This window comes from Tympanuchus pallidicinctus, unplaced genomic scaffold (assembly GCF_026119805.1).
Source record: "Tympanuchus pallidicinctus isolate F22 unplaced genomic scaffold, pur_lepc_1.0 scaffold1, whole genome shotgun sequence".
Taxonomy (NCBI): Eukaryota; Metazoa; Chordata; class Aves; order Galliformes; family Phasianidae; genus Tympanuchus; species Tympanuchus pallidicinctus.
Genome location: NW_026294618.1, coordinates 91,012,186 through 91,155,304, shown reverse-complemented (window position 1 = coordinate 91,155,304; position 143,119 = coordinate 91,012,186). Strand labels below are relative to the sequence as shown.

At 44.0% G+C, this 143,119-nt stretch overlaps 5 protein-coding genes and 2 long non-coding RNA genes across 17 annotated transcripts; 1 reads left to right on the top strand and 6 right to left on the bottom strand.

Annotated features, from left to right (window-relative positions):
* Window positions 1–6,298: 6,298 nt before the first annotated feature.
* On the bottom strand, window positions 6,299–7,215 carry LOC128078356 (uncharacterized). The gene is made up of 2 exons (XR_008205601.1): window positions 6,991–7,215; window positions 6,299–6,731 (listed from the first exon to the last, which is right to left on the bottom strand). It is a non-coding gene; the product is annotated as an uncharacterized LOC128078356 (long non-coding RNA).
* Window positions 7,216–38,292: 31,077 nt separating this feature from the next.
* On the bottom strand, window positions 38,293–41,900 carry HLX (H2.0 like homeobox). Of its 3 annotated transcripts, none has more exons than XM_052686750.1 (4): window positions 40,971–41,899; window positions 40,512–40,691; window positions 39,929–40,113; window positions 38,293–39,158 (listed from the first exon to the last, which is right to left on the bottom strand). In XM_052686750.1, the coding sequence occupies exons 1-4, from the start codon at window positions 41,539–41,541 to the stop codon at window positions 38,838–38,840; spliced, it is 1,257 nt and encodes a 418-aa protein (XP_052542710.1). In that variant the 5' UTR covers window positions 41,542–41,899; the 3' UTR covers window positions 38,293–38,837. The 3 variants fall into 3 exon arrangements, with proteins under 3 accessions (XP_052542710.1, XP_052542699.1, XP_052542718.1); XM_052686739.1 differs by having other exon boundaries at window positions 38,293–39,176; window positions 40,971–41,897; XM_052686758.1 differs by lacking the exon at window positions 40,512–40,691 and having other exon boundaries at window positions 38,293–39,176; window positions 40,971–41,900.
* A 3,468-nt stretch (window positions 41,901–45,368) lies between these two features.
* LOC128084171 (uncharacterized) lies at window positions 45,369–47,856 on the bottom strand. Its single transcript, XR_008208366.1, has 3 exons — window positions 46,975–47,856; window positions 46,553–46,832; window positions 45,369–46,253 (listed from the first exon to the last, which is right to left on the bottom strand). It is a non-coding gene; the product is annotated as an uncharacterized LOC128084171 (long non-coding RNA).
* Window positions 47,857–65,643: 17,787 nt separating this feature from the next.
* Window positions 65,644–73,755, bottom strand: LOC128089285 (mitochondrial amidoxime reducing component 2-like). Its single transcript, XM_052700545.1, has 7 exons — window positions 73,475–73,755; window positions 73,221–73,394; window positions 69,829–69,991; window positions 69,361–69,501; window positions 68,257–68,318; window positions 68,094–68,165; window positions 65,644–67,578 (listed from the first exon to the last, which is right to left on the bottom strand). Exons 1-7 carry the CDS (start codon window positions 73,738–73,740, stop codon window positions 67,452–67,454), a joined length of 1,005 nt encoding a protein of 334 aa, XP_052556505.1. The 5' UTR covers window positions 73,741–73,755; the 3' UTR covers window positions 65,644–67,451.
* Window positions 73,756–75,133: 1,378 nt separating this feature from the next.
* PFN3 (profilin 3) lies at window positions 75,134–75,794 on the top strand. The gene has a single exon (XM_052700554.1). The coding sequence runs from the start codon at window positions 75,378–75,380 to the stop codon at window positions 75,780–75,782; it is 405 nt and encodes a 134-aa protein (XP_052556514.1). The 5' UTR covers window positions 75,134–75,377; the 3' UTR covers window positions 75,783–75,794.
* Window positions 75,795–81,492: 5,698 nt separating this feature from the next.
* CUNH1orf115 (chromosome unknown C1orf115 homolog) lies at window positions 81,493–85,116 on the bottom strand. The gene is made up of 2 exons (XM_052700567.1): window positions 84,794–85,116; window positions 81,493–82,946 (listed from the first exon to the last, which is right to left on the bottom strand). The coding sequence occupies exons 1-2, from the start codon at window positions 85,052–85,054 to the stop codon at window positions 82,827–82,829; spliced, it is 381 nt and encodes a 126-aa protein (XP_052556527.1). The 5' UTR covers window positions 85,055–85,116; the 3' UTR covers window positions 81,493–82,826.
* Window positions 85,117–86,721: 1,605 nt separating this feature from the next.
* MARK1 (microtubule affinity regulating kinase 1) lies at window positions 86,722–142,086 on the bottom strand. 9 transcript variants are annotated; one of them, XM_052700473.1, is made up of 18 exons: window positions 141,944–142,085; window positions 120,917–121,120; window positions 120,308–120,361; window positions 113,720–113,768; window positions 112,539–112,604; window positions 111,490–111,560; window positions 110,455–110,511; window positions 106,092–106,328; window positions 105,885–106,004; window positions 101,949–102,048; window positions 101,399–101,511; window positions 99,993–100,167; window positions 98,674–98,867; window positions 97,053–97,153; window positions 94,494–94,655; window positions 93,452–93,706; window positions 90,804–90,848; window positions 86,722–88,837 (listed from the first exon to the last, which is right to left on the bottom strand). In XM_052700473.1, the coding sequence occupies exons 1-18, from the start codon at window positions 141,992–141,994 to the stop codon at window positions 88,483–88,485; spliced, it is 2,409 nt and encodes an 802-aa protein (XP_052556433.1). In that variant the 5' UTR covers window positions 141,995–142,085; the 3' UTR covers window positions 86,722–88,482. The 9 variants fall into 9 exon arrangements, 8 of the variants coding, with proteins under 8 accessions (XP_052556433.1, XP_052556441.1, XP_052556449.1 ...); XM_052700481.1 differs by having other exon boundaries at window positions 93,452–93,703; XM_052700489.1 differs by having other exon boundaries at window positions 100,014–100,167.
* Window positions 142,087–143,119: the final 1,033 nt, after the last annotated feature.

Genomic DNA, 143,119 nt, shown 5'->3' with positions numbered 1-143,119 from the left:
TATAATAAAGCAGGACATTTGGTTCCCAGGGAGCTGTACACAATAAAGAGAAATCAGGCTAACACAGTCTGATGTTTATAAACTGCTAATCACAGTGATTCAGTACACATCTCTGGCTTTGCTGCATGCACAGGAGTCCCACCTCCAGGCTGGCTCTGGGGACCTAGGCTCAGCTATGACCATATGTGCAAGAGACAACTTACGGGGACGATGCTTGTGGAGAACAGCCATCTTAGCCACACATAGAAGTAACCTGAAGCAGAATCAGTCTGGAAAAGGAATTTTTCAACTGCCCTCCAGCAAGTGCATCCCACTAACACAACACTACTGCCGTACCCTCAGCAGTAAGAAATGGGAGCTGAGGAATCCACCCACACATATGGCACAAACTCTCATGTACAGTTTGATTAGCCCCATCAGCTGGGACATTGCTCTTCTGCATGATTGACATCTGTGGGTTTGTATCACTGGTATCTTCCTACTTCTCTAAAGCTCCTATATATGGCTCACCACCAGCCACTTCCCCCTCAGCTGCGCACGCTGAGGGCAGTTGGGAAAGTTGCAAAAACACTGGTTCACTCTTCCATGTAATTATCTCCTCGCTGTTCTTAGAAAGTTGAGAGTCACGCTCTAAAACCGTACAGCACAGTGATGAGTACCTGATGCGGCACTTGCAATGTCTCACCACCAAGCCTCTGAGCCAAGCGCAGGACACACAAAGAGGTCCCACTGTGGTGCTGAGCTTCTTCAATGAGGTCATCGCTATTCCGTCTTGGTTTTGGAAAGCAGAAAATAAAAATAAGTCAGGCAGAGATGCTCATGACTGATGGTCGTAGATGGAGAATGACATAAGGACATTGCTTGCCAGGAGAGAGAAGCGAAGGAGTGGTCTTTCAGTTCACTCGAAAAACCAAACAAGAAAGGAGCATGAAGGGGAAGCACTGCCTGAAATGGACCTGAAATGTGTTTTGGTTTGGGATTGGGGTGTTTTGTTTCATAAAACTGAAAAACTGGAGGGAAATTAAGTTTGAGCTGAAGGCTGTATTTTCGTTCCTTCTTGAGTTTTTAATGTCATTCTCAAGCAGTTTCAATAAAACTGAAGTAAATCGTAAGCGAACATTGGTTTTGAATAATGTTGTTGAAAGGTTGTCTTTAAAATGTCAACATCAAATGTTTCAACGTTTTCAGACTTGATCTAACTACAACAATTCATTTTCCTTGCAGAAATTTTGTATTTATTCTAAATATGTGTTCGCCAGTGGAAAAAATAAAAGCAGCTGAAAATTGTTAGCCTGCATTATTTACCAGTACAAATTTTCACATGAAAAAAATCTTGCCAAAAATAAATGTCACACAGCAAATATTGGATTTGATTGGATACAGCTACTAAGGATGGACAGGGTCACAAAATGCTATGACCTCCCTAATTTTGACAGTTGGCAGCAGCAAATGGAAACTTCCTGTTGTAAAAGGATAAAAAATGATTTAGGATGATAAGCCTCCAAGTCTGTGAGTAAGTTAAGGAGCCCCTCTGACAACACAAAAACAGGCTGCTTAAAAAATAATAACTTCTGGTCAAAAGATTTCAACATTTTTCTCTACATTTTCTACTCAGAATTTCATTTGCTTTTGGTTAAAAATAAGGAAAGGATGCATCAATTCTGAGTTCTACCATCTTCTTAGAGATTGCCTTAATAATTCTAAGAATGTTTTAGAATTCTTTTATACAAAATCATTTTAGTATGTTTGCATGCATAAAACAAGTGCAAGTCAAAACGCGCAGGTTCAAACAAATTCAATCGAATACCTTGTTCCAATTTATTTTCCATATTGCTATTGCATGTTGTCACAGTAGAATCATTAGGGTTGGAAAAGACCACGAAGACCATCGTGTCCAACCACCAACCCATCTCCACCATGTCCATTAACCCATGTCCCTCAGTGCCGTATCTACACGGCTCTTGAACACCTCCAGGGATATCGACTTCACCACCTCCCAGGGCAGCCTGCTCCAATGCCTCACCTTTCTTCCACTCTTTCTGAAAAGAAGTTCTTCCTAATACCCAACCTGAATCTCCCCTGGTGCAGCTTGAGGTCATTCCCTCTTGTGCTACTGCTATTACCTGGGAGGAGAGGCTGACACCACCTCACCACAAACTCCTTTAAGATAACTGTGGAGAGCAGTATGACCGGGGGGATTTGCCATCTTCTTCCTTCTTGGTTTCCTCCTTATTGAATCAGAAGAAATCCATGGAGAGGGAGATTTCTCATGCAGCAACTGCCTCCACCAAGTCAAAGCCCATCTCCTTGCACTGCTGGGATGGAGTATCCAGCCAGCAAGGCCAGCAGTCATCACAAACAGTAAACATTCTCCAGCAACATAAACCCTCAAAGAACTAGACTGATTTGGTCAGCATCTGTGAACCCAGTGCAGATGTAATGGGATGGACCATAGCAGCCTTTCTGCAACTTGCTCCAAGCTCTGCCCCCTCATCACCTCCCGGCTGTGGGGACTGACCCTTTGTCCCCTGCCATTAGCTGGGGCTGGCCCAGGCCCCCCAGCAAGGCCTCCCACTGAGCAAACAGAGACCCAGGAAGGCTGGGCCAAGAGCAGCCGCTCCTCCTGATGAAGATAAATGGTGTGGCATAGATCAGCAGACTATCTGGTGCGTCCATCACCTGCCACTCGATTAGCCATAATGAGCTCTGGATGAGCCTGCACGGAGGAGTTGTGCTGTTAATTCGTTGGGCTGCTCAGGCCTAAAGACCACAGAGGAGGCAGCAGAAGCACAGTTGAGCATACCTAGCAAATCCACGGAGATAGCAGCCATTAATTAACTCTGTGTGTTTATTTGGAAGGACAGCCATGCAGGAGATGAGATTTAGCCCCTGGAATCCAGTACATTTGGTTTTGCACCTCATCCTCCCAAGCAGCATTTCTTAGGGATTTCAGAGTAATTTCTGGAACAACTGTCATTATTTCTGCATTTGCCTTTCAGCCTTGCCCCCCACTTTTTGGTACACAGTATGACTTGCCTCTCTGCTGTGAGCTTGCTGTATATTCAGCACAGATTTCCAGCCTGGCACTGCAGTAGGACCCCACAGTAGTCCTGAGATACTTTCTGGAGCAACACAGCAACAACTGCCAACCACAAGCCGTGCTCAGACCAGACCAGCACAAGTGTGTCTCAGAGAGCTGGCAGTAAGGGTGGGAGAATTCAAGCCCAGGGAAATTCCAGCACACAGATACACAAGAGAGAGCACACAGGTCTGAATGTATCTGGCATGCAGTCTGCAAAGGCGAGCTTATCTCTTGCATTTTATAATGAGAAGGTGATGGGCCAGATCTCCAAAGGTATTTAGGTGCTTCGACATTTAACCTCCCACTGATTTCAGTGGGAGGCCCACAAGGAAATTAAGCATCTAATTATTCTTGGAGGTCTGGCCCTAGAGCTCTGCTTTCCCAAGTTGTTTATCTCTCCTTCATTTATTGCTGCCCATGAAGCCACCTCAGTAGGGCCAGTTAGCGCTGAGAGACCCTGACCCCAGTCTCTTGACCCACCTTCAGCTCAAAGATGTTTGTACACAGCCACATTCATTCCTCACCCACAGTGGTACACACTCAGCTGTGGGTACAGGAGAAAGGAACAGGGGCCACAGAACAATGGCATAGGAAAAGGGTAAAGTGCCATTACAGTAAAAGGGGCTTGTCTTTAGCATGAGCTTGCCCACAGTAAACAGGTATAAATGCTGGAGGAACATCATGTTCACATCCCTTCTTCACAAAGCATCTTTGGCAATGTTGATGGCAGAAAGTTGCAGCCCTAATCATGCAGTTATCAGAGTCCTCACAGGGTAGGGAGAAGCAGAAGGCAGAAAATTTCTCTAAGCAGCTGGAAAAGTCATACAAACATGAGCAGATGCCAGAAGGCATCTTCTACCCCTGGTTACTTTCACTGAAGGACCACATATAAACTCTAACCCAGGACCAATGAGGCATGTGACATCAGAAGTGAAAACATCTCCTCTCCCTCCTTAACACCACAGAATCATAGAATTGTTTGAGTTGGAAGAAATCCATTAAGGTGTCCATCTGGTCCAACTCCACTGCAGCGAACAAGGACACCTACAGCTAGAGTAGATTGCTCAGAGCCCTGTCCAGTCTGACCTTGAATGTCTCCAGGGACAGAGCATCCACCTCCTCTCTGGACGACCTGTGTCAGTGCCTCACCACTCTGACTGTAAAAAATTTCTTCCTTATAATCAATCTGAATTTCCCCTCCTTTTATTTGAAACCATTTCCCCTTGTCCTATCACAACAGACCCTGCTAAAGAGTCTGTCCCCTTCTTTCTTACAGCCCCCTCCTTTGGATATTGAAAGGCTGCTATCAGGTCTCCCTGGAGCCTTCTCTTCTACAGGCTGAACAGCCCCAGCTCTCTCAGCCTGTCCTCATAAGGGAGATTTTCCATCCGTTGGATCATTTTTATGGCCCTCCTCTTTCCCAGTTACAACTTATGTCATGGAAGCACTCCTCCACTGAGTAATCATCACTGGTTAATTTGACTGGTGATCTGGTAGCCCCTTGACTCGTTCAAAGACATTATGGCCATCCCCCTGTTTTTAAGGCTGTGGTGGCTCTGGTTGCTCCCATCACGCCTCCACAAGTGGGTGGTGAACCTCCCAGGCTGAACATGGCTAGCACAGGAAGAAAAGAGAATTTTCCCTCAAGGAGTGTTGACCACCCTCTTGTAGGGTTGTAGAGAAATCCCCCACACCACGCAGGAATGTGCCTCAAATCACTGCCAAGTTCTTCACAACTGCTTTGAAACAAGTAAAGTCTGGCAGCAGATTTTGATAGTGGGCCCTATGTGGTGTATCAGCATCTGTGATCTCAGAGACAGTCACACTAAGGGACAGGCTAGACTGAAAAATATCAAAGCTTTTCCTACAGCAGAGTTTGCAGCTGAGGTCCATTGCTGATTGTGTCACTGGTCCCTACAGCTGGATGCTTTCCTGCTTCCAGCAATGGCCAAGAACTGTTCGTGTCTACCAAAATTATATCCCAGAACATTAGAGAATAAATTCACTTCTTGTGAAATAGAGGTCAGTAGAGTTACACCAGGGAGGAATTTGGATGGAGATACCTGGACTTTTATACTATATTTTAAATAGTAAAAATATTTTCGGTGGACAGGGAACTGTAAGAGGCTTATAAATGCAAAAGGAAAAAAAAAAAAAAAGAAAGAAAGAAACGGTGCTGCTCCCCCGCAGCCTCCTAAAAATAGCAAATTACACACCTAATAAATGTATCAGCAGCCCATGAAATTGACAGCCTGAAATTGAAGAACAGAACCATTTTGTTTGGAGAAATAGTCTTTAAGAGTGTGGAGGTGAATTAGAAAAATAGCAACTGACATTAAGAGTGTAAGATTAATTTGCCCGAGCTTTAATTGAGACAGCCTGAATGAGCCAGGAAAAGAGAAAAAGAGAGGGAGAGGATCCCAGCTCTGTCTGGCTCCATAGAAACTCCACCTACTATGTCCTTTCAGCTGGAGCTCGAGTTACAGCATTACATCATCCCCAAAACGTCCCTTTGGCTGATAATTCCCTGGGAGCCGGACACAGATGCTGCGGCCGCCGGGTGCAGATGCACCCTTTTTGGTTCACCGGTGTGGGGACAGGCTGAGGGCCACATTTGAAGACCCTACAGAACCCTGCTGGGAGGCTGGGGACAGCTCTGGGGGTGATGTCCCCATCATCCTGGGCCACCAGAAGCCATCCCTGCTGCAGCTCTGCCCTCACTGCCGGCGGTGGGTGGAAGATGTTATTTATGTTTCAGAGCAGACCCGTGTAATCTGCAAACCCTGAAATCCCAAAGCCTGTAAAAGCATTAAGCAGGCCATCCTGACCGTGAGCCTTGCTCAAGTTTCCTGACTGAAACAAGAAAGTCCTTCTCGTAAGCAAAAAATAAGCTCTTGCACAGGCAATATTTCAAAAGCCTTGCTACTACTAAGTAAATAAATGTGCGTAGCAGATACAATAAACATTTTCTTCTGTTCTGAAATCAGATCTGCAGATCCCAAATCCCCCTGTGCTGTGCAGACTGTAATTACAGGATATGTTAAATTTTCTTTATAGCCAGCCCTGATGGTTGTTAAGTGACCGCACCGCCCAGTACAGCACCCCTCTCTGGTCTGCTACCATTCATAATGAAAACCAGATGTTTGTTTAAAGTTAATAATCAATACAGCACTCATCCCAAGTCAAGTAGGGCTAAACATTTGCTTAGAAAAGCCATGTCAGAGCTGCGATAAGCAGGGGCTCATTGCGGCACGCTGCTTTGGACCCTGCTGGGGCATGAGATAAACCATGCAAATTCCAGAGAGTGGGTGCTGATGGGGAGGGGGGGGGGAGGTTGGGCTGAGCCTCTCTGAAGAGCCAGAGCAAGGAAAATACGTGCAGATCCTTCCAGAGAGCCCCAGTACCCCTGCTCCCAGCTTGTGTGCTCCTGGAAGCCAGAGGCACCACCACTCAGCCTGGCTCCACATTCCCTTGCAGTGTGCATGTCCCAAGCAGGAGAGCTCAGCACCACAACAGGCCCTCCTCCAATCCAGGCATCCCCCAAGAGGAGGCAAGTCCACTGTTCCTTTGCTCATGTGCTTGGGCATGGCATCTTCAGGAAGGCTTGTGGTCTTCCTGAACCATAGGATAATAACAGAGTTTGCAACACCTATCAAATGAGAAGAAATTGCACCTTAGGTGCAATTGTACTTGTACTTAGGTGTCCAAAAAGAATAAGGATATATGCAGAGAGGGGAGTACTGAGCATCTGGAGGCCACACTGGTGAGAGATGTTGAGCACTCCCAAATCACTGCAAAGGCAACAAGAGCTGATAAAGAAGAGGGTACTCAGCAGCACATTGTTGTCTACTGAAGTCAAGGCAAAAAATTTTCGTTCAAAATCCTGGGTTAGAAAGCAAATTGTCTACCTTACTGCTGGGCTGGGCAGTGAGATAGATAAATTGGTAGATGAGCTTCTCAAGTGGTGCACAGCTTCTCACAGCTCTGTATGGGAACTGCTGAGTCACGGCCTGAACCTCTGATTGATCACCTGAGGCGAGCCATGAGTCAGCCAGAGGAGCACAGGTGAAGGCAATTCACCTGTGCTGCAGGAAGGGGTGGAGCCAGGCTCCAGCTCTCCTAGACCTACTTAAGAGCTGGCTGCCAGCAGAGAAGGATCTCATCTGGAGATTGCCTCTGCTGGAGTTTTGTGAGTGAGCCCAGAATGGAGGTAAGCTTTCTATTTATTCTCTTTTTGTTATCATTATCTGCTTTGTCTAACTCTGTTTATTTTGTAATTATAACATCCTAATATTCATTGATTATACAAGCTCACTGTGTTTGTGACAAGCTCACTGTGTTCGTGCCTTCACTTCATCACAGGGATGGAGGGGCACTGGGGATGCTGGAGGAAACCTCCAGATAGAGGTGGCCAATCTGCCCTGCCTAGATTTTTCTTAAATGTCTCAAAGGTGTCCCAGTCCAAAAACTATCTGAAATTAATATAGAGAGAGTGATTCACTGTGTCTCCAACACTATTCATCTTTCATGGACAACTGGGTGGGAAAATCCTTCAAGCTTCCTCAATATTTTAAAGTGGGCTGTGTTATTTTTCTTTGCTATTTGTTGCCCAGTGGGCTCCTTGCTGGATGACCTTTGTTACCCATTCCAAGAGCAAGAATGAGGCAAAATGGCTCACTTGGCTGGTCAGCACCCGTTCCCACCTCTACTTCCAACCCTTGCACACAGAGGCTGGACCCTGTCATTTGAGCTTAACCGCAATATCCACCACACCTATTTTCTGTATGGAAAATCACGACTGGATAAGGGAGCCTGAGAGAGTCCTGAGACCTTGTATGTTTCCTGATGGTGAAAGAAGGGAGTCTTTGACTTTGCATGTTTCTTTCTGACACTTTTTAGCAGCAGAAGCTGAAAGTTTGCCTATAGCATAATCCAGAGACATCATGGCTCACAGATCTTGGCATAAATTGAACTTTCGCTTTACATTCTAGTCTCTTACTAGGAAAACTAACAAAAGAGCTGAGGAGAAGAAATGATGAAATGTATGTGAGTCACAGTCTCATACAAATTTTGGTTAGAAGGGACCTCTAGAGGTCGTCTAGTCTGACTTCTCTTTTGAAGCAAGACTATCACCAATAACATTTTTCCGAAGCTGTATTTCGGGGTTTGGACTGTGTGATTGTTCTATCCTCTCTTTTTTGTTTCCTGTGAGTTTTGTGTTTGCAGAGTTTCAAAAACTGAATTTAGTTGTATGTAAATATTGTTCCCTTAATTCATCTTAATTCACATGATTAGGCCAAACAGTTTCCATGGAAATATTTGTACAGAGAAAGTGGGCAAGCACTAAAATCCTTCCAGGCTTTTCTAAACTAAATAAAAGGCCTTTCTCCCCTAAGCAGGACAGCTACTTAACTGCCGTCCCCACTGTCTCTGGCCGTAAGTCCTGCAGAACACGGGCTGAGATCCAGGAAAGAACAAGAGAACTGCAATTCCTAAGGTGCAGGGCAACTTCCCGGTTTAATATTTTATTGTTCAAGTGCAAAAAGGGAGACATGCACAGTCAGAAACACCCTTATGCCAGTTCTACTTGTGTGCTGTGCTGAGTTGTTAACTTCCCTTCTTCCTCAGCACAGAAATCCCCAAGTTAAAGTACTCATTTAGAGTTACCCAGAAAAGCTGAAGATAGATTTGGATCCTGTTGAAAGCTGCTGTTTTGTAACAAGCCAGAACCAACCCTCTTGGCTTAAAAAAAAAAAACCTCCATTCCACTTAAAACAGGTTCAGTAAATGATCTGTGACCAAAAACAAAACCAAGTACTAAAAGCTGGATAAAACTGCCCGTCTCACCTCCAAATTAAATGAATCTGACCTGCACACCAAAGCATTCCTAGAGCTCCGCAGCTCGTGAAAGTATCAAAAAAGGCATTCTATTAGAAAGCAGTCCATTTGAAATCATGTTAATGGTGTGTTTTTTTCTGAAGTGGATTCATCTACATTCCCAGATCACCCCACACCCGTGGAGTTACTGTATCCTCCCCATCCCCCATATCGTAGAATCATAAAGTCATTTGAGTTGGAAGAGACCTGTAAAGGCCGTCTGGTCCAATCCACTGCAATGAACAGGGACACCTAGAGCAGATCAGGTGCTCAGAGCCTTGTCCAGCCTGGCTTTAAATGTCTCCAGGGATGGGGCATTTACCACCACTCTGGATACCAACATAATAGCATAGGTTTAGGAAATGCCACCAGGAAAGCCTTGGCCTTCGAAGTTCCCCAGGCTGGGTAGCTCCAGGCTCAGTGCTGCACAGTCCCAGCCTTTTCCATGTGTTGTATATGGTGCCTAAAATCTGGGCTTCGCTATGCCGAATTCCCAAGCATTGCCTCCAGAAGTCAAGCCAGCCACACGTAATTATTTCAGAATAACAACCCAGTGGCAAAAAAGAAAAAAAAACACAACACCTTTCCTAGGGACTAAAATGCTCAGGCCTGGTTGAGCATGGTGCTCCAACCTCTTAGGGAAAAGGCAAGGATTACTCTGGTCACCAGTGCAGCTGGAACCAGCAGTGTGTGCTTGTCTAAAATCCTTTTCCTTGGAAGAGATGCTGGGTTTTTTTTTCTTTTTAATTTATACTGCTTTTTCTTTTTCCTGACACTACAAGTGATCCTGTTCTTCACTCTCTGCTGTCTTGGCACCTTCCAAGAAAATCTGACACTGAGAAATAGGTCCTACTTTTTTTTTTTTTTTTTTTTTTTTTTTTCAAGTAATAAATGGAAATACATATTTGCTGCAGCCTTCCAATCTGCACAGGCGACATTGTCAAAATGCTCTGAACTTTTTTTGGAAGCAGCAGATGACTACAGCTGGTTAGCACAATTATAGCCGTTGTGTAATGCTTGGATCCTCTGTTGTTTCATTCATTCTATTCATCAAATTCTGCATTATGCTGTGGGAGAAGATCTGCCTGATGGTAAATTTACATTTTTTCCTATGTTGCTGTTATTTTTCATAGTTAAAGGGACACTGGCAAGTGACACATCACTTTTTTTTTTTATGTCATTTCAAAAGCTGTTTATGCTGTAATTTACAATATCCTCTTAGAAGCCAGAAGAATGGAGAGCTTGAGCAATGTGGCATTTCCTCACTCTTGTACAGTGATTTTTTTTCTCACTGTGGTCTGCAGGAAGCTCAGACACTTTCTGCTTTGAGTGGTTCACAAGTGGACTTAAGGACAGAGACCACTAATTTTCACCAGAGGTAGGTAGATATGATCTGGAAATTGTCCCCATTTTTACAGGCTGAAGGCAAGTGGACCTTGCAGGATTGGGACTCAAAGTAGCATTGAGTTTAATACGGATCAAAGGACTCCAGCCTTGCTGTTGCTAGGGAAGGACAACCAGGTTGGCTCCAGTGGATTTAGTAGCCCATGAGGCATCTCAATCCTATCAGTATGATGCCAGGGTTTGTATGCCTGGTCAGGTACTTTCCTGGCTCTTCCTTCAACATTTCTTATAAAGCATACAGTGTAATCTATGTTGTATCATCAGAGGATCACAATAACAAAATGGTCATCAAAGTTGTTATTAATTTTTGATTGAAGATGTTCTGTGAAGCCATCACTATTTAGAGATTCCCCTTCGTTTTCCAGGTAGAAAATCAAAACCTGTTCAGCTTTAGAAAACAATTTTTTTCTTTCCTTCCTCAAAATGCACATTTTTTTGAAACCTCTGCAGCATACCGACTTTCTGTATCTAAATGTTTCCTGTGTTAAAGTGGAAAAATGCATGAAAAATACTAAAATTCTAGAAGGATTATGAGAAAAATAATTTAAAAGAAAAAAATGGGATGGCACTGGAGGAAGAAAAAGGGAAGGAATATATTTTACAGATGGTGTTCCTTATTTTTTCTTCCTCTTTTTGGTATTTTTATATCAAAAATGAACAAGTGAACCAAAAGTAAGATAGAAGCGTTAGAGTTTTTGTAGCTCTCCTCCATGTGACTTTCTTTTATTACTCCTTTTCTGTCCTTTCTTGCCATTGTTCAGTCTGTGTGCTTATAATTCATCTGAGTAATTAACTTAGCGAGCGCAGTAGAATTGCATTAGGCTGGGGTAGAAAGTGCCTTTAACGAGCACCAGGATTTTCGCATGACCCAGTGGAGGGAAGAAGATCGGTGTCACTCAGAATGGGCCCCAGGACATCAGCAGGAGAACAGCAAGGCTCAGGTGGACCCTTAACCCAGGATCCACCTTGCTGTTCCACACAGAGTGGTCATCTCCCACGGTGACAAATAGACGCCAACAGCATTCCCGGGTTCCCATGTAATAAAGATTATTTATGCACCATGGCTGCTAAGTGCTACTAAACACAAAAACAAATGACACTGTATTCTCAGACCACTAAATTTGTCTCTCCACTGTACACAGCCTTTGCTTTCCCTTTGGCTGCCTTTTTGCTAGCTGTAAATTGCATAATTCATTCTCTTGGTTGTTTTATAGTTCTGCGGTGAAATTCAGATTCATCATCATTAAATATTGTTATCACTGTTTATACAATGATGCAAGCTGTCTGAAATGCGTCTCAGACTCAATACTGACATCCAACCTCAGGAGAAGAAGGGATTCTACAGAACGACACAGATCACTGCCTAAAAGTAAGTGTGGTGAAATTGGAGAAAATTGTTGTAATCCTGAAAGTTGAGAGGGAAAGTCGTATTGTGTTTAGTCCTGGTTCTTACAAAAAATGGAGCAATGCATAGTGAATCAAGAAATGGTCTGTTTATGGCCTTTAATATTACCAGTTAGGAAAAATCACTTCTTTCACTTGAAACACAAGGAAACTGAAGATGCTATAGAAGGCATTCTATGGGGCCCAATGAGATGCACTCCAGGATCCTGAAAGAGCAGGCTGCCAAGCCCCTCTCAAAAGTGAAAGCTGCCAGGTGAAATGCCCTGTGACTGTAAAAAGGAAAATATCATTCCCATTTTTAAGAAGTGTAGAAATAGAGACGCTGGGAACTGTAGGCCAGTGAGTCTCACCTCCATGCCTGGGAAGGTAATGGAATGGATCTTCCTGCAAGTTATGTTAAGTCATATGAGGCATGTGGCAGATAAATAGATGACTGGCAACAGTCAGCACGATTCCATCAAGAGCAAACTGTGCCTCGCTAGACTAGAGGCCTTCTGTTGTGAAGTGATTACACCAGTAGACAAAGGAAAAGCAACTGATATTATCATGTACCTGGATTTCTGTAAGGCCTTTGACACAGTCCTGCACAACATCCTTGTTTCTAAAATAGAGAGATACAGATATGGAACAGTATTTGTGGGTAAGAAATTATGTGTGTAGCCAAAGAGTTGTGATCAATGGCTCAATGTCCAGGTGGAGATCAGTGATAAGCAGTGTTCCTCAAGGTCTGTACTAGCACTATTTAATAACTTTATTAATAACATGGACAGGGGGATCAAGCGCACCCTCAGCAAGTTTTCAGACATCAAGCAGAGATTAGCCCTACTCAATTTAACATCAAGGATTAGCAGGTCTTGTGGAAACAGTGTGCTGGGCTCTCAGGCCTCTCTGCTATTGCTGGTTCATAATAATGTCATCATGAAAGATTAAGATGTAGCACAGCAAAGAGCGGTGATAGCACAATAAATCCCTTTGTTGGGGCATTTCCTCTTGCTGGTTATCTGTATGGCCACTTCAGGCAGCTCTGAAATTAATTTGAACATTCCTCTAGACACTTATCTCCCCAAAGTGATATTTCCTGGGAATCGCTGGGGAAGGAATGAAAACAGAAGAAATACAGCTAAGCCTGAGCACTTAAGACCTGAACCCTCTCTCATTAATGCTGTGTAAATCAGGGTGAATTCCACTTTCATCAAGAGAGTCACGCCAGTGATGTGCTGTCAGTGAGAGGAGGCTCAGGTGCGTGCCCTCTTAGTTCGATTTCCTTCATTCTCTTCTACAGAAAGGGGCCGTGTTCCGGCAAATAGCTACACTTGGCTTTTGGGATATCTCATGTCTCAGAACAGAGACATGAGGAGAAGAACTTCGCCATGTATACAGAAGTTTCAGAATCCAGGCTGTCACTTCAGAGAGAAATTGCAATCGCTGGCAAATACTGACTCAAAAATACTTGAAAGAAACTTAGAGATCGCATGCTCTTTGATCCAATTAACTGTCATTCAGACCTCCTTTCTATCCAGGGAATATTCTTTTTTCACATTCAAGCAAGTACAATTCCTTTCCAAAGCCCACTGATCCAAAAAATAGTAAGATGAGCTATCTCTAGTAAGAAATAAGTGATGAGGAGTGAAGTTGGGGGGGGGAGTAACACAGGGCCACAGACACAGAGCAAAATACCATCTTGGAGGAAGCCATCTCACAGTGAATACAACCAGCTGGGTGTCTGGATGCTTTGTAAAATTTTATTGTGTAATGCACAGATGATGAGCACAGCTGCAAAGCATCAGGAGTGTTTATCATGATCTCCCAGAGCGTTCTGGGTGTGTTCCCCTTTGACACTATTTATGTAGGCTTAACCTAAGCTGATTTCAATGGAGACATCAAAATTGTTTCAAGGTGCATCCTATTATACACAGGATAAGTTTGTGGCTTAAGGTTTCTCTCTGCTGTCTTCTGTGGTATTTATCAGCATGAAGAGGACAACTGAATGAAGAAGTAGCTGATAGCATCTAACTAACCGGCTGCTGTTGCTGGAGCAAATAAAAGACATTTTTGGCACTCACACAAGTATTAAAAGGGGGATTAAACAGATTTTTGGGATGGAATTCAGGCTGAACAATCTGTAATCCATCCTTCTGTGTCTCAACATTGCAACGTTCTTCAAGCGATGGGTCTGAATCTTCTCAGGGTTACTTATTTTACCTGAACATGGGTCCTTTCCAGCACTGGGGCACTGTAGGAACAGCACGGCTGAGAATCCTCGTGAAGCGTGATTCATCTACTCATGCTCCCAGTATTTCATACATGATCACACCAGGCCACAGCACAAGACCAGGCTCTCAGCAACCTTGTCTAGCTGTAGGTGTCCCTGTTCACTGTAGAGGAGTTGGACTGACTGACCTCTAAGGGTCCCTTCCAACTCAAATGATTCTATGATTAGGTGATTCCATGATCATCCCCTAATTCAGACAGAATTAGGGATCAATTAGGGATAATTAGTCAGAATTCAGGCATCAATGTCATCACAACTGTGCCACAAGATTCTTACACTTAAATTTAGAGTAGCAGACAACAGAATAACCTGTTCCCAGCTGCATCGGATATCTAGTTGTAGAGAATATTTGTGCAAAATGAATTTTTTTAAAGAAGTTTTCTCTGTGTATTATACTTCCTGATTTTGGCAGGCAGTGAAAGCATCAAAATACTCCCAAAGAAGCTGATGTTGTAAGTTCCGGCTTGTGATAGGAGCAGAGAAAGAGAGCGAGGATGTTGGGCAAGAATAGGCACCAGCAGTTACTTGTCTGAAAAGCAATTTTAAATTAGGGATTCAAGAAGTTATTTAGGAAATGCAATGATCAAATCAAATGACACTATTATTAAAAAGCTAAAAAAAAAATGTTATAATTTTAAGCTACATTTCTGAATTAAAAAAAAATAAATAGCTAACCCATGGCATTAATCCAGTGGCAACCATTCTTTCCCACACTAATACACTTGCAACAGCTTTACATGTTCTGCATTCTGGCCAAGCAACTCTTTGCAAGTTATGGCTGATAACTACAAAACCCCGTAGCATTGTCACGGCTGCAATATCAAGTTTTAAAAATTAGGGAGCATGTGAGAGACACCAATGGTAATCTCCAGTCCAGTCTAACTGCCATTCATAAAAAGCTGGCTAAATTGAGCTTTGGTGAGGGAATTTCCTCTCTGAGATTCACAGAGCAGGAAGATTTCCTACAAATAGTTTGCTAGGGAGTTAGGATTTGAAGTTATACCTTGTAGATGCAACTTCCCACTTAGACCTCAGAAACCACCTCTTCCTGGACCTAGAAATAGGAAGCTTCCTCCTCATCCTTTCAGGGCTGTCCAGAGAAGTCATTTGGGTTATCTTCCTATTGAGAATGGCCCGCTTTGAAGGAAAAAGTCCTATTCCCTTCCAGATATCATTCCAGCTCACTGCCACAGCTGCAAATCCAAGGGTGGCAATGGTCTCCAGAGCAGATCTCTACCTCTCATTTCTGCCTACATTCAAGTGCAGCAAAAAGCTAAAGAGAGCCCGTAGCTTTGCACAAGATCTCCAAAAGCTGCACCATGAGTATTGTATTCAGTACTCAAGGCCCTGGATCATGTTCAGATAAGGACAAAGAAGCTGTGAGGAGTCTGGAGCACAAGTCTTATAAGGAGCAGCTGAAGGAACTGGGATGGTTCAGTCTGGAGGAAGCTCAGAAGAGACCTTATCACTCTCTACAAATGCCTGAAGGAAGGTTGTGGCAAGGTGGATGTCAACCTCTTCAACCCTGTAACCAGTAATGAGAGGGAATGGCCCGAAGTTGCACCAAGGTAGATTCAGGTTAGACATCAGGAAATAGTTTTTTGTTTTGCTTTTTTTACTTCAGAAGAGTGGCAAGGCACTGGCACAGGCTGCCCGGGGAGGTGGTGGAGTTATTAACCCTGGAGGTGTTCAAGAAGCATCTCTCTGTACAACATGTAAATATGAATTAGTGGGAAATATTGGTAATAAGTGGACAGCTAAGTTGATGATCTTGGAGGTCTTTTCCAACCTTTATGATTCTATGATTCTGTGCCATGGTAACTCTTACTTTAAATATCTCTCTTTGCAGAGTTGTTTTTGTGAAGTCAGACACTCCCTGGACCTGAGCAATTCTCATCACAAATCTGACTCAGCACTTATTTGCATTTCTATCATTTGCACTGAGATAATTTTATTCATAGCAGTTCTGCCATTTGTATTTGGAATTCACTTCTGCTCTGAGAAATGCCTGTGCCAGCATTCAGCCAGGAGGGAACTTTATAGTAGCATATAGCATATAGCATATATATAGCATATATAGTAGCTCTGCAAACAGGAGAATAAGCAAGAACCACTGAAGCGGTAACAGATTTTTAACTCCATCAGAATTAGTTGCTCTCACCTCTGTTGTTGCCCTGCAGTATTTATCACTGAGATGGGCTGGCTCTCCCCATGTACCTGCCCATGGAGGAGAGAAACTGCCTTGCATTATTTGTAAAACAGCTCTGTCCTGAAACACAATAGTGCATGAACCCAAGCTGATAATTTATGAACTCACAGCTAAGCAAGAAACAGTTCCTCCATAGCTCAGGGAAAATGTGCTGTAACATGTTAAATCTTTTTTAAAATGTAAAATCATATTGCCATCCAGGTTTGTGGCTTTCTTAAATGTGGTTGCGCTCAGAGACATGACTATAAAAATGACACGCTTTCACTCAATGGATCTGCTGTCTTCTGCAGGAAATTTGAGGCAGATATGTTTCATTTACGGACAAAAATAATACCTTGTTTTTGTATTTTCTACTCCGCTAGCAATGTAGAAGTTGTGCAGCCCTGGGAAAAGCAGCCAGCCCTCCTCTGGTTCACGCACCATCAACAGCACTGGTAATTAGCTTTAACCACTGGGTTTTGATTGCCTGTGCAAAGAGATTAGTTCGACTGGTGTATCCAGGGCTGGATCCACGGAGCAGCTGGCTAGAGAAACTAGGCCACATTTTCCACTGATACGCAACGCATTTAACTGCAGCTGGGAACTCAAGCTCCTATCACCAACTCTTGCACACCAACCTCTTGAGCTGTAAATCAATAAGCACCAGCAGCATCTTTGAGATGGGTCTGATGGGCACATGATGGGATGGACAACCTACCTAGGGCCCCAGGCAGTGCTGCCTAGCTGTGAGCACTCCCACATCTGCCTTTCATTCAGCTATTTTTAGAAAGGATTGGCCAACAGGTGGGCTGTGTTGCTGGTGCCATTCATCTGGTCCTGGGCCATTTTGTTTACAGGGCAAAAGCAAGCCCAAATGAAATTATCCCTTCAAACAATTTCCCTATGACATGATCTCCCGGAGCCAAATGGATGCCATGCTGTCACCCAACAATCCAGCTGTTTGTGTGCAGCCCTGGAAATAAGCATGCTGAAAGCAGACAATAAAGCTTTCAAGTCCATCTGTTCTTCACTGCGAAAGATGAAGCTGCAATTGCCTCACATTTTCCAACTCAAAGCAGGAAGTTCCCATCCTGACAGCCAGAGTTGCAGGAAGGTAATTTCTGCATGAAAATTCACATTTGGTGCAAGCAAATACATTCTGCATGTGACATTTTGCACAGAGAATGCAATGTGCTGAATCTGTACAGCTAAGAATCAGAACCCCTTTCACAAAGTCAAGAAGTGATGTCTATGCTTGCCAAGTGCCTTTACAAACTACAAAAGATGTTGCAATTTCTGTGCAAGTTTTAAGCCTGTGAGGATCAAATGGGCTTTGATCAATCTCTACATTGACATCCTCTACAAAGTGTTCAATCTGTAACAAAGTTTTCCCTTTCTGGTGATTTTATGCAGTGTTCAACATGGAAAGCAGCTGTCTGAGGTAGCTAGCTCCACTTGTCCCCAGCATTTCATGATGACAAATGGGATGTATTTCCATCACTTATCGTAAGATCAACAGTGCAGCTAAGCAAGCTTATTTATTGTCAGCCAGGGGATGGATGGCCTTAAGTGCCTTCCTTAATAGGGGCTATTCCCTAACAAAGGCACTACCCACAGATCCAAGTATCTTCAATTTTTGCCCATGAGCAATCACATTTAAAATGAGACTGCGCTCACTGATCCAGCAATATAACTATAACTACTTTTAATTTTTCTCACTTGCCAGCACAAGTTGGTGCCGCTTTCCTCCCTCAAACTGGAAGCTCAGAGAGGGACCGCATCGTCCTCCTTGTCGCACAAGATCTACACCATCAGCATGGCTCTTCCATATCCCATCTCTATGGTGGTAGGGAGAACCTCACCCCATGCCCCTCGCTAAGGGCTCCCTGGGTGCTTCCTGCCATATCCTACAAGCACAGCATTAGCAGCGCTCACACTGATAAGCCACGACCCAGCGCTGTTTGTACTTCTCAGTCACCTTTATTTGTTTAAGAGGCCAGACAAGGCAAACACTTGTGATGCCTTGTTTATTCTGTGGCTTTCACTGGAGCATATTAAACTCATCATTACTTCATATAAGCTAGAGATAGGCATTTTTTTGCTGGCAAGTGTTGACAGTAAGTAACAGACACTCTGCCACAAGGTAACATGTTTATATACTGGTGCGAATGCCTGGTGGATTTTATCCCTGTAAAGCTATCACAGATAAAGAAGCTACTATCAGATAAGTGACTATAATAAATGGCCACAATTAGTGCTCTGCTGATGAGACTACTCGGTGGTCTCTCTGCTCCATCTTGGACAAACCCCAGGCTAGCTTCTTAATATAAATGTAGACCCTTTAAAATAACATCATCCCCACCCCCCACTTCGACTTCTGGGAGCATTTTACTGTAATACCACTGTTAAAAGAATTGAAGTCTCCCTGTATTTATCTTCAGAGGACATAAGTATGGGAAAACCAAATCAGACATGAAATAAATGTACCCATTTCCCCCCTCCATACACACACACACACACACTCCAAGCTGCCCAGGACTTAGAGATCTATGATTCTATGACTCGCAGCCACAAGAGAACTTGAGAACTACAATAAGCAAGGGAGCCCAATCGGCACTGAGCTCCATGTCCTCCTGCTATCCTGTTGGTAAAAATGATCACATTCAGGCCACACTGAGGGGTGTGATGGTAAGAAAAGCCTCTGCATCAGCTGCAGTCAAACCCCCTTTCTCCTCATTAGCAGCCCTTGTTTGTAAAGCAAGCTTGCATTGCTTCATGAAGTGTTCTTCTAGTCATTGCTTTTAAGGCATCTCTGTTGACTGCCAGCCAGATCTCATTAAAGCCAGGACTCCAAAATGAGAGCCAATAATTTAAGCACTTTTGCTGAAAAGGTCTTTAAAAGACATTTAAACCCTCACACAGTCTAGTCATTTATAGAATGACATGTATTTACAATGGACTTCTTTTACATATAAATATATACACACACATACTCACATGTATATACATATATTTAGATCTATGAATGCACTGAAAGATTTCTGACATACTTTCACAAACATTAAAATAACAATAATAGAAAAGCTCAAAGGAGCTGGATGTAAAACACAGGATGTAATCCCAAGTTATTTTTCATCTGGAACTACAAATTCTGTTTATGTAGTGTCAAAATGGCACCATCCAGCATGGCTGAAGCTGTCTCCTGATCCATCTTCTTCACTCTCCCAAAACACAGTGATTTTTTTTCAGAACTGTAGTGGAAAAAGATCCAGCATAAAAGAGGCTGCTACTGGGGCTTACACTGCTGCTGATTTAATATCTCCTAATTATAGTCTTAGGAGAAACTGCATTGAGCAGTAGAGGAACCTCCCACATACTCGCTCCATCCCGGGAATGAGGTGCTTGTGTGAGGTAGGATTTATGATGGTTCTTTGTGTTCCCACTGCCAGAATCTCATAAACTCAGAAAAGTTACGCAGGCATCAGCCTGTTTACCTTTCCATGAGCTTAAAGCCGATTTATTTGACCTCTGGAAAATAGGATAACACTTCTTGTTGAAAATACCATAGAGTCCAGATTAAAGGAAGGCTGTCAAGAAGTTTAAGCTCCAAATCTGAGCTGTCTTTAACTATTATAATTTGAGGACCGTGTTCATTTAATTCAGCCAGAACAGAGTATGCACTGGCCGCCCATCTAATAATGTACATGGCTGTGTCAAGTTGTCCAATATCTGCCCAAACACATGTGCAAATATTAAACCCTAGTATTCCTTTGTGGACAAGCACCTATAGCAAGAAAACACATCATAATAAGCTCTAGTTCAGCTGGTGCTTTAAGACACTGCAAATTATCTACGCAAGACTTCGCACTGGAAGGCAATGACAACTGTTTCAGTGTAGCTACTCTGATAACCATTTCCTTAGAGAGCAGAGACCTGGTGCATACAGAACAAGGAATTCCCCACCATCAATCTGTCCATTTAAGTCACCATTTCTTGCTTTGCATTTGTGAGTGGGTTGTGCTCTTCAGGAAGGCCTCCTTCGCATTGTTTACAGATTTTTAACATTTCTTTAAGTTCATTCTACACCGAGCTCATTGCACTGTTTCTGGTCAGTGAAGAATGCAATTAACCACTGTATTACAAGTCACAAACAAAAATCCAGCTCCTCTGCCAAGAGTTTTCAGGCAGCCCAGTTGAAAAATCAATAGCTTTAGCGTTCCTCAAAACCATTCAGAATTCATACATTCAAAAGCAAGCATATAGAAAGAAAAAAACAATAGATTTCCCCCTCCCTGCGTGGCTTAGAGGTGGATTGCATACCAATAGGCATGGAAAGTTAATAGAAAGACCATTTGTTTCACTGTATCAATTTCAGCTGAGACAGACAAGTGACACATACTTACCTATTCCCAAACCCATTTATCACCTTCAATGCTATTGCCAACCTGCAAGTGCTTTAAATAGATCAATTTAGGCAAAAGGATTGATTCTATTGCAGTGAGCTTGAAAATACTGAAAAAGCTAGATCCGTAAGTGGTTGATGCACTGAGGGAAGGAAAGTAGAGTCACCCAGTGAGCCAAGACACAGGTGAGCTAACAGGTACTGCACAGAAAACACCTGGAGGCAGAAGTAGCTGTGGAGTGCCACTGCAGGGTATTGTCAGTTACAGATTCACAATGGGAGTTCAGTGCTTATGTGGGTCATTCCAAACTCTCACGTTTCCATGGAGGAAGACCAGTTTTGCGGTCAGGAGGATACCTCTCTCTCAGATGAGGGCAGAAACCAAGGTTTACCTGGCCCTTTCTCATCAACAAAGTGCTTTGATGTATTCATGGAACCACCTGCTATTTTCTACTCACCATTTCTATTGGCATTACTATATCCCATAATTTTATAGGAGTCATTAGTTACAAAGCATTTTCCTGAAAAATCTGAAACCACAGCAATGCCATTGAGTTTTAGATGGCAAAGATGTGATAACTAGCAGTCCAGTGTCTTCCACTCCCTCATGGATGGAAAACTCGATATTTGTAATAATTCAAGCACAACAGTAACACAAGGAAAGAAAAAAGCTTTTCAAGCAACTGCATGAAAACCTTTACTTTCCACATCTCCTTTCCTTTTTTTTTTTTTTTTGTCATGCTACTTTGTTTGTATGAGTATTTCTGAGTCAGCTTTCTGCAAAGCTATGTTTTAGTAAATTAAACAGCTATTAAATACAGCTCCAGAAATTAAAATAGCTATTGCATTCCCCCAAAATACCTCCTTAAATCACAGTTCAGGAAAACATCATTCACCTTAATGGAGAACCACTGTAATGGAGCAAGAAACAACTTGGAAGCAAGAGCAGCAAAGACGGGAAGACGTGGTTCAAGTTTCCCTCATATTTTCTTAGGAAGCAAAACTATCTTTACACAAATAACTTTGCAGTTTCAGCCAGGTCTACACAGTTTTAAACTAAACTTGCTTCAATTTCTCTCCCCTTTATACTAAAAAATAGAGGAAAGAGTATTTGACAAGGGTGCATACACATACATCATAGAATTAAAAGACCACTAAGATCACTCAGTCCAACCATCAACCCATCACTACATAGAATCATAAAGTTAGGAAAAGACCACTACAACACAGAAAGAACTATATTAATGCCAACAACTAGATTCATTTCTTCTGAGTGGGCTCCTGCACCGAGACCTACTTCATAGAGCTTATTGGACCTTACTGCAACCTTCTCAAAATTGTAGCCCAGGTTGATCCTTAGACTGATTCACATACACCATAAGATTTAGTAATATATTTTGATATATCCTATTACCAGAGTGCAGTGATTGTACTGCTTAATAGCTGCCATACTCACACTTCATAAATTGGTGGCTAGATTGTTCACCACATCATAGTACGGTTTGTGTTGGAAGGGACCTTTAAGACCACCTCATTCCAACCCCCTGCTATAGGCAGGGACACCTCCCTCTAGACCAGGTTGCTCACAGCCCCATCCAGCCTGGCCTTTGAATCCCTCCAGGGAGGGGCATTCACAGCCTCTGGGCAACCTGTGCCAGTGTCTCACCACTCTCAGGAATCTCTTTCTAGTATCTTAATCTACCCTCTTCCAGTCTAAAGCCACTCCTGTCACTATATGCCTTTATAGAATGCCCCTCTCCAGCTTTCCTTTGGGCCACCATCAGGCACTGGAAAGCAGATATCAGGTATCAGACTCCTTAGAGTCTTCTCCTCTCCAAGCTGAAAAGCCAAAGCTTTCTCAGCCTATTCTCATAGATGCTCCAGATCAGAGGATGGCCACAAACATAATCAGGACCTGCTCCAACATTTTAATGTCCTTTTTGCATTGGGAGCACCAGAACTGAAGTTGAAAGAGATGTGTCCTTTCCACACACAGGCCAGGTTAACAGCAAGAGGTGCAGTGCCCATTTCTCAGACCAGCCTGGGTTAATCTGTTCTGTCAGCCTTGATTCTCAGTTTTATACCCAGAAGTGTTTAAAGTCAGCTAAATGTCCAAACAGATTGCAAATATGGCTGCATTTACACAACAAGTATGCATCTACATTATTTGTTTGTGCCCCAGAAGCTTCCCACATTAAAAAAAAATATCCCAAAGACTGCCTTTCTACGTCTGGTGCTTGGTGTCTGATTTATTAGCTTTTCTGTTTTCATCAACATGTTCAAGTTGTTAAAACCCATCCTGTTAAGCCAATGTGTCTGGTATTCATCTTCACCTCAGTACCATCTGCAATAACAAGCACCAGACCCCTGCTCGATGGCTGTAATGCCTTCCCAAGAATATCCTCTAGTAAAAAGAAAATATAAAAAGGACGAGCCCGCCTCCAGCGTGGGGCAACCCTTTGGTCCTGTTTTCCTTGAAAAAAAAAAAAATAAAAAAAAATCACAATAAGCTGTTGCATTGCCTGTGCTTTTGTTTTCTAATAGAGAGGGTGAAGGAGTTTCTCTTTTTTAATGAGCTTGCAACATAGCAAGTAACAGAAGCTTTTCCTGTTCCTGTGGGAAGTTTGTTTTCTTTATTGCTGCAACAGCAAAGTTAAGCTGCAAGCATTGGGTAAACAAAGTGTTCTGAAAATATTCACTCCAATGCAGTTTCATATGTTCAATAATATCTGCATTTCAGATCTTTTCTCCATTTGTTTCACCTCTCTCCTTGGAAGCAGTCCCCTGCTGACCATAGTCATACAGTCACAGACTGTCTTGGATTGGAAAGGACTTCGAAGCTGACCCAGCCCAACCTCAGCTGTGGGCAGAACTGCCCCCACCACCTGAGGCTCCCCAGGGCCCCATCCAACCTGGTCTTGAGTAACCCCAGGGATGGAGAGCATACAGATTCTCTGAGCAACCCATGTGTGCTTCTGCCCTCTGAGTGAAGGATTTCTTCCTGGTACCTAATCTAAATTTACCCTCTTTACGTTTAAAAGCCATTACCCATGGTCCTATCATTATACTCCTGATAGAATGAATAATAGTATTGAGAGAGATCATTTTCAGAACTACACCTGCAAACAGACTTTTTAAAGTAAAATACACCTCAGAACATGCCCTCTCCCAGCAACTGCTTTTCTCTCCTTGAGCAAAGTTTTCTCCAGGCATCTACTACTCCTTGCAAAGGCATTGTCTATCTCAACTTCCCATTTCCCTAGAGCAATTCCATGTATTAAACCTGTGAGCTTCTACTTGTACCAAACAGTATGAGTATGTGCAGCTCAATAGCAAGCTGAAGAGTCACCTTCAAACCAGGAAACTGAAGACACTTTGCCTATTCACAGATATTCTGCCAACAAAGAGGAACACCCGTCACAAAAAGTATTATGTTGTAAGTAGTTCTGCATACAGGTCCATTAGCAACAAACATGTTGGAGGAAGTAATTATTGTGGTAAATTTATTGACAGAGCAGGAAAATCCCTTTGTATCACTTCTCTCATTCACTTCACTTTTTGCATTGTTCTACGTATACACACACAACCTTACCTTGGCTAACATGGACTCTCAAGCCGCTTTAATACCTTTGTAGCTTTTTTTCTTTTTAAGTACTCTGAGTAGGAAAGCTGTGCTAATACTTAATACAGAACTGAAAGGCTTCAGGTGTGTGAGAAATTGTTTACCTCAGTGGAGCTCCACAGCTGCTGAGAGTTAATGAGATCAGGGGAAAAAAAAAAGTAGAAGTTCTGCTTAGCTGCCTTGGAAAAGCAGTTTGAAAGCTGTTTTAAGCACATGTTTCTGATCTCATCAGTGTGAAGGCTACACCTACTACAATGCGGGTAGATTCCCTGAGAGTCGTCTGCAGTAAATGAGTTTAAGCAAACACAGGTGATTTGGCTGCTCTGTAATTTAAGCACCCTGGAGTACAGCTAGGAGCATGCACTGCAGAGTGCAAGCTCCTAGCCACACAGAAAACTGATCAAAATACAACACAAGAGTTATGGCTGAAAGGAAGACAATTAAGAATATACAGACTGGAATTCAATGGATAGAAACCTGCTTCCCAAAAAGATCAAAAGTGGTACTTCAGCACAGGAGTATTTCATCCCCAAAACAATAAAGACCTAAGATGTACAGTCTGAAACAGGATGGCTGAAACAGGAGAGACACATTGGTGGATGCATAGTCAACAAAGTACAGGTAGAAAGAGTATCACAGTGTGATAACAAAGGAACAGAGAATGAATGCTCACCCATATCTGAAGATTTAGGCTCATGATGAAATTCTCCCCAAAAGAGGGATCTCCACAGAGAGGTCCTTCCCTAGTGGCAGTCAGCCCTTAAATGGGGGGTCTAGCAGAGGTGCTCCAGCTCCACCCCTTCTGATCACACAGCTGAATTGCCTTCACCTGTGCTTCCATGGCTGACTCAGTCCTTGCCTCAGGTGATCAATCAGTGGTTCAGGCCATGAGTCAACTGCTCTCATACAGTGGATAACATCAGTAACAGTGGGTTTTTTTAAAGGATTGAGAGCAAATTGGGCTTTTGAGCACTTCAAGATCCAATGAAGAACACAAGATGGAGGAGAAGCATATAATTATTATTGTTGTTATAAGTAATATTACAACACCATTGTCATTGTAAATGAATCAGCAGATGGCAAATGCCTTTTGGTGAAAGCAAAGGCAAAATAATCTGTCTGGTAGAAAGGGGTGAAGCTAATGATGATGTACTGAATGAAACAGCCATTCAGCTAGTAGATCAGGAAAAAACATTTGGGTGTCGTTGTGAGAAAAAAATGGAAAACATTAGCCCAGTTCAGAATAGCAGCATCGGAAGAAGCTAAAGAGGTGGTAGTGTTCCTGTATGGAGATTTTGGTGGATCCCACCAGAAGCCATGCAGACCATTTTCTCTGGATGCAGATGCTCTGTTCCTGAGCTCAGTCTGTCGGAGGGGTGAACTAGGTTCCCTCCATGAGCATATCTTCAGGGGCAGCAGGACTGGGGCTGAGGCTGCGAGGGGAGGTAACATAATAAGTTCATTCTAACAGTGTGATGGGGATTAATTGTGCAGCATGCAAAGGGTGCATGCCAATGTTTTATTCATTATAGTGTGGCAACTCAAGCTGGTCACCTCATCCCCCATCTCCACTTTCCAATGAGTCTTTCTGACCAGACCCAAGCCATTAGCAAAGAGCCGGTTGGCTTTTGTTTGCTTTTCTCCTGATCCCTTTTTTTCAAGTAGGCTCCCCTGCTAAAGCATAAGAGTGCTTTGCTCCTTTTAAAACAGAAAGGTCTGAGCCCAGTCATCCGCTAGCGACTCCTTTGCAGCCAGTTAGCCCACAAAAATAAGCAAACCCAGGGAAGGAGTCAGAGCCTAAGCCCTTTACGTGAGATTGATTGCAAAGTTGGTGGCAACATGACAGGCTGATTTGTGGTGGCTCCTCATAGCTTGCTTGAACTGTAAACCTCAGCCCCATTTATTTATTGTACAGCGGCCAGCTCGTCCCTCGTGCCCGGGAGCACTCAGCCCTGCGCAGGGATGTGTTCATGCGGGGACAGCCGTGCCCTTCCCTGCCCTGGGCTGCAATGTGGGGACCTGGAGCCCTCCATGGGGCCGGGTTCCCTCTGCTGTCATCCTTCCCACTGATAGCCAGAGCAGCTGTTTCTTCCTCTTCGGTAGCACGCAGATTGCCAGAAAGCTGGAGGGGCCCATCAGCTCTATTTCGTGCTTGGATCTAGGTCTGGATCTGCATTATATTTTCTTGAAACAGTAGTCGCATAGCGGGTCCCTCCACCTTCCACACAAACATGATTTAATGTCTTCCTGGGGAGCGGTGAGCTCATCTGCTTTAACGTGGAATCGTAAGAAGGATTGGCTCCCTGCTTATTAATGTAATCACTTTAGACTACTTGATATGTCCTGTATACAGCTCACAGTGTAGAGTTTTATAGCACATTACCGCACCTCCATATAAGTCTAAACTGGTCATAAAACATAATCACTTACTGAAAAAGAAATATATATTAATGCTGCTACAACTAGGGCACACAGTGATTTTCATAGCAACGGGTAAACAAGGCACTGGCAGAAGACCTATTACTTTGCACTGAAAAATGCAGATGAAATGGAAAGCCATGTACCCTTCCTCCATCTCTTTGTCATCCTCACCCCCGAAGCACCCACGGGCTGTGAGAAGATATGTGGTGTTGGTGGTACCAGAAGGACCACGAGCTGCCAACTCAGTCCTACAGCTCATGGTGACACTCATTGTGCAATTCCAGCATCAGCCTTGGAAACACTTCTACCATTCATCTCAGAAGCATCAGGCCTTGAAGAAAAGGAACAGCTCTGGGAAGCTGGAACACACCAGCCCCACCAACATGTATGTTTGTTCCCTCTGCATATAGGTGAGCAGCATCAAGGCAGACTGATGCTGAATAAAGTTTGTCTAGACACAAAATTAGATCAGGTTAAAAAGACTACTGTATTTCTGCTCTCTTCTGTTTATATGGCTCATATCAACACAGTATTTTAGTATGTGATGGTTATTTATGTATTTAACAGTTGTTGAACAGCTGTGCAGAGCACTGTCTGGATATTTTTATTTTAGTTTAAAAGTGAGTCAATACACAGTTTTGTGTATTGTATGATTTAAGAGCAACCTAAATGACCCAAATTTAAACTGAAGTAAGTACACATCCAAGCCTTTTGGTAAGGTTTACTTTTATTAGTTTAAAATCACACCTTAATTTAAACCATACCCGCATCCTGAGTCCAGTCTTCCCTGGTACTTAAATATCCCTTTTCTCCCACTACACCTAATGAAAGAAAACTGAGGTTCAGAGCTGTGGGGCATCTGGCTGTGCTGAGAGAAGGGTATGAGCACCAGGTGTCTCTCTCAAATCCCAGCCCCTGCCCCAGCCCTTTCCTCCAGCATCAACCCCAACCCCTCCATCTCAGTGCAGCTGTCCCACTGGTGGAAAACAGGACTGAGAATGCACTGGTGGGAAAAAAACAAAGTAGTTTGCCTGTGGGGGGGTGAGCACAGAGGCTGGGGGTCTTGAGCATCTTGGCCACATGCCCATCACTCCATGGCCAAAGGCAGCCAGCAGGTTTTTGAAGGGAGTTTGTCAGCTCTCAGTAAGGGAATTAAAAATTCTCTCCCAATGAAAATGACTTTGTCCTTCTCAAGTACTCACATATACACAGATATAACATACCATGACATTCAGAGAAGGAAAGAGTATTCCTCCTCCACTTTCTGTTGGTTTAAACATCTGTTTTTGTTTGGGGTTTTGGTTGGTTATTTGAATTGTTGGGATTTTTTATGCCTAGGGTGGCTAAGTAAAAAAGCCACTGCTTTATTTCCAGTGTCAATTTTTAATAGAAAGCTCAGCATGACGCAGATGATCAGGGAAAAGGGGCAGTGAGACAGATCTGGGTGAGGGATGTGGGGGGAAATTACCACCTGATAAAACTGCAGTAAATTGTTACTTAATATTAATTGCACCATGTTGCTGGAAGGCTCTCAGAGAGAGCGTAACGACAGCAGCAGTGGGGTTTTGTGGTGGGTGAGCAGCGAAGAAGATGGTTATTTCTTACTACAGTGAGCAACCAAATGTTGATTGGACCTGGCACGGGGGGAACTGTTTCCAAGTGAGAGCAGAGCATCTTTGGGCCTCCAGCAGCTGGCTTACATAGAAAGAAATAAGCACGTTCTCCTACCAAAGGGATCTGACAGGTTTTTTAGATGCAGAAGGTAGAAGTCCAGAACCTCTAACGCCTATCCGCATTGTTGGTAGCCTTGAGATGAGCTACCTTGTTAGTCTGCTCTCAGCTTCATGGCTGCCCTGGACCTACAGAGCTTGCCAGAGCGTTCTCTCTAACACTGCATTTTGTCTGTATGAGATGTTTCACATCTAAGCATGCTCTTCTCTTCTCCACCAACCACCATCCCTCCTAGGGCTTTCTGTTTGTTTCTCTGTGCCCTTGGAAAACACTGAGTTGTGGTTTTCCTCTACTCAATACCTTACCTTTTGGGTATGCTGATTTTTGTCATGTTCATCACATTTATCATTACAACCTCTTCGCTTGGAAGCTGGAAGCTGCTCCACACAAGATCCAGACAGCTAGAGACCCTCCTTTTTTGAAGCAGGCTCTTCACACACACCTAAATCAGCCAAGTCTATGACCTCTATCTCCCAACTTCCGTCTCCTGACCCTAGCAGATGACAGCAGGTGTTAAAGAGCTGCAGGCTAGCAAGAGAGGTCTGAAGTATTTTCATTAGCTAAAGACAAAACCCAAAACTACTTACATAGATCCACCTTGCTAATAGCCAGGAGGTCTTTCCTTCATTTGAATAGAGCATCCTACACGGAACCCTTAGCGTCAGGACAGATTTATAAACACTAGTGGGATAATTTCCAGCAAGTCTAAAGTAGAAGCAAATTTGCAAGAGCTGGAAAAATGAATCTGTCATCACAGGATCAGTATTTGCAAGTGTTCAAGTTTAGCTTATGATATTGTTTGTCTTGGCTTCTAGTCTATCACTTTTAATGAATACTTCATATTTCAGAGGCATAGAAGGAGAGTGTGATCTTCCATTGAGATTTCAACGGCCACCCGATTTGGAATCTTCTCACATAGCCCATCTCACTATGCACAGGTAAGAAATAGAATGATCTCCACTGTTTCAACAGGTGGCTTTTGGCTGGTATATGCTCAGTGTGCCACGGTTTTCCTGCCATCTTGGGGCAGAGAATCTCTGTGAGCAGGATGAGACAAGCTCTCTGATAACATAAATAGCTCAATTCAGAAATCAAAGTTAGGGGAAAATGATACCAGGTGACAAGGCCAAGTGTAGGGTGGTGTATTTGGGTTGGGGCAATACTAGGTGTGTATACTGACTGGGAGATGAACTCCATGAGAGTAGCCCTGCAGAGAAGGACTTGGAGAACTTGTTGGATTAAAAGTTTTACACAAGCCATCAATGTGTATTTAGAGCCCAGAAAGCCAACTGTATCCTGGGCTGCACCAGAAGAGAGGTAGCAGCAGGGTGAAGGATGTGATTGTCCCCCTCTACTCTGTTCTCATGAGGTCCTAGCTGGAGTACTGCATCCAGGCCTGGCGCCTCCAGGACAAAAAAGATTCAGAGTTGTTGGAGTAAGTCCAGAGGAGGCCACAAAGATGATCAAAGGGCTGGAGCACCTCTCATGGAAAGACAGGCTGAGGCTTGGCTGAGATGAGAAGGCTCTGGGGAGACCTCTTTGCAACCTTTCATTACTTGAGGGGAGCTTATAAACAGGAGGGATAACAAGTCTTAGCATGGGCAGATAGTGATAGGACAAGGGGGAGAAGTTTTAAACTAAAAAAAAGGGGAGATTTAGATTTGATATCAGGGGAAAACTTTTCACTCAGAGAGCAGTGAGGCACTGACACATCTGTCCAGAGAAGCTGTGGTGCCCCATCCCTGGAGGCATTCAAGGCCAGGTTGAATGGGGCCCTGGGCAGCCTGAACTGATGGGAGGGAGCTCTGACCATCACTGGGGGTTGGGGCTGGGTGGGCTTCAAGGTCCCTTCCAAACCAAAACATTCTATAATTTTTTGATTCTATGATTCTATGATATTCTATGAAAACCACTCTGAAAACAGAACAAAACAAACCAAAAAAAAAAGCATGGAATATATATTATTTTTAAGCTATGTTCCCAGGTATTAAGAGAAAATTTACGATGAAAAGTGAGTGCATGTCACTTTACCATCCCTACCTTTCTCAGCTAACACTGAGGAATACGAAGTTGAGGTTGTTGCTTTCAATTGACCTCCAGTATCCTCTTAGGCATATCAGATAGATCTTCGCATTTCAAGGGACAAACCAAATCTGAAAATAATAATAATAGATGATAAAAGTATTTGTTTCCTGCAGGTGCTTTGTGCCTTTTAGCACAGCAGCCCCATAATTGTCACTGAGTAGCGCTGAGCACCAAGCCCCAGGAGCCTGTTGTTGTACACAGCTGGTCAGCACCGAGGCAAAAGCTTTTGCTACACTAGGGACAAGCTTAGGAGAGCCAGAGCTGAAAATAATTCCACATTCCAGTGCAATAGCAGATTACATGTAAAAAACATGTAACAAGATACCTCAAAGAATATTTTAGGAAGCTGCTTTAAATAACAAAATAAAAAGATAACTATGGGTGCGAAATGCCCACTTGGCCTTTCTTTCCTACAGGGACAAATGGAGGCTCTCTTCGCCTCATTTTTCTGACTCTATTCCACACCAGCCTTTTACACTGTGTCATTCAAGGAATCTCACCTACCGCGTCTTGTATAAATTGCCTTTAAAATAATCCATAGCACCAAACTTAAAAAAAAAAAGTTAAAAATTGATTAAGCCAACGCAGCGTTTTCCCCCAGTGGGCTCAGTGCTATTGCTTTTCCCTTTTTTGCTCTGTTTCTTCTTCTACCAGTCACATGGTGCTGCAGCCCATCACCAGCCCAGATCTGAGATGGTGAAGCAAGGCCTAGCCTAAGATGGCGGACCAGGCCTTGGAATAAGATGGTGGTGCGGGGCCTGGACTAAGATGGCGGAACAGGGCTTGGTCTAAGATGGTGGTGCAGGGCCTGGATTGAGGTGGTGGAGCAGTTCCCGGGGCTGTTGGAGTCTGGCACTGAGGGCTGTGTGGAGCAGTCCACGGGCACTTACTGAGCACCAGGCAGGGTTCACAGCTTCAGCAGCACGGCCACTGCCAGCACAGGGAGCCCCCAGCTCACCCTAACTCAAAAATTCATGGGTGGATGTCTATCATGATGATTCCCCATCCACGTGCTGCCAGTTCTGGCCCAGCAGAGGATTCTCCGAGCTGCACCCAGTGAGGCATGGGAGATCCTAAACCAGCACCCTGCAAATGTGAATGGGGTCAGTGTGACACTGGGCAGGAGACGGGCTGCAGAGCTCTCTCTGTCCCCTTGCCTGTCCCTGGGCCAGACCTGAGCAGCCGGAGTGCTGCAGTAAAACACGCTGAGTAAACACACGAAGCCAGCATCGCTAACCGCTGCTCCAGCAGGAAATCCATGCAATGAAAAAGTCATCAGCACAGCTTTTTTTTTTTTTTTTATCCATTCCTCTCATTCCTCAGATTGAATTTCTTTCCGTGCCATTCTTTCAGCCCCCCCCTTCATGTGGCTGTTTCCTTCAGAGCTGCAATATTGGCCACCAGCAAGGAAGAAAGAGCTGATAAATGATGATGCACCGCTCTCATTATTCTGTAGATTTCTCTGGGAGGATTTAGACAGGTCTCAAATGCGAAGAGGAATTAGCTGAGCAGGTAGGGGAAGGATGCAAAGTGAAATTCAAGACGCTAGAAAGCTGGGTTTCTCTGGAGGTCCAACTTTCCCCTCCACCCGAAGGCAGGAAGGAGTGCTGCTCCTGCAGCAAAGAGAGCTTCTGGGAGTCTGGGAAGGGAGCTCCATCAAAGGAGTTATTTTCCTGTAAACCAGGGCTGAGCAAACCTTAATGGCTTTGTCCTGATTGAAGAATAAATCAGCTATTCTTTTATGAGCCAAAGTGCATCTAGCAACACTTCCAGTGTTCTACGAGGAGCAGTGTTTGTGCCTTTTTTGCTGGAGGCTGGTTCTTACCTATGACTTCTGCTAACAAGCTAAATACTCCCCACAAAACTTCACCAGCTGTAGCTTCACCAAAAAAAAAAAAAAAGAGTTAATTAAAAAAAAAAAAAAAAAAAGGCTGGCCATGTGTTTCCAGCGCATACATATGCGTGGAGATCCACATGTACTGGAGATAAAGTTAAGTGCGAGCACATGGCTCTTGCTTGGAGGAGCCAAGGCACCATGTGAAGGTTGTTAGTGCTGGGGGAGCCTGCATGGGGCGAGCAGAGGGGCTGGAGCCTGGCGTTTGTGTGTGTGGTAACGGTGTATGAGGTGGGGTGGTATGTGAGACTGGTGCATGGGATTCTGCACACAGCACTGGCACAACCCATTAGCTGGACCTCTTCTGAGCGGCTCCTGTCACCCTGTTCGTTTCAATGGGAGCCAGCCTTGTAACAGCAGGCTGAATTATTTGCTTGTGCAGCGCTCCAGGCGCTGAAATATATGGGCTGCATTTAAGAAGATGAACCCCGCTGTGCCTTAGGCTGTGTGTACGCTGTTTGGGCAGAAGGTATAAATTGTAAAATAAGATGACGATATTAGCATCTTCCCTCAGCTTCCCCTCGCCGAAGGAAAACCACAGAGGGAACACTATTCAAGCATTTCCTTTATGCTCATAAGTTAATCAAGGAGCATCGGGGAATGAGACAGTTTTATGGCTTTCCAGGAAAACGCGATACAACTCGCAGCCACTGAGCGGTTTTACAGTTACCTCTGCAAAGCGGGGCAAACAGAACGAAACAAATAACTAAAAATCCGCTCTCGAAGGCTGGTGGGAAGGCGGTGGGAGGGAAATAACGTGCTCAGGACCTCCGAGCTGGCCGCCTGTGGACGGATCGAACGGGAATGAAAGCGTGGAGCAGTGTGCGAGGGGAGTGTGCTCAATGTGTTGAGCCCGGAATGTACGAAAACGGAATCAAAATAGAATGCAAATTGGAGAAAATGGAATAAAAACGAAATTTAAAAAAAATCATTTAGGAACAAAATTAAAAGAAATTAGAAAATAAACAATTTAATAATAATCGTAATAAGTCTCGGCTGTTTCAAAGCCGGCCAGCTCAGGACTCGGTGCCTTTGGCAGCCGCTGCCCTGCGCATCCCTCCTGCAGGCGGGGCTTTGTCAACCCCCGAGCATCCCGGGGGGGTCCGGCGGTGCCCCCTCTCTGTCTCCGTGCCCCGGGGAGGTGCGGGAACCCTGGGCACGGCGGCTCCCCGCGGGCAGCAGCTCCGAGCTCCGCTCCCCGCCCTCTCCGAGGTTTGAGGGCCGAACGAGTTCACAGTTGACGCGCAGTAAAGCGTCGATATCGCGCTAATGGCCGGGGAGAAAAGGCTCTTCGCAGGGATTCTCATAAAAGCCCTTTATTTGGTATCCAGCGTTTTCTCGCAATCAATAAAGTCGACTGTTATCTCCCGGCGCATTTCGCGGGGAGGTTTATTGCCTGCGGGGCGGCTTAGGGCTGAGACAGGAGTGTACCATACAAGGAAGGGACTCCCGATCGCCTCGGATCCGAGGCTCGGATTCATAAAATAGAGCCATCCATTACGCTGCCGATATCTGGAGCCAGCAAACGTACACAGACCGTAAATCGCCGCCGGCGGGGAGCGGGCCGGGCGCGGGGCTCCGCCCGCCGCATTCCTCCCAGTGCCGGGCGGGGGGCGCGGGGGTCCCGGCCCATCCGTCAGCGCCGCGATGACTCCGCGATGCGGCAAATGGGTCCTGTAACGAGGCGGCGGCTGACAAGGCGGCGCGGTTATCCTGTCCGGATGATGCATAATATTAGGATTAGGGCTTAGATCATCGCATGCTTTTAAAATCATCACCGCTAACTGGAGGGGAGTAGAGGGGGGGGGGGGGGGGGGGGGGGGATTGGCGGACGGGGGAAAGTCCTGGGGGCTGCAGGGGGCAAAAGTTTCCGTGTGGATAATGATTATAGATGGAGGGATTTATGGCAAAGGGTGTACACACAAATAAACGTATCTGCTGCGGCCAGGGTGGGGGGAGACGAGTCACCCCTGCTTCCCATTCCCATCTTATCACTCCCATCCCATCACCTCCTCCACCATTCCATCCCATCATCTTCACCTTATGACCTCCATCCCACCGCCCCCATCCCACCACTCTCAACCCATCTCCCCTATTACACTCTCCACCATCTCCATCCCTTCATCCCCAAACCATCACCTCAACTCCATCATCCCCATCCCCTCACCTCTTCCCATCCCATAACTTCCACCCCCATTCCACCACTCTCATCCCATCGGCCCCACCACCCCCATCCCATCATTCCATCTAGCATCCCATCACGTCCACCTCATGACCCCCATCCCACTTATCCTCATCCCATCACCACCAACACATTCTCCACCACTCCCATCCCACCACCCCCAAACCATCATCCCCATCCCACCATCCCCAGACTCACTCCCATACCGTCCCTGCACGATCCTCATTCTGTCACCCCCATCCCCATCCCATCACTTTCACCCCCATCCCACCACTCGCATCCCATCAGCCCCATCAGCTCCTCCACCATCCCCTCTATCAGCCCGCCATCCCCATCACTCCTAACCTAGCACCCCAATCACCCCCATCCCCACCCCGGTAACTTCCCCCCGCGGTGTCTGTCCCATTCCGGGGCAGCCTTGCGGTTCCGGCAGGCGAGAGCCGCTACGGGCAGCGCGGGCAGGGAGCGATGGCCCTGGGAGCGGGAGCGGCGATGGCTGAAACCATTGATTTGGGGTTTGCCCGAAGGCTGGGGGTGGAGGAGGGTGGCCCGGGTTTTTTAAGGCAAGCAGAAATTTGATTATAGCGTACGGCAGCGCTCTGTGATTTGCGGCGAGCGGATTTCATTAACTGCGGACCTTTGAATCCCGGAAAACCCGGGCAGGGCCGCAGGGCCAGGGACGAAGGTGACCCCGAGGGCGGGCAGCGAACGGGGGCTCCTGGCCGCGGCGCCGGCGGCTCCAGGCTGCGGTGGTTGCGGAGCGGCGCGGCTCCGGGCACGGCTCCGGGCACTGGTCAGGCTGGCCTCGCCGCGGAGGCTCCGCCGGGACCCGGCACCCCTCTCTCGGCCCACGCCCGGCCCCGCCACCTGCTCCGCCGGTGGGCGGAAGGGGTTCGCCAGCCCGGTTGCCGGTTCGTTCCGCGTTTGGGGTCCGGCTGCCGGGAGAACGCCGGGGCCGGAGCCCAGCCCGCCCCGTCGGGGCTCGTAGCTCGGCTGCGGGAGCGGTACCGGCTCTAATCGCCGCCAACGAATGTCACCGGCAGAAGGAAAAACAAAAAGATCGCGGAGCAGATTTTGGCAAGGCTCCTAAAGACACCAATTAGCAAAGGCTAAACCCATTAATGAAGTGGCGGCTCTCTGGTTTCAGCCAGGTGGCGCGGATCAGAGCGGCCGTATCTGCCGAGCAGAGCTGCGCTCCCCTCCAGCCGGGACCTCACAGCGAACCTCCACATCAATAACGCTCTTAATGGAGCTCATCAGGGCCTGGGCCGAGGGAGAAGGAGTAGCGGATAGGAGGGCAGCGCACGGGGGACTCAGGGGGACCCCCACCGCCGTCTCTGTGCGGAGCAGAGCTTGGGGCTCCCACCTCTGCAAAGGGACTGGAGTGAAGCGGGGGGGGGGGGGGGGGGGGGAATATCTCCGCTTCTTCTGGGAGAAGGGGAAGATAAAATAAGAGAAGGGAAGAGGAAAAGGAAAACTCGGGCCGAGGTCCGCGCGGATGTCGAGCCGGTGGAGTTGGGCTGTGACAGGAGCCCTCAGATTTCTCCCCTCGGAGGCTCTCTGGGTCCGCAGCCGGGAATGCGCACAGCCAGCGCAGCGCCTGAGTTATAGCCGAGGGTTCGCTTTATTTGAGTTCGCTGCTGTTTATTTAAGAAAGTGAATAAAGGTTTTGTGTAAACAGCCATTATTCCCGATGAGCGCCCCGCAGCCGTGAGGAGGGGGCGGTTTTGCAGCGGGGCTGCGGCAGGAGCTGACATTTGGGGCTCGCAGTTTGTCTCGCCGACGCCAGGCAGTCCCGAAGAGGCGCGGGCTGCAGCAAAGCGCCGCGTGTGAGCGCGAAGCGGCGATGCCGAGAGGAGCGGGGCCTGAAAACAATTATTTTTTAAGACATCAGCCGAAGACTGACGTTAAAATAATACGCAAATATTTTCCTAAAGAGCGCGGCGGGAGGAGAACGCGGGGTTCGCTGCGGCTGGGCCCGGGGCCGCGGGCGCGGACCCCTCTCGCCCTTCCATTAAATTATTTTAAATATTGCCTCTCTCTCTCTCTCCTTTTTTTTTTTTTCTTTTTTTTTTTTTTTCTCCCGTTAACGTGACCATTCTCATTTCCGAGTATTCCTGGAAGCCTTTTCGGAGCTGAGAGAGGTTTCAGGAAAGAAATCGGGAGAGAAGAACAGGATCTCGTTGCGCATCGTAATAGGGGGGGAATGAGGGCTCATTGCGATGCTGTTCTCGAGCCGCAGTCGAAGGGACTCGGAATGTCGAATGCGGCCGTGCATCGGGAGCTGCGCCCCTGGGTCCGGTGGCTCAGAGCCGCCCCCGGTCCCGTCGTTCTTCGGTTCCCTCCGCTCAGCCATCCCTGCTGCCTTACGGCCCGAAATCACAGAATCTGTCATAGAATCATAGACTATCCCGACCTTACTGAGCCCTCCCGGCCGACCCCGGCCCTAACCATTGTATGGTCCGAATTTGGGGTGGGTCGTGGAGGGATGTTGAGGGGAAACCAACATCGAATGTTGGGGCAGTTGGAGAACAGGAATCCACGGGGCGATGCTCTGCGCTCCGCCTTCAGAGGCGACCACGACAGCCCGAATCCGCTCGTGTTGGCAAAGCTGCGAGAAATAAAGCAAACAAAAAGGGACCCCCCCGGACTTGCTGGCACCCTTCTCCGGATGGGTGCAGCATCGCGTTACGGACGGCTCACGGGCTGCCGCACTCCCGACGCTCCCCGCACCGTTATCCCAGCAACTGGACTCCTTTCCCACTTGGGACGGGCACAGCCACGTCACTTTCCCCAGCGCCACGTACGTGGCTTTGTCTACCTGCCCGAGGGCGCGCACAGCCGGGGCACGCTGACTGTAATGTTTTAATTTCTTCCTTTCTCCTCTGAAGAGGAACACCGTTATTCTCTCGGCGGCAGCCCGAGGTGCGCGGGCCCCAAAACTGGAGTGATGCGGGGAGATTTTTGGCCCTTCTGTTTGGATGTGGGCATCGCACGGGGCCCTTTTCCTGAGGACGGAGGCGAAGAGCAGCTGTCCCCGACGAACATCTCTCCCCTCGCAAAGCCATCGGGGACGCCCTACTCACAACTCCTTCCCTGACGCACAGAGATCCAATGGAAATGGCACAGCAGGCGCTACGCGCATCCACGGGCGCAGCGGCACCGTTGAAAATCGCTCTGTGCGCCGTGAATCTGCGCACTCGTTTGCACCTTGTTTTCCGCCTCTCTCGTCCCCTCCCGGCCTACAGCAGACCTTCCGGCTCGCTCTTTACCCTGGCTCAATTTTCCCCAAAATGATTTTTGCCGACGGACACTCGAAAGTAGCATTGTCTCCTCTGTGCACTCTGCGTCCGTGACGTCATGCCGCGCTCCCCGAGCCACGCCGGGACAGCGTGACGTCACAGGCTGCTACCACCTCAACCCCCCCCGTCTGAGACAGCTCCCTCCCACCCCCAGATGCGGTTCGTCTGTAGGGACGATCCTGCACCAATACCCAAAGCCTCCCCAAAATACCCACGTCCGTAGGTGCGCGCCGTCGGAGCCGCAAACAGAATTGGCGACTTTCTCGCCCAAGCGCAATTTTGCGTAATGAAATCCGGTTGTTGTCATCACCTCCGCTCGCGGGGGAAGGGGAAAAAAAACTTAAAAAGGCGAAGATGGGGAGTTGGAGGCGAGGAGCAGGCGATGGGCAGCCCCGCGGCCTCAGCCTGGCCAACAGACGGACGTGGTTACAAACCATAGCAAACATTTTTATTTACAGGAGATAGATAGATAGATTTCTATATTTTGTCAGTGCAGTATTTCTCGGTCGGATTATTCGAAGCAACACGTCGCAACCCAAGAGGATGTCGGCAAAAATACTTCACATTGTAAATTGTTCGGGGGTGGGGGAGTTATTTCGGAGCGCAGTCCCTCGCTCGGATTTTCCCAGAGAAGGAAGGGCGGGAGAATAAAATTAAAAAATAATAATAATAAAAAAAACAAACCTCAGGAAAAAAACAAAAACAAAAAAAAACAAAAACAAAAAACAAACAAAAAAAAAAAAACAACAACGAGAAGTCCCGCTCTCTGTCCCGCGGCCGGGCCGCTCTCTCTCCGTCCGGGGCAGCGCTCCCTCAGCCTGGAGCCGCAGCTCCCGCCCCGCGGCCGCTCCCCTCCGGGCCGAGCCGTGCCGTGCCGTGCGCGGGGTCCCGCCCGAGCCGCGCTGCCGGCCCGCGGCGGGGAGGAGGCGTTCAGTCGGCGCGGAGCTCCGGCGGCTTCGGGGCCGCCTCGTCTATAGCCCCTCGGGGCTGGCTGCGGCGGGAGGCGGGGAGGGGAGGCCGGGGCTGGCGGAAGGCCTGCAGCTCCCGGCTTGGGGCTGGCTCTGCTCGGCGCCCTCAGTCCTTTCCGTGTCGCTGGGGGCCATGTCGAGCGAGTCGGGGTCGCTGCTGTCGCTGTCGCCGTCGCCGTCGGAGCGACTGGGGCTGCGTTCGGGCTCCCCCGGGGCGGCGGGCGGCGGGCCGGCCCTGGGGGCCGCGGGCTCGGGCTCGGGCGGCGGCTCCTTGTCCTTCTGGGCCTGGGCCTCCTTGGAGTGCCGCCACTTCATCCGGCGGTTCTGGAACCACACCTTCACCTGCGGCCGCGCCGCCCTCAGACGGGTTCATGGGACCGCGCAACACCCGCGCAAAAACCGCGCAGCGCCGCGGGAGTGGGGCAAAAGGGGGAGGCATGGCGGGCCGCCCTCATCTTCCTTATCTTCATCCTCATCCTCATCCCCATCCCCATCTCATCCTCTTCTGCCCCCACCTTTACACCACGAAGGTGATTTTCTTATTATTTATGGCTTTCTTTTTCATTACTGTTTGCGTGTTTTAATAACCACTCCCGGGTTTGGATTGCTATTTATTTTTCCAGAGTTTTCCTTTTGTTTCGTTTGTTTGTTTGCTTTGTGTTTTGTTGTGGGTTTTTGTTATTGGTGTTTTGGGTTTTTGTTTTTGTTCTTTTCCTCTCCTTCTCCTCCTTCTTCCTGGAAACTCAGGCCCTTGCTCAACAAACCGCAGAGTTATACAACTCCGCGGGCCCTCAGCAGCGGAATCATCGCTGAGCGGCACTTAATGGCTCCGTTTGAGGCAGAGCTTTCACTTCCCTTCGCTCAGGGATTTTACAACGCGGAAAGGAAGAGATTTAGAGGGGAAATAAAAAAGAAAAAACAGGGAAGGGACATTAAAGATGCTACTCTTCCTCTGAGCTAAGTGCCTCCCCGGTGCTCGGCTCGGCAAAACGTGCGGGGCCGCAAAGGAGAAGCAAATGGAAAACGCTCTCCGGTTCCCTCCCCGCCCTCGATATCCACCCCCCCAAGCGCAGCAGGGAGCCCTCACCCCATACCTGGGCGTCCGTGAGCCCCAGCATCGCGGCCAGCTGCTTGCGGTCCGGCTTGGTGACGTACTTCTGGATTTCGAAGCGCTTCTCCAACCCTTTCCTCTGCAGGTTGGAAAAAACGGCCCTGGACCACGAGCGCTTTCTCTTGTAGGTCTGAGGCAGCGTGTCCTTGGTCAGCACCGCGTACGGCCCTGTGGGGACAGACGGACGGACACGGGGCGGCCCCCTTAGGGTTAACGCAGGGACGGAGCCCGCAGCCCACAGCCCGCAGCCCACAGCCCTTAGCCCGGCGCAGAGCGGCCCTGGCTGCCGTCGGGGGTTTCCCGCTGCCGTCGGGGGGGCTGCCCCGATCGCTGCCCGCTCCCCCCCACCCCATCTCTCCAGGCTCTCGCTATGGGACGGGGCGAAGTTGGATCGGGTCCTGAAGCGCTCGTCCTCCCCCCTTGGGGCGTCCCAAACCCGAGCCTCGCGAAGAAAAAAACCAAATCATCATCATATCATTATTAAAAAAAAAAAAATAGTAACCATCTCCAGCGTTTACAAACGCGAGTCCCTGCGGGCCCGGTGCCACGGGGGGAGCGAGATGTACCTGGAAAAGTGTCCTGAAACTGGTGCTGAACTGAGCTCCTTGGGGCCGTGTTTAGGGGCCCCAGAAGGGCAGAGGCCTCGTTAATGGGCTCTAGAGACGCGAAGAACTGGCCGGCGGACGGCTGCAAGGCGGGGAGGTGAACCCCGGCCTGGCGGCTGGTACTTAATAGCGAGGTGAGATCTGTGAGCACAGAACAAGGAGAGCGCGGTTACGGCGCGGTCGGGCCCCGACGGAGCGAACGGAGCCCTGCCGTGCGCTCCCTCCTTCGGGCTTCGGGGAGAGGCCGTGGCCCTGCCCGCCTCGGCTTCGCTACATGGAGGCTATCGCTATTTCCAAGGGGGTGCCGCCTCGCGGGGTGCGGGAGAGCCCTCGTTCCCCGCTTTTCTCGGTGTAAAGCCGCGGGGACGGGGAAAACAACCCAGCGCCGAGCACGCAAAGCGGACGCGGCGATTTCTCTACCTCTCAATGTGTTGCCTTCCTTCACTTTGGGGTCAAACTCCGCCGACAAAATGCGGTCGATGCCGAATTTCAGGTCCTTGCTGGCGGGCGCCGGCGCCGTGCCGCCCGTGTGGCCCCCGGGTCCCCGCGCAGGGGTTCCCCCTCCTCCGCCCGGTGCCGCCGCCGCCGCCGCGGGGTTGCGGTGCTGCGGGGCGCGATGGTGGTGCGGAGGGTGGAAGGCGGCGGAGAGCGGCGAGAGGCGAGGAGGGAACGCGGCGGCGGCCCCGGAGGGGGCGTCGGGGGCCACGACGGGCGTCGGCCGCAGCGGGGAGGCGGCGGCGTGGAAGGGACCGCCGGGGAGGATGGAGCCGAGCGCGGCTGCGGCGGCCGCTGGCAGCCCGGGCGCTGCATCGGCGGGTCCGGCCGCCGCCTCTCCGCCGGCGTGCAGGATGTCGGCGATGCAGAAGGACGGTTTCTTGGCCGCCTCCAGAGGGAAGCAGCCGCCGGCCGCCGGCCCCGCCGCCGAGCAATACGCCGCTGACCAGAGGCTGAAGTTGGAGGCGTAGAAGGGAGCCAGGCCGGCCGTGTACATCCTGCCGGCGGCGGCCGGGCTGCGCGCCCGGGGAGCGGCTCAGCTGCCGGGAGCGCGGCGCGGGGCTGCCCGCCGGCCCTCGGGCATGGGGAAGGATGGCGGGGGTGGCTGCGGGAAAGCGCTTGCCGAAGAGGCAGGGAAAAATAAAGTAAAATAGGAAAAAAAAAAAAATTAAAGGGGGGGGGAAAGGGGAAAAAAAAAAAAAAAAAAGGAAGAAGTCCCCAAAACTCGCGGCGAGAGGCAGAGAGCGAGCGGCCAGCGCGGGAGAGCAGCGGCGCAAAGAAAACAAAACAAACCCCCTTCTTCGCGCCGGGGAAAAAATGCACCCCTCCCTCCCCAAACTTTCTCTGGCAGCGGCTCCCGGCCCCGCCGCAGCCCTCGCTCCCGCCGCCCCCCGCCCGCCCGCGCCCAATCCGAGCTCCGCGGGGCCGGAACGCACCGCCCGCCGACACGCCCCGCGTTGCCGGGCCGGGATGGGCCTCGCTGGGCCGTGCTGAGCTGTGCTGGGCCGTGCTGGGGCCCTCAAGGTGTGCCCCGCGCCCTCACCCGCAGTAACCCGGGCGGGACGGTCGTGACCGGTGACAGCCGCAGCCTCAGAATGACACACGAGGCCGGGCCGCTCCGCGCCTCGTTGCCCACAGCCATGTGCGCAGCGTGCGTCTGCGGGAGGCCGGGGCTGCGCGCCTTCGTGGCATCTCCGTGTGTAGAACTTCAGGGGGGCACTCCGCCCGTTGCTCGGCGCCGTTTCCACTCAAGCCCGATTCGTAATTTTGGAAGATTTGGCATCCAAATTGCCAATTTTGTTCTTTTAGAATATTGCCGCATACTTTGGTCTCTGGAATGTTTGGGAGACAAACCCATCAGAGCGTGGGTTGTGCTGACACACAGCGCCCACGTCTATCCCGAGCTGGTGCTGGGAAGACAATAGAAATAAAAATAGAAATAGAAACGGGAATGAAATAGAAATGACAACAATAACAATGCATTTAAAAATAGAAATAGATACACAAATTTAAACACAAATACCGATGAAAATACAAATGGGATACTTATAAAGAACATTTTTTATTGTCGTTTCCACAAATGGAGATGCTGTGAGCAGGTCTGGAGTCGTGCGGTTGCGAATTTGCTTTGGTTTTGTTTCCAAAAATTGTTATTAGTTTTGAAAATAGCATTCAAAATTCGGCGCCTTCCCAGGGCCTGATGGTGAAGCGGTCCCCCGCCGCAGGTATGGGGCGGCCGCGCTTTGTGCTCGAGGCCGAGCGCGCTCCCGGAGCGGGCACGGCTTTGGTTTGCGTTGTGTTTTACCAGCACAACGTTAAAATGGAAACGATAATAAGCACTGCCGAGCCGTGTCCGAAAGCGAGGGGAAAGCGAGACCGGCTCGGCTCTGAGCTTCTCCCGTATTCCCCTTCCCCGCATCCCCCCGCGCTGCCGGCCCCGTTGCTGCTCTGCAGCTCTCGCTCCGTCCCAAACGAGTGTGCGCCCACTCTTGGGTCCTGCGCCCCGGCCGGGCTGTGCCCCCCACCGCTGCTCACGGCAGCAACGAACGCCGCCACCCCCGCCCCGTCCTCTCGCGGGGGGAAATTCGGTCATCGCTGCACCGACACCGAGACCGCGTATGTATCGGCAGCAAAGGTGGATCGCTGCTTTTGTTCGGTTGCTTTCCCCCTTTTATTCCCCGAACCCGGAGCGGTGCCCGCTACACCTGGGGCATGCAGCTTTGCTCTGCCGCGCAGCCGGTGCGCAGCGGTGCTCAGCGGTGCCCGAAGGCTGCAGGAAGCGCGGGGCTCGGCTGCAGCCTGGGTCATCTCCTGTTTTTTCGAGAGGTTCCAACTCGGACTAAATGAGCGGATGTGCCTGCGAGATTTGTCCTAAAATAGAAGCGGCTTCAGTATTTTAGGATACAGCAGAAATCCTTATTTCTTCCGGAGAAAAACTTCATAATGAGCGCGAGCACTTCCCTTTTCAATATTTGTGCAACTTTATCTCGACCAGCAAGTTGCTTGGGTGACGCAAATCCGCCCTTGTGTATTGCAACTACAAAAATAAACGCGAGGAAATCAATTCCCTTCTAGCAATGAAAACACAAATATACAGCTGCGACTTTCCCCTTTAATCTCCCTTTCCGAGGGACTCGAGAAGGAGGCGAATGGACTGAAGATGATGCGCTTTTTTTTTTTAAGCGGAATGAAGTCCCGAAGGACTTTTATTATTGTTTTTATTTTATTTTTATTATTTTTCCCCCCGATGCCGATCGAGGAGGAGGTGGAGAAGAACCTCGCGAGCTCCGCACGCCCGCAGCCGGACGCACCCCGCGCCTCCGCCTCTGCTCCTCGTCTCCGCTCCCCGCTCGGAGCATCCCGCCGTGGGCCGAGCCCCCCGCACCCCCCCAGCTGCCCGGTGCCGGGCCTTCCCTCCGCCGCCCGGCATCCCACCCCAGCTCTCTTTCTCTTTTTTAGGCTTAAATACGTCTTTGTTGTTGCTGTTCTGTCTATACCTACGGATAGAAACGCGTAGATGCTATACATCAAAATTCCCGCTTTCTCTAGAGGACTTCATTTTTCAGTCGCTTCGCACGGCCCTTCGGATCCCCCTGGTGCAGCGCAGCCCGAGCACCCCCGGTCCCCCCCCGGCCACGGCCGCGCTCTGCCGCCACCTGCCGAGGGCACAGCGCTGGGGCTGCGCGCTGCTCCGCGCCTCTCCGCGACGAAACCGCTGTGCCACGGCCCTTCGCACTCCTTCCTTTTTTCCCTTCTTCCTTCCTTTTTCCCTTCTTTCTTTCCTTTCTTTCTCTCTCCGTCTTTCTTTTTTTTTTTCTTTCTTTTTCCTTCTTTCTTTCTTCCCTACTTTCTTTCCAACTTCCTTTCTTCCTTCTTTCATTTCTTATTTTCTTTCTTTCTTTGTTTTTTTCCTTTCATATTTTCTTCCTTCCTTTCTTTCTCCTTCCTCCCTTCCTTCCTTCTTTCTTTCTTATGTTCTTTTTTTTTCATTTTTTTCTTTCTTTTTTCGTCTCTTTCTCTTTCTTTCATCCTTCCTTCCTTTCTTTCTCTCTCTCTTTCTTTCTTCATTTCTTTTTTCTTCCTTTTCTTCCTTCCTTTCCCTAACCTTTCCTTCTCTTTCCTCCCCTTCTCTCCCCTTCTCTCCCCTTCCCTTCTTTCCTTTTTTCCTTTATTTCTTCATTTCTTTTTCTTTCTTTTCTTCCTTCCTTTTTTTTTTTTTTTTTCCTATCTTCTCTTTCATTCTTCATTCCTTTCTTTCTCTTTATTTTTCATGAAAACCTGCAGCTACATCAATCCTGTTTTTAAAAACATCAGGGTAATAATTAGCATCCCCACAACCCTGGGAAAGGAAACTCTGTGCTGCAGGACAGCCAGGTCAAGATGGTCCCTTCCTCAGGGTTTCCTTGCAGTTGGGTCAGGCAGTCCTTTGGCGTGCCGGCCTTTGGGAAGCCCATTTTCAGACATTTAGAGCAGTGATCCCGTGGTGCTGTAAGGTTTCTGTTCAAGCTGCTCAAAGTTGAAACAGCAGTCTCCCAAATTTTCTCCAACCCTGCCTGCCCGCTCCCTCCCCCAGGGGTGCCAGCATGCAGAGGATTAACTCCACCTGGAAGAAAAAAACTTCTCTGCCACCATTCCCCAAACTCTCTGCTTTGGCATCGCAGGCTCCACGGGTTACCCCACCTGTGCACTGCCTGAAGATTGTCCCTGGGATTTTCCAGGCCACACAAGCTGAGAGGTCTGCAGAGAGCCCTTGCAATTAGCTGCGGCAGCTGATGAGAAGTGACGAGGCAGCAGTGCTGCCCCGCTGTGCTGTGCTCCTGCACACACCCAGCTTGCATTAACAGGGCAATTGCCATTCCTAGAGCAGAGCATTTTCCAATTTTCGTTGGAGTAACTCCACCTCAATTCCCCATACTCATCTGGATTGTGCAGTAGTGCCTTTTGCCATGGCCCCTGCAGTAGCAGTACCTTAAAGGTGCAATGCTTAGAGGACATCCAGAATTGAAGGAGGAAACACTAAGGTGCGTGTAAGAAAACTCTGAGTAAGAAACAATCTACAGCTTCTTGCCAACAGCAGTCAGAAATGCAGGAGCACTGGAAATAGAGCTATCAGAATGCAGGTGTATCTACAGCACAGGCAGCCCATACACAAACCCAAGATTCTAGAAGAAAATCACTTGGTAAAACTAATTTTATCTGAGAGTAATTATTGGTTTTCTTCCAGCCCTCCTTCCATGCTCTCAGTGGACTTAAACACTGGTGGGCTTTAGAACACTGCCTTCCTTGTTAGGAGCACACCTCTGCAGAACGGTGCCATTGCAGCTCTTAAAGAACCCTAATGGGATACCATTTGCCCAAAGGGTATGTGCCCTCTCCCTAGGCACTGTCCACTTGCTCTGTGCCTTGTGTGATGGAAACACAGTCAGTGGGCACGGCCATGCATGGGGAGGTCATTTCCCACAGTCCCTCTCACACACCATTCTGCATCCTAGTGTCAGGGAGCTGGATGCCCTTCACTTTGTATCTAAACAATTATAAAAGGGCACTTTGATTTTACTTCTGCTAGAGCACATCAGCAAGAGTTGCTGGCTATCCATCCTGCAGCAGTTAATTCCAAAGGTTTGGTACTGACAGTGTCTGCACTCACTGTCCTCTTCTCACTGTGTTGTCTCATTTCTGAGCTCCCCAAGGCACTCATTCATCCTGGAACTGTGAAACAGAGAGGAAAAAAGAAAAGGCGTCCAGTTTTCCCTCTCATTTGTCACCGTTACTAAACCACATGTTTTTACCCTTGATCTTAGATGTACAGAACTTTTCCATGCAGAGAAGTTCTTTCCCAGCCCAGCAGCCCTCCTTCACCCCATGCCTGTCTGAGTGCTGCTGTGAGCACCAACATGCATCCCCTCAGCCCACCCCCACACAGTGGTGAAAGCAATACCGTGCTGCAAGCGTTCCCGAATGCTAACAGAGCAGCACCCTCTAGTGCAAAAAAAATAAAATCTGCAAACCCGTCAAACCTCAGGGTCAGCTGCTGGGCTGGGTTCAGCTACAGGGCTTTTCCCTTCCGTGCACTGAAGGTATCCTGGGTTTCCTTCTCTTGGATCACCTCTCTGTGCTTTGCGCACTCATCGGATGCTGGACATTACCCAGCTCACCAGCTTCCCCTCCATTCTTAGCCATTTCCATGGGTTCCATCATTTTTGGTTGGATATCAGCAGAAATTTCTTCTCAGGAAGAGCGGTGAGGCAGTGGCACAGGCTGCCCAGAGAGGTGGTGAAGTCACCATCCCTGGAGGGGTTCAAGAACCATGGAGATGCGGCACTGAGGGACCTGGTCTAATTTATGCAAACGTGGAGCTGCCTTCTCACTCTAAAAATAATGTAGAGTAAGCAGCTGCCTGAGATTTCATAAAAATTAAAAATGAACATACCTGCTTAACCAGAGATGGAAATGTTGTCTAAAGTTTCAAGGCCAGAGCTCCCTTTCCTTGAGAGCTGGGACTGAGTGAAAAGGAACACATGCCCATGGGACAACATGTGGACCAGGAGCCAGCACATGCCCGTGGTCCCACTCCTTGGTCTGGCACATCTGAATGCCCAACTCTTCTCTGCACCACATGTGGATACAGCTTCTGGGAGGGGTGGGAAAGGCAGTGGCTCCGATAGTTGTGTCAAAACCCCAAACCTGTAGTGTTGGAGAGAAGGAACAGCTCTCTGCTTCCTCAGTCCCCATGCTGTATTTTACTGTTCTCTTCAAGTGAAGCAAACATTGTTATTTCCCCTTAGGTGTTCCTGGTGCAAGAGTCTTTCATTGAAAAATGGCTTTTCGATGCTAATGGGAATTACGCTCCTAGCATGATTTATATTAATAAGGCATGTGCAGTTCCTTCATACACTCAGACCCAGATGGGAAATGGGATTTTTTTTGGTTCTTCCACACGGCATCTGATGAAGTGCTCCGAGCACACAATTTAACAAGCCATTCTCCTCTGGCCTTACAGATGAAAAATAGTCCGTTGTGTCAGCTCCTCAGATGCCTATTTTTACACCTTCTGTTTGTTCTTGGTCTGACGTTGTTAATCACAGTCCCACCAAAGCCCTATTGTTCAGCTCTTCAAGAAGAATGTTGTTATATTGACTGTTTGTGCGTCAGCCCAGCTCTCTCTGGAGCTGCACTTGGATGAAATTAGATAATTTCCATTAGTAGAACATGCATTATTGGTCCCCAATGCCAAATTGAAAAGAGAGCCAAGATTACTATTTCTGGCCATGTTCACCTCAGGAAGGAACCTTCTCAGCTTTAATGGGATTTTGCTATTGTTGGTTGCCTTCTGTTTGACACCGTGCCAGCAGGGTTAAAAATTGTTTAGAAAGCTGCATGAAATATAATAGAGCCCAAGCCATTTGCTGCAGCACATTCCAGCGTGATGTTTATTTTGAAAAAAAAAAAAAAAAAAAAAAGGAAAAAAAAAAGGAAAAAAAAAATTATTGTCCTTGGCAGAAAAAAAATCCCACTAAGGCGGCTCTCAGAACATACGCTTCTCGTTGCCGCTGTATTTTCAAAAGTCTCTGCCAGCATTGGCACGTTACGTACAGAGGTGATAAATCTAATGATATTTATAATGACCCACGACTTGTGGAAGGGCACAGGCGGCATCGTCGTGACAGGAAAATAAGCCAAGGCATCCCAAAGAAAAAGGTCAAGACCCATATTTGTCAGTACGACATGCGTCTTCGTCCCCCGCAGCTCGGCCTTCCCATCTGTAAAATGGGCCCAAGCACACATAACCACCACCCAAAGGAATCTGGAGATGGTGCCGGGTCTCTGCTCCGCCAAGGGGGCGGCCTTCCTCCCTCCGCTCCCCCCTGCACCTGGGGAGGTACTTCTTGGGCGTCAGCCTGAGAGCGGAGCTGGTGGAGCAAATTCTCGCCCCTGAGCTCCCCCAGGCCTACTACTGCTCCATATAGTACTGTTTTGTTCTACGAATGCCATCTTAAAATAATTATTAATGAAAGCAGAGTTGACTTTGGAGCGAAAGTTTCCGGTTTCTTGGCATTTCCAAAGTGTGAGCTATCTAGGGGTAGTGAAATGCGGTACATTTTTTGGATGAGGTCAGGATCCAAAACACATTTTCCTTCCAGGCTCCTTTGGAGCTCAGAGCCAGACCCACCTTTACTGGACCCTTGTCTATTCAAGCCCATAAGAAGCTGAGCAAATAGAACAGACACCCATCTTTAGGAAAATAAATACAGCCAGCGCTCTTCAAAGCTTTCGGGCAAGGATCTTCTCCACAGTGCAGGCGCTATCACCAGGCTCTGAGCCGGAGCACTCTCTGTTTACATTATCCCATTGTTTGTTTCTATTTTAACCCACAAACACTGACTGACTGCAGAGCCTTGGCTTCAAACATCTGCCCAATAATTGGAAATATGACAGACACCGGCCCACAAGCTTCCTTCGCACAAATCTGCTACCTGCCCTGCCTGAAGAATGTTCCACCTCCAGCAGCTGCCCGCAGAACCACGTGTGTCCCCCAGATCCTACGCTCACTGCCCCGTGCTCACTACTGGCCCCACAGGCACCCTCTCGGGCCACGTCAGGGTGAGCTCTCTGGGTTCAGATGGTTGTCAGGTCCTTCTTCTCCATGCTGCTCCAACAGCACCCACCCCGCAACAGGCTCCGGAGCTGACTCAACACGGGAAACATTCTGAACCGGAGGTGGGACAGAAAATAATCTGTGTTTACAAGGCTGGGGGAGCTCATCTGCACCCTGCCTATCTCCTCACATAAAGCATTTGCCTTCCCCACAGCCTTTTTTTATTTTTTTCCTTTTCATGCTGTGAAATGTTCATTGTCTCCCGCTAAGGCGAGCTTGATAAGGATCTTGCTGAGAGAGGCTTTTAGGAAAACCCATTGCTCCAAAGAGGAACAAACCATTGTAGAGACAGCACTTCAAAGTCAGAGCAGTATCTTGTTTTTCTGCACCAAATAAATAAATAAAATGAAGATGAACAATGTGTTTCCATTTACGGGGGAGTGTGGGAAAACCCAGGTCTCATCAGACTGAAGGCACTGCAGCAAATGCTGACTAAGAGACTGGAAACTGCGGACAGCAATTGAAGGAATTTGGGGTGAACAATGCCACGGAGTGGGGCAGTGCTGTTGGACTCAGACCTGCTCCTTTGGGCTTGGTTGGATTCACATGTGCAGACACGTGGCCTCGGTCAGACACATCAGTCCAAGAGCAGCGTGGGATGGTCCAGCACGCCCAATCCATTGGTGATGACAGTGGGATGCTGATTGTGCAGCCTCATCCAGTGCCCTGAGCTCAGCCCAGCCACCAGCTGCTCAGGGAGGGGCACCCCAGCAATCCTTTAACACTTTGATTTATGCATAATTACACTGCGTTTTTTTTCTTAGCTGGTGAGGAAGGGAGAAAAGAGCAGGAGAGATCCCATCCTTTGGTGCTGTGGGACTTGGTACTGTTTTAATAATAACAACAACAAAATGCTGAGGGGAAAAAAAAAAAATTGCAGTGTATCAGCATGTTTTTAAAGTTAGTGGGAAAAAAAAGGCCTTCTGGTCCCAGTGGTATCAGCGAAGACAGAGTCTATTGGGCTCTGGTTCTTAAAAAGAAATCTGAGTCACGCAGTGAGCGCCCAGCTCAGCTCACGGCTGGGAAGGGGAAGCCAGCCCAGCCCCTTGACTCATTACAGCCTCTCCAAAATTAACACATCTTCAGAGCTGCGTTCTCTAATGAGACACGCGCTGCTGGCCCAGGAGAAGAGGGAAGAGAGGAAGAGACATTTTGCTTCTGTCTCTTTCCAAACCTGCTAAATTCAGCCCTGCACTTGCTGAAGAGAAGAACGAGACACCACACTCCACCTGGCAAGATAATTTTTCCCCCAGTCATCAAAGGCTGGAAAATGGGTGTCTACACTTCAGGAATTTCTCTAAATAGGTGATGACAGTTACAGCCTTATTCAGTTTTCCACTATTTTAAGATTTAAGAGAGTCTCCCAGTCTGCACTGCACTACCCATAGAAAGGCTGCAGTACAAAGGGGGGAGCAGGCAGAGCCCCCCACATCTGTGGGGAGGGTGTGCTGGGTGCACACACATATATGTATGTACATTGGATGCAGGCCTGTGCAGCCTGAGCAGGTGGGCAGCCTTGCCCACGGCAGGGAGTTGGGACTGCGTGGGCTTTAAGGTCACTTCCAACACAAAACATTCTACGGTTCTATGATTCTACGATACTTGCACAGGGAGAAACACAGCCTCTGGCCTTTCCAGGCAGCACTCATTTCTTCCCAGATCACACTCACAAGACTTAGGATCAGCTGTAATGCTGACTTTGGTTAGATGACTAAATGAAGGCTCAGATTCCCCTGACGTGGTACAATTTAGAGGCTCATTGCTTAGCTTCAGCCTCACTGCTGGTGTGTTGATCCATTCCAGGCACAAGCAAGGATTCCTCTCGTTTATCCACCACAAGCACTTACCCTGAGAACATCACATTTTTCAGGAAAACTGGAAGGTGTCCATATTCAGTGCTGTTGAGAGCAAAGCCTCGCACATTTACAAGCAGTTCCCAAGATCAGACGTTTCCACAGCAGCAATGTGGATGAGATACGTGGGTGAGAAAGAGATGGCTTTAGTCACTGTCCCTCAGTTGGGCCTGGTTAAAGGAAAGAGCTGTTTTGTTGCTGAGATGAAGGCCTTGTTTCCAAAAGAAATTGGTGATACTGACTGCTAACTACATTATCCAGTGGGGTATATCTTAAAGGGATCTCAGTGGGACCCTCAACAGGCCATCAAATTTTCTGAAGCATCAGCCTCTTTGAGAGTCACAACATGAACAGCACAAAAAGGAACCAGACAGAATGACAGATACTTAGAAATAAGGGAATAAAAAAAAGATTGGTTGAGATTCTGCTTTTGTTTTTGCTTTGCATGTCCTTCATGCTCATAGACATAGGATGGAATCCCCTGAGGTCAGGATCCAGAGCAACACCCCCAGGAATGAGCCTGATGAGAACTCACTTCAGACCCATCTCGACAGGCACTCTATAATCCTTCTATTCACGACCAGTCCTCCAAATTTAAAGACATATTTAAAAATAAATAGGGTATGGTTGATGTGCAGGATCAACTTGTTGCTTCTGTTTATTATTATTATTATTATTTTAAATCAATGAAACAGCCTTAAAGAGGGCCCCTTGAACAACAACAGTTCATTTATTTTTCTTGGAAGCTTCCAGTGTTCTTAACTCCTTTTAGACACATAAGAGGTGAACGATAAAGCCAAAGCCATTATCTCTGTATAGAATATCTCTACTGGCTGTGAGCCACACAGAGAGGAAAAGCAAAATGCAGTAAAACCCACCGGAGCCATTGTATGCAAGCAGGCCTGCGGCGAGCTGCTGGGAAACCTGGCTGGGTTGAGGAGAAGTCTTTGGGTGGGGAAAGGAGGTGAGGCAGGGTGCAGATTGGGGCAGTCAGAACTAAGGGCATATAAACAGCTCGTGAGAGAAATCCAGCCCTCATATGGACAGGTGCCACACATGCAACTCTACTTGCCCCAAGCAAGCGAACTGACCTCTCCACCATTCTTCAAAGAGCAGAAAATCTACATGGCCATTTGCTCATCCCTCCCCACAGTGGGACGAGGGAGAGAACTGGAAACAAAACAGAACTCATAGGACCAAACACATGGCAACTTGCTGGTCTCATCCTTACAGAACACCAGGCAAAGGTGCACCTGGGAAGGCTACAGCTACATCTTGTTATCACTGCATCTGCAGAAATTACTCAGTGTCCTGAAAATGAAGTGATTCAAAGGCCTAAATGATTTAATTCAACTGCGGAATTAATTTGTCTGCAAGAGAAATGTGAGATACAAACTACTGACTGATTTATCACTCCATATCACTCCCCTACCTTGCTCAGGATAGACACTAGTAAGGCAGCAAATGGAATAGTGGAAATCACCCAGGGTTATATTACTGAAGCTGCCACAAAAATATTACCTTACTTGCTCATTTCCTTTGAAAAAGTGATTTGTACGGTGCTGCAAATTGTCTTTACACCTGATTCTGTCAAGGAAAGGTTTGAAATTGCCACTGGGAGCCCATACAGCTCACATACCAGCTGATTGTGGCTTTGGAATCACCCTGATTTTCTTTCTTAAAAAAAAAAAAAAAAAAAGAAAGAAAGAAAAAAAAAAAAAGAAAAAGAAGCCAGAAAGAACATTTACATCACAAGTCACATCTGCTCCTGTAATTGCTTTCCTGCTGGCTCTTTGCAGTGCAGACGGAAGCCTGCCAGAGCTGGTATCCAACAATGCAGCGCAAGTCACCTCCCTGAAAGCTCTGAGCTTTCTGAAAGGGGAAAACGTGGTGCACAGCTGAGCCGCAGCGTGCTGCTGCAAGGACAGAGAAAAATCAAGCACTTGGCTTAGAACGCATGCTTACAGATGGCTTCCAGGAAAGTAATGCTTGGGAACCTCCCCGGTGAGCTCCCTACGTGTGTGCACAGCCCAGGCCACTGCCAGGCACTGCAGGAGAGGGATGCTCGTGTGACCCTCACACTGCTGGCTTCCGGAGGCTTAACATTGAGCTACACATCACCAAAAGATGAAGAGTGCAACAGCAACAGCCATACCATGTGCCTGCATGACAATTAGCACGGCTGCCAGGACGCATTGTTTAAATGTAGGTCACTTAAAAAGGCACATAAAATCCAGCAGGAGATAGAAAAAAAGAATAAAAATGTAAGATTCCAGTCATCTCAGAAGAAAATGCACTGGATAAAAAATTGTCTGCTAGGCAAGCAGGAGTGGTGCTTCTTTCACCTGCAAGTGCAAAAATCTTGGATGGCACAAAGCTACTTTGTGTCATAAACCCTAGGTTGGCTCACTCCTTTGCCTTCTCCATCACAGAAGGAACACAATGCAGGGTCTATTCACTGCCTCACCAGAGCAGAAATGTACCTCCAAGTGCAGCTTTTTTTTTTTCCCCTTCCCTACACAGCAGGCACCACTCATGTTCCATATTTTTATTCCTTTGGGCGGCATTTGGTCACAATGGTGGTGGGCTTCCATTGGCCTTGCCAGCTTCCATCATCCCAGCACTGCACTGGATCCACATTCCAAGCCTTTCCTGGTGCTGGATAAAGTGGTGTCATTGCTGCTGTGTCTCCAGCGAGGAGAAGATTTTGGCCACGTCCCCACATCAGCTGTTGGGAGCGGGCGGTGGTGACTTTCCCAAGCAGCTGGAAAAAGCATCTGCCAGGAGCACTGCATCCAGGCATTCAGTGTGACTTTTAGCACCAGGTCTTTGGGGAGCGATTTCTGTCAAGCCCCGAGCATCGATTCCATTTCATTCATCTTAATTTTCTGACTTTACTTCAAGTAAATCTAAAAATTATTCCAGAACTATTGTTGTACAGACATATGATAAATCAGATGCTGAGAGGAGAGAGCACTGCCGTTCCCTGAGCCAAACACATTCCACATATCCTGGATGAAGCTGGTGATCATCAGGACAAGCATTACATTTCAGTGTTACTCAGGCCTGAAGGCAGTGGATGGTGAGAGGGTCTCCATCTGGAGTCGTTTTATGGCACTGGGACAGTTCTCCAGCAGCAGTCACTGCCTGCTAATATAAAAATACTTAGGAGAAAAAGCAATACATTTTATTAGATTGGTAAGAGGGGGAAAAAAAGCTCTATTCAAGACGTCCATTAAATTTTATGAATATCTCCAAAGAGATTTATTTTTATAACAACATTGAAGCAGAGGAATAAAACCCAAATTTCTTGACACTCACAATCATGATTTCTCACCAGTGTCTGCAGCCAAGCCCTGCTCACTTTGTCCTATGAATGGTCCCTTTGAAGGCCAGAGCCCGGTAGTGGGATGTCCCCATGGCTGACACATGGGACACCTGGGCTCAAGCTTTGGTGCTGCCAATGGCTCCTTGCATCATCCTCTCTGCCCTTCTACAGGCTTCTGGCAACCTCCCCTCACAGGTTGGGGATGTTTGGACCAGCTCCTGCAGTTCAATACAGCCACAGAGCCATTCCACTTCAGATCGTGGTCTACAGTAACCACATGCTGACTTACAGAATCATAGTATCATAGAATCATTAAGGTTGGAAAAGATCTCTGAGATCATCATGTCCAACCATCAGCCTCTCCCCACCATGCCCACTAACCACATCCCTCAGTGCCACATCGCCACAGCTCCTGAACCCCTCCAGGGCTGGTGATTCCATCTCCTCCCAGGACAGCCTGTGCCACTGCCTCACCACTCTTTCTGAGATTTTTTCTGATATCCAACCTGGAGCAACTTGAGTCTTATCACTGTTACCTGGAAAAGAGGCCAACCCTCATCTCAGTACAGATTTTGCCTGGAAGGTTTGTATTGCTACCTAGCTAACATAATATACCTTATTTTTGGTGCTAGTAAGCTGACCACCCAACTGCCCATCTTTTTAAAACCCTGCCCAACTCCTAGGCTCTACTATCTCCTGCAGCAGGAAGCTCCACCGCCCAAGCAGACATTGTATAAAAGTGCTTCCTCTAACCTGTTTCAAATTTGCTACTCTTTAATTTTCTTCAATGCCCCTTTGTTCCAGTGCTATACAAACGGCCCCACCAACCCATTTTCCCTAGGCTATTTATTAATTTTGTTCCTCTTTTAAAAACCTAAATGTTCAAGAAGGAAAAATTTAAAAAAATGAAAAAAAAAGAAAAAAAAAGAAAAGAAAAGCTCCCCAGGAAATTGTTCTAATAATAAAAGATTAATATACTTCACGGTGCGGCCTTGTTGCAAAGAAAAATAACATAAAATGAGTCGAGCCAGGACTGTGGATGAAGCAGACAGAGCCCTGTGCGGTGCAGGCATCCCAGAGGTGGCATGAGCAAGGCGATCCTCATGACTGCAAATCCTTGTTTTAGAGTCAAAGGAGAAGGGTGAGAGGAACCCACTGCAGAGGGAACAGGGTACTGAATAACTTAGATGTACCACAATAGAGTCCCCTGGAGCAGGAACACAGCTGGGATGGCAGGAACGCATCCTTGCTGGGGCAGATGGCTGGGCTCCCAGCACCGCTCCCAGAGCCAGCAGCCAAGTCCCCAAGGGTGCCACGTGCAGTGCGTGGGAACTCAGGGAAGTTCATCTTTAAGGGAGGATGATTTTTCATCTGGCTGTTGCATCTCTCTGCTTCCATCTCCAAAGAGAAGCTCCACATACAATCACAGCAAAACCACCCCAGCCCTAGGAATCATCTCTTCCAAACTGCCCACAGATGCTTCTAGCTCCAGAGACACACAGTGCCCAGGTACCAAGACTCCACATCCCCTTCTCCCAGATGAGCAAGATTCCTTAGAGGCAGGCCTGGAAGCATGAGCAGGCTGAGGCCATCCCCTGTGTCTGACTGCCCTCTACCCGACAGAGCAGGACACACACCAGCAGCTCACTGCAGCCAGCCCCATCGCACCCCTCAGAAACCAGTGCCTTCTATTATGAAAAAAAAATGAAAAGAAACGTGTCCAGCCCTTAGGACATACCCTATCTAGTTTCTCAAGACTCATGCCACAGTGCCCTAAGTAAGGAAAATGTGCCATTGTGAATGTTTACAACATCTGATTTAATGTTATGCAGCTTCTCTCAGCCATAAACCAGAACAAATACTCCAAGATTTATTACATCCTTCCCTCCAGGGCCTTAAGCAATTGTACTTGATTAACTCCACAGTTAAACAGCACCAAGCAGAAGCAGTTTTGCATCCAGGATTCCTAAGAAGCAGACTCTTTTCCATGAGGATTTAGGCCTAAAACTGGAGAGATGAGCCTTTAAACACGTTGGTTGCTCCCAAAGTAATGCATCCTATTTATTTCCATGGAAACTACAACAGACACAAAGAGCACATTAACACTGTTCAATAGAGCAAATTCTCAGCTACAAAACACTGGTTTTCAACATAATCACCACTGTTAGCTACACATTTTCACCAGCGATGAAGTGGCCTGTATCCCTGTTAGTAAAGTCTGCTTCAGCACAGGTGACCGCTGTCACTGTCAAAAGGCACCACCCGTCTCCTCAGTGTGCTCACACCCACTCTTTGGTTGCCATTAACATTCAGCAAGTGACAGTGAGTGTCAGTGGGAGGAAATTTTTCCACATGGATGAATCTAATCCCACCACTTTGCTTCATACTCCCTTCCAGTCAGACGCCATTGTGTCACACTGCCCTTCTGCTGACATCTGTTCCACAGCAACAACATGTAATGGAATACAGGCGGGAAAGTTCAGCCTCTTCTGTTATAACACCAATATCCATCTCTGACATCGTGGGCTAGCATAGTAAAACAGAAGGCATTACTTTTGGGGCAGCCTTCATACTTAGCACTCTTTGTTTTAGTAAATATCCGTTCCTCTTTATCAGCTCATATTGCAGGCAGGACAAACACTCCTAAAGCTGCCTTACTGGGGGGTCATTTTAAGTGACAGAGGCATTACTTCAGTAATTTTTAACAGAAGTGAGTCCTTCTGGGGCATCTCTTTGGTCAGCTCACTATCTGCTGCAAGCAGAGTGAAGAAACTCTGCCCAAACTCCACACAAGAATGGCCAGATTTGACTGAGTTCTGCTGTCTTTCCAGTCCCACGAAAGACTCCTGAAAGCATCCAAGGAAAGGTGCAAGCCAAGGCAGAAGGCAAACCTGCCTGTGGCACATGGTTAATGAATTTACAGGAGCAAAAGCAGAAAGGAGCACTTCTACACATCAGCTTTGAAGAGCAATCAGAAACTGCAAGCCTACTTTATGTCATCTCTGCAGGGACTGCTTCAGTTAACTACAATGCACAGAATTTATTGCAAATTAAACTGTTTGCTGTACGAGGCAATTTGCAAGGACTGTCATTCTTACAGTGCTTTTTTACCGTTGATTTTTTTTTTTTTTTTTAAAGTATTAAAAACCCATCAAAACAATATTAATTGAATGCTCCCTTTGCCCTCTTGTATCCTCAAAGACATTTACACATCTTTGAGTAATAGAGAAAAACGACTGGGATTGTTTGCATCTGAGGGGTCATTACTGCTCTGCAATACCCTCTGGAAAACGCATGTTAACAGTGTTTTGACAATAATGTATTTGAAGCCTCACTGAAGAAAAAAATAAAAATCACACAGTGTATAGAACTAGCGCTTCAATTGGTTTGAAATATAGTCCAGCATTTGTCTTGGCTGCATTAACAAGGTCTGTTTTACCAATACATTTATATTTATGATGAGTAAGGGCAGATTATAGTTGTTAAAATTTGTCCTCCTGACATGAAAACACTACTTTGTCATTAATACATTTTGGAGTATAAACTATGATGTCAGGTCAATGTAAAGGGTAAAAACTTTCCTAAAGTATGCACACATCATTTTTTTTTTTAAAGCTATTGAGCCTAATGGAATAACAAAGGTCATAATAACAAACCATTACAGCTTTGGTCTTGGCAACTACGTCCACAGAAGAATCCTCCAAGAAACAATCATCATTTCTCCAATGTTATGGCATTAGGACGACAGGAATGGTTCACAAATGAGTCATGTGAGCCCAGAAACGCAGTAGCTATGTGAAAGCTGAGCAATCAATTATTCATTTGTTTACCAAGAGCCTTCTCAGCTGACATTAACCAGAACTTCTTAAAAAGAACTTTACAGCTGTCCTTGGATGTCCCATGAGGCTGCGCTCAGGGGCAGATTGCTTAATTTCTCTGTAAACAATCTGGTATTTTTATTGAAATAGCCAACAACATATGAATTAATTAACTGGGTTCAACTCGAGACCCGGCAGGTGTCAAAATAGCAGAGACCTGGGGCTGGAACGGTGATAAGAAGGGACACAGGGTGGGGAAAGGGCATCCAAGCAGTAAAAACCAGCTCTTACCCAGAGCTCAGTACACGACATCCCAAAAGCCCAGTAAGCTTTTCTGCACATGGCTTACTGAGGTTACACATACACATTTAGTCTTATTAATATATTAATCCATTCAAATACTCACCTCTGATTAAACTACATTTTTCTTACATTGTAGTGATTGGCTGCCCTAGGTCCTAATGAAGTGCTGAGCTGAAATCTTCTTTAACAAATTAGTAAGATTTAACAAGGCGCAAATATCACATCATCTCCTTTTAATCTATGCTGTTTTCACATTTTTTGTGTTTGAAACTCATCCAAATGAAGGAAAACCACCATGCAAAAGGAACGGAGAAAACTTGGATGTAAATACAGTACCAAAATAAGCGATTGTGGAGATGAAGAGATTTCACAACTACTGATCAAAATCCTTAAAGTTTTGATGTTGATTTAGCACTTCTTAAGAGGCTTTATCTATGCACTCTGAGCATGTTTATTAAACCCATGGTTCCTCCTCCATGGCTTATAAAAACAGTGGATGAATACCAGCAATCCTCAGCACTTGGTGGTAAAAGAGCTGGGCTTGCTCTGGTGCCAGGGAATGGCTCAGAGGGGACTGGGGGCTCCTCCTTTGCTTCTGCAGCTGATTATGTCTAATAGTCCTGACACTTCAGAAAGTTTACTGCCACACGCAGCACCTTCACAAGGAAAGCACACAGGAACCCACCCACGTCACAGGTGAAGCACAGGAGGGCTGCAGGGGTCACTTCAGGCAGAGTTAGGAGCAGCATTCACCTCTAAACAGAAGTCTCATTCATTTCACCCCACTGCTTGCCTTCAAACAACTATACTAGACCTATAATCTATAGATTGCCTACCCTTGTGCTCCTGTTATCCCATCTATGTATTTCCACTAACAGACAAAATAAGAAATAATCATTAACAAAGCAAAACGCGACTGCATCAACTTTCCTGCATGGGCTGCTGCAAAGAGAGAATTACAGAGAACAGGGAAATCCTGATTGTCATCACTGACATACAGCCACAACATACATAGATAAAACACGTTACCATCTTTCCAATACATTTTGTTCTATTAACAAAATCTGTCTCGAGATACTCAACCATTTGATAAAAAAGGCTGTGAAGAAGGCATCTAGTCAGTGGAAGTCTGGATAGACTTACCTCTAAAAGCCATCATCTCTTCTTCCAAGCGTGTGAATTTGCCATCTGATAATTTTCTTTTGGTAGCTTCGTATATGGGTATAGGAATGGAGGTGCATAAAACAAAGTTCAAGAGCTGATTACAATGAAACCCCATAACACAGTCCCATACATACAGGCTCCTCAAAAATAAATAAACAAACCCAATCTAAGCAAAGTTTTTAGCACTTCAGTTGATTTGAACTCTTCAGTACGAAATGTGCTGTAAATAAACACACTCATTGGAAGCACTGTTCGTTTGTGCAAGTTTTGAGTGCTTATTCTGACGACAGAATGAAGCAGCCACGAGCATCAAGGGCTATTGCTCACAGCAGCTGGAACTTTCCCAAGGTCACATGCCCCCAAACATGCCTGCTGCTTTTGCTATCCAAGAAACAGTCCTGTCCACAGCAGACAGTAGGACATTGGATGGAAAAGTGACCATACATATTCATTCTCTACAGTGAATGACTGGACAATATTATGTGTAATACAATTCTGATATGCTGGAACTCAGTTGTGCTACACTCATGTAACTACAGCAGCACAAAAAGTTGCTGCCTCCACTTTCCTTTCCTGGCTGGGAAAAATGCAAATCCAATTTTTATTTCTTTCATCTTCTAACACCCAACATTAAACTTTCTCTCATACTTTTAAAGTGCTCTTTTCCATCAGCATGTGTTTTAGTCACATTGCTCTGCTTGACAAAATACAGTGCCAAAGAGCTGTCCTGCACGTTGTATTCTGTCAGGTTCCTCACTTCGCTGGTCAGATAAAACATATGGTCTAAAATAACTTCATATTCATTTCATGACCATTTTTCTAGTAGGAGGAATAAGCTTATGCTGTAAACACAGCTAACAAAGCTTCAAGAACTGAACATCAGTCACCTGGTGGCAAGAGAGGAAAGAATAAACAAAGCTTGGCAAGTAATTCAGATCTGTGTAGGGATAACGTTTTTCCAGAAGTTCACGCAACACAACTCAAATCAGAAGGGAATGCGGCAGCTGTTTCAGAAATGCTCTGAAATAAGGGAAGTACATACATAAAATCACTGAAGGCCTGGTCTTCTTTCACTGAAAACAATGACACAACTTCCATCGATACGTGGGTCAGCCAATTCCAAAGTAAATCAATTTCCCTGCACACGGCAAGGGAGATCCCTCCCAAGAGCCCTGCTGAAAGAGCTGGGCTTCCACCTACATAGCAAGGGCAGCAATGCTTCCCAGAATGTCCATCCAAGAGGAATCTGAGCTCCAGTCATAGCCATCGAGCCCTAACAGGTGAGCAACAGCAACTCTATTCCAATCTGGTTTTAAAGAGTATTTTATACTTTATCACTGATTTAAGATCTTAAGACTTGTATTTATTTAAAAAAGCAGAAGCACTGTCAAACAGCCGACAATAAGAGTAAAATGTGGCTTTACTTCATTGAACATCTGGAAAAACATAAGGGTAGGAGAGCAGTTTGCTGACAACTGCAGAGCTAGCACAGATTTAGGACCCAGTGTTGCCAAATGTAAAGCCTCTCCAGGCAAGAGTGAAAGATGCTCAGCTGGATCTGTCATTGAGGATGCAGCAAAGGACACCGGTCCCTCAAATTAATGATTCCCTTTCCTGGAAACCCACACTTTGTTACATTTATGATGACTTAAACTTCATATGGAGTCCTAAGATCTGATAGTGAGTTCAAGCCAAATTCTTTCATCTGGGAAAAGTTATGAGTTCTGCAAGACGATTGAAAGCAGGTAGAATTCAGCTGGTTCTCAACAGAACCCTTTACAGACACATCTTAGTCCCCTACAGCAGACCACATTGGCATTTTGTGGACATCAGCCTCAGCAAAATAGGTCTTACAGCAAAATTTCTACTTTTCCAGTGCTGCATTTGTGTACATAAACAACACATTAACAAAAGCAGAGATGTCCTTTGTGGAAAGTTCATCATTAAAACTTCAGGCTAAACAGCTCACAGTGAAAAAAAAAAACAACTCCGAAGAGTAAGCAACCAGACTTAAGGTCACAAATCTCTGCAGTGATATTCAACGAGAAGATATCAAAGAAAGGAGAAAGGCAAAGAACGTACAGGATACACTGAGATCCCAAGTGAAATCCTACAGTTTCAGGTCTGACTCTTGGTCCACGAGATAATGGACAAACTCCTTAGGGTTAACACACCTTTAAATTAAACAGTTCAAAGGCAATACCTAGATCCCCAGTGACTAAGGCACACAGAGGACAAAAGCAGAGCAACCGAAATGTGGAATGCCTCTGGAACCACAGAAAACACAAATAACAAATGAGTCACTCTAAAAGCAACTTCCAATGAAAACAGAGGGTGAAAATGTACCATATTGTGCTGTGAGTTTTGACAAGTATAAATGAAAGCGGCAATGAAACCACACATTTGTTGTACTCTCTACAGACGTTAGACTAATTCAGTTTTCCATCACATCAAGAGATAACATATGCCTCAGTATTATTGCTTCTTTTGGTTCTGTTTTTTCCAGAAGCAGGAAGAAGAGGTGCGATGATCTTGCAGGTCTTTTCCAACCTCAACCATTTTATGAATCTATGATTGCCTCTACAGCCCTTTAGGACCAACAGTTCCAGAACACTGCCCAACCACTGCCTTCTGATTGCAAAGCGTTGGCAGGGCACACTCTCACCATCAGAGCATCTCAAGTTTCACTCCAAGGAAGATAAGGAACACTCCCCTTCCACTGGCGTGTGGAGGAAGCTCCAGACTCGACCAAGAAGCTGTAAGCCCTCGGTGGGACAGCCACCAGGGTGTTGTACAAGTGCTCCTAGCTCTCATTTAGAGGTGGCTTCCTGTTTCACCAGCTGGCTTCATGAACAACACCCATCATTTTCACAAGTTTCTAATCCCCGACACGGAAACCCTAGATTTTTTCCCAGAGGTAGCTTGTGAGATTTTGCCTAACATAGTTATTTCTTATCAGACTGACAGGAAGAAGAGCTTTCAAGCAGCTCATTTGTGTGAAACCTTCACATACTTGTTGTCATTCTCCTGTTGCTGTCTGGCATAGCTTTGGTCTGCACAGGGCATGGCCCCCAAAGCACAGGCTGCTTTTAGCAATGCTGCTCATCCTTGCTCTGGCCACAGATGCAACCAAAGTGAAAATAACCACGTACAATACTTCACTTGGGACAAGTTAGTAAAGAGGATTTTGGCCATTTATTTATTTCTTGGCACTGCTGAATGCCAATGTTTTGATTTCAATGTAAGTATAGCCAATCACATAATCCTGCTGCCTGAGAGCTACACGATCCACTGAATGGAGGGCCACCACAAGTGTAGGAAAGACGTTGAACCTGAAGAAAAGATGACTAAATACTCAGATACTCTAAGGGACATGTCATTGTATGACAAAGTACACTTAAAATGTAACAGGAAGATGGAGGCTTAGCATGTAGAAAAAGCTTCCCTTAAGGTCCCTTACATCAAGTTGTTTTCCAGTTACTAAGACTGGAGAATGAAGTGAAGGACAAAAATAAGCAAAGGAAAATAAAGGGAAGAAAAATAAAAGCTTTGTTCTGAAGTTTCAAAAGCTAATTATCACAAGGAGCCAATTTCATCCAAGGCTGGGACAAGTTGTACTAGTGTAATATCTTGCTGTATTTTACTGATGCCAGCAAGTTTTCAGTCCCAGAAATGTATCAGAAGTGATGCCTCAAACTTCAATGGAAATCTTCCAGGAAAGAGAAAAAAAAAATCCTTGCAGGCATCTATAATAGGTTGTGGTGAGAATGAAACAAGAATAGCAAGCCAGGGAACCTTCACATTTTTGCAGGAATGGAGCTTCCAGTCCCTTACACAAGTTAAATGCCGTTCAAAAGCATTTTCCCATGGGAAAAAGTAAGCAATCAGAGATGGAAATAAAGTGGAAATTATTGCTATCTTGCCAGCTTGAGATGCCTTCAGATATTTGTTTGGGGCAGGGAAACCTGGCAGAAGCAAAGTATGCAAACCATGCTACTTGAAGTTGCCTTATACATTCAATGATAAATGTGCACACATAGAAATACATACACACTGATACACACACTGTGAACAGCTGAATATATGAAGGGTTTAAGAGTGAAGGAAATGCAACGTCCACATTACATCGACAGCTGAAGAAAGTGAGAAAGTCTTTGGGGCGGGGGTGAGAGGGGAAAATACCTTTTCCATAAATACCTTTTGTGGAGAATTTTGTGATTTTGTCATTTATGGGAGAACATGCAGACTGCACACTGGCAATTTGCAAATAAACCCAAAACCAACCAGCTCTCTGACACCAATTATGAATACTGTATCAGCTTTTTTAGAATACACTTGGTACAACTGCAGCTGCATCCAGACTCACCTCTGCGCCTGCTTCCCCCTTCCAGTTCATGCATCCTGAAGTCTTCCAATCCAGCCCCAAATCCACTTTGACAGCTCCCTCTAGCTAATTAGATAAAATACACTGGCCTCTCTTCTTGGATTAATGGAGGATATATTAAACAGTAACTGGGAAGACCCTTCAGAAAGGGCATGCCAAAGACATCTACTTTATCCAAAAGCATACCACTTAAAAAGGCCAAACAATCCCAAGGGAATGAGGGAGGGCAGTAATTATGTGGTATTAGTGAACAGCTTTAAATATAGTTTCTTCAAAAGTAGCTGGCATCAACTGTATTTATTTACATAGAAAGTTCACTGGGGTGGGATGATCAGCTATTTTTGAGTCTCAGAAAGGTCAGAGGAATGCAAGACAAGCACTGGCATTCAAAGGACCATGGAAGATGATCTTGTAAGTGTACTCACCTTGACAGAACATCTTAGGAAAATACAATTTCAGTAAAAAGATGCTGGTATATAGCTCTGGTACAGTTACATGTACTGAGTAAATAAACCCAAAAGTTGATCAGTATACAACTTTTCTATGACTTGGAGCAGAGCCATTGGAACTTTTTTCATAATAAACAAATCAAAGAACTGCTCCTCCAGAACAGATCCTCCCTGATGGGAAAGCATTGGCATCCTGCTGAGCAGATGGAGGGACCCTGCATCTTCTCTGGCTGAAGGCTGATGCACGTGTTTTTGATGCCTGCAAGTGCATTGGTGGTGAGCTTTTCTTTCCTGTTGATTTTTTGTTTTCCTGGTGCAATGATTGGAAGTTTTTGTTGCTGTTGGTTGTTTCGGGAAGGACAGGGAGACACTTAAGAATTTTTGGTCTGAAAGAAACAAGGTTTGTAGATGCAGCAGTCCTCAGCTCTGCATCTGCCCAGTGCAGGGAATTTCTTAAAGATCTCAAAATAAGAATAAGACAATTTAAGCTTCTAGGAGAAATTAGAAATTAACACTGTGGCCATCCTTTTTTGAAACACCTTTGCTATTTGGAGTAGCAAGTGCAGAGAATCTCTTTTCTTCTCATATGAAGTGAAACAATGCCTCTGGAGGGCTTTTTTTCCTCCTTAAAATGAAAATCATAGTTCTTCCTCTTTTTCAAGGCAAGTTTTGACTTAGAATGCACCCCTCTCAAATCCTAAGCAATTAGGAAATTACAGCCAAGGACTGTTCTTCACTCTCACAGTTCTGCAAGACTACACTGGCCCAAGAAATGATTTAAAACAAGACTTCATATTTAGGGAATTTCGTATTTCGCATCTCTTGTATTCACATGAATGTACTGCAATTTCCTACTTTCAGAATATTCCCTGTTTTTTTATGTCTGTGGAGAAAAGATGGTGGTTGTAAATATCTTTTTTCATAATCTTGATCATTAGAGCCGTGAAGTTGGGGTAGTGGACCACTTACACCCAATGATTCTGCTCTCTTATGTGTATGGCTTCCTCTGGTTAACTGGAATTAATTGGAATTTCCCAAACTTAAGAGGGAAAATAAATAAAAAATTAAACAAACTCTAGTTAATTATATGCAAAGTCCAGTAAACAGCAGCAGCAGTTAAAGGTCAAAAATGGAAACAAAGAAAAATGATTAACAAATTTTACTCCTTAAAACAGTCAGGATTCAATAGAAGTTTGTACTTTAGCTTTTTTCTTTATCGTTAGAAAAAGCATTAACATCTTAAAGTGCACAATTACAAAAATGTTGTATTTTGAGTGACATGTTTTGCAGTCAATTTCCTAAATGGCTCTAGTAAATTCAAATTTAATTCCTAAAGTTACAGCAGTTCAACGTTTGTAGGAATATATTTATATTACAACCTTCATTAGTTACCCTCTTCAGCTCCCCACATAGTGGATTTAAACATCATTTGTCAAATCTGTTATACTCAGGGCATACTCAGTTTAGCATTCTAACCAAATTCTTCTAAGGGGCTTTGAGAGGGATAAATTAGGGTTTTAGATCTATTGCATTTTCCTAACAGGAACAGAGATGCAGTTCGGATAGCTGGCAAGACTACCTCATTTGAAAACTAGTCCAATCAATGGCAGCACAAAATGAAATGCAATCTATGCCATTCAACGCGTGATGCAATTCCTAAAGTGGTGCTCAAAGAACAACAAAAAAGTACACTAGGCTAGAGGCAAAACTTCAGCTCGTTCACTCCACTTCTTTGACTCAATGAACAGACACACTCAACTAATTGCTTTGGCAGGCCAGCAGGCTGCCTTTGCTTAATAGTACTAACTACTAGGAATTCCACTACGCTTCAGCCTCTAGTATTCAGGATTTTTAACAAACACTGTTTTAAAGTGAACCTCAGGACTGTCTTGTATTTAGAAGAAGACACTTCTCCCCTCACTTCCTCCCTCTAGTCACTGCATTAGGCATAACTACGTACCAATACATGATGGTAGACCAGCTGAGTACTTATCCATCACAGGGAAGCCAAGCACCTACACAGCACTCTGCTAATAAAGGCTATTTGGAGCAATTCTGAGCTTACAAATAATAGAAAACTACCTTCCCCATATGCTTGCTTCATGCTTGCCAGATGCATCCATTTGAATTTACTCAAAGGCACAAGGGTTCTTCATCTTCATCTTACAGGGCTGAGCTGTGAACATGCAGCAAAATTCCAATCTCATATTCACAGCAGAGTACAACAAATCCAAACACAAAACTGAATCATTACTTGACCTTCACATTTAATTACTCCTATTTTTGGCTAGTTCAACAGCCTTTCCAGATCTAGCAATTCATAACAAAGCATCAGGCAGCCAAGCATTCAAAAGATGACAGGTTTGGATTTCTTCACGATGATCTGGACTTTTTCATTTTCATGATTAAGCTACATTTAAGGAAAAAATATTACTGATACCATCCAGAGTGCATCACATCCCTGTCAGTTTTGTGCAGTATAAAACATAATAGATAGTATAATCATCAGCTTCATACAAAGTCCTGGCATTTGGTTAGGGAAGGAAGGAGAGAACTAAATGAATAACAGTAAGGGTAAAAGTTCTTCATAGGCACTGAAGGCATCTATTACATGAAGCAAAGTACATGAAAATTAGTTTGGATTCTGATGTTAGGCTCAATGTAAAATTCTTGGAGATGTGAAACCCGCAGCAGTGCTGTGAAGTTTATCCTATCATAGAATTTCTTCTGACACCCTGACAAAAACTAAAGACTCAGCTGCTACATGCATGCTGTTTGATAAGATCTAAAATGATTGAAAGTTCATAGCTTCAAAAGACAGCCTGCACCCTACAAAGAAATACAGCATTGAAAAGGAATAAGAAAAAAGTACAAATTTCCATCAGTGACCGTGTTTGCACATGAGCAATTTACACATCCAAGTGAAAAGTCATCTGACAAAAACGTTTGCCATTACTCGATCATCTTGTACACAGGGTCTCCAACCTGAATTGTTCCAGTTTTGTCAATAGCAAAGTATTTTCCAAAGAGAGGGCTGGATTTGTATATGTGTCGCTCTGATGGATCACACAGGCGATAACTGCAAAGAGAGAACACTTCCTTAGAAGCAGTGGAAGCACACCCTAAACATCAAAAAGCAGTGGTGGCAGAGAGGACATATGATGTTTGGACCACCATACTAGAGTACAAACTAAACAAGCACTATAACTAAGCACTTCAGACAGAGAGAGAGAATCTGACTGCACTCACACATTCGTACATTTACCACATACACAGAAGATACTTTAAAGAAGAAATGCTAAAGCTGCAAAAATCAAACCTTTAAAATACCTTAAATATCTGTCACACCAAGCATTCATTCTAGCACTGATGAAAGAGCAGCGAATATAAAGTTTGCAAGAAAGAAGAGAGAACTTCCTGAATTTTCTTACCACACAGTATTGCATAAAATAGAACGGAAGCCAATAAACACAGATCTTTGCATTATTACATCCCACACATCCTTAAAACCACTTTTAAAACATCAGCCTAGCATGTGTTGGGATCTAGCCTAAATCCAATCACACATCCTGAAACACACTGGTATTTTTAAACCTTTTCAATGTTTCCAGAGGCTCTTTCCTGTCCAGAACTCCAGTGTCTGGGTCAACAGTCGTTAAAATACACCTGCAATGACAAACAGCATCAAATCATTCACTTTTTTTTTTTACTATAAATCTTTATACCTTCATGTAAAGCAACACTCTCAAATGCTTACCTTCCACAGCACACTGTCCCTTTCATCTCCACGTCACCAATAAGAACGTCCTCCCAGCTGTCCTGAGGAAAGGTTTATACACAGATAAGATGCACCACGCACAACCAATCCCACCAGTCACCCCTTGAACAGGCAGCACCACTCCAGATAACCATCTTTAAGAGCACACATCCCCATGACTGAAAGCATACAGATATGTTTCGATATGTGAATATTCATCCAATTTCTACCAACTGCCATCTATTCCTAGGATTGCTATGTGTGTTAAAGTCTAATATCACAGATGCACTGTGTTAATTTGGGACTCTGGGGTCTTTGGTGGTTGTATCCAGTTAAAAGACTTATTACAGAAGTCAGGTCCCATATATGGTCAGAAACCTATTTACAAAAAAAAATACGGCTGTTGACTGAGTTTTTAATTGGAGCTTCAACTTTGCTATGGCACCTATTATCCACCCTAGCAGGGTATAGTTTACTTCCTACTCAAAGCTGGTGGTCTGCTGAATTTCTGCTTTTTAGGCTCCAGATGATCTTTTTATCCAAGAAAAAAAACTTTCCCAAGACAACAGTTCTGCTGAGGCGTTTGAGTCAATTGCTGAAACCCCTGGATTCACTGGATTCATTGACAGGTACCAATTCCACCAGATACCTTCATAAACAGTACTTTTTGAACCACCAGAATGCAGGCAGAGATGTAGTGATGGTACTGCAGAATAACAAGGGCCAGTTTTACTCTTGTGCCAAGAGCTATGAAACACTGCATTCACAATTTTGCAAATTGTTAATGTATATTGATAATCTGATCAATTACAGCATGCACAGCTTTCTTTGCTTCACACTTAAAGGCGAACTTTAATAGTAAACTGTCACTTAAATACACTGATGTCATCCTTTGCTAAGCTAATTAGGTTCACAGACTTGTCACCTCCCCTCAATGATTCACATGGATTCAAGCAAGAAGAAGCTGTATCTCTCTGGAATCCAGCTGTACATCGCAGAACAGCAGCTTTCCTCATCCATGTTGGCACCACATCCCAAGGAAATTGAGTTGAAGAAGAAAAACATATCCAAGACTTCAAAAAAACCATTTCAGATCTATTTTACCTCCTCAAAAGCACTGCAATCTGACACAAAAATATTCGGTCTGAAGTTCTGTATCTTAACTTTCTTCTCCAATCTGGTATTTAAGTCTTCCAAGGAAGCTTCTGAGATGATCAACACTGGGCTACAGTCAGGATAGGCAACCTACAAAAACAAACACAAACAAATTGTCAAGCTGTAAGAGCATGGGAGTAAATGGCAAAAGATAAGTTACACACTGATATGTTGCAACAAGAGGCCATTTATCTGCCTGGCAGTATTAAGATGCTGTATTCAGATTTTAGTTTTGGTGGAATTAAGTTAGAAAAAAGGCAGTTACTTCACTTGCAATTTCAGAAATTGCTACAACTTTCATTTGCTCAAACCGTAAAATTAAACTTCTATTAATAGAATTAAGCTGAAATTACAGCAGCTGTCACAAGAACTGTGCAAGCATGAGTGGCTTAAGGAGGAAACAAGAGCATTAATTACCTCGTCAGTGGTTCGGAAAAGGTTTATTACGTCCTTTGACTTTCTTGGCACCATGGAAGGCTCGAAGTGCACTAGCCGATATGGCTCTGAATTCAGGAATGTGGTGATCCACTGAGCCACTTCATCACCACAGTCCCTGCCTTGAATATCCAATCCAAACACCCTAAGGGATCACAAGGCATATTAGCAAGTTAGCTGGAAAGCCAAGGGCTCAAGCAGTGTCGCTATTCAAAAGTAAGCATTTTAACAGTAGTAGCTAGACGCAGGTAATAAACCACCTGAATTAACAAGGTGGAAGATTGCTGAATTTGGCATGAGGATCATATCCAGTGTGCAATCTTCTTGTAGGAAGCTGAGTAACACAGACGTGGCTGGACAATATCAGCTGGTAAAAGAACAAGCCGCAAAGAGTTCAGGTGCCCAGGGCTGACTGTAACACAGCAACCAGTAACAAACCTGTCTGTCTATTCTCAAGTGGGGAAAACAAGTATTTTCTTACATTTACTTATGACTAACACCAAAAGATCTCTACCAAAAACTGACTGACAGGTAATTAATTTGATGAGTGGCATTTTGAAGGATGTGGTTAATTACTGAAATTAGAACTTGCAGATATCGTCTCTGATTGTTAAGGATGTTTTCCTTCACGTTTTAGTGCTGTAAAGTTTACCCAAAGCTGAGTAAAACTCTGCCACCAATGGATCTCTTCCTGCTGCATTCTGACATCAAGAAATTTGCATACGCCATATGTATTTTAACTATGAAACAGTAGGGGCTGCAAAACAGTTTGTCAGAGGCTGGTATTTACACACTCCACCAAAAAATAAAAATAAAAAAAATCAGCAAAATCAAATCACACACTACATCCAGACCACCTGAGAACCAGCCTGTCAGCTCAAAGTGGAGCAGGAAGTACAATGCAAACTTCAACCACTGTTTTCAATGAGACCCTTTCCCAAAAACGATCTGTCTCCCAAGAACTCTCTGGAAGATGGCTTTGCTCCCCTCACCACATTAGGCACAACAACAAAAGGACACATGCCAGCCTTTTATGAGGCCGCTGGCATGGTCTCACCCCAGTGAGATCTGGCAACAGGCAACTAATTCAACAAGCAAAGCTCAAATTTAAGATACTGAGCTATTCCAGATGCTAGGAGAGGTTAAACATTTATAATGGAAGCAAAGTCCACGGGGCACAAAAAGCCACCAGCAGCAGAATTTAAAACAAATTTATGCAAGAAACACTTTCCTCACAGGACAAGGTAAACCTCAACTCAGTACATAAATTCCAGCAACAGTCATGAATTGTTTTACTACTGTTGACACAAACGCTCTGCAGTTTTTTCTACCCTTGCAACAGCATGCTACATAGCTTTATGCATGCAGATGCTCAGGCAGCTCATCTAATCCTACACCGAGCTCCTCGGAGCCCATTCCTGCTGCCAGGACCTCACAAACACCCATGGGAAGGCTCAGAGCTCCAGGAAATGACAGCCAGCAATGGGCTTCTGCTGCCAGAAAGATCAATTTCTTTTCACTCACACAAACCACCTCTGCAAAACTAACCAATAACAAACCACTCCTGCTTGCTTACTTTCTTTTCAGAAACACTCCAAATTTATTTGTGTGTGTTCAGTTTGTGTGTGCAGACCTACACAGCCTTTTGCAGCCAGATGCAATATTGCATTGTTAGCTCCCACCTACTACTGGGCATGAGCCAGCACTGATCTGAAGGCACCATGCTCTCCTTGCCCGCAGGTTGTGTGGTGCAGCAAAGCAAAAACTCCCATTCACAGGCTGGAAGGGAAAAATCTGGGATCAAAAACCAGATCTTCATTTGCCTGAATATATTACTGTCCCCAAACCTCACTCTTAATGCATCAAATCAGCCAGCCTGGAGCACAAAAGCAGCAACATCATGCAAAACCTCAGGACTTGTCTTGAAAAGAACTAGGCAAGGTACTGCTAATTTTATATCTATGGCACCACCAGAAACTTCATAATGTTCATAGTCCATTTACCTGCATCTAACTTCTGCTTATTTACTCTCCAAAAAATCTAGCAATTTTAAAGCAATGGGGTGCAAAGGTTTATCAAACTAAAGAAAGAGGACTTGAGAGAAAATTAAATTCCTGAGATCTAAAATTGCAAAGTCTAAGATAATTTTTCATCACGGAAATGCACTTAAGTCTATTTAAACCTTCTTCTAACTGCACAACAATTTGAAAATAACCTATTGAAAATAGTGTACATTTCTGATACGTGTCTCATTGGCTAACATATAGACTGTACAGACTGATTTTTAATATACTGCCCTATTTCTCTGTGAGAAACCTTAACATCTGTAACTCTCTCCTCCTTTGTATTTACAGAGCTACTGAGCTGTGCTAATCAGGGGCCATCATAGCAACTGATTTATATTAAAAGCAAATAGAGTTCTTTTCCAGCACTTAGTTTTAATTGTACCAGTTGGCACACTAACCTCCTGTGCTACCCAAACTAACAACACTAAGCGGTATCTCTGCAAGAACTAACACGGAGTACAGTTACTAAGTAACCTTAGGTATGAATTGATATTCTAATAGGGATATTCTGCTTCCCTCTCCCATTCCCCAGCACAGATTTCAATACATGAGAGAAATAACCAGGGCAAGCCCATCCCACATGACTGCAGGCACAAGGATGAATCTTAGGAAGAAGTTTTTTCTCAGGAAGAGCAGTGAGGCAGTTGCACAGGCTGCCCAGAGGTGGAGGAGTCAATGTCCCTGAGGGGTTCAAGAAACGTGGAGATGTGGCACAGGGATGTGGACAGAGAGCAGTATTGGTGGTAGGGGGACAGTTGGATTGATGATCTCAGAGGTTCTTTTCCTGGTACGGGGACAGTTGGATTGATGATCTCAGAGGTTCCTTTCCAATCTTCACAATGGTTGATTCTAAGAATGAGATGGCTGCCTGTAAGCAGTTCATCTGAAACAGCTCTGTGAGGGGGCATGGACCTGAACCCCAAACTGCTGATGCACACAGCGGCAGTGACCAGGAAACACAGGACTGAGGCGCTGAGATACAACCACTCACCCACGTGAGAACAGGCAAGCAAACACGAACAAGCAAACTATACATGGTCCAAAGACCAAAGAGCACAACTTAGTCTTTGAACGCTAGGTTATCTTACCTGAGACTTTCCTCCGCTACTGTTTATCACATCAGAAGCGGACCTTTTTTGTTACCATCAACCCCGGCCTTTCGCATAATAGTAAGAGAATTTCACCTGCCAGTTCCACTCAAAATGCCAACCATCGCCCGGCCGTGAAGCACGCGAGCGAGGCACAGTACAGCAGGCAGACAGCAGGGAGGAACGAGGGGATCCCGGGCGGCGCCCCGCCCTCCCATACCTGCAGTTCTGCACCGGGTTTTTGCGGGGCAGCTTCACGGGCAGACACAGCTTCTTCATCCCCTGGGCGCTCAGGGTCAGGTAACCATTTTCACAGCCGGTAGAGATGAGGACGAGACGCGGCTCCTGACGAGCCGTGACCATGTGCCCGTCCTCCTTGACCACGAGCCAAAACCTGAACGATACGGAGCGAGGCTGAACACGCGATGCCCGGCGCGGAGATCCCCGCCGCAGCCCCGCGCAGGGCTGCCCTACCTGTCCCGCATCTCCCCGCTCTGCAGCCCCATCGGCGTCACCCGCGCCCGCTGCACCGCCACCCCCTGGCACGACTTTACGGGGTACACGAACAGGCTGGACACCGTGCCCACCCGCTGCAGCCGGCCCGGGCGGCGGCGGCGCCCCGCGGCTCTCCCTCGGGTCCAGCGCCAGGCCCCGAGCAGGACGCCCAGCGCCGCTACCGCCGCCGCCCCCCACAGCCAGCCCCGCGGCGCCGACACCATCAGACCCTGCGCCCCCATCATGGCGACCGAGCGCCGCGCGGAGCTGACGGCGCGGGCAGGGAGGCGGGTCGGGGCCGCCCCCTTCCGGTTCGGGGGGCGCAGGGACGGGGGGACACCGCCGCCTCCGCGGGCGGCCTGTGGCGCTGCGCCGTCGCTCTTTCTGAGAATAAGTTTTTTCGAATACCCAACCTGAGCCTTCCCTGGTACAACTTAGGGCCATTATTTCTTGTCCTGTTGCTGCTGCCTGGAAGCAGAGAAACACACTGAGGCCCTGGAGCGTGGCCAGAGAAGGGCAGCAAAGCTGTGAGGGGTCCGAAGCTCCAGTCTTATTGAAAGCGACTGAAGGAACCGGGATTGTTCACTCCGGAGAAAGGAGGCTCAGGGGAGACCCTGTCCATCTTTACAACTGTCTGAAAGGAGGTTGTGGTGAAGAGGTTTCGCCTCTTCTCCTGGGCAGCAGCTACAAGATGAGAGGGAATGGCCTCAAGCTGCGCCAGCAGAGGTTCAGATTGAATATTGGGAAAAAATGTCTCTGACAGAGTGGCACAGGCTGCCCTGGGAGGTGGTGGAGTCACCGCTCCTGGAGGTGTTCAGGAAACATGGAGATGTGGCACTGAGGGCAATAGTCAGTGGGCCACAGTTAGTGGGCATGGTGGGGATGCGTTGAGGGTTGGACAAGGTGAACTCAGTGGTCTTTCCAACCTTGATGATTCTGTGAAATAAGGAGCAGTTGGAAGGGGGAGCTTTGCAAAGGTGAGGTATTCCTCCAGGCTGATTTTCTTATCTTGGGATGACTACACAAGACCGGCTGAATTACAACAGGCAAACTTAGTAGGGGAGGGACATCTCATAAACTATGCCTGCACACCAAGGAGTCATCTTGCTGTCATTTGCACAGGGGGAGAGTGAGACCTCCTGAAGCCCCTCTGAACCACCAACCCATTTCCAGAGTATTCTAAGAATCTAACAGCACTTGCACAGGAATAGGGCCATACTTTGATCACAATGTTAGATGGGGCCTGACAACCACCCAAGACCCAGACCCATTTCTGGAACATTATGAATAACTGAGTTTGTACTCAGGGAGAACATAATGCAAAGGCATCATAGCTCATTGCTAATAGGGCATTTCTTATCTAGTACCAATAACCATTTTTCCCAGGTAAACTTGAAGCTTCTCTTTCTTTGAGTAAAAGTATTAACCGATTGCTTGGTGTCATTTCACCTTAATTTACCTGATAGAATCTTGAACTTTGTGACCTTTGTACACTACCTAAGGCAGTCTGGAGTCAGGTCGTGACAGATGTATGCCTGCAGCTGCTGCTGGGTGCCAGCTAGGTGAGACCCCATGTCAGGGCTTCCTTCTTGTGGGCACCTGATTAGAAAGCCTCATTAATGGCACTCTATGGGGTCTTTGTGCTAGGCAGGTGCAACATCATAATACTGCTTGTGGCTGCTGACATCGTGGAACCTTCTGTCAACTTCCAGGGTCTCTGGTCAGGGCAAAGTTGGAGCCTGCTACATTGGTTCCTCTGGCTTCCCTGCTCAGGCTCACAAACCAACATTTTTAGGATCAGCTTGCCAAGACTGAGGCAAGAGCAAAAAGCAAGGAGGGTCAGTGCTTTGCATTTTTGAGAGATTTATGCAGCCCTGCCACTATGAACTGCTGGAAGTATTACATTGACTGCATCCTGAGCGACAGGAACATTGATGATGTGGCCATTGTGGGCCTCTCTGACAACAAGTGCGTGTGGGCAACCAAGCCAGGAGGGCTGCTGTCGGCTGTCTCACCTTATGAAGTGGACTTGATCACAGGCCAGGATAGGAAAACGTTCCTGATGACTGGAATCACCATCGCGGGGAAGAAATGCAGTGTGATTCGTGACAGCCTGCTGGTAGAAGGAGACAACGTGATGGATGTCAGAAGCAAAGGTGGTGACAGCAGATCCATCTGTATAGGCAGGACCCCCAAAGCTCTGATCTTCCTCATGGGCAACAGAGGAGTCCATGGAGGAGTCCTCAATCAGAAGATCCATGACATGATTGTTGGCATGACACTATGAGGCAACTGGCACCAGAGAGACAGAAATCTTCCACCAGAATATGGTGGCATTGTCATGGCTTTCGCAGAGAAAGGAAATAAGCCTGGTTTTCTTGCATATGCCTTTGCCTACTTCTTTCAGGTAGGGGGATGTTAGGAGAGCAGCAGTATGGGGACATTCACTCTGCCTGAGAAGCTTCAGTGCAGGAGTGCCACTTCCCCATCCCCATCACCTTCAAATCGTTAAATATAATTTAATGAACCTAAAATAATGACTCATGAAGAAGTTGATAAAGCTGCCCCAGACATGAAAAGAGAGCCAGCCCTGCTGAAGACAGAGTGAATTTGCATGCCCCTTGATAGCCATTCATCTTCTAATTTAACACAGAGTCAATATTTGGTAGTTTAATTAAACTCACAGAGAAATCTTTAATCTGCAGCCACACCTACAAAGAGCAGTAAAATGCTGTAAAGAAACCAGGCATCTGATGTATTAGCAAATGTTCAACAACACTAATGACTGTCTAATTTGTAAACACTTGTCCTGTGAACAGTACGTACAAGCATGAATCAAAACAAATTAACAGAAGTAATGAGGGGAAGAAAAAACAAAACTGGAAAAACACAAACCAGGTTAGGATCTAACAATAAAAAGCAATGCATGAAATGAAATTAAATGAATGGTAGGAAAAAATACATCAGTATTTATTCTGGCCACAAGTTTCTCAAAACATGATGCCATTCCTAACAGATACTGACATTTATTTTCACAAGCTTAAGGCAAAGTGAGTAAATATCTCCTGTGATGTTGTGAGCACTGGTAGCATTCTCCTCTGCGCATAGCACAAAACACAGAATGCTTTTGTCCCATGAACTTCAGTCTAAGAGGCATTCAGAGTGACAGGATTCGGAATAGCAGAAAATACTTTTGCATGATTTTTTTGATTGCTCCCTTCTTTGGTGCCAGAGAAAACAGATCTGAAGTGTATGTGTGCTCCCAAAAAACAGTGACAGGATGACAGGGATGGCCCCAAGTTGCACCAGGGGAGGTTCAAGTTGGATATTAGGAAAAACTCAGAAAGATTGGTTGGGCACTGGCACAGGCTGCCCAGGGAGGTGGTGGACTCCCTGTTGCTGGTGGTGTTCAAGAAACATATGGATGTGGTACTGAGGGACATGGCTTAGTGGACAATGTTGATGGTAGGTGGACAGTTAGACTAGATGATCTCAGATCTTTTTCAATGTTACTCTATGATTCTATGATTAACCAGCATGAGGATATGGAGATATATGGGCCTATATAGTGTGTTGGTGCTTTGATAGCTACAGCTACTCCCTAATCATACACGATGGGTAGCACAACACTGTACAGAAAAGCTTCTTTCAATTCAAAGGACTTGAGCATTAAATCTAGATACAGTTACCTTTCCTAGTGATTCCATAGAAATTTAAGTTGTTGTTTTTTGTTTTTTTTTTTTTAAAAAAAAAGGATTTCTAAATCCAAGAAGGACCTTAAACTTATTCCCTAAACCCACCAACTTGGACCATAATGAGACTTTGTTCAGATCAGCTCTGACTCTTGAAGACTGTGGCATGAAGGAGCTGAAGGAGGAATAACAGAAGGCAGCAGCATCCTGATCTGGGTGGACATTCCAAAGAAGTTCCCACTGTCAAAGGCAGCAAAACGCTGGCCTAGATGAGGAGAAAGGGTCTTGGGGCAGAGCTAAGTGTAGGTTGGGTTTGTCCCCATGAAGGAATGAACTGTCCCACTCCAGAGACAAGCCAGGTATTTTTCCAGTGCCTCTGCAAATTCTACAAAAGTTGGGGATGATGGGATGACATTGCTGGTTATGCAGTCATCCCACTTTGATTTCAGACAGGTATGATAAAAAATATTTTACATCGTACCCCCACACCAATTGCATCCTTCTTCTGAAGTCAGAACAAAAAAATAAATTCAAAAGATTCCTTCATAGAGAAGAGAGGAAATCAGAGTTCAGTGAGTCATACACTAGAAATGAGCTGAGTGAAATTAACGTAGGAAAAAATCTCAGGAGAATAATTGGCAATGATAGAATTAAAAACAGGCTCATTAATGAGAGATGGCTTTTAATGGAGTCAAAATTGTCTGGCTTTTCTTACATAAAGAACCATAAATGTATAGAAGGCAGGCAGGTCGGTCGGCTGCTTTGTCCTCCGTCTGGTCATACAGGAAGATTGACTGAAAATTGTCTAATTGAAAATTCCTCCAGTCAAATGTTAAACGTTGGCCTCCTTAAATTCACCAGGACAGCGGTGAAACGGTTAATCCGAGGAAATTTTTGGGCCAGGATGAAGCAATGTGGGCTATTTACACACGAGAGCTGGAGCTGGGGTACAAGGCAGCTCCCGGGGCAGGTCCTTCCTCCCGTGTTTGAAACCTCGCCTCCTGTGGAAAGCAGCTGGGATCTCTCCAGTAGAGGGCGAGATTTGGAAACAAGTGGCTAGGGCTAATTCCTTCAGTGGAGCAACCTTCATGAGGGCTTTTAAGGCACACCGAGAATTGCGAAGTGCAATAAATTTCTAGGTGTAGAAGGGAAAAAAGAAAACACAACAGCAACAAAACCAACAACGACAACAGCAACAAAAAAAAAAGAGAGCAGTGTTCCATGTCTTTACCTTTGAAACAATTGCAAACAGGATACAGAGACTCCGGATTCAAAACACCAGGCCCAACATCCTGAAGATATGTCTTGGCAAAGTAGCTGAGGGGAGGGCAGGAAACTCAGCAGGAGGAGGTGAAGCAGAACAATAAGCAAGGCTAACAAGGGTGGAAATCTGACTTTTTCCCAGGAGATGGCACTAAAGGACAATTGCCTTTCAGCCAGCATTGCTCAGCTCAGAGGAAACCTCGCTGAGGGCCAAACTTCTTGGCGCAGTTTGCCCTGAGATCTCTGCAAGTCCTTCCCTATCAACAGAAACAAAGTTTAATTCTGTGGTTTCAGCAAGGGATGGCAAGTGGTGAAAATTCTCCATCTCCATGCAGGAGGTAAACATGAAGTGGGAGAGATGCCAGGAGGTCTCTGGTCCAACTCCTGCTCACAGCAGTGCCAGCGCTGCATTTGGACTGGGTTTCTCTGCTCTTTGTACAGTCATGCCTTGAAAGACCCCTGGGATAGAGACCCCAGCCTCTTCTATGTGATATCTGAACAATCCCATTAGTGATCTTTTCTTCTTGTATCTGGCTGAAAACTCCCTCATTTCAACAGATGACCATGGTCCATACTGTCTATGCGCAACTCAGATGCTTGGCTGCATCCTGTTGGCAACCTCTTTTTCAGTACTGAAGAATCCATTAGGTCCCTCTCTCCTCTCCTCCAGCTAAACAAAGCCCAGAGCCCTGAGCCCCTCCTCACTGGTGACGCAGGATCCAGGAAGGAGCACCACCCTTGCTGAGCTCAACCTGGACTTCACCCCAAAACCACCCTGGCAGCCTGATACCTCCTCCTGCAGTGACAAGGGTGAGAGAATTCACTTCCATTATCTTCATTAACTCCATTATGCTCCCTAGGATCCCTATTGCTCCTTGAAGAAAAATTATTTCCAAAGCTCGTTGAACGCAGATTTTAGGACCTGTTTCGTCTCAGAAGAGGACAGGGCCCCTGGGACGCAAAGAAAGGAGAAGGCTGACCAGACCTGCTCCCGAGCCCATCACATAACGGGTGAACCTTGGCCCGTGGCTGGCAAAGTCTCACAAGCACTGCATGATGTGGTGTGGTGTGGCTTCCCCCGGTCACGGCACTTCACAGGCAGTTGTGCCACAGTGCTTCCTCACAGCAGGACAAAGGACAATAGCTGTGAGGCCACTGCCATTTCCTCGGGGCTGTGAGGCTGAAGCAGCAATTAAATGCTCTGGCAAAAACAGCAGGAATGAGCTTCGTTCTGCTCCATCATTCACGGCTAGAATCAGCCAGGGATTTTGTTCATAGAGCGACTTGCTGGGCTGTTGGGGGACTGGAGTCCATTTCTGAGAAAAGCTTGAGCAAGGTGGCTCCTTCTGACTGCTCCTCTTATACCCAGCTTCCTGGGCTTATTCACACTGCCATGTGTCATAAATGATGATAAGATGAGTGGAAGTGTGAAGGCAACCAGACACACTGCAGCACGGCTCTGAAAAGCAACATCTGCTTGCTGCCATGGCAAGCAGAAGTGCAAAGGAACTGCTTGCCTGCATTCAGGCCTTGAAATCAAACTTTCCCCAACAGCAACATCTATCCCATCCTCATGTATCCATGAGGAGGACTGGCATTCCTCTGAGAGGCTAAGAGGAGCTTGGAGAATAAGACTGAAGGGAAAACACTGGCAACGAAACAGCCTGCCCATGCCCACAGCTGAACTCTCCCGCAGCTGTGCTGGACACGACTGCAGCCCTCTGCATGCACCCCATGACTGGGTGCTGCTGTTGGAGCGGGGCTGGGGAAGGGAGGGAAAGCCCTCAGACCACAAATGCACCGCGCTGTCTGAGGAGTGGATTACTGTCTAAGGAGCACCAATTAGCTTACTGTAATTGGTAACCTCAGTGAGAGAGAGAGAATCTTGAGGAATAGTCCTCCGTGAATCACCAGCTGTTTTATAGCAACAGCAATAGCAACTAGTTAATTGCTTACTTTTTCTTCTTTCTTTCTTTGTTACAGACCTATTTTAAAGACACTGTTCAGCAGGTTGCTCATCAACATGGAGCACCAAACTTTTTTTTCAGACTGTTTACAAATCATTCTAAGTCTACATAGATGGCAACAAGGTTATTATTCCCTTAACATTGCACCATACAAGCAGAGGCTATAGGTCAGCAGACAAAAGTCAGTGGCAAGTGCTGTGCCAAGCAGTTTGCAAACTAAAGTTCATATTTACTTTTGTGGAAAGTGCCTGCACTGAATAGGCTGGATTGTGTGGTGCAATGAGGGAGCAACCGTTCTGTTGTGAGGACACATGGATGTGCAATGCACAGAGAAAACAGACGAGTCCTGGATAGATGGTGGGAGCCTGAGCGTTGTGGTCGATGGCTCAGTGTGCGGGTGGACATCAGTGATGAGTGGTGTCCCTCAGTGGGTCCATATTGGGACCGGTTCTGTTTAATATCTTTATTAATCACAATAGAATACCATGAGTTGGAAGGGACTCAGAAGGATCACTGAGATCAACCAGTGGCCCCGCATAGCACCACTCAAAATCCAAACCCTATGTCTGAGAACTGTCCAAATGCTCCTTGAACTCTGGCATCGGTGCCATGCCCACCACCCTCTGGTGCAGATCCTTTCCCTCACGCCCAGCTACCCCTTCCCTGGCACAGCTCCATGCTGTACCCTCGGGCCCTGTTGCTGTCACACAGAGCAGAGCTCAGCGCTGCCCTCTGCTCCCTGTGAGGAGCTGCAGCCACCATCAGGCCTCCCTCAGCTCCTCTGCTCTGCTCTAAGCAACTCCATCAGAAGGACAGGTCTGACAAACAGAGGTCAAGAAAGCTACAGAGAAACAACTAGAGGTCACCACCCTCCTCTGCAGCCTGCTCACTACACCTTGACTTTCCTGAGTGTCTCCATGCTGCCCGGCTACAGCCCTGTCCCACAGGAGGGGCCAAGGCCACCAGCAGAACAACACAGGGAAGTTTACACTGCAGCTTCCCCTTTCTGCTTGGGCCACGGCTGAAAAGCTCCTCGCTTGTGTGCACGCTTACATACACAGATAATCGCAGCACATGGATCGCATACTTTTATTTACTGTTTGGATAGAAAAGAGCATGAAAAAAATCCATCTTTGTTCCATTTGCTACATTTAGAAGAAATACAGTAGTGTGCTAAGACATGCAGTGCCACTCTGTTCAGAAAAAGGCAAAGAACACAAATGAACAGCAGTTGTTTCCAGAAGACGCCAGTTCCTTGATTACATAAACAAACCATCAAAACTAGGAAGATCTGTAGTACAGAGAAAGTGCTGGCAGGGAAATCATTCACTGCTACCATGAAAGACTGATCGGAAAAAAAGCCAAATCAATTCACAGAATTTTGAAGGCCCATAAGAACAGTTGTTCCTGTGCCATCAACAGGAGATTGATGTCCCTCGAGGTGTGACACGGAAGCGGCTCCATCCGCACATCTGAGCTGAGCCATCCAGCACTGACATTGGCTGCAACTTCCACACGCGGAAATGGAGGTGGAGCCAGCAGGTTACGTGGGCCCACTCTTGTGCAGAACATGCTGCCCCAAATGGCGCATTCAGCTTTTTCAGATACAGCTGGTATTTTGTAAAAAATTATTTAAGTTCATTTTTTGAAGCTCCAGCTTCTGGAGTCAGTTATGCTAGATAAAAACTGTGTGTAAAAACCAGCGGCTGGGATTTACAGCAGCAGAGGAAAGCTTCAGCATTTTAATCACAGCGAACATTTAATGCCCCCAAATCAGCAGACAAACACCTCACTTCCTTCCTGGGTTTTTAACTAGTGCTAAGACCTAAGGGCTCATGATTTCCAATGTTTGAGCTGAGCAACAGTGATGCAGCAAAGCCCACCATGTCTCCCCAATCAATTCATACCCAGAAGTTTGAGATCATTCCTAGCTTAAACCATCTCAGAAAGAAAAAAGGACGTAGGACACCAAAGGCTTCCTTGTCCTATCTCTCATTACATGTTTCCTCCATAGTTTTGACTATTTCCTTCCCATCAGACTCCAGTCTCCTCCACCTCCCGTCCATCACTTTCACCATCTACTTCACCTCTCTCCTTCATCTACCTGCTTTCCCATCTGTTCTTGGCTCCCCTCCACATGTAGCTTTAGAAAACCAACACATGCCCGACTCCAAACTTCAGCTCTGTTAGTCCACAATCACTTCCTTGTCCTTGCAACCCAATCTGATTTTAAAGGTTGGAAGGTGCTGGAGAATTCTGCAGAAAAGAATACGGGGCCCAGGTGCTGCATGGGGTTGGGGCTGTCCATGTCCAAGAGGTTTCTCAGACGCAGTCATGGATGATGATTTAATGGTAAGAGAGACGAAATTGCTGCAGTCTTCTGGGAAAGGCTCACGCTCACCCCGTGCTCTAGCGGACGAGTGATGCCATCTGTGCTGCCACCCCGAAGGGAGCGGTGTAGGCTGTTGCCAGTCCTTGCAAGCCGACCACCAAGTAGCGGCATCCTTTCTGCAGGGCTTTGCCGACGTTCTGCAGGAGAGGTGAGGGAATGGGGGGGGGGTGAAAAGGACAGGTAATGGAAAAGAGCTTCCCAGGAGACTGTTCTGACAGCTGCCTTCATGTGCAGTGTTCACAACCTAGAGAACGGGCTTCTCCTACAGCTGATGAGAGCTTCAGCATGGAGCTGTTTTACTGTCTATTTTTACCTAAAAATACACACCCACAGAGCACAGTTGCACCGAGCGGATGCAGCCTCTGCAGGAAGTGAAGCTTTATTTGGATTTTTATTCGGGAATAAAAACAATTTCAGTTCACAACCAGTACGCGTGTCCCACAAACACATGCCCTAAGTATGTTAGTATCTTAAAAGCACATAAATTTTGTGTCACAACAAGACTTCTTAGTCAAAACAGAATGTTTTGATCCGTGTTGATCACTATATGTATTTCAGAACTCAAGTGTACTGCATGAGAACAGATTATTAGAAGTAAAACCTGAGCTAATTTAAATCTCTCTCTAGTTGTTGTTCACATGGGTGTTCATGACTGGGGAATGAATACAATGGGTTCAGCCTGGGAAGAAATCCCAACTGTGAGTTGGTGGTTGGGCCTAGGTCAGAAATGTCTCCTGTGATGCAGAAAACATTGCAGCAGAGGATATATTTATACACATCATGACATCAGTGAAATCCATTGCCTATCACATTCCTAAGATTTCTTACAGCTAGATTACGGCAATCCTGCCACAGAAAAACCATCACCTGCAATGCCACACAGCTGAATGCTGCTCTATTTGCAGCTCTGGAAACATAGCTGAAGGGAGTTAGGATGGCAAAAAGGAGGGGGATGGAGGAGGACTTGTGGGGCTGTGCTCACTCCTGCCCTGCTGTATCACACGGTGACTGTGTCCCTCATTTACCCCTCACCCCACGCACCTCCCCCACTCACCGGTGCCTTCATGGGCTGTTCCCTATGCCAGTGCTACCGAGTCCAAGCAGTGCCCACGGGAGTGGCACACAGAGGCCCTGGGGGCTGCTATCAGCATCTGCACGGCAGCAGCACCGAGCAAAAACAATCCCCTGCAATGTAACCATGTTCACAGACTGCTCTGTGTGCAGCACGGCGAGCTCGGCTGCTACGAGGCCGCTGCTTAAGGTGCATTTCCCATGACTTGGAAAGCAACGCTGGAAACTGCAAATACTGAATCCATCACAGGAGACTGAAATAAGTGGTTCCTATTCACCTCTGCTTGACGAAACAGAAAAACTTGTGAGGCAGCTCGTGACTGTGAGGTCAACCGTGAAGTCTTATGAGTTTCAGTAGTAAGTGGTTTGCCCAGCTAACTGGCGTTCTTTGGGTGCTGGACTTCAAGAAAACCACCATGTTTTTTAGGAATGCAGTAGGATGCCTGTTCTTGTACTGACATCCGTGCTCTTAGGTAGGAAGCCATTCCAGACCCCAAACAGGACCTTCCTGCTAGCATAGCAACTATTCCTTGCTACGAGTGCCGACACACGGCCTTGACGTGTGTAAGTGAACAGCACAGAGAAATAACCGCGTTCCCCTGGCGGCACTGGCCGGCCGCGCTGCCCAGCACCGCGCTCACCGGCGGCCCGGCCTCAGTTCTGCCCCACGGCCGGCTGCGGAGGGACCTTCGCTGGGTCCCTGGAAAGCATGCAGAGCGCTAGAGGAATCTCCCTGCGCTTTCTTTCCGTCATTTCTGCCGAACAGAAATCCAAGCTAACGAGCTGGAAGCTCTAACGAACGGTGTGGAACTAATGAGGCCGAAAGAAGGACAGAGTGAAGGCACGCCGTCGCCCGTCCCACGGCTGAGCTCGGCGCCGCTCCGGGAGCGCGGCGTTCTCCCCCCCTCCTCACCTTGCCGTACTTCCTCAGCCTCTTGCCGTAGGGCCGCTTGCCGGGGGGGGGCGGCGGCCGCAGGGGCTGGTAGGAGTCGGGCAGGAGGGCGAAGCGCACCTTCCTGCCGCCCGCTCCCTCCTCCCGCTCCTGCTCCGGCCGCGGGGCTCCGGCCGCCGCCTCCTCGTCCTCGCCGGGCAGAATGCGCACCTGGTCGTCGCCGGGTCCCCGCCGCGAGAAGCGGCTCCGCGCCTTGGCCCCCAGCCGCGGCCCCACCGTCATGGTGCCGTCCCGCGCCGCCGCTCGCCGCTCGCCGCTCCCTCCGCCGTCGCCGCCTCACAGGTGTGGCCGGAGGCGGCCGCTGTCCCGCACCGGGGCGGCCCTCAGCCGGGCATTTCCTCAGCGACCAGCAGAGCTTTCAGCCCGCGGCTCCCCGCCTGCGCCCCTGGCTTGGCTAGTCCCCAGACGGTGGGAGACGGGCGCCTGAAGTTCAGGTCCGTCACTGTGGGAAACATCGCACGATCCCATATATTCCTAGGACCGATATTGCTAGGATTCCTAGGATCCTATATTCCTGGACCCACGGGGACCATCGAGTCCAACCCCAGGCTTCAGGCAGAGCCACCTCAAATCCAAACCCTACGTCTGAGAGCACTGTCCAAACACCCCCTGAACTCCTGCAGCTCAGAGCTGTGCCCACTGCCCTGGGCAACCTGCTCCGTGCCCACCGTCCCCTGGGGCAGAACCGTTCCCTAACCCTCCCCGGCCCTTCCCGACACAGCTCCGTGCCGTTCCTCACTTACAGGGCTAGGCTCCGAGGGCAGAGGTGGATGCCATGGCCAGCCCAATGAGCTGAACCGCCTGAGGGGCTGGGACACCCCCCTCCTGTCCTGCAACTGCAGAACGTGACATGGCACTTGACTGTCTTTCAGACTCTGCAAGCTGAAGCCACGCCAAAGGATTCGATATGCAGCATCCTACTGACTGCCATGATTAAGCTGCGTGCTGTTCGCCAATAAAGCCAGCAGTTCTGAAAAAGTCCATCTTGTGGCCATTGCCATCTTATCTCTGCCAGTAACAAGTCAGTCTGAAAACCAAAGGACGTGTTTGGGTGCAGCTTTGGCACTGAGATCGTGCCTGCGCAGAGGCATTTTTCACGGCTTTGCCGCAGGGAGCAGCTTGGCTCTCAGCTCAGCCGTTCTCTTCCAACAGGGCACAAAAAAGGTCACATTCAACGGGATTTGGAAACCAGCACAATTTCACCCTGCTGGCAGTCACAGGCAATAGCGACATTAACAGACCATTCTGCTTCCCCTTCTGAAAAACTAAATGGGCTTTTTGGGGCGCTGCGTTTCTTGGGAGAGCTGAACTAACAGGTACAACCTCTGGCCTCTTGAGACGTTATCTGTGCACCATGGAGCAGCAACACAGCTCCTGTTACATGAAACAGTAACAATCTGGGGCAAAGCCAGCCCTGTGAAAACACAGCATGTAAAGCAGGAAGCCATCCTAAGCACTTAATCTACCACCCAGAGTATGACCTACATACATGAACCTTTCAGGAAGGCCAAGAGTTTTGTTTCAGCACAGAGTTCAGATGTGATGCTGGATTCATTTCATGGTTGTTTTCTAGTGGTGTATTTCTGAGGATAAATGAACCTTCATGGGCGCTTACGGGCACGCTGAGCAGACACACAACCCATCCCTGCCCAGGATCTTTGAGTAACTTCTGGAAAGCTCTTGGCCACCCATTTCCAAGAAGTACTGTGCCAGTGAACCCATAAGACCGCAGAACTGATGCAACATCAATGCTGAATTCACAGCACGTAGAGCATGAAGGCTTCACGCCGGAACACGCACACACAATGCACACCTGCCATCAGAGACCTCTAGACTGCGTTGCTACCTGCAGAAATTACTGCACTTGTATAAAGGGCCAATGACAACCGTTTTAGTATGGAACTGTTCAAGTAAGTTTTAATAGAGTGCACCAGTGAATCAAGATGACTTGCATCAGATTTTGTTTCAATGAACATCAGATTAAAAAAAAGGGGCTACAGTTCTTTCTTTCCAGACACCATCCTTTTGCTAAGGCAACAATACACGTCCATTTCAGAACATAACTGATAACTGTTACAGAGGAAAGCTACATCACAGTACAGCATGTCAAGTCCATCTTCGTCAAGAAGCCATTCCTGAATGGCACATTTACTACACTTACAGCCTTCTAACTTCGGGTTACAGAGTTTACCACAGCTTTTTTTTTTTTTAGTTTTTATTTTTTAAAGTGACAATTTCTTAATGAACTTTCTATTCTTCACAAGAGTGTGCGGATGGGGCCCATATGTTGATATTACAGTAATTACGACATTAAATAACATTGCACAACCAACCTCTATGGTTAATTCAGTACAAAATAACAAGTATTAAAATGTACCAGTACTAGTGGTTTTACATACTTTATAATCATTAATTATGAAGGGAAAAAAAAATGTGGTTTGCTTTTTTTTTTTCTTTTTCTTTTCTGTAGGCAAACGCCAAATTACAAAGCTGCACATTACAGGCATAATGATGTGGAATAAATACAAGAAATCTGGTAAAATATTAAACACAAACAGGTTACATGGGAACAAACTGTACAACCACAAAGCATAAATCAACAATTTATCGTTATAAACAATGTATGTTCAGCTGTAAAATAGTACGTGGAATTGCATGTACTCTTTGGGGGCATGTATTCCAAAAGCCAAGCTAATTCCTGAGGTGGTATTATTAACTTATACAATTGGTCAACACTTCAGATCATCTTGTGCTATTAAACAGTCCCAATGTATTTCCATAAAATGGAATTTATAGCATTCGGAAGGCAGCAAACGAGTGATATTTTATACCATGATACTCAAGTGAAATAATTGCAGTTCTCCATTATGGTGCTACATTTGTTAATGGGCCACGGGAGCAGTCACTATCATTTGCAGACAAAACATCACGCCTGGATTCTGTTCCCCCACAGCTCTGAGCCAGCCCAAGGCAAAACAAAGGTTTCGAACTGTAAGTGCTAACACTGTAAACATGTTCGTATCTTTCAACTCAACACTGTCCAACAGCAAGGTAAGAGCCAAAGATAAGCAGGAACAGTCTTGTGTGGAACTAAAGCCAATTCATCCATCGACTCTGGGTTCAGATCATGAACAACCTTTAAATAAAAATGGTCATGCTACAGTTGTGAAAACTACATTTGTGCATTTGACTCAGGACACAAATTTTTTCTTTCTTTTTTTTTCTTTTTTTTTTTCTAAAAACGCATGATAGAGGTAAGACTTATAAAAACCACCAAAAATGTAAATGATAGGGAAGAACTTCTCCAACTCAAAGCATCAAACATACATTTCTGTGCAGAAATCTAGACAACTATACAAGATCTGAATTTAAGCAGTCATCTTTTTATTATACAACCCTATGAACATAAAATGAACAGAATGCTCTATATACTTACCTGTACATGTGAACATAACTTCTTTAGCTAGTTATTTAATATAGGTCATACTGGATTTAACTTTACAATTCTGAATAACTATGTATAACCTTATTGCAATAAGGGCAATTTCTACATGGGAGTTTCACAGGCCAATCACGTTAGGCGTAACCAGTACATTCAAAGTGTAGATCGTGTATGAATCTTCCCTGATCCCAAAAAATTCAATTTCTCTTTACAGCTTAAGCTCGTTTGCTATCTTGGATGCAATGTTCTTAAATGCAATAGAAGTTCCAGATATTCTCTTGAAACGAACTCCATTGAGCGACAATCGCGGCAGTTTGCAGACTTCCATCTCCCACTGAACAAGGCTATCTTGTCGTGCATCACCGTGAACACAGAAGAGCAAAAACCTCTCTTTTTGTTCATAATCACAGTTATTAGCGTCCAACACCTTCCGAATCTCTCTCATCATATCGTTTGGGTCCATAGAACTAGTGGTCTTCATGCTCCACGTGAACCGCAAGGAACGTGGCTTCGAATCTTTGCTATCCTCCTTCTCTCTGTCTTTCGGCTCTCCAGAAACGCTCCTGGAAGAAGCGGCATACAGAAGAGTGAGGAGCGAAAGCAGCACAACCGAGAGAGAGAAGAGAAACACGGTTTTTGAACAAGGGTTTCTGAACTGCGGCTGACGCGCTGTGTTAGTCGTGTGCAAGCTGACCTGAAGCGGCACACCGCTACTGTCTGAACACTCGTGCATCCATGTGCAGCACGGCACTGCACTGGGAGCTGATACCACAGCTGGTGCAGCTGCCACGATGGCATACGAGCAAACCCAGTTTGGAAACCCCTGTTCTAAAACCTTCTGATGACAACACACGTAATGGTAACTGCAGACACATGTTAACTCCAAACTGCTCCAAAGGAGGTGGGAGCTATGTAAAAGCATGACTGAAGTTCTGCTGATTTCATGATCTGCAGCATGCCATACACCAACAAAACTGAAGTTGAGGGACACAGTCCTGAAGCATAAACCATACTGTAAAAGCAGCAGAGAAGTAACCCCATCCTGCAATTCATTCAGTTTATTTCCCCTCTACTTCTCTACCTTTTCTCTTCCCTCCTCCCCCCCCCCTTTTTTTTTCCTCCATCTATTTTTGACCTCTCTCTGTGCAGAGACCTTATAATGATATGCTTTATTTCAACTGATGGAGCAGAATGTTGTGCTTCATTACAAGCACGTCTTGTTGGTAGATTACTAAACCACTCAGCCAACATTGAGAAACAGCACTGATTATTTTAGAGACATTCCACAGCCAACAATTTCTGTTCTCATCCCAGGTCTGTACGATACCTGATGCCTCCTCCATCCACCACCGGTTGAAAGTGATGGGGGAAAGGTGCTTTTCTCACTTTAATAGCCTGTAATTTATTGCTACTCAGAGAGAAGCCAAAACAAACAGTTAAATTTAACGTTCTTTGTGATCTCCCAAGAACCACATCAATAGTACAGGATAGAGCGTGACAGGGCTAACATCTAAAACAACTTTTAGCCCAAAAAAAGACAATGTAGGATGACAAAAAGTAGAGGAAGCTGGAGAATGAAAGCAAGAGCTGAAAGCAACTTCACACTTAATTTCATTTGAACGTTTAATGACTTTTCCTTCACCATGTCGAATTCTAGCTGTGATAAGACTCTAATGAAGGTAAAATGTGCTGCGTACGAAACACTGTATCCAGCTAAGAAATTGATTTTTTAATTTAATTTAATTTATTTTTAAGATAAGGGTCTACTGACTTGTTTTGAAAACTAAAAACTTTCTGTAGTTGACCAGTTTAGAATGCAAACTGCAAAGCCTGTCCTTCAGACAGCATAAAAAGAAAAAAAGTTATGCACTACGCTAAGCACACCGAAAATGCAGAATTAAATGCTGGAAGTTGGCAAAAGAGCAGATATGCTGGAAAATGAGCATGTGAAGGAATGCTTTACTACTAATACACCATCTACAGATTTGAACATGGCAGCTGCCATACAGAGTCAGCACTTAGCAGTCACCACCCTTTTTGTCTGAATGTCACTTATTTTTTTTTCTCTGTGCAAAGTGGCATTCATTCAGCAGGCACAGAAGGGTGTTTACTTCTGGCAAACAGTAGTTCCAGTAATTAACACAGTATGCAAACTACTGTAAAAATTTAGTGTACAGATCTATACACACACACACACAAAGTACGTTACATTTTCCACTGAAACCAAAAGTAAACACCGTAAAATATTTAGAAGCCAAAGCATGATTTTAGATGTCTAAATGACTGGTTTACTCCTATCAGGACGTAATTATTCAAAGGAATAGAGGTTTGTAAGTACTTTACAAAAAAGCAAGAACGATGGGTAAAGGACCTCACCATAGCCCCCTCCCCCCCAAATCCACAACATTTTTTAAAACGCAGATTACTTAAGCACTATTCTATTTTACATCCTGATTTAAAGTCTTTAAGAAATCACTTAAACCATGATGCAGAAGACCTAGGAGCGAAGTATTAATAGTGGCTCCTCACCTTGAGGTGTCAGTTCTGCCACTGGCTTCGCCTTCACTTGGATCCCTCAAAACAAAGTTAAGGTTGAGATTCAATGATAAAGGTGAAAAATAAAAGTTAAGAAAAACCTACATCTAGTACAATGTTAAATAGCTACTGAAGAGAAAAAAAATCAGTGTAATAACGTCAAGTCTAGTATTGTTTAATAGTACTTCTTCACATCTGTGATTTTTATTTCCATTTATGACACCTTCCCTTCTTTCAGCTCTGAGATGTAATTATTACTTTTTTATTTTTTATCTCATGTTAAAATGAACACGTTGCTCTCAGCCTAGTGCAGACAGAGCGGATTCCCCATGTAATTCCAGCAAGCACGGAACAGCAGCGGTCAGTTGAGGTGCGCTGGGGAGCTCAGCTTGGCACCCCTATGGGCCAGGGCTTCCTGTGCTGACAGCACTTCGGTGCAGGCATGCTCACCCTTAGAGGAGTCGTGTCATTAAGGACAAGACGTGCCTAAGAATCTGCATGGCCACGTGTTTGGAGCCCAGTTCAGAAAGGTTCCTTCAACATCCGCTCAACTTTAAGCATGTCAGCTGTTACACTGACTTCAGTAAGGCTATTGGTGAGCTGGAAGTTGACTGGGTTTTTTTTCTCCACTTTGTTAAATTAGAATTGAACTTCATTAAGGAGACATTCTGTAGTCTGAAGCAGCTGGCAGATACATTCACAGACCATACGAGCCACCTAGTTTATACTGCTGCAGTGCAAACATTTAAAGGACACAATTTTAATTAACTGATTCAAGTAATATCTTCAAAACAAATACTTTAGGAACCACTATCAGAGAAGTATCATTTGTTATAAAACACTGATAGAAAATACTTTGATATCCTACACATAAAACATTCTCATTATGCATTTATTTTTATATACTTACCAAAAAAGACATTTGCCAAAAGTTAAAAAAATATATATATAATAATCTTTTGTGATACCTTCTGATCAAAGTATGCTTTAAATCATTATTTCTTCAACAGTACAGAAGTTAAAGGCATGCAACTTACATGATGCCAACTGAAAGAACTGGAAAAAACAAACCCAACTATGTAATCCCAGCCATTGTAAGTCTCAAACCCAAAATTTAAAAACAAAGTACTCTGAGGTCTTCACTACAAGCAAATGTATTTCTCATTTCATTTTTCACAGTATAAAATAATAGCAAATTATATTAAAAGTGCTATAGAAAAATGTTTGTTTCAAAAGACAACACAGTTTATAACATGTTCATTCTAACCATGTGTTTTACAACAGTATTACTGTAGCTTAACATAACAGATATATTAAACCTTCCATGTCTCTCTTTAAAATGAGGAAATTCCAGGTACTATTCCTCATAACAAAACCCTGAGCTACAACAAAAGCCAGCCTGTGCTCAAGAAACCGACCAGTTACTTAAGCAGAAAATACCTTTCTTTCTGTGTAGTGCTGCACATACTGATAATGGGGAATCTCTCATTTTCAGGTTTCTGAAACAGGAAAATGATTCACGCACTATTTCTTTCCCTCCCCTCCTCGATATCACAGACACACACTGACACACTTTCCGCGGACCAGGTGAAGTCACTGTTACAAGGAACACCTTTGCATTCCAGGCTTTCACTGCTCCTTTGTAATATCACCTTCAATAATTCATTATCTTGTACTTCTGAATGTGCAACTACTAGCTTAAACTAACTCTGAATTTATCCTTCTTCTATGTACAAATGGTAGAATTCAGTACATAACAGTATGAATCTGCAAAGAAAACAATAGTTTCCAAAATGTAATTCTACTGTGAAATTGACAGTAGTGTAGTAAGAACACATTCATAAATAGACTAATGCCTGTTAAACAGAGGAAAAACTGGAAAGTCTCTTTATGAGAAAGCTACTGTGACCGCTGTGTAAACAGTCACATGAAAATGGAGCGTTTGAAAATCTTCCCCAGCACCTTTCCTCACAGCAATATTGCTGTTAGCATCACCACAGGGGTGAATGCAGTTCCAGGAAACTGCTGCACGTGTCCATTCTCTTCTTTCAGAATCCTGAACTTAGTTTTAAAGGCTTCTCATTACACTGTAACAGCATGACATGAGGGGCTGCATAACACTGAAATATTACTATTTCCAGACACGTGACTTCTCCCCTCTTCTAAACTTCTCATTTGTTCGCAGAAGTAGAATTCCCTGAAATAATCTGTAAGCACTGATTCCATCTAAGCACAGTAATACAATTGTGAATACAGTCCTTGCAGCAAACTACACCCAGACTTGGTACTTAATCATGAAGTATTGTTAATAATAAATAATGACTCATTCAAGCCACCGTTTAAGCTCATTTCATTTTAACTTAGAAGTAGCACCTTTATCTTTCAGCTATAAAGCATGAACAAGAAAACTGAGCAGCATTCTCTTGCTCTTTCACAATAAAGGAACAGGAGAATAGCTGGTCAAACAGGAACGTTACTGTATACACAAGTAAAACAAGGCAGGTTCTGAAAGGAACACATAAAACAGCATTCTAACTGAATTTACATACATTGCAGGCTGTTGAACTGGAAATTCTCAATGACTTTGCAATTACAGCCCTAGCTATAGGCTGGGCACTTTTCTTAGAAATTGAGGTACTAACCTGCGAACAAACTTGGAAGTTATCTTGCTTATTATACCAGTTGATGTCCCTCTTCTAGCATGTGCAAAAGCACCGGTTTCATGTGATGGTGAGGCAGGTGGTCCATTGTAAGTGGCATTACGCCGCTCCCTTAGCTGCTCACCATGGAAAGTGCTTCGACTTGAACTCCCCCGAGGAAAGCGGGTTCGGTCTGGAGTGGTAGTGCTAATACTATGAGCAGACGGGGAAGCAGCAGGCACTCTTTGAGTTGCACTGCTGGGAAAACAGAAGCATAAATAAAGAGAAAGACTGTGCTAAAAACCCTCCTACATGACAACCATTTCTCAACGATAGGAAAAATCTCCACTCAATTTTTCTTTCTTTTTTTAAACTTGAATCTGCTACTGATTGAGTTTCAATGATTCATGCTTGGAAACAAATCAAGAGAGATTTTCAGCGTAGAACCAACTACCTCAGGTATTAAGAGCAGTTTAAAAAGAAAACATACACAAATAATAGGACAAAGGAGAGAGAGAAAAGCCTTAGTGAGATATGAAAGTTTTTCCCAGCCCTCTTCCTGAAAGAAAAAAAGCGTTAATCAAAACCTTCAACATATAAGTATTCCAAGAGCTTAAGTATTTCTGAAATAGCCAGATGTCACAAATGTATAAAGTTATTTAGGCAATTAATAGTGGGAACAGCTACCTTACGGTGCCTTCAGACAGAAAGAAACTTAGTAATCTCCAAAACATGACAGTATTTCACATGAACTTATGGCAACCTGTGTTGTATGGCCCTGTCTAAATTAGTTACACTTAGATCTAGCAGTTTTGCAGAAGCTTCCAGAGGGAGGCAGTCAAGGAACTTCTTTAACTTTACATACAGGCATCATGAATGATATCAGTTTTTAAGTCACCTCTAAACACCCATATTGCTTGAGTGAGCTACTGCTTCAGAACAGAATGTAACGTGACAATTTAAAATTGAGTACAAACATATCAAAGTACACAAACTGCAGAACATCATTTCTAAAGCATTAAAGAAATAACAAGCAATCTATTACCTTGGTCGGTAACCTTCAGTGCCATCTCTGATGGTTGGCAGTGTGACTTTTATAGGGTGACCAGAGGCAGACATAGACTTCTGATGTCGAGGCCGTGTTGACACAGCAGAAGCTACTGCAGAACCTGCAGAAGATGTGCTACTTGCAGACATTTCTGTTAGGCTTTTGTCATGGCAGCAAGGCAGGAGGGACAGAGAAATGAAAAGGAAAAAAGAAAGTTAGTGTAAAACCCTGCAAAACGGAATACAGCAAGTCATATTTTCTTTTGGAATGTAGCAAGCACTGTTAAAATAATCAGAAGACAGAGTGATGAGGCTGCCTCCTGCTGCTGAAGTAAAGGATATGTAATTGAGGGTAAGTCATTAACAGTGAATACTCTTCAGTGAGAATTCAAACACCTAAAACTGAGAACATTTTTTGCCACATTGTTACCTAGCCTTTTAAAAACACATTCACTCCAAGCTGTACTTCTCCTTCAGACTTCTGTGTAGTGCATTAAAGGCAAGTCAGCTTCAAGAGAAAGCCAAACTTACAGAAGAGGTCAATTCAGATTGCTCAGTGAGCAGCCTGAAAGCAATTCTCAATTATTCCCACCCTTCATCACTTAACTGCCAAAAAGTTGTCAAACTTGAATTTGCTGCAAGTGTTTAAAACATCCCTGGGAGAGGAAAAATCCCCTTTGATTCTTGCACCATTAAACAGAGGCGTTACAGCTATGTGGAACAATTAAAGACAACAGAAAATAGGTGGCCTCACATCCGTAGTTCTCTGGCTTTAACTTCTATTGTGGTAACACCTCAAAAAGCCATGCACATGAGGAATTGCTTGCATCTTATTGTGCAGCTACTACACTTATCAAGCAAGTTTGTACTTGTTTCTGAAAAATATATTTGATACCCTAAAGAATGCCAACACACCATAAAACACTTCTGACAATGACAGCACTGCCATTTGAAAGATCTTCTGGTGATCAGTACCTGGAGCTGCCATGCTGGGTGTTTCCCAATAGGTGAAATCCCTACAGACCAAACTCATGACAACCAAAACCCCCCAAATCTACCTCTAAGTAAGAACTGAAAGTGAAATAAAACATAGGAAGCTACAGAAGTTCACTCAGGAGATGCGGACAGCATTTAAACACCTGGTCATGACCCCAGTAAGAAGGAAACTTCTTGCCCTGCGGCTGCAGAGTCCCTGAGGCACAGGAAGGCTCCTCCCAGGCCTCACAGAGCAGCACCACAGCGGCTTTCTATGGAGAACAGAACAGGCTGCTCTGCTTCAAGCAAAGTATTTGCCTTCTGCATCAGCTCTCTCTCAAGCCAATGCTAGACTGATACAGCTCCTTCCACCCGTACTTTTTATTTCTGCTTCAACTAAATAGCAAAAAAGGCAAGGTAGTAGAAGTAATATTATGTCATGAATTTTTAAAAACAATGTCAGGTAACTTAGGCCAAAATACAGCTTTGCCTCCATAAGGATAAGCAAAATTACATTAATTATGTATTAGCAACAGCAGTCCCAAAGTGAAATAATATCTGTAGCAAAGTAAAGATTTCAGAATCTGACTAATGTGGTGATGGCACGAGATGTTCAGCTACACCAAACACAAACTGAACTGCAACATTTTTCTTCGTTCTTCATGAAGAACTGAGCATGGTTATTGCACTCATGAAGAGGAATCAAGACTTGGCTGTTTTTCAATCCTACAGAAATAATTAAAAAAGAACTATAAAATGAAGAACTTCAGAAGAGTCACTTCTCATTTTTGGAGTTTACATCTATTAAAGCGAAAGTTAATATTTGTGAGATTAGGATATATTTGAATACAGATTGTAACTCTACATCTAAACAAGGTTTGTTTTGTTGTTTTTTTTAAAGATGGTTTAAACCGTTGTTTCAACATATGTTAAGGCATACACAAAAATTTAGAAAGGCCTTTTGGAAAATCCCATCCAGTAATCAGAAATCAATTAATTAGCTTTATGGCTTTTTAAGCAATTCCTTCTTTAAGCAATTTAAATAACAGCAAGTGGTGTCAACTTCCTCATGTTTCACAGCCTGTCATCTTAATGCAGATCAACAGCCCTATGTTTTTTATTTTTCAGCCAGATACAAGGGGTAAATAATGCCATAATATCAAAGATAAACAAAATCTGTGTTTTTTAACAAGTCATTGTTGAAGCATTAAATACGTTAGTATTTGACAAAGCACACTGAATAATTGTGATCAGCATCCTGCATACAGATATAAATTGGTTATAAACACTGTCAGAATATTACTTGGACCAAACAGAGACATCAAAAAGCACTAACAAGTCTGAATTTTTAAATATTTGAGTAATTATGAAGGGATTTGAAAGATGATCCAGAAGAAGAGGAAAAGGCAGATCTACAACTTTGTATTTCATCATAAATATCGAAGCTGCATCGGATGAGAAGATAAAAACACACAGTAAAACTTGACTTCTCACACCATGCTTCATAATTGTATTGATTGTCTCATAACCCACTTCTGTGCCTCCAGTCTGTGTTCCCAAATTAACACACAAGAGGGAATACCTGTTGTCCTTCCCATTCTGTATTGCAGAATAGCGATCTGAAGAACGTTCACAAACATAAGTGTTCCTTCTTGTCATTCCACTTCCAGAAAATACATTGTTCTAGAAGAAAAATTAAAGTATTTCATTTAATTTCAGTCTTATCTTCTATGTTTTATGTTGTACAAAAAGCAAACCTGGGAAATCAAAACAGAATTTCCACCATTCTAAATGCCTTAATGAACTTAATACGCTAACACAAATCAGTTACATCATTAGCTACTTTTATCCCCCTCAATACTTCATCCACCATCTCTTTACTGTACCATTTAACATTCATTAAGAGAAAACAAAGAAAATTAATTTTACTAAATATTACTACCCAATTTCTATATAACACACTGCTGAATTATTTGACTTTGGGATCAAGAGCTGAAACAGCAAATTGGAACCTTCCCAAGAGCACATACGTCTGACCGGCTTAAAGGTCCTGGCACAGAATAAGTTGCTAACTAGGGCTCTGGCTTGAAGCTTGCCTCCCTAATCAAAAGGGTTTTAAAGAAAAAAATGAAAATATTGTCAATCTCTGTCAGTCAAACCTGAGGTTATGATGGAGAACAGAGAATAATTTGACCGTGAGAATTTATAGTAAGATGGCAGAAGTGTCCTGTAGCCATGATGGGACCTTATCTCTTTCTGTTACTAATTTTAGTTCAAACACATTTCATTAAATACCTACAAACATTCTCATCCTCCTCCTGCCAAGCACAAAATTGTGTATAATGAAAGTTTCCTCGATTTCATATGCACTAAGCTCAGCTCTGCAAGACCTACTGTTTACGCTCTCCTTATTTACAGCTTTTCTGCAGAAAAACTGAATAAACTGTTTCAAACCAGTTTTGTAAGGAAGATTAACAACAGTAAATATTTTTTGAAATTAAACTCTTAGAAGTTAGACTAATATGACTGAAGATGTTAAATGTGCCACAGTGTAAGAAGGACATAAGGTTTGGATTTGGGGATTTTGGGTGGTGCTGTGTGCAGCCAATGGTTGGACTCAGTGATCCTTATGGGTCCCTTCCAACTTGGGATATTCTGAGATATCAACAAGTACACACAAGGGAACAAAAGGGTTATTCCCCCTCACCTCATCCCATTTCTCAAGTCAAAAATAGAGCAGCTTCAGAAAGATAAACAGACAGAGAAACAGATGGAGAGACATTTCATGAGGGATATTACAAAATAACATTCAGATGAATTCTCTGATTCAGGAAGACCTTTGACTTCTTTGTAGATAACACAAGCATTAGAAACCAGGGAAAGCATGAAAAACCAAGGACAGAGCACTCTGTATTGGCTCTGATCTCACATTCTTTCCTTAAGTGTCCAATATTTGCCTTCACAAACCCTCAGTTCGCCCCAGTGCAGATATTCTCATGCTTACTACTTACTACATTAGTGTTAGAAAATGAAGTTAGGGAGGAAAGGGAGAGGTTTATTTTAAAAGACATTCATTGCAGCCTATTTCTGTTTGCCAGAAGAATGTGTCAGAAAAGGTATTAGTAGCATGTTTAGTAACTACTATGTCTATAATAATGTTAAGAGAAAAACAAATTTAACAAACCAAAAGCACACACACTCACACTGGGAACTGTAGTTGATTTCTTTCTTTCTGGACCCACAAGTGGACTCGCAGCCATCTCTCCTTTGGATCCCACTGTTGTGCTGCTCAGTTTGCGTGACACATCTTTGTCCCAGTCTTCTTTCTGTTCACTTTCCACACTGTTTGCCTGAGCCCTTTTTGTGTATGACACAGTAGGAGGAATTGATGGACCAACTGTCAAATAAAAGCATTATTAGCAATACCTAAAAATAATCTCTTGGTCAAAACAAGGTTGGTTTTTGTTTGTTTGTTTGTTTTTCCTGACTCATGGGGATTACATTTGGACTTTCTGAAGAACAACTGCAATCGCAGCACACATATCAAAGTATTAAACTGAGCTCTGACATTCTAAGCTCTTCTTAAACATGCTCTCTTAACAATGTGCAATTGAGAACTGTACACGGAGATTCACGTATAGGTAGGAAGTAGGAATAGTGTAATTTCATTTGAACCAGTGCATTTTCTGCAATATTATTAAAAAAAGCTAGAGGAAACATCAAATTTTGACTTTTTGTACTTTTTGATGCATATATTTTCCTGAATCTAGCTTGAAAAGTATTTTTCCCTCAAAAATGCTAAGGCTATTCTTTACAAGCACATTTATACGTGAAACATGATAATCACTGGGGGGAGGAAAGAATTGTTAAAGAGCTTCCAGGCAAATCCTTAATTGACAGGATTTTATGTTGCCTTGCAGTAAAGTCACATCAGCTAACGATGTTTCACAATATTGATGACTTTTTTTTTTTAAATGCCACACTAACATATGGGGAGAATGGTAGTGCAAAAAATGAATTAGAACAACGTAAGATTAGACAGAGAGGAGGGCAAAACAATTTTTAAATGATTCTAGTAATTTGATAACTCTTTATGAGGAATAAAGCTTTCATTCAATACTTTACATGTGCTTTCATTTCTGATGTGACTAGTTGCACCTGAAAATGTTTCCTGAACACTTGGCAAAATTGTTAGCTCTGAGAAAAATTTCCAGTTTGGTCCTAACTCCAAATGCACTGCTAGATGTAATGGTTTGCATGTTTAAGTTTATTCAGATCAATATTTTGCCTCTACTTCCTAACAGGAAACATCCTCAAGCTCTTATTTACTGAGTCAACCAAGTAGCAAGACGAAAATTAAATGCTTAACTCGCGTTGCCCCAGATTTACCATAGGAACGTTCATACAGATAGAAGCACCACAGCGGAGCGTGACGAGATACACAACAAATGCACAGAGTGGTGGACCGGCCAGGTTCACAAAACACTGCACATTCAGACTTAAATTGTGTATGTTACTTTACTTGTTGGAATGTCATCCCCACCATGATCGCTGAACCGCCGTTGTTTCTGATTGGTAGATATACTCCGCTGGACCTTCAAGTGAGCAGGAGACTGCACAGAGCTGTTGTTGAGGTCGCTGCTAGGACGAGATCTTTGACCCAAGTTGCTGCTGGACAGGGAGTCGCCTCCTTCAAACTACAAGAAACACAGTTTAGCAAAGCATAAACAGAATCCAACATTTCTGCTTTAGAAAGTGAAGAGCTCCAAAGAAAGGCGCTATCCTTTATATTTAAGTTTACCTTCACAGTTCAGTTTTCAAGAAAGTTTTTCATCACTTAATTTTGTATGTTTTAGAAACTCGTATTTAAAGCTGAACAGTTACAGAATGCTTAAAATGAAATTAGAATAATCTTGATAGGTGCCAAATCTGCGTTAAACATAAACCAAAGAATTTCTCCTCTTGCTTTTTTTTTTTTGTTTTTTTTTTTTTAATTTTAAAAGAAAACTTATAAAATGAAAACAGAGGGGCAAGTATTACTGGTTCAAGGACTCTTTATAGGGTTTGAAGTGTCTTTATAAGGTATGGAATTCTGCTACTAGTTTCGTGGTACCTAATCAGCATAAGTTGTTAAGAGCAGTGGAAAAAGAAATCTCTTTTAAGCAGCTTGAGTCAAAATTGTTTTAGGTAGGTTCTTCCTATGTTCTGCTATCACAAGGAAATTCTGGTTCAGAAATTTTGTGGGAAAGCACACTCATACAGAGCTACACTATCTTAGAAATGAAGGAAGGCCAAAGAAGCACAAGGAAAGAAAAAGTCCTAAAAAGAAAGCCTCTGTTCACAGCTCTTTTTCTAGAAAATTCCTGCATCCCAGGAGATCTACAGATCCAATGAGTTCTAAAACAGCCAAATTACTTCCTATCACAAACTTATTAATGGCTGTGATGAAGTGATTATAGAATAAAATATATAATAACAGTACATGAGTCAGAAAGGATGAATATATTTCTGAGAAATAAAGGATGTCACAGCTTAGAAAAACAATTCATTTAGTCAAATTCTTATATAGTTCAGATTTAAACTGAAAAGATATATCACATGACAGAAATAAGACTTGGCATCTAAAGTCATTCCACTTCAGATTAACAGCTAGCTTTCTTAGTTATATATATATATATATATATATACATATATATATATATAAGAATGAATATCAAGACACTACACTTAGTCTATTTCTTCATGTGGGAACTAACAAGATACCCAAGAATATATGAAAAGAATGGGAGACACATTCCTGAAGTTACCAATTCCAAATTACTATCTTGATTTATTAATTGAATTTTTCATAAAACATTGACGATCAGAATATTCAAATCAACCAGACCTAAAGGCCAATATAGAAGATGTACATTAGGTATCACTTACTTCAGGTGGTTTTCTACCTAGAAGCAAGTAAGTAGCCATGACTTCATCGTACTTTTGGTTTACTAAAGATTCGTGGATTTCTTCTCTTGAAAAACCCATTGTTACCATAATGTCTAGAAATAAAGAGAAAGAGAAATCAGATAGAATGTATATCCTTGCTTTCACTGTTGTTTTTTTTCCATCTTGAAAACTCACAATGTAATTCAACAAATTCAACACTGGCGAACAGAAGCTATGATTGCTACAGTGCCAACACAGTGCATTCTCTGACCACAGCTGATAAAGAAAACACTACTAGCATAACAAAGTCCCTTTCCTTTTGCCTTTTGAATTCTGCAATCTGATTTGTTCTTTACTGTGGATGTAGATTCATGTCATCTCTGTCACAGCAGCAGTTATGAGGAAAACACTGTAATGAAATTTCTCATTTAAATAAGAAAACATTTCATTTGTATGATAATTATCTTAAATGCTGTTAAAGAGTTTTGTCTGACTTACAAGATAGAATTGCCTATGAATGTAATACACAGCATTTTCCTAGAAGCCTTACCTATTCTCTTGGTGTCATTAAAGTCTGGTTCAGGCTCGGTATATGGCTTCAATTCTTCCTCTTCGTGGCCAACATTCATCCATCGATCCTTCATAATTTGCTAGGAAAAGAAATGAATATTTACATACTTGATTAAATCTGTGCCAGCTGATTTGAGTAATAAAACAACTTGAAATCCAAGATAACTGGACCATTGCCCTCTCTCTCCTACCTTTCCCCAGCTCATATCTTCTTACCGTATCTTCTGTTATCTTTCACATTCTTTTTTTTCCTCATTAATTAATTACCCGTGCTGTTTATTTACCCTCTGCTATACAAGAAACCAGCTGAACCATCAGAAAAACTACTGGGATGCACTTCCAACAAACACAAGTCTTCCATTTTGTACTTTTCACTTCCATCAGCCTCATCTTCTCGTGCTGAAGGATAGAAACACACGCCCTAATCTTAGTTACGGTTCCTGGATGCTACTACAAAACAGACTGTACCACAATAAATAACTCCTTCAAATAATAACAAAGTAGGAAACTAAGGAATAATACAGACGTGTGTCTATACTTCCCAGAATAATTCAAGACCCTGATCCAAACTGTCATTTTCTTCCTATGCATCTTCCCACTGCAATGGAACTAAAGACGCCACAGTTCAGCTGGAGGGAAAAATGCCTCTTAACTCTGTCCATGCCACACAGGCATTAACTTTAAAAACTTCTCCTGCATTCTTTGAAAATAATTTCCTTCTGCTGTGGCTTGGACCCCTTGTATGCCTGCAGCATCGATCGGCTGGAACACCTAACCATCACTGCAATTTCTCCTTAAGGACATATTCATCATCTTTTTAGAAAGCAGCTAAAACCAATTTTTCTCCCACAGCTTGAGGCACACATGCCTCTTCTGGGGACAATACTAATATTGCTTGCTAGATTGACAGAATTGTGAAACAAGTGCCAATAAGCCTAGTTTCCCACAGACTCCAAATATGCCTTGCAAACATCAAATTAAGTTATCTCTAGCATAGAGCAAAAGACTCAATTTTCCATTAATATTACCAAATTCTTTCTATGCAGTGCTGCTGCCAAATTAAAGACACAAATAGCTGTATCCTTACAAGTGCAATACAAAACTTCATACTGGAACCTATTAACAATTTGCTGACAGTAAGACTTAAAGATTTATTCAAAGTTCCGCCACGTAATTGATTTTATGGCTTTTGTGGGTGGCTGGGGTGGGGGGAAGAATTCTCAACATCTCTATACTGCATTTCTGGCACACAAATCAAGAGCTTATTTAGTGATAGATCCTGGTTATTTATTTGTAGCCTTGTAATAACATGATTGACTCTCAAAGAGTACTGTACAACATCTGCATTTTTAAAATTATAATACATTGCTAATTAAATATTTTACTCAACAGAGGATCAGACAGTCTGTTACTGTATGACTCTTAAAACAGGTTCTTACAAGCATTCTGAAATGACACAAATAATCTTACTCAAGGATCAATATTACATCTGTGAAAGTCAGCTGATACAGAACAGCAGCCTTGGTCAGGGTTATTTAAAGATCTGATTATCATCAACCCAAACTGTATTTCAACCAAATAAAAATTATTGAAGTTTCCATTGAATTTCAAGGCTATGTAATACAAATCTTGCCTGACTCAAGGTCTGTTTTTTTCTCAAAATGATGTGCTTTATTACTGCTTGTAAACACAGCCCTCCTTCGTGGGAATTTCAGTTTTGCTTTGCAAAGAGCTTAAGGATGGTGGTGGAGCAGGGGATTTCTTGAAAACCTGACAGAGTTCCACATAACTTCCAATACTGCATTCTTTCTCCATCTCTTCCCGGAAGGTTTATAGTTTTGCAAAAATGTTCTCTTGCTTCTCAAGTGTTTTCTCTCTGCTGCAACCAAGAAGTCATCTACACACATCTGAATAAAAGTTTACTTGATTCTTACCAGAGTAAGAGTGGTAAACCTAACACATGCAGCACTGATGCTGTGTCAGCCTCAGCTCTGCTGTGAATTCACCAGTGAGCAGTAAAGAACTTCTCCAATATCCAACCCTATTGGATGGTCTGGGAAAAGCATGCATGGGAACCATGAGTGCATGTATGGCTAGGGTTGATCAAGTAGCTGCAAGACAGCACAAGGAAAAACCCTCTCCCCCAGGACAACAATATCCTTCTGCCTTTCAAAAGCTTCTACTAAATATGTACTTCTGAAGTGCTCACACAAATTTAATAGCTATTTATTTCCAGAGACCAACTACTAAATACATATGCCAAATGTAATTTTAGGAACACCCATTTAAAATAAGTTTGTACTGCCTCTCCCCCTTCATTAGTGTCCTGACTACTGTCTATACCATCACTGTATTAGTACTGACTCAAAACACCCCTGTCCCATGTAATATTGATTTCCATACAACCTGACTACTATGCAGCTCCCTGTGAGGCTGCTATGCAACACCTCTCTCCAAGACAAAAAGGAATTTTAAAAGAACTGGAAAATGCCACAATACTTGAATGAAAATGAAAGTACATCTGAAGAGAAACTGCAACTGCTGAAAATCCAGAGAAAAGTAAGATAAAATGGGAATGTATTTCCTAAAACTGAAACATGACATTGTGAGAAAAGATGAGCAATCTTCCAACGTCTTGTGTGGTGGTGAAGCTCTTATCACAATGTCTTCCAGACGAGAATGGATACAACACAATTAATTAGTGAATATCCAAATAGAAGTCATCACTCACTGCTCTCTTCTGTACAGATTATATTCAAGTTAAAACTACTCGTATTAAATCACAAAACAGAATCAGCTTGAAAGAAGCTGCATGCAGACACAGCTCAGCAAATGCATGCTTCCTTGCACAGGTAGCACCCATGCCAGGGGGCAGAAGTCACACCAACACAAATATAAAGCTGCTTAAATGGGATTTCATCTCTGGAATTCTATCCACTGCTGCACAACTATGCACAGAAAGATAAAGCAAAGGTCACTGGCGATTAATTCATGCAAATACTATTTTCAAAGCATGTATTTATCTTCTGTTCTACTTTCATCTCTACAGTAAGCAGGTGTTACTTTCAAAAATACTTATGGTATTGCTTGCTGCTGTTATTCCTTTTTTTTTTTCCCTGAAGAATTCCTCAAAGATGAAGATATTTATGATCTTGTCCAGCTTTCACCATGTTTTGAATCTATTATCTGATCCAAACAAGTGGGAGCATTTTGCACATTGAAATGTTCTTAGGTGACAGTCTTCAGTAGTTGCGATTCACTAACATCTTCTACTCAAGCTGCTTTGTTTCTGGGATGTTTCCCAGGGTTTTGTTTTGGGGAGTGGGGTGGGTTGTTTATTTGTTTTCAGCAAGACTTTTGGTCCCCCTAAAACAGGAGACACCTATCATGGAAATTAAAAGAAGGCTTAAGCAATGACTATATTTTGCTTGTTCTTAATCTAAATTAATCACAGAATCATAAAATAGCTTGGGTTGGAATAGACCTCAAGGATCATCAACCTTCAACCGCCCTGCTGCAAGCAGGGCTGCCAACCTCCATATCTCATAGCAGACCACAGGCTGTCCAGGGCCCCATCCAACCCGGACTTGAACACTTCCAGGGATGGAGCATCCACAACCTCTCTGGGCAGCCTGTGCCAGCACCACACCACTCTCTTGGTAAAGAACTTTCCCAATATTCAACCTAAACCTTCCCTCCTTCAACTTAAAACCATTTCACCTTGTTCTGCCATTATCTACCTTTGTAAAGAGTAGACTCCCCTCCTGCCTGTAGGCTCCCTTTAGGTACCGGAAAGCTGCAATGCGGTAACCCCACAGCCTTCTCTTCTCCAGGCTAAGCAAGCCCAGCTCCCTCAGCTGAGATAATACTTATCATTTATTTATTTATTTTAAAGGAAAAAGGTATAATTACTTACTTCCAAGCTGCCTCGTTTTATTGGATTCAGTACTAGTAGCTTCTTAAGTAGATTTTCACAGTCTGTGGACATATAGAACGGAATACGATACTTCCCCCTCAGTACTCGCTCCCTCAATTCCTTTAAAATAAATTTTTAAAAGATGAACCTACAAATGACACAGAAAACTTAAAGAAGAAAAGCCTAGATTTCATATTAAAAGCCTACCTTTAGATTCTGACCATCAAATGGCAACGATCCGCTTACTAGTGTGTACAATATCACTCCAAGACTCCACACATCCACTTCAGGACCATCGTATTTCTTTCCTTGGAAAAGTTCAGGAGCAGCATAAGGTGGGCTTCCACAAAACGTGTCCAGTTTATTACCAACTGTAAATTCATTACTAAACCCAAAGTCTGCAATTTTAATGTTCATATCTGAATCAAGTAGAAGGTTTTCTGCCTAAGAGAAAAATAAAAGAAGGACAAGCTAGGTAGAAGACCAATATAGCACAGCATTTAACACATCATTTAACAAATGAAAAATTCTTTCATCTTCTGCATCTTTCTTGCATTAAGAAAGGAACTAATCCCCCTTAATGTATTACTAAGATTGAAAATTGACTGTATTTAGTTAGGAAAATAGAACTGTTAAGTGTCAGATCAAAGCATTTGGACTTCTCAAAACAGCAGTTTCAGGTTTTGATGGTTTTCTGACACCATGGAGCATACACTGAATCCCAAACATTCATCCTCCATTTGGTGGGGTAGATGTTAGAAGGCACTCAAGACTTGAAAAGCCATGTGACCTACCTTAGCAACCTGCACCAAAAAATTCTCCCCACCTTATTGCTAGTGTTTTGCTTTAGCAGTAACAACATTAATACTCAATTCTTACACTGTATGAAAAATGGAGTATTATACATCTCAGTGTTAGTGGGCATTCGACTACGACTGTGTGAACAGAATGCATTACAAATATGCAGAAGCAAGTATTTGGGAACCCAAAGAGCCAGTGACAGTATTTTATACCTTAACATCACAGGTAGGGCAAAAGATAAAAAGAATATGGTTAGAGAAATTTTCATATGCTACTGGAAAAGAATAAAGTGCATTTCCTAAAACAAGGATGCTATGCATTGTGTGCAGGAGAACCGCAGTGCTTACTCATCTGTGTCCAGGCTCCTGATGGACACATTATCAGCACTACTTCCCAGAAAATAATAAGTGCAGGAATCTCTTTTTTTGAACAGGTCAGGCATTTGCCAAAGTGCGATGTTCTCTTAATTGCCAAATGTCAGCTTTATAGCTAACACTGAATTCTCTCATCAGATGCTGTGCTCAGTTGAGTCCTCTTTGAAACACATCAATAACTGTTCTTTCCATCCACTTGGAGAAGGAAACAAACGATCAGAAAAACCAGCACCACGCATCTCTTGGATTAGGATCACTGAACTTGTTTACTTTGCTAACAGCAGTAAATACGTGTTCTCTCCTTCCTCCTCCCCCTCATTGGCTTTACTTTTAATAATTTCATCGCATTCAATGACTAGGAAAGGAGTCTACCAATATATCAAACCAACAGCTGGGGGACAGAATTTAGCCTTTGTCAGGAACAAAATATAGCCCATTTTCACTAACTTATTTTCCTGGAAAATATTTTATTTTCCCAATTCATGACCTGTAATCTCAGCTGGTTCCAGCTGATGTGCCTGCAGACACACTCTGAAATATTTTCCAGATTTGACAGCCTTCTACATTACTGCACAAAGACTTCATTTTCCTTGTGGTGAAAACATTACTGTCAGTGCAGCTGCTCAGCGATTACAATAGTCCTCCTAGTTCAACAGTACACAGCTACCCTAAGACTCTGCACTTTTAGGTTTCTTATTCAGACAAAACCACTAAAAAACAACAGCCCACCTATTCTCTTTCTCCTCCTCTTCCCCCCCTCCACACACACACACACACTTCTAATACGCCAAATAACAACACTATAATCGTTATGGCTAGATATTCAGATCAAAAAGCATTAACAGTCACTGGAAGAGTATGATAAGACTTGTGCATCATATTGTGAGCACAAAGCTGGATTCAGTTATAACCCTTTCTACTCAAGCTTTTTAGTTTCACAGAAGCAAATCAATGGGAGACAGTTTAAGTAGCAGTGGGCCTTACACTGTCCCCCTTTTTCCAGAATACATTGGACTCACTTACACCTTACATGCCTCTTCCTACTTGAGTCAGAAGTAACTTATATATCATAGCTTACCCTTATTCCTCTTAAAAAAATACAAAAGCTCATCAAATCCCCACTGTAATACTAGACCTCTGTTTTAAGGTGCTAATGAAGTGAATTGGTCAGCCATGCCCATAACTTGGAGAAAACTATCAGAAGCAGATGTGAACACAGACAACTTTACGAATTGTCTCTTCCTCCTTTTTCTCACTTAAAACTTTGTGTGGAGCTGGAGAGATGACAGACAATGTTTGGAAAGGAGAGAGGAAGTGAGAACACTTCCTCATAACCATACATTTAGTCCTTTTCGCTCTAGGTTATGCATTTTCCATTGGCTAAGCTGACTGGTTCTCAATCACACTTCATGCTGAACATTTCAAATGAGCCTAGTGTAACTCTATGTAAGAGAAAACATAGAGAGGAAAGTAAACTAACGCATGATTTTGGAGTGTTTCTGTCTGTCTTGAAACAAGGAAAAAGAACAGCAGCAGAGCACTTACAACAGGTGTTAAAAGGGATACCATGCAAATGCCACAGAGCAGTTTTCCATAGTCTTCTGAGTTACACGAAGAATCAAAAACTCATTAAGGTTGGAAAAGATCCCTAAAACCATCATGTCCAGCTGTCAACCCACGTTCATTAACTACATCCACATGTTTCTTGAACACCTCTAGGGATGATGACTCTACTGCCTGGGCAGCCTGTGCCAATGCCTTACCACTCTAACAATTTTTTCCCAATATCCAACCCGAACCTCCCCTTGGCACAACTTAAGGCCACTACCTCTTGTTCTACCGCTGTTACCCAAAAGAAGCTGACCCCCACCTTGCCACTGTCTCCTTTCAGATAGTTGTATAGAGCAGTAGTGTCTCTCCTAAGCCTCCTTTTCTCCAAAATGAACAATCCCAGTTTCACTAGCCATCCCCCATAAGACTTGTGCTTCAGACCTTTCATCAATTTCACTGCCCTTTTCTGGGCACGCTTCAGGGCCAAAGAAGCGTATGCATGCTAAGCAGCTAAGAAGGGAATTAAGGGTCAAGGCTGCAAAGGGCTCTAGGAGAAAGAGCAAGATGCAGGATGCTAAATAAGTACAGCAAGAGTCAATTATGTAGCTGTGCAGATCAAGCAAGTGCAAGGTAAGGGTAAGGAGACAGACAGCTATCTCTTCTCTCCCACTCTCAGCCTCATGTACTTAAAAGGAGACCAATGAAGGGAGCTCTTCAGTTGAGCCAACAGGCACTGCAGATTCCGCCTTCTAGAAAGCCTATAACAGTGGCAGGAGCAAGCTGCTCCAGGGTGCTCGACAAAACATTAGAAGTGCCAAACCACCACATAAGAAGGAAAAGAATTTATTGTATTTATTTTTAAATCAAGATTTTGTAAGTTTTTTCCTTCCATTCTGACTTAAGAGCACTAGCCACACAGTAGCACTTCCAGCATCCAACGACAACAGTGCTGGGCAAGAAGGACTCAGCAGAGAAGGATGGATTGTGTGGTACCGCACATATGCCAGTAGCTGGCATATCAACAATTATTAGGGAACAGGTTTGTAAGAAAGAGGTTGAAGGCAGAATGCTGGAAATATTCAAATTAATCTTTTCACAGATATTTAGATACACTAACAGAAAAGAACCTACAGCAGTGTTTTCTCTGTAAACACAGACATGAAAGCAAGAGTACAAGCCAGCTTTTGGGTGAAGATCTTGTGTCCAAGTTCTATGATATCTAAACTTGGCATGAAGACAACTTCAGACTAAAGGCTTAGGCTGTGCATGCAACTGCAGAATTCTTTAACGGGGCCTGGTATTTGTGTACAGGAGAAAAAGCACCAGAAAGCATTTAAAAAAAAAATAAAAGGAAATTGGAATAATTTATGTTTATCGTCAAAGTATTTTTTGGCCTGAAATGAAGTATAAACCAGAAATTCATGTGGATTAAAAATCTTACTTCTTTTTTTTAATGAATCACTAAGAAGTGAATATTTTCTATATCCTGAAATACACACATTTTTTAACTGAAAGTAGTTTAATTAAGTGGTGTTGACTGCTGCCATTGAACTTTTGCAGCTTCAGTAAGTAGATATCCGTATGCCAGCAGGTATAATTCTTCAGAGAGCACATCTTTCTCTCAGAGCCAAAACTGAGATGAAAGTAGCACACATTCTGTTCTTGTCTTACCCCTGTTCCAACAAGCAAGCTACACTGTTTCTGTGCTTCAGAAAATCAAGAATAAAACACAAAGAGATAGTTCCCATATCCACCTGTTCAGAGTCTACAGCAAGGATAAATTTATACAATGAAATTAAGTCTACATTGTCAATCATTACAATGAAGAATGAATAACAGTTTACCTTAAGATCACGATGAACTATGCACTTCTGATGACAGTACTGCACTGCAGATACAATCTGAAACACCAAGACAATCAGAGAAATATTTTAGCTTAAATTCAATATAAATTTTTGCATATTATTTAGTAATTTTAGCTCCTGATATGATTCAGAAAAAAAAAGGAAAAAAAAGTTAATACATAAAGCTGTCCTTTTAGAAAACATTCATGTACGTTTCATAAAATCTCAAATACCAAAACTCATCTTCTTATTAAAAAGCATAATACAAACTCCTCATGCAGGTAACAGATGTGGAGAAGCATCTGTTTTAAACACTGATTGCACAATAGCTATAAAGAGAAATCATAATTTTTTTGAAAAATCAGCAACTGAATGTTCCACTTCAGATTTTATCATCTGAAATACCAGTAGCAGACCTGCACATTTCATCATCAACAGAACAGTTCATTACACATTGTCATATGTATCTTTTTCATTTGCACAACAAAAAGACAAAGAGAAAAACAGTTAAAAAGTTAAAAGAAGTTTCTTTACATGTTAAGCATACACTTTAACTCCAAATTTTGCTCATCAATCTATCAAACCTTTTCACAAAAACAGTACAAGAAAAAATTAGGATGAATAGGTTTGTAAATAAGATATAAAATCCTTTTACATAATGTCCCTTGTAGAAAACGATGTGACAAGATACAGCAAGAGATATGCAATAATATCTACATCTCTAGATAGAATGTCTGTTAAACTCCAAAGTATTCATGAAAGGATGAAAACCTCAAGCGAGTCATAATTAAAAATGTGTCCCTTAGGAACATCCACTAAAAAGAATCTAAAGCAGCCTATTACTATTTTTAGATGGTACGTAGGAAGCAGATATTTCTTCTACAGCATTTTTTTCGACTCCAGCTTTAATAAACATTACCGCAACGATGAACTTTCTCTTTTTTAAAGCAAAAAAAAAAAAAAAAAAAAGCATGCACACACTCAAGTCTATTTGAAAATACCATAGACTCAAAAGATTGAATGTTAGTTTCATACCTGCCTGAATTTTGCACGAGCTTCTTTTTCTTTCATTCTTCCATGTGCAACTAAGTAGTCAAACACTTCTCCTAAACATAAATATGAGAAAACATCAGTCCTATCAACCACAGTTATATTTTTGACTGTAAAGCACAATCAGGCAAAGGTTGAAAACAAACCCTCCCCTTTTCAGAGCAGAGAGAAATGGAAGCGGACAGGAAAAACTGCATTTCACCGCTTGCATTCATTCACTCTTCTAGACATGTAAGAGTCAACAAATACAAACATTAAAAACCTTTGTACTAAGACTTCCTCAGTTATCCAGCACAAATCTAAAAAACACTATGAGACAGAACAAAATGACTTGTGATCTTAAAAAACTTATGTTGTATATAAAATATGCTGGGAATCAGAGGACTTCTATGTCAGATCTGTTCTGCGCATCTCTAGATACTTCACTCAGGAGCGCATGCACTACTTGCTTTCCTTTCTTCCCAGTTGTTCTCCAAGATAAAGTTGCTAAAATTCTGTTCAGACCTTGATCTTTGCACTGTGTGACAAACAGCCCTTCCTAATTGGCCTTGTGCTGGGTTCCCTTCCCACGTTCAAACAGTTTCGTTCAGTTGATAAGCAGCTTCCCATGCCATGCACTCACTGTCCATTATGCTCTTTATGATCTGCTGGTCCCACTTTTTCTTATTCCTTATTCACATCCCCTGGACCTGCCTCTCCAAGTGTTTAGCACACATTTTCAAGGTAGAATGAGGACTGGCGCTTGCTTAAATATGGCAGATACTGAGTCAAGTTTTCACCCTGAATTAGCACAAGGTTTTCAGCAGTAAACCTTAGATCAGTAACTACCCTTAAGTACAAATCTAATAGGTTACTTTACAGAGCATCATGCAAGCAAGAAAGAGTATGACCTGGGATGTCTACTAGGTTGGTTCTGAAGAGTGGACTGGAATAACCCATTAAGCATAAAATCATTAAGTTGTTCCAAGGCACGCAAGTGGCATGGCTTTCTGCATTTCAGTTCATCCTTAAAGCACAATTAAGAATTCACTTACCCCCGCTGGCATATTCCATTACCAAATACAATGTCTTTTCAGTTTCAATGACTTCAAATAATTTCACTGGAAGAAAAATGAATAAGAGATTGCAGTGGGGAACAAAAGCACAATGCAAACAAACAAAAAAAACCCAATCAAATCCTTATTCACAAAGTGAGTATTATTTATTGCCAATGAGAACATTACACTGCAAGGAAATTGTATCTCCTTCAGGTTAGCACTCTTTTGAGGGTGGGGGAGAAAGCAAAATTACTTTCAGGGTTGATAATAAAGCACATTAATTCAGTTTCCTCAGAAGTTTATGCATACTATACAAACAGGTTCATGCTAGAATTAGTGTTTAATTTGACAGACTTCCTTCCCTGTTTCACCAGTAAATTGTTCTCTGTTAGAAAACTGACACGCTGACCAACTAAAAACTGAATAGCTACCAGAACTGTTAAGTCTGACAGACTTCCCTCAGATACCAACAGCCATCACACATTTAAAACAAACACATCACCACCACAGCTCCTCCCTCTCCCCTCCCCCCAAAAAAAAACAAAAACAAAAACCAGCAGAAGCTAAGAATGTTGGAAAAGCAACAAACGATTCAAGGGATGAAAAGGGAGTGCCTAGCATGTAGTAACTTGTATGCCTTGTCCATACCTTGTATGCAACAAGCCCTCTGGCCGATTCAGGAACATTAAGTGTCTCTGGAACAAGACTGTCCAGCCCTCCTCAGCCAGAAGAATTGTCATCACAAAGTAGGGCCCTGAAGCTGTGGGGTAGGTGAAAGAACTAAAGCAGAAAGGGAAAATTACATGCTTGGCAAGTCTAATTTTCTGGAAATATTAGGTGGCAGGAGTCTTTCCTAGACTGAAACAATGGAGTTTTGCTCATTTCACCTAAGAAACTAGAAATTTCAGTGTAAAGAGGGAAATTTGGTCCCTTGGCTGACCAGAGTGCTCAATGTCGATGTTTGTCAGGACTATACATTTTATCTCCTCATGTCAATAATCTCGTTTTAAGCAGGGTCAATAAAGTGAGACAGAAATGTATTTACCCAATGCCTACTGTCCTATTATCTTAGAAGTTTAAGGAACAAAAGCTTAACAGTGAAGAACATTTAGAATGAAACCCAGAGAGTAAACAGTATAATAAAAAGAAAGTAGTTTGCAGAAATGGAGGACTCCTACCAATATTGGGATGATTCAGTATCTTCATTATTCGTACTTCTCGAAACAACTGTTGGGAAGTAAGAACACATTCTTAGAGTATGTAACTTCAGATAGTATACATAAAAAATAGCCCAGTGAACTCCAGTGAATGAAACCCACACCTTGAATATTATCTAATGTAATAATCAACAATTTAAAAGTGAAGAGCATAAATTACGACCAGCCATTTACAAAAAAAGGCACCCATTTTCAAGCTTTATACGAACACAAAACAAACTAATTTTATAGCTCCTTCTGCAATACCAACTTTTAGGGTTTCCTCTGACCAAAAAGAATGGAATATTTTCATAGAAAATATTCATAGAATGGCCTAGGTTGAAAAGGACCTCAAAGCTCATCAAGTTTCAACCCCCTGCTATGTGCAGGGTCACCAATCACCACACCAGGCTGCCCAGGGCCGCATCCAGCCTGGCCTTGAATGCCTCCAGGGATGGGGCATCCACAATCTCTCTAAGCAAACACAAGCAGTTGTTATCCCTCTGTGAGCTGACTGCTTTGGTTGCTTGCAAGCTCTGTTAACTATCTTGAACTACCTCTAAGTAAGAGGGCACATGTAAGGTGTACTGTCACAAAACAAAACAAAACAAACAAAAAAATCTTAAGACAGCATTAAAACAGAATCAGAGACCAGGAATCCTGACATTCCAGACTTCATGCTCCACAGAGGTGAAGTGTAAAAGTTCCCTTTTCTCACAAATGGGTCACTGATCACAATGTCCTTTCTCCTTCCCATTAAGGCTGGAAGGTTTATTACTGAAGTCTGCTTGATGATCCTGAGTCAAGTAATCAAAAACAAACTTGCACCTAAGCATACATCTAAGACAAAAATGTTCTTTTTTAGTTCTTGTTGTTTAAACCAGGAAGAAGACAGAGTTTTAAGAGGTCTTTGCTCTTGCATTTCAAGCATTTTTGGTTTTACCAATTAAATAAGAGATGTTGCAAGACTGACCTAGGGGCTGAAAAGAAGAAGACAAACAGAAGAAACCTAAAGGGACTACACAGTTTTCTTTAGCAGTATTTACAGCTTTTAGAACCATGTAAGTTGTACTGCTTTACTTCACTGAGCAGCGTATCCCCACTCTCCAATCTATTCACTGTTCCACACACTCCAGTCCCAGTAGGTCACTGAAATGCAGGGAAAAGCTCACTGTCTTCATTCAGGACAGCGTTTAACTATTTTGGAAACATTCACTGCAGCCCTCCTTGCATACAAATCTGGCTCAATGACTGTGGCTGTTTTGCTCATCTGATGTCTCAGAGGACATCTCACCATTTTCAAAATTAGTCTTGATGCAAAAGGCTACAAAAAGCACAATGATGCAAAGCTGGAGACTGAACACCTCCTGAAAGAGTGGAGTAGCACTTCAGTTAATATCTGATGCTTGAGACAACACAAATATTTCTCTGGGAAAACATGAGCAACACCCTGCAGCTCATTCGTGTTCAGAATGGAACACATGGGTGCATAACACTGCGCACCAGAATGAACTTTTGCAAAATTTTCTTGTTTGTTCACAAAGCCAGTTCAAAACCATCACACCAAGCTGTAAACTAATTCATCAGAAGCTAACAAATCAAAACCAGTGGATTGCATCATAGGACTGCTTGAGAAAAGCCACTAAGCAGATATATGTGCAAAACTGCTATTCCCGCCAGAAGATCGGAATGGAACTTCATAACTTAACAGTATTAACATCAGTATAAAAGTTATGAACAGGTCTTCAGAAGCAGTATTGCATATTAGATTTCTATAAACAATTTCAGATTTAGAAAAAACACTATAAAGGAACACAATTTTACACGTAACATGAAGCACACCACTGTCAAAATACACGTGCATTATTCTTTTCAATATTCTCAAAGGATTTGGAAGTTTACTAATTGGTTTAAGATTCAAAATTGTCTTCCTAGCAACAAGAACTTTCATTCTATGTTTGTAATTTTTCTGCCAGGAATGAAATGGACATAAAAGTAAGTTCTGTATTAAGGACAATAGAGCTGACCACTAGCCTCATGCACATACTTTGTTCTATGAAACATTTCCTTGCTCGGGCTCTGAACAGAACACATCATTATGATCCGAGGTTGGGGCATAGGTTTATTCCATATAAATGCCAGTAGATTTCCCCAGCCCACCCCCAACACCTCATATTACAAATCCTCTTGAATAGAAATTTTTCCAAAAACTGAAGCATATGTTCTCACGTCAAAGCAGATACAGAGTGCTAGCAGTAATCAAGAATACATGAAAAGGTATTAACAGCCTCAACCTTTTACAAGTCTCAACCTTTTAAAAGAACCACATCAACTCACAAAGGTGAAATAGGATATTTTCTTCTTGGAGAGCAGTTCTGAGGTGCTTGATGGCAGAGATGGCAGTTCTGTGATGCTGGTGTTTTGTTTTGTTTGCTTGTTTTGGGGGTTGTTTTGTTTGTTGTTTACTCCAAAGTACTTATCCTGCAGGTTGAAATGTGCATGTGTGCTTAAAGCAGGAACCGGGCAAGGCTGAAGCCGCAGAAATTATCTTGGGTGATACTCATCCAAACAGATTACATCAGGCAGAAGCTGAATGGAAACTTGCTATTTTAGTGGGATGGTGTCTGCCTCTCTACAAATGCAGGTAGCACCAGAATATTGCTCACTCAAAAGATGAAAGCACTCTGTTTTCCCTTTCCCCTGCCTACCACAAATTTCTAAGACTGGTCTTCAGTCCTAAATGCATTCCCATTCAGAAAGTTCTCAAACAAGCATTTTATTTTGCAAATGCGTAGTAGTCTCTATAGCTTCAGTTACAGTACAGGACAGCAAACTCCATACTCAATTTGCAGAGCTTGTACCTGTGAAAAAGGCAGAAGGCCTGAAAATTCAATTCCTGCTTTTGCAGTTTCATTTTTTAGCGCACACATTGCAGAAAATGAAGAGATCTGCTTGCTGTCAGGTTGACATCTACAATCAGGATTGACTGTTTTAAGTCACTGAAAATCAAACTAAAAATCTTAGCAAGTCAACCTATTTTCTAAATCAGTATGAGAAGGGACACTAAAAAATAAAACAAAGAGAAAATAGCTACAAACAGATAACGCATAGAAGATGTGGAAAAATTTCAATCACTTGTTTTTGTTGTATTATGAAGAAAGTCAAAAGAAGCTAAATTGTGGCCTAAGATATGGTTAACAAGTACAAAGCCCAGTGAACTGCTGAAATGGGGAAACCTGAAAGTGTCACTTACTAATGAAGCCTACTCAGAACAAAAGCACCTTCTGCTCTCCAAGTGTTTTTACGTAGGAGGACCAGAATGCTATTTTCAAAAACATCACCAGCAAAGCCAATACAAGAAGATGCTTTCATGTAACTGACACGCAGAAAATAGAACAGGTATTGACATAAAATCAAGTTATTATGAAACCCAAATGCTTACATTTGGGAAAATGTTACTATCATGACAGTGGAAAAAGCCAGGTCAGAACAATGCACTATTATCTGGACAAAAGTCCACAATAAAAGCCAGTTTTGTCTCTTACGCAGGTGCTCACAGAACGAGAACCACACAGTGAAAAATTAGAAAGGCAAACAATTCTTAATTCAGTGCTATTTAAATAGAGGTCCTGAAGCAAGAAGACTATTAAAACTTAAGACAACTTACCACATTGCATGCCAGTGAGCCCAAATGGAAAATTCACAAGGACAGCTTATTTCTGTCATTACTTAACACCTGATGTTTTTATTTGACTATACCTGCAAAATTGCTTGGCCATTCAACACGGCACAAATTGCGGCTAAGGGCAACCTAAACTTTCATTGCTTGCATGACACTAGCAGCAACTGAGTACATGCTCAAATATTTGCTTACAAGTTGGAAGAGCACATGTGAAACGAGGATGCTTCAGCTCATTCTACCCAATTAGGTCAGCAGCAAGTACTAAAGCAAAGCCTAATTGCCCTTTGTATCCTTTATGTGGCAGTAACAGAGAAGGCACAGAGCTCATTCACAAAATCCAAGATCACTACACTTCTGTCATGTCTGATTAATAACACACATCCCAAAGTTGTACTGAAGGCTACACGTTTTGCTGACCTGCACACAACTTACTGCTTCCATTAAGTGACAGTATTCTCAGCTATGCTGCTTCTGATGAGCTCAAACTCAGGACTGGCATTTCTGTGGTAGTAACTTGCTTTAGCATTCTGCTATAAACACTCACTAGAAAAGTAGCTGTTCCTATTTAAATCACGGTACTATCACCATTCTCCGCTTCCAGTGTTACATCTTAAAGAAAAGTTGACTGCTGAACAGTCCTACACACAGCTTCAATGGATAAAATAATAAGAATTCTGGTCACACTGAGATTCAATAAAACATAAGGAACCAAATGTTTCCATTCTTCTTTCTGTATTTAACATTATAAAAGATGACAGTGAAACTAGGAGATTCCACAGAGCAACTTCTACGTATTTTTATTATTTTTAATGCAGATGACATAAAATACTAACAGTAATTCTAACCCCAATTATTTGCATGAATTATAACTCATTTATCAATAAAGCAATTACTGATGTAATAAAACTTTCTGGAAAACATAAGCATGAAGTCTCTAAAGCTACAAAAATACACAGAAATTAGGGAGCTAAAATAAATAAGACCTGGACTGTTAAAAGCTTACCAAACAGAAACCAAGAACTTTTTAAATAATTAGAAGTAAAGTAAAAAGATTAAAGCACGCCAAGCAGCATCACATCTAATCAATGGCTTCTTTTTTCTTCCTCTGACAGTACACTTCAATCTACGCAGATGTTTAAAAGGCATTGTTTTTAAAAGAGCATCTAAATCTTCCTTTCAGTGAGAAAAAATCTTTCATTTTCCCTATCCTAATATACACACTGAGCTCAAAAGTAGTTAAACTCTATTGTATGCCATAATCCACAGACTGAAGCATTTCTTATCTCATAACCTAACAGTGCTTAGAGCACAAAGTTCACTGAACACTCATTCATCCTGTTTTTGTTGCAATTTTTGCCTTGTAAGTGAAAGAGAACGTATCAATTTGAAAATCAGAAATCCAATACTTTTGAAGGATATGTTGATTATTTCCACAAAAAATACTCCACATTTATGACAGAAACATATTGAGCTTTACATCTCCACCAACAGCTTCTCATTAATTTGTCCCAAACTGTCACTTCAAGACTTAAGAAAAAAAAAGTGTTTTCTGTAGATTTGGATGTTAATTTCTGTTTTCTTGTAAAGCAGTGTAGAAAATGGAACAATTCATTTGGAGATTGGAACTAAAAGGCCACTCGATTGAAACACACTGGCAAAACACATCTTTCACCTCTTTATTGCTCAGCCCTGCTCATCTAACTGTCCCAGTGTAATTACCAAGCTAGGTAGGAAAGCAGCTACATGAACAAGCTACATGAGCAGGATAAGATTTCCTCCATATACTCTGTCAAGTACTGCTTTGATGGGTCCCTCCTCACCAACTCGCAAAGAGATTTTCTTCATACAGGACAGGCCTTAAGGACAGCAACGCTTTCGCATGGACTCTGCTCAACAGATGGAACTAAAGAAGATCCTCAAGAACTTATGCACAACAAAAATACCACAGAGCAGAAATTAAACAAATAAAAGAGCTAAAAGAAATTAAAGCTAAGTTATTCACAACTGTCTACGTACAAAGTTACACAAAAAGACCCAAAAACAACGACAGCCAGAGATAAAGGAACAGCAATAAGTCTCAGCTTCTTTCTCATTCTACAGTTACAACAGCAGTCAAGTATCTATAAACAAAAAAACACCCTTTTTCTTTTTAATGGGTAACCTCCAGTAGGACAAAACCTTTCTGTGCTTTATTCAAAACACAAATATATGCAAGTTAAATGGCATAAATAAACAGAAGACAAAGAACAAGAAAAAAAACAAAAACAATTTATTAAAAAACTTATTACAGCATGACAGTGCCTACATAGGGCTTCTGAATGTCTATCTGCAGGTACTGACAGTGCAGCAAACCAATCAGAATGTTCCAATTACCTCCACTCAATTCTGTACACAAAAGTAATTGCCAAGGGTCACTTGAGTTTAACAAATGTCTTATTGAAGTTGCAAGAACAAAAGTAAAAAAAAAAAGAAAACATTAAAGCCATAGAAACTGGTCCTCTCACAACTCCACAAAAAAACAATTACTCCATTAAAGAAAAATCCAAGAAAAACACTGTCCTTTATAGCATTTAATCTTGATTTAGTGTGTAGACAAGTTATTTGTGTAACTAATTAGACACACATTTTATTGTCAGCAAAAACTGAGGCCATAGGAAGAAGGAAGAGCAAAGAAGTAGTGCTTAGTTAGGAACTGTATAGAGTAACTGCTAGCAAACAAATTGCACATGCACATCGCAGTGAAGGCTGTAGGATACCAGTGTCTCCAGAGGTCACACATACACAGAGATGTTTATTTAACCAGATAAAAAGACCAAATATTTTTGCAAAGGAAATAAAAGGTCAAAGTTCAACTGATTATAGTTTTAGATACCACGATAGGCTCTTACCTTTTGCAGACTAGTAGGATTTAGCTGGGTTTTATCTATTATTTTCACAGCAACCTTGGGGAAGGAAAAAAAAAAAAGAAATTCAGATTAAACTCGGAGAAATGTGTGAATGACAATATATTGCATATCTGTGAGCAACAGCATACACGTGCCTTTAAGACATGCATATGTATGCTTTTACACATTTCAGCAGGCAAAATTTTTCAACAATCAGGCTCTACAAGCAGGAGTTCAGGGCTTTGCCACTGGATCATACCACAGTAGAATCATTTTATACTTCTGTCAGTATTTGGACAGAACAGTGTTACCCTGTTTGCTGGAAAACCACCTCTCCCAAGTACCAAAACATACTCTACCAGTAAGGTTTTCTCTGGTTTGGGGAAATGAGCGGATGAACGGAACTCCTCCCAAAAAACCCAAAATACCCTTTGGTGGGCAACAAACTTCCTGACCTTTTTTCCAACCACTCGTACAAAAGAGAGGCTCTTTTATTGAGAAGAGAAAGGTAAAAGGAAAGTGGAAATACTCATTATAAAGATAGCCAAAGAGTACATGAAATATCGTGACAGCTTTTTTTTTGGTGGTTTTTTGTTTTTTGAAAAGCCTTACCTCTCTTCCAGTAAGAACATGTCTTGCCAGCTTCACTTTGGCAAAATTTCCTTTTCCTATTGTTTTCAGTAGGCGATAATTTCCAATGTGAGGATGCTCCTCATTTGTAGACGTAATTGAGTTCCTACATCGGGGGATGTTCTGTCTGCTACCGGACTTGATAGGCTGGACGTGGGGTTCAGTGTATCCATCCACAGAGGTATGCTGGAAGAAGATAAAACACTTGAGAATTTACCTACTTGGATTTCAGACTGTTGCAGTTAAATAAATTAAAAGCCAAAAAAAAAGCGTGGAGGAGAAGGAAAGAATTTATTTTTTGCAAGTATGTCTGATACCCAGACTGTAGCCTAAGCAGAGCACACTGTTTTTGTATACAGTTTGATGCATGACTCAAGAAAAAGGTCTGAAGAAAGATTTTTACCAACTCCCAAAGTAAAACTAGAGACACACAAGGAGGGACCAATAAGCCATTACAGACCTCCTCTAATACAAAACCAGGTCAAACTATAAACCGTGTTTCTAACACACAATCTCAACCAAATTTAGTCTTTAAAAAAAAAAACAGTGCTTTTTTTTTTTTTGGCACATGTGATAACAAAGTGTTGCTAAATTTTTTTCCTCCAACTCCCTTCATCTCAAGTAACGTTACAATAAAATTGTATTTTTTACATAAGATGTGTTTCCCAAACCATGCCTGCATCTTTCTGTAAGCCACAGAAGTTCTCGGAGTAGTAATGAAATAATGAACAACCTACATCTTTAGTTAAAAAGTCAGGAGAAAGAAAAACACCATGAGGGCTCATAACTATACTTCAAACCTCAAAAAGCCTTAATAAGAACAAGAATGCAATTTTTAATACAAGTCTGTACATTAACTCATGTTAAACGTAACTGAAACTTGCAGTGCTTCTGTACTTTCCCATCACATAATGGGCAAGACACGTGTAAGACATGAACCTGGGGGTGCTGATCAACACTAGGCCAAACATGAGCCAACAGTGTGCCCAGGTGGTCAAGAAGGTCAGTAGCACCCTGGCTTGTACCAGAAATAGCGTCGCCAGCAGGAGCAGGGAGGTGACATTCCTCTGTACTCAGATCTGGCTGCATCTTGAGTGCCATGTTCAGTTCTGGGTTCAGTCCATGTTCAGTTCACTAGAAGGAAGACAATGAGGCCCTGGAGCACGTCCATAGAAGGGCAAGAAAGCTGGTGAGGGGTCTGCAGCACAAGTCTTATGGGGAGCTGCTGAGGGAGCTGGGAGAGGTCTGAAGAAGAGGAGGCTCAGGGGGAGACCTTATCCATCTCTACAACTGCCAGACACGAGGACATGGTGAGATGGGGGTCAGCCTCTTCTCCTGGATAACTGGGGATAGGACTAGAGGGAATGGCCCTAAGATGTACCAGGGGAGATTCAGGTTGGATGTTAGGAAAAATTTCTTCTCTAAAAGAGTGGTCAGGCACTGCAATGGGCTGCTGAGACAGGTGGTGCAGTCACCATCCCTGGAAGCGTTCAAGAAACGTTTGGATGTCACACTGAGGGATATGGTTCAGTAGGAAATACTGTGGTAGGTGGATGGTTGGACTAGATGATCTTAGAGCTCTTTTCCAACCTTGGTGATTCTGATTCAAAGATACAAATGGGTCTCGGAAACATTCCAAACAGAAACCAAAGTACTAGAAGATGTCAAAAAGGGGTTCAGTGTTTCTGTATTTCAAGTATTCTTGCATCAGAGGCAAATTAAATGATCTTAGAGGTCTTTTCCCACCTTGGTGATTCTACGACTTACATGTAAAATTTAGCCTTTAATCTTTCCCGTTACAGATTTTAAGGCAGGCAAATGCTGTAGGTAGAAACAGTAAGTGCTTAAATTTTGTAGCAGAACGGCACAACTACTCATCCCAGGTCTCTGAGCTCCTAGTATGCGTCAATCACAAACAAAAGTTGAGACACCGTAGTATTTGTTTCTTTATTCATTGCTTCACTCAAGAAGTGGCTATCTCAGTACCTTGGTACACAGCACTGTGCCTGTTTACAGACCAAAGGTTTCTGGATCTTTCACCTTCAACTGAAGAGAAGAGCCAGAAAGCAGCACTAAGTTGTCCTGTAAGCTCTCCCACCCAGTCATTTGCTAGGCAAGTCTTTATTTTCTTGTACAAGATAGAATTTGAGGTGATGCTTCCAACTTTAGCATGTGGTTATTACAGACTGATGTCAGCCTGCTCCTGTAAACAGCAAGTTATTTCAGTCCATGAGCACTAGTAGAACTTGGAAAACTAGCAAACAGCTGCAATGAAACTGGGAAAAAAACAAGGAGTACACCACAGCCAAAACGTACCTACCAAATGTAGCACAGCTCTCTTTACATCACCTCTATCATTATTCATCACAGCCAGGACAACAGTCCTAAATATAATTTTCTGTTCAGCTTTTCATTATCTGAACATCTCTGCAAAACACTACTTTACCCCCACTGCTTAATTTAGAGCTAGAATATTTTCCAAATTATTTCAGAACCAAGCAAGTCAGGCATATTAAGATTCTGTATATCAGTCAAATTTATTCAGCCATAAAACACCACACTTGCAATAGTATTTATTCTTCAGAAGCACATAATTAAATACTTTGTGGACTCAGAGGATCAGAAGGACAGCCCCAGGCTAACAGGCTGTGAAACATTCCTTCAACATAGGACTCCAGTCTTGCATGTGATAGACAGAGCCCAGATGAAAATCTTATTTAAGAAAACATCCTGCAAGTCATTATTTGTATAGCACTGACCAGGAATATTCCAGTCAGACCTCAAACCCCATCCAGAGCTCCAGCACTGTTATACAAACCAGTTTTAAGTCTCTGAGCTTATTTATGCACACAATTAAACCTTGTCGTGAAATAGGATGCCTACCAGAAGCATTAGCAATCCTAATATTAATTGCAAATTTCATACACATCATAGGATTAGCCTCCTTCCAGTAGGTACTTGAAAGGATCTTTTAGATAAGCGTTCGGATGGGCAACAAAACCAATGCCACTGGCAATGGGGGAGAGCGTCGCTCAAGAGATCATTTTCATGCAGATTTAAGAGGGAAATCAGTTATCAGATGAGATAACACGGAACTTATCTGAAGAGGAAAAAAAGCACATGAGGTTCATGGTCGTAACTCTGGATTTTGGTCTGTGACAGAAAATGTCCCTTTCTAGTTTCATAACTCTTCCCCCGTAGACAGCTTATCTTCTTAGTAAAGCCTTCTCCACAGCTATGGCTCAGGATGTCAGAATACACGCATAAAAAAGGTTAAGTTTCTTAGCCTGTGAGCCACGTGCATATAATTTCCGAACGAGCAGTGAATATATTTCTAATTACTTTTCTGAAGTTTTGAAATAAACCTCTTTCACACAAACAGCTCGCTGTTGTTGGGGAACATAGAGGAATTTACAGACGAAACTAATCAGCTTCTGTAAATCAGTATTAAATGAAATGCAAACATGTCGAAATTGAGACATCAAACAGACAACAAAAAACCCACAACAAAACTTAGATCACATAATAGCATATCAGAGATTTCTTCCAAACAACATTAAAGCTGAATTCAACAGAATGATACAATTTCCACAGAGTAGTTTTAAGACATTTCTGGTCCATTACAATACATTCATTCATTATGCATCAGCTACTGTGAGGCTATTTTAAAATGCCATTTCAGAACAACCACCTCTAAACTCTGAGAAATTTGTCAGGATGCTGTAAACAAGTGGGCTGTTAATGAAAAATAATAATCCCTACCATCTAATAACAGTTCTAGCTAACAACCTGCAATTCCTAGAGAGGGTTTTTTAGTAAGGGATTCTGATATTTCTCTAGATATCTTAAATTTACCTTGACATCTATGTAATGGGAAATAGCTGTCACGGTAGATACAAAGCCTGTGCTTCTCTACTGCACTTATTCAGCATCCTTCCATTGTTTAGCTACCACTATTATATATTCCCTCTGATTGCTTTAATGAAACTTGCATCATCAAATACAATACCCATTCTTATAATCTTAAGAAGTCCCCAGAACTATTCTGGCCACCAAACCACATTCTCTTTCAATTAAACACGTAAGGCCTTGATAGCCTTTGGAGCTGCACCTAACTTCCACACATCAATACGCCTATCTGCATACCTCATCAGATTAAGCAAACTTCTTAGTCCTGAATTTTCCTCTTCTTGAATTACCCAAGTCAAATTCCTCAGTGCAGTCACCCACAGAACTGAAGAAAGAACACACAGTGCTAGATAAGGCACAGAATCACGTTTCTGCTCTCAATATTATCTCCTGCTCTGAACTTCACTTTCTTGTAGCCAATTTTCATGTTCATTACCCCTTTCAAGGCACTTTTAAGCATGTGTCACACACACAAGCATTTGTAACAGCAGTCATATTTTGCACTGGTTATTTGGATAATCTTGCAGAGAGAGGACTCTACACGCCTCAGAAACTTTCTTCTCTATAGCTCTGACTTGTAACAGCTTTGATGCACAATACAGGGGCATGGACAAAAAGAAGAGAAGGATGAGATGTCATGTCCTGGATGTCTGCTTGTTTTTGTACTTTAACTGCTTGCTATCTGTAACTACTGATTCGTTCCCTAAGAGATTCTCACAAAACACCTCTTTTCCCTTTCACTTAATTAACAACCAAACCAAAGTAGACGAGTTGAATTTTTTTTTTTTTAAAGTTATGGCAAACCTCAGCATGAAACCAACACAGATGTTCAGATCTGCTTCTTCAGCATCTTCCGTGGAGAGCTTCAGGTACAGTGGGAGGTGTGGTGCAACTCCAAGCTGCAGGTGACAGCATCTGATCTCTCAGCTACTGCCAGAGGAGGACTCACTGTTATTCCAGGTAAACCTCATACCTGCACAAAACCACTGCTTACTCTTGCCACAAGCACCCATCGTGCCATACCACAATTCCTAAAGCACTTCTGATCTTCATCAAAAGCTTATCAGAGCACGATCCACTCTAATGTTCCATGTAGTACACAAAAGAAAGTACTCTGAAAGGGATAATTAAAAAGACAAAAATGTACAAGTATGCGCAGAATTCTTTTCTCAATCCCTTATCAGCAGCTAAACTAGACTATGAATGCATGACAGGAACTTTGTTACTAAAAGAAATGAAACAATCACCTTATTCCACTGAAACAGGACAATGTGCACGATGCAACTCAAAAGCACACAAGAAAGAACCCCACAAAAATACTGTAAGGGAAACAGAATGAATAGAATATTTTAATTGGGTGTCAATGCAATGGTGGAGAGAAAAGAGAATGAGACAAAATCGTGAAAGGCTTGTCTTTGACTTGTACCCATGTGCTGAGCCTGCTCATACAGGCTTTCCAGCAGTGCTCATTGAAAGTAATCAACCACACGCATGCGCATCTCTCTATTTATATCTGATTTACATAACATGAAGGAATTCCAGGCATGAACTTCTGGAAGAGCTTGAAGTTATCAGCAGTAAGAAACAATGAGTTTGAATACAATTGGTTGCAGTCAAGCACGTGCAAGCATTTTATTAACTAAAACCATAACCCTGAAAAGGATTTCATGCACATACATAAAGTTATATATATATATATGTATATATATTTAATGTCCAGCCTATACACATGGAGCTCAATAAACAGTATTAAGTACAATACTAAACAGGATAACTTTCATCCTTTTTTTTTTGTATCTTTCCTCTTCTCCTCAGTTGTAACTTTGTCTATTTCAGAAACAGCTTCAAAGAAAAGAAACAAACTTACTTCTGCTGCAAGAGACAGTACAACCCAAAGAAAATAGAAAGATTCATTTCAGAATCTTCATATATACTGGTGACAGGTATGCCTACGCAGACCACAGAGTAAATGTTAAAACTGTGCTTATTACTATGGTTCCTAAGCCCTGTAAAAGCTTTTTTTTCCACCTGAAGTGCTCAACACATTTTCACGAGACAGAAGTCAGTTTGCTAACTCCAAGACAGAATTGTTCCTCTAATCACAAAATACAGAAGCTGCAGTACTTACAGGTCTGCACTTCAAGCAATCTAGGACAGAAAACAGAGGGTGTGCCCTATTGCTGCACAGCAATCCAATGCATTTCCATAGTTCTCCAGAATACATGTAATTCCACATAGAATCATGGAATGGTTTGTGTTGGAAGGGACCTTTAAGACCATCTAGTTCCAACCCCCTGCTATAGGCAGGGACACCTCCGTCCAGACCAGGTTGCTCACAGCCCCATCCAGCTGGATCTTGAATGCCTCCAGGGAGGGGGCATCCACAGCCTTGCTGAGCAACCTGATTCAGTGTGTCCAATATAAGGACACTAACTCATCAAACCCTTCCCACGGCATATCAGGCATTTAAGTTATGTGGAAGAGCAAAGCTTATCATCAAATAGACTCACAGCTACTTCCTATACAAAAGTTACAAAAAATGTACAAGTCAACTCCAGAGGAGAGTACTCCACAAAACCCACTACCTCCATAGCAGCACAGCAGGCCTTGCAGCCCAACAACAGGCACTATGATGCCTCTGCTTCTCACCCTCCTTCAGGAAGCTTCCCCAGGCAGGCTGGCAGAAGGTGCAGAGAGCAGCACCTTCTTGTGCTTGTTTTATTGTGCTCAAAATTGGCATCATTATTGCAACCTGGCGCTTTCGCTCCTGACTCATCTCAAACACACAACATTTTCCAGGGCTAATTCAAGACAGCCAGCCCTTATATTCTCCATTAATTACTACTGCAAAACAACAGAGCCCACTGTCTCAAACCCAACAAAAGTTAAGGCAGGATTGCTAAAATCTGCTGCAGTAAGCCACAGGTGCAGCCAAGGAGAGGAAAAAGAATTCCTCCTAACATCTTGTTAGGTTTACTAATTTTTAATTATGTATCACTCACTGTACTCCTAGAAGTCAAACCGTATCAAGCAAACTGTACCAAGTCTCCTTTTTTTTTTTTTCCCCCCAAAATGAAATGGTTACCTCACAGGTGAAACCTAACATGAATCCTTTTAGCAGAGAAGAAGAAGGGGGAAGGAAGGAGACAAGTCATTCCTGCTACAGCCTCATAGGCACGTTTAAACCATCCAATGCTTCCTGCCAGCTGCTGCTCTTTTCTCAGGAGATCATCATTCAGCTTTGCCAGTCTCTTCTGCCTTCTTCTGGGAGATCTTCTGCCAGCACGGAGCTGCAGACAGCATTCTCAGCTCCCCTGCCAGCATCCACAGGCACCAGGCACCCACAGTTAGCTCCAAAATATTCCAGTACAAAATGAAATGAAAAGCTAATGCTGATAGCTAATTGGAACCAACTAAACACGAACAGGAACACAACCAGAAAGTGAAACTTCTGGCACGGAAACTGGCAGGAACTTTTATTGCACTTATAAACAACGCAGCCAGGCCATTTTTCAGCTGGCCTGATGAAAGGCAGGAGAAGAGAGACATGAAACAACCTAAGGCACAGGATCCTATCAGGCACATGGAGCTTCTCAAAGCGACTGCAGGAGTACAAGAAATGGAAGATGCTTTAATACCTAACTTCAAAACAGAGGGGAAAGGGCTGTTTCTGCAAACTACAAACTGCAAGCCTGAGGCTTGCATCCAGATGATGAGAAGAACAGCAACGAGTTAGCAACTAAGCCAAAGCAAAAAGTCAGAAGGACTGGAGGAAAAAACATGAACTAAAGCAGATTAAAAGCCCCACAAAGAAAGAAGGAGACTTGCAGATTTGTTTTGTTTATGAACACAGGCTTGGTGAGATAGAAGAGCTTACAATGCCTGCTTAAGAAGCTATCTTTTAAGAAGGACATGCATGGGTAAATCACTTATCATTTCTATCACATGAAACAGAAAATGAAGTTATTTCTCGCAAGCTAGACAGTATGCCTGAATCTTCACATTCCCATGAGTGCATTAGTCAAATGATGAGTCCATCAAGACAGACTGCTGTCTCATTCTGATAAAAACATTTCACCTCAAGGTTTTATTAACTTTCTGAAGTACAGACTCCTGCTGAAAAGTGACGAGATGGCCAATTACAATATCTGACCTGATAGCTACACAACGTCCTACAAAAGAAATCATAGGGCAGCACAGGGCTCTGTGATTTCCATTAAATCGTGTTTCAATGGAGGATCTCCAACTGAGAAGGATTTTGCAATATTCCTTTCCAAATTCTTGAAATTCTAATTTAAAGGACATGGAGACTCATCTAATTCCTTTTCATATAACACAGACATATCTAAAAGTAGTTGGGCAACCTGCTAATTTTGAGAGTTAAAAAAATTGCATGGACATACAGTAGATGAATAGGGGCTATTTTCTGCCTGTTCTCGGGAGCTACAGCCTTCAGGGCAGAGGCAATGAATCCCTCCAGGTCAGGTGGGCACGTTCACAAACCCTTGTGCTAGAGGACATCAGCTCAGCTTCTTCATGTCAGGCCTATTAGTATCTCCTGGCCCTCCTTCCTCCTCCTGATGTCAACAGAGAACTCGAAGCCTACAGCCAAGGAGATGCAGCTCTAACAGTTAAGCCAGGACTCAATCAGGCTCTGCATACTGCAGACACTGTTTTCACAATTGATACAAAGTTTGAATTTGTAAGAAAAGCTAAGAATATGCAACCCAGCACAGAAAAACCAACCCAAAAGGAGGAAGCACTCCAGATGGTGTGGGACACTCCTACCAATGAGTTTGCACCTCCAGAGCATTCCATTATCAGAGAATAAAAGAATGGTTTGGGCAGGAAGGGACCTTAAAGATCCTCTAGTTTCAAACCTCTGCCATGGACAAAGACCCCTTCTTCTAGAAAATTACAACAGTTTTGACCCAGTTGCAGTCTAGACGAGTCTGATCTGATGGCTGGAGGTGGAGTTATTGCCTGTTAGAGTAAGGAGTGCTGTAAGAGCACTGCTAAAAATCACTGGTCTTCTCAAAGGATAAACTATGTTCTTTATAGCAAGATTATCATGATGCAATTGAAGTAGCAGGTGTAGTAGGACACTGACAACTGAAAGAAAAGCCAAAGCAAAATGAAGGCATCTGCTGCTGAGTATACTCTGCCTTGTTTCTAATATAAGTGTTAACTATCAGATCAAAAAACACATAACCTGTTGGACTGTAGTAACTATTTACCCCTATGTGGGTAATGCTACAACACACTTCAGCTTGGCAAACATATTCCCAAACTTGCACACATTTATGCTTAACTTGAGGCAGTCCAAACACCGTTCCTTTGATCAGCTTCCATCTCACAATTGGTGCATGAGCTGAGCTGTACGGAGACAACCTCCTCCTTGGAGCCCCCTTCTTCTACGTTCTGGCAATCACTTGTTATGAACTTTGGCCTTCAGTTATTTAGCATCACAAACTACCAAAATCCGGGGGGGGGGGGGGGGGAGGGGATGAAGAAAGAAAAGCAACCAACAGCAACGTTCCTCAAAGATTTTGCAGAGGATGTAACACGGCTAAAAATATTTCCTTACAGTTTTAAAGAGGCTAATACAGTTGATTATGAATATTAACAGGCTGACACATACTGCAGACACTGCAGACATCTGTCAAGGTACTGAATTCAAGCCACAAGCAGAAGTCATATGCAAGCATAGAAGAGAAATGCAAAAGCCAAACTCAAGAAAAAGAAGCAAAATAACTAATGAAAGTCTGTGCTGTGCATGTCAGCAAAAGAAGTGAAGGGAAAAATACTGCAAAAACAGCAGACGCTGAATTTACTGTCCATTGAAATAAAGAGACATGAAAAACTGGAAGAAATAATGTTATTTGTGTATGCATACATACACAGATAAAGCTTAAGAATACAAGGAATTGAACAAGGGTTCAACAAGGGTTGAACAAAAGCTAATAGGCATTCAAAATAAATACAGACATTGAAACAAACAGCCAATCCAATAATAAGAAACACAAAAAATAACCAGGGCTTTCTCTCTCCAGACTTTGACAGTCAGTGGGTGAGGAATCACAGATCCCTAGCTATGGTCTTCCAACCTCCTCCCAGCCTGCAAGCTGTCAAAGTCAGGCCCTTCCAGACTTCTCTATCTAGATGGTGAGGGACAGCAAGTAACCACTGGCAGCAGTGGTGACCTCTAGCTCACCATCAGCAGCAACTGTTCACTCTCTCCTGCGCTGGTCATACTTCAAATCAAACTGGCCAGCAGTAAAGTAAGGCTAAAGTAAGTAGTCTGCAACTGTCCAGTTCAAGTGGCTTACCCAATAAGATGCTCACATTAAAACAGGAATTAATTTTAAACCACTCATTTCCTACCATCTTTCTACCACCCAACAACCGACATGAATTTGGAAAGCCTTCTACCCTTTCCCCAAAATTATCTCAGAGTAAAACCTTAACTCCACAGTTAAGTTACTCATTTGGTGACTGTACCACCTGTCAACATATTCTTCTGTCTCCCAGTTCACTTGCTGCTTTCTTCTGTTGATGTCCCACTGAGCCAGTCTTGGAAATATCTTCAATTAATTCAAGATAATACCAGGGAAAACAGATGATATACTATTGATATATTTTTTTTTTTATCATGACTAGTTTTAGTCCAATAGTCAATTACTGTATTTAGTTTAGCTTCTTTGGGTTAATAACTATTATAAGAAGGGAAATAGAACAAAAAGATGGATGCTAGCCTAGTTTGCATCTTCTTTGCTACTGCAGAAGTCCTGACACCACCCAGTTTGAAAATAATTCCGTTTATGTAAAATATTATACACTATTGGAAATGTATTTAATGAGCAATAGTGAAAAAGCTGACAGCAACACCAAAGCACGATGTTCCCCAAAAGGTCACACAATCAACCAACAAAACACAAACAACAACAGAACATGTATCCTGTAATACTTCAAAAATATTTTGATTTTCATATGAAAATCACCACGTTTCTCATCAGAGAACCAAGAATAGCTTTGCTATAAAGGGCCTTTAAATGCAGTTTATTTCATCAGTTTATTTTTCTTCGCATGGGTTGAGTTATCACACTTCTGTCAGCCTGCTCACAAACACCACAACGAGCCATACATTCTCCAGTAACAATGCCCTGCATCAACTAATTCCAGTGCCTTTATTAGATCAACTCAAATTGCTCACACTGACTTTCTGCAGATAAGATTTCTCTGCGCTATGCAGTAGATGGAGCAAGAGTTGCATTGTGAAGCGCTCTCATACATTTTCTTTGTTCGTGTGCATCACTGTCCATCGCTGGAAGAAAGGTCTCTAAAAAGCAGCCAGCCTTGTTTGTTTCTCATCAGATTCAGAGATGAAGATTTGAAAAGCTGTTACGCACACGCATGCGTGGCACAGACTGCTCAGAGACAGTATTATTAATATTTTCTGTACACACCTCGTTGTGTGAAATGACTGCAATTGTTGCTCCTTCTGAGTCAAACCTTAAGGAGAAAATGCTATTGTAACTCTTCACTAAACAACGCTGTTCTCCTGATTCTTTTTTTTGCAGCTGCCAGTACACAGTCCCTGCTATGATAACTGCAAAGGCAAGAAAATCTGACTCTTGTTGGAAGAAATTTACTAAATAAAAGCCAGAATGCTTTAAGGAATTCTATTACCTTCAATCGATCATACTATCTGGAATAGAGATGAATAAATACATTACACATGCAGTCCATTTGTAGGAAACTATCATATCCTTTGTAAAAGCTCAATGTAGCATTTAACAGAGTAAGGTAATTTCCATGGCAAAACTCAGACTCATCTTAATTGTGCAAGATTCTCCGAATTTCTGAGTTATGCTTGTGTTTATTTTAAGTAATGACAGCAACATCTAAGAATTAGATACTTATATACAACTGCAGCCAAGTAGGCACTCTCAGAAGGAATTTCAGATATTTACTGTTTAAGCACAAGTAATTTACACTGCTGCTATGCATACAGTGCTATTTCCTACACTCAGTTCCCCCAGCTCTGCAGTTCTATCACAATAAATTCCTCATGTATTACTGGAGATCACGAAATAGCCCTCTACAGAGAGTATTATAAAATCGTGCATCCCTTCTGACTAATCATAACACAATTTTAGTTACTTTCAGATGTCATCTGAGAGAAGAAAGCACAGTAATGTTACTGGGGGGGGGGAAGGGAATGCAGAGTCAAGTCTGCAAATGGCAAATATTTCAAGTGGTAACAATCCTCTCTGCTTGTAACTCCAAAAAGAATCCCCAGAAAAAAAATCAACTCCCCTCAGCCCACCCAGAGCAAAGCATTCCTTCACTCCCTTTATCTGGGCAATTCAGACCATTCCTATACTAACATGCACCCTGGGATCCAAACAAAAGGATATTACTTGAAGGATAAACAGGAGATAGAACTACGTAGCTTTAGTAAAGCTTTGTATTGATTTGGGTTATGTCATGAGCAAAGCTGGAAGCGGTCCCAGAAAGGGTGAGAAGCATAAGGAAGTTGGCAGTGGCTACGCAAACCCAAGTACAAAAGCACTTTAGTAAGCAAAATATGGGAAAAACAAAGGGGGAGGGGAGGAAGGTGGTAAAATAGGAAATTATAGGTAGTAAGTGTCCAGCAACTTAACGAATGTGGGTTAACGGAATCTCAGACAGACGGATATCGGGATGTGTGTAAGAAAGCTGTTGTGGAAGCAGGTTTGAGATTATCACTAGGTTTAAAATGAATCTGACCAAGTAGACAGGTAATAACCATTAAGATTAAGGTTGCAGTCAAGAGGTCTTTTCCACACAGAAAAAGGTGGCTGCTCGAAGATGAGCAAAAGATCATTCTCCTTACTTTTATTTCTGTTTTTTTCTCAAGTATTTGCATAAGGTGGAAAAGACGAGATCCACCAGCAGTGCAGGAAGGCGGGCAGCAGGCAAGCCTCCGCCGGGCTGAAAATAGCAGCGGCTCGGGGTGACTCAGGCTGGCTCACCTCGAGGTGTGTGCCGTGCTGCACCAGCAGCCAGACTGGGCCCTCCCTTGGTAGCCGAGCAGAGGCACTGCAGGTTTTACCACAAGGTGAGCCTGGGGCACAGCCCAGCCAGTCAGCTCTGCTGGAGCCTGCTCCATCCAGAAGCTTGGCTATTTTTTCCAACCACATCCATCTAATAGAAGATAGCACATAACAACTTTGTCTAATTTTGTCTCCGCTTGAGATTTTAAAAGTTATCATGCACCGCTATTGCTTTATAATATAAAAACAACTAGACTTTGTCACCGGTATTATTTCCATTACCTGCTTTTGCCAAAGAGTGCCATGGGCTACACAGCAGCTCTGTGCATCCGTTGGGCTGTGCCATCATGGATGCACTACAGCAGCGCTTTCCATCAGGGATGAAAAGTGCAGTTGCTCTGTGCAATCCAAGCTATCCACGTCACAGCTGTATTTGCTTAAAATACAGTGTTGTTGAATCTATTAACATTTATCATATTCTGGATATCATCTTCTGCTCTGATTAGCTTGTCTTGTTTGCTACTTTTGTGAACTCCACGGGCTCCATGTTTAAACATAAAACAGGATTGTTGTTCTACTGACTGCTGACCCACCTTAGAGTCATATCAAACAAGCCAGACACTGCTCTGCAGTTAAGAAGATGTTTCAGTATAAATAGCCACGCCTATTCCTCTTCCCTAAGATTGACCACACGTAGCCAGCCTTTAGCTGGACACTATGAAAGACAGAACAATTTAAAGAAATTTTTACTGCTCATTTTTTGAAAGTGCTTTTTGATTAGGTGTACATTTTGGAAATGAAAACAAAGAAAGTGGCTAAGGCTTACTGTAATCAGAAGTCCTCTTTCCGAGGACTGGAGAAGGCTCCAAGAAGACCTGGTAGCAGTCTTCCAGTACTGTTCCAGTTCCAGTACCTGAAAGGGCCCAAAGGAAAGCTGGGGAGGGAATTTTATAAGGGCAAATAGAAACAGGATGAGGGGAAACAGCTTTAAACTGCAAGAGGGTAGATTGAGACTAGATGTTAGAAAGACATCCTTTACTGTGAAGGTGGTGAGATACAGGTACAGGTTGCCCAGAGGCTGTGGATTCCTCCCTGGAGGAATTCAAGGCCAGGCTGGATGGGGCTGTGAGCAACCCGGTCTAGAGGGAGATGTCCCTGCCTACAGCAGGGGGTTGGAACTACATGGTCTTAAAGGTCCCTTCCAACACAAACCGTTCTGTGATTCTACAATTCCATATTCTTCCAGGCAGTCCTAAGAAACATGCAGACATGAAAAAATAGCCTTTTTTTTTTTTTTTCCCCACAACACATTGTATTATTCTATTACGAACATAGGTTTCTATAACAATTTACACTACTATAAGATGTCCCAAACTTGAAACCATTTATACACAAAGAACCAGGAGCCATAGGTATTAAGCACTTAAATGCCTAGCAGCTCAGCAGGAGCCTTTACAGAGTCATTTTCATCATAGCAGCACTGATGTTAAAAAGGCAGTGAAGCGCAGACACTTCTCACTGCTTCACCCAGTCTGCACCCAACATATCCCACAAGTATAGGAACAGCAGGAGAACAGAAGCAAATAACTCTTGCTGGATCCATATACAAAAAAAACAGAATCAGGAAAATCTGAAGGCACACAGACAATACATTAATTCTAGCAGAACAGAAAGCCTGCTTTCTGTAATGATTTACAAGAACCTAAAAGTGGCAGTCCTGATAAAAAGGAGAACTTTAGAATAGCATAGCAATCTTACTTTCTACACAGACATGCCAAAAGCCTACGCTTTCAGATTTTACATCAGGACATTCTATTGATTGAGCATTACAGTCTAAGCCATGGCACTGCTCCATGGGCTCATCCACTTCATTGCCTGAAAGGTTAATTGCAGCCCAGCTGAAAGCAACTGTGCAGATGCCTTACTACAAACAGGAACATATGGCTTTCAGGATAAGTTGGTGTTTTTAGTTAAAGCATGCTCAGTTACTACTTGGGTAAAGCAAGATCAAACTAGATCATCTGAGCCACTTGGAATTTTTAACCTCAGCTTTGCTAGGACGCCCATCAAAAGTCCACCGAGCTGCATCATTATTACTGCATGTTAAACTGCCTCAGATTTCAGTTGTGCTGTATTCATTACACTGAAGGATATAAACGTTTCAATGGAACTCTCCTGTTTGCTTAGTTGTTTTCAAGAAATATTCAACTGGAGATCATTTGTTCTTAGCATACTGCTACCTAGAGGGGAGCGGATGTTCAAGAACGAAGACCCAGAAGAATTACGAAGTCATAAAAAGAAAAAAGAAAAAAAATGGTTGATTCTGAAATTCCAGAAAAATAAAAAACAAACAAAACACAGAAAGCAAGCATTGTGCTTCCAACAACAACAAAATAATAGATCATGTCACGGCCACAACACAAATAAGCGGAGTTTGAAACACACCATTGTCTGCAGCAAATTAGATGTAATATACTTAATGCAGAGGGCAGCACGGGGCATAAACATACATGTATATGAACAACCACCAAAAAAAAAGGGAAAAAGAAGAAAAGGGAAACAAAAGTTGAAGCTAAAAAAAGATAATATCTAACACCATGGATAAAATGCTAGCTCTGCTTGAAGTGAACTTGAAGAGTTCACTCCAGTTGTTAGCAGGGCAGCTTCTAACAACTCTGTTTCAGGGCTTCATTTGCACCACAGATTTTGAGCTCCATATTAACAGTAAGACCATCTCTGTCCTAATTATACACCAGTTCCTCAATGAATCTGCACAGAACTTTGAAGCTCTCTTAAAAGCAGTAAGAGCTCAAGGAGAGGTCTCCACTAAATTCTGAGAACAAGAAAATAAACCTGCATGTGAAAATACAAATTGCTGACCAAAAACAGAATTTTAGAGAAATCCCACTATTTGCACTAGAAATAAAAATGAAGTATTACTTTGCTTAGTGTTGGAGCTGTCAGTAGCAGAAATCAGGAACAGGAGTTCCCTCTGCTCAAGAGCAGCAATTGTCACAGCAGTAGCTTACCACAGTTACGGTGCAAACATTAATTTCCAATTATAATCAGGTACCATGGAAAAAAACAAACCCTCCCTTTACAGAAGATCGAGACATTCTAAATGCAGAGTTAGAAAACAAAAAGGCATATTAACAAAATAGCAACTCTGCAGGCTCAGGATGATGTAGAGATCCCCCACCCAACGCTGGCTGCAACTTAATCTCATTGTTCTCATCATGCATTTAAATCCACTGACCAAATACAGTTTTCAGAACAGCAGCCACAAACAATCTAATGCTACGTGTACCTGTGAACCTTCAAAAACCCACAAAGTGTGAAATGACACAAGCAGTACAACCAAACCACATTAACTCTTTCCAAACTCCAGCAACTTGGGGTGCTTTACAACACCTAGAAAAAACAGTGAAGCATGAAGCTAGATAGTACAATCATTTGCTCTAGAATATTTCTCTTTACAGAAAGGGGAAAGAAAAAGAAAGAAGATGTGCATCGCCCGTCCCACCTCTGATTCACCCAGAAGAGTAAATCCAAACTGTTAATAAAATGGACCTTGCTCCCTCCTTTGTGCTTTATGCTGTAGTTAAACATGTGCTTTCCCCACAACTTAGGAGCTTGCTCAAGACTTGAGCCAAAACCTAAAAAAATAAAAAATAAAAAAAAATCTGCACAAAGGAAACAGAAACACTCAGACTGGGGGAACATGCCCTGTTTTTACCATTTGAACAAACATACAGCCTAATGGAGTTCTTATGATCAAGGAAACTCATCATACACAGAAAAAAAATACAGGCATTCTCCAGTTTGCGAAAGCCCTTCTCTTGTGGATAAGAAAGATACAGCTGTACTCTTGAACCCACAAGGCCTGGAAAGTAGGCCATCCTTCTGCTTAAGGCAGTGAAAGAAAGAATTCTTGTCAGATACTTTCTCCCACGCCCCCTCTGTCCAAATCAAAGCCATGTGTTCTTATTGTGCAAAAGCAAACCCAGGCAAAGAAAAAAAAAAGGAAATAAATTAAACATGGTATAATTATTATTATCCGGACCTTATCACTCCATCCCATCCTCTCCTCTCTTGCCCTACTCAATTAGCTTCCCTCAGAAATGCAGCTGCCCTCTAGGCTTCGCTATCAGACAGCTCCCTTTGCCACATCTGCTTTTCTTGCCACCTGACACATCCTCTTTCCTGTCAAGCCTCAGCTGGGGTGTGCAGGTTGCTGCAATTACCTACATGACAATGCAGATCTCATCACCTCATCTCACCGTACTATCCTGCTCCAAGACTCCCCTCTGTCATGACATTGAATAACACTCACAAGGCAGTGGCTAGGTAAGCCAAAAGGCAGTTCCTACATTCGTCCTCGGCCAGCATCACCATCCAGCACTCCTGCCTTGGTTGTTGCTTCTTCTGCAGCCAACACGCAACCGTGGCACAGAACAGTGCCTTAAACTTTCTCAGAGGATGCCACAGCACAGTCACAGCACTATCTTCAAAAGATCGAATGACTTTCACTATCAAATTCAGCAAAACTCTTATGCCAAACCAGGAGACATTTATGCCAGAAGCAGCAAGCTACAGCATTCCCTGTACCACCTGTACCACTGGAACAAGTGGCATACAGCTCACTGCCACATCTCCATGCGTCTTTTCTTATACAGAACTCTCAAAACACACTGAACAGAATACATTACCAACACATTTCTTTTCTTTTGCTTTAATTCAAGACCATTCCCAAATTTAATCACTGTACAGTACAATAGAAAGGGGAAAACACAAAAGCCCCTCTTTCCTCAATTAATCCCAACTCAGTGAAAACAAAGGAGCTGCAAGCTCACAGACTCGGATTCCCATCCCTCTCCTCCTGCAGCCTCAGCAGAGATGGGAAGCTCTGTTCACCCAAACTAACCCCAACTGCAACTGTCTGAATGCAGACACACTACCTACAGCAGCCTACACAGCGCTACCAAGAGCAAACTGCAAATAGCTACATATACAAAATCAAAACACAGAAGAACATTTATTTTCAATGTTACTATTACCCCTCACTTTAAACAAAACAAAAAGCTGATAATAGGCATAAAAATAATCTTTACTGCGCTGCCTCCACCCATCAACTTCCCTCAACTTTCCCAACTGACCATTCAATAGGAAAGATGTTTGACAACTATATTTTGTTTCTTTAAACATAATTTTGGTGAAAGAGAAATAGAATTTCCAGTGAAAAACACTTAGAGACATCTGCATTAGAAAAATTAAAATACTGCACTGGGAGATAAAAGGGAGAACAGGAAGAGGAAAAAATGGGTGTGACTTTATACAGCACAGCCCTATCAGTTACACACATACTGACTGTTCCACAACGACCGTTCCCCTCCACCTGTTGTTTGCCCACTGTCATCAGCCCTCTTACCTTTCACTCCATCTTGCTGATAAGAGCTTATCAGCTAATCTGCTGCACAACCCGATTCCGTCTGGACTGCCTTCTGAGGGCACTGTGGCATACAAGGCACAAACAATTGTGGAAACCTGCACAGTTTTCACACATCCAGCCAGCAGCTCCCATGAATCTTCAAGGCGCGTATATTCTTACAACAAGTGCTATATCTGATTTCATTTTTCTAATGTCAGAACTCATGCTTGCATACTCGCTGAGAAAAGGGTACACTGGAAATATATACACAAATGCATGTATTTTTTTCTCTAAAAGGACGTTGCTGGCAGCTGCCAAGGGAGCAGGGGTGGCAGTGGTCGGGTAGGTCCCGATGACTTCATGCAACGAACTCACGCCATGTGCAGAGCACAGCTGGACGCATCCGTAGGTTTGTACTCAGAGCCATCAATCAGCTCTCTCCGGGATCCAGAGCTACAATCTGTCCCTTGAGAGCCACACAATGGAGCAACACTTCTGAGAGGCAGCCGTGGCGGAGGGAAAGGAAGATCACTGTTAACTGCATGTCTTCTGAGAGCTTCAGTAATAGAAGTGCTTGGGAATTGAAAATATGCACTACAAAGAGGGAGTTAGTTCACCGGGCCAAAAACACTCACGCTGCTCTTTAGCTCTTGCTTTCTCAGCCTTCCCTTTAGTTGCAAGGTCTCACCACTCAGTTACTACTACTTACTAGCTAACCTTTGTGCATCCAGACGGCACAAATGCTTTGCCAGTCCATTAGTGCTTATTAGTAGGAGGAAGCACATTAAGAGTAAATTAAGCGTCTCACCTCACTCTGACAGAGTCCATTTTAAACCACGGGATTTTGCTGCTCTAAAGTCTCCAGCAGGCCACCTTCTTCACCCCACATTCCTCACTTTAGCTCTGAGGCTGGGGAGCCCAGCAACACCCAAAGGGCTTCCCTGGATCCCTGCGCCAGAACCCCACTCACAACAGCACCAGAACAAAACTACTTGGGGCAGATTTGGGAACTCACTGCTGAACAGCTCTTTACTGTTCATCTCACTAGAGGATTATATTCATTAGTATTACGTTACAGACTTATACCAAGATTTGCAATAGCAAATGCGCAATTCTGAAGACTTTGATATTCTAACCCAATTTTAGAAGCCCAATGCCCTCTCTGAAAGAAGAGAATATATCCTTACCTATATCTAGCTGTCAAAGCAGACCATTCAAAATTAGCATGTTTTCTAAGTGAACTACTAACACTTGAAGTTCTCATTTCACAGAAGTTGATGATGTTTGAAAATATTTCCATTTGCCTTGTGTAAATGCACTTTGCAAGTCTTATGTACTGTACTCCTGGTTTATGCATAAATATTTCTTATCTCCTTCTGCCATCTACCCCTCCTCTACATTCCTATATACATTTGAAATAGAAACTCATAAGTAACACATATCACTCAAATTGGGATCTTGTCATTTAATTAAATCTAAACACTCATTTCATCTCAAGGACTTGCATGCTTCCATTCTGACACCAACAGAGGAGAGGCAGCCCATGAACAAATAATGAGGACAGGCCAAGTGCATCTACTTGCTTTAAGTTTCAACTATGCTGATGTTGCCTTGTCAATTAAATTTTCACTTAGTGACTGAGATTAAAGCCTTCAGTTCTTTAACTACATTATCATATTTCTGCTACCTTCACCTACTAAAGCCTCTTCATACAATTCAATAACCCAATCAAGCAGACACGGCTTCTTCAGCTCGTACAGGCAAGGCCTAATGCTGGCCATAACCCCCAAACACCTCCTCCTGTTCTAACCTACCTCACCAACTCCCTTCGTTTCCTAACGATTACCTTCTACCCAACTAGAAAATGGGTAGAACCACACGTGAGACATTTCATAGGAGCGCTCCTGCACCTTCGCCTTCCCAAAGGCAACCAATATCGAGCGCACATTCCAAACATAACTCTTCTAATCTTGGTTCTCTCACCTTCACACCTCCCATGCTGCGCCCACTTAAGTAATTCCCACCAGCGGAAAGGACTAGACAAAGTCCAGGCCTTTAGAATTGGTTGGGTACTCTGCCTACCATGACAAGAGACGGGTTATTTTCCACGGGAAGGTCACGACAATGGAGAACAACACGACGCTTCAACAGCACCAAGCCCGGGCGGAGCAGAGGAAGAGCGCAAAGATGTTTGAGCGGAACACAAAGGAAGATCCAAACAATCAACTCGGGACATACCGAGGCCGAGAACACCGACAAAACACAAAGCAAACCAGAGGAAGGAATACAGCAACAGGAAAGCGGGAGCCCATCTCCAAGGTGCAGACCAGACAAAGAGCAGTACGGCCGGCCGGCAGCCTAACAAGCACGCAGCGCCGGAGGAGCCCGCAAGGCGTGGGCAGGCCGGGCTGGAGGCAGGCCGGGCAGAAGGCCGCTCCCGGCGGAGCACCGAGGCCGACCGCCCGTGTGCGCGCGGGGCGCCGGGCTGCGCTCAGTACATATAAGGGCAGGGCGGCCCGGCCCGGCCGAACAATGCGTGCCAGCAGCCCCGCGCCGAGCGACCCGAGGCGGGGGCAGGCGGCGGCGCCGCGAAGGCGAAGGCAGGGGGGACGGCCGGCGCGGCGCGGCACTCACGTTCTCCGTGTCCCGCTCGTTGACGGTGGGCAGCGGGGTGCGAGTGGACATCTTGTGGGCCGCGGCGCCGCGCCCGGCGCGCTCGGGAAGGCCGCCCGCTGTCGTAGGCCGCGGCCGGGCGGTGGAGGCCGCCCGCTGTCCCCGCCGGCAGCGGGGCGCTCAGGGCGGGCTGCGGGCCTGCTGCCGGCCCCGCTAGGCGCCCGCCGCCATGGCCTCGCCCGCCGCGCTGCCGCCCGCCTCGCCGCCGCCGGGCTCCGCGCAGCTCGGCCGCCGGCTCCTCCTCCTCCGCCCTCCTGCCCGCTCAGGTGAGCGGCCGGCGGCGCAGGGGGGCCGCGACGCCTCCTCGCAGCATCCGGCGGCGGCGGCGACTCCTCCCTCCTCCCGCGGCCGCTGCCCCGCGCTGCCTTCCCCGGCTCTCTCCTCCTCCTGCTCCTCCCCGGCCCCGCAACGCAGGGAGCGCAGGGCGGTGCAGGCGGGCCGGGCCGGCGGCGCCGTCCCCGAGGGGCGGTGAGCCCGGGGAGGCGGCCGGGGCGGCCGTGCGCTGCCTCGGAGGGGCCCCTCGGGCTGCCGGCGTTGGGGGTGGCGGAGGAGGCCCGAGGAAGGCGGGGCGGGACGGCGAGGGGTGTGATGCCCGTCCGTGCCTCCTTATTCCTGGGGAAGGTCGACGCTCAGACTTTGTGGAGACTTGTAAAAGCCTGCGTCAGCATCTGGGTGAAGCAAGTGGAGTGTGAGTGCCTCTGAGTCAGCCCGAGCGGAGCTGCAATCCGATCGGCAAGACCGGGCAGCGCATCCCTCCGCTCGACCAGCACAGACCTCAAGCACTCCACTGATGACCTCATGTGCTTAAAATTAGAAACATGCACACATTTTTTGTCTTTGAGGAGTTGCTAATGTTTACGTGACAGCAGCTTGCGCTATAAAACCAGCCAACCTTCACCAAACTCTTAATCTAGAGAAGCAGAAAAGCTCACGACCCCCAAAACCTAAAGACCAACGTGCCTGTATTTCCCTTGCATTTCTTGATATGTCAAGGCTTTTGAAACTGGGTTTGTAAACATGTTAATAAATTAAGCAAACAATCCTTGCTCTCAGAAATGTTTTTTTGGAAAAATATTTTGGAATGCTCTTGTTGCGTTGCACACCTATCATCAGGATGCCCTGGTGCACTTGTGAAAG

What these genes read in the sequence shown, in the direction of transcription:
- CUNH1orf115 (XM_052700567.1), bottom strand. Translation starts at nt 85,054, where the DNA reads ATGACGGTGGGGCCGCGGCTGGGGGCCAAGGCGCGGAGCCGCTTCTCG. An exon ending in GGCTGAGGAAGTACGGCAAG is followed by an intron (nt 82,947 to 84,793) that starts GTGAGGAGGGGG and finishes CCTCTCCTGCAG; the next exon opens with AACGTCGGCAAAGCCCTGCA.
- HLX (XM_052686739.1), bottom strand. Translation starts at nt 41,541, where the DNA reads ATGTACACGGCCGGCCTGGCTCCCTTCTACGCCTCCAACTTCAGCCTC. An exon ending in GGAAGGCAACACATTGAGAG is followed by an intron (nt 40,692 to 40,970) that starts GTAGAGAAATCG and finishes CTGTGCTCACAG; the next exon opens with ATCTCACCTCGCTATTAAGT. An exon ending in GTTTCAGGACACTTTTCCAG is followed by an intron (nt 40,114 to 40,511) that starts GTACATCTCGCT and finishes CTGTCCCCACAG; the next exon opens with GGCCGTACGCGGTGCTGACC.
- PFN3 (XM_052700554.1), top strand. Translation starts at nt 75,378, where the DNA reads ATGAACTGCTGGAAGTATTACATTGACTGCATCCTGAGCGACAGGAAC.
- LOC128089285 (XM_052700545.1), bottom strand. Translation starts at nt 73,740, where the DNA reads ATGATGGGGGCGCAGGGTCTGATGGTGTCGGCGCCGCGGGGCTGGCTG. An exon ending in AGCGGGGAGATGCGGGACAG is followed by an intron (nt 73,395 to 73,474) that starts GTAGGGCAGCCC and finishes CGTATCGTTCAG; the next exon opens with GTTTTGGCTCGTGGTCAAGG. An exon ending in AACCCGGTGCAGAACTGCAG is followed by an intron (nt 69,992 to 73,220) that starts GTATGGGAGGGC and finishes GTGATCCCTTAG; the next exon opens with GGTGTTTGGATTGGATATTC.
- MARK1 (XM_052700473.1), bottom strand. Translation starts at nt 141,994, where the DNA reads ATGTCCACTCGCACCCCGCTGCCCACCGTCAACGAGCGGGACACGGAG. An exon ending in CAGAATGGGAAGGACAACAG is followed by an intron (nt 94,656 to 97,052) that starts GTATTCCCTCTT and finishes CCATGACAAAAG; the next exon opens with CCTAACAGAAATGTCTGCAA. An exon ending in ACTTCCAAGTTTGTTCGCAG is followed by an intron (nt 90,849 to 93,451) that starts GTTAGTACCTCA and finishes CTTTGTTTTGAG; the next exon opens with GGATCCAAGTGAAGGCGAAG.